The sequence below is a fragment of the Tachypleus tridentatus genome, chromosome 10, assembly GCF_004210375.1.
Source record: "Tachypleus tridentatus isolate NWPU-2018 chromosome 10, ASM421037v1, whole genome shotgun sequence".
Classification (NCBI taxonomy): Eukaryota; Metazoa; Arthropoda; class Merostomata; order Xiphosura; family Limulidae; genus Tachypleus; species Tachypleus tridentatus.
Window position 1 is genome coordinate 163,813,004 of NC_134834.1, and position 144,179 is coordinate 163,957,182.

The 144,179-nt window shown below is 33.3% G+C and overlaps 2 protein-coding genes and 1 long non-coding RNA gene across 16 annotated transcripts in view; 1 reads left to right on the plus strand and 2 right to left on the minus strand.

Annotated features, from left to right (window-relative positions):
• Window positions 1-23,269: 23,269 nt before the first annotated feature.
• Window positions 23,270-68,132, minus strand: LOC143230825 (carboxyl-terminal PDZ ligand of neuronal nitric oxide synthase protein-like). 13 transcript variants are annotated; one of them, XM_076465027.1, is made up of 9 exons: window positions 67,752-68,122; window positions 66,272-66,347; window positions 63,599-63,680; window positions 50,906-51,168; window positions 41,007-41,157; window positions 36,424-36,575; window positions 35,498-35,710; window positions 30,688-30,822; window positions 23,270-30,231 (listed from the first exon to the last, which is right to left on the minus strand). In XM_076465027.1, exons 4-9 carry the CDS (start codon window positions 51,104-51,106, stop codon window positions 29,500-29,502), a joined length of 1,584 nt encoding a protein of 527 aa, XP_076321142.1. In that variant the 5' UTR covers window positions 51,107-51,168; window positions 63,599-63,680; window positions 66,272-66,347; window positions 67,752-68,122; the 3' UTR covers window positions 23,270-29,499. The 13 variants fall into 13 exon arrangements, 11 of the variants coding, with proteins under 11 accessions (XP_076321142.1, XP_076321141.1, XP_076321147.1 ...); XM_076465026.1 differs by lacking the exon at window positions 63,599-63,680 and having other exon boundaries at window positions 67,752-68,132; XM_076465032.1 differs by lacking the exon at window positions 63,599-63,680 and having other exon boundaries at window positions 50,906-51,063; window positions 67,752-68,129.
• A 29,345-nt stretch (window positions 68,133-97,477) lies between these two features.
• The window catches only part of LOC143230826 (nuclear hormone receptor family member nhr-91-like), a 58,839-nt gene continuing 12,137 nt past the window's right edge, over window positions 97,478-144,179 (plus strand). Inside the window, exons 1-5 of one of the 2 annotated variants that reach the window (XM_076465037.1) lie at window positions 97,478-97,712; window positions 122,857-124,213; window positions 132,708-132,856; window positions 134,723-134,784; window positions 141,558-141,971. In XM_076465037.1, coding sequence (XP_076321152.1) covers window positions 122,862-124,213; window positions 132,708-132,856; window positions 134,723-134,784; window positions 141,558-141,971 — 1,977 coding nt within the window. In that variant the 5' untranslated portion in view covers window positions 97,478-97,712; window positions 122,857-122,861. Of the gene's footprint in view, window positions 97,713-102,100; window positions 102,413-122,856; window positions 124,214-132,707; window positions 132,857-134,722; window positions 134,785-141,557; window positions 141,972-144,179 lie in introns of those variants that run through there. The other variant, XM_076465038.1, reaches the window with a different exon arrangement.
• LOC143230827 (uncharacterized) lies at window positions 113,509-115,984 on the minus strand. Its single transcript, XR_013016641.1, has 2 exons — window positions 115,835-115,984; window positions 113,509-113,934 (listed from the first exon to the last, which is right to left on the minus strand). It is a non-coding gene; the product is annotated as an uncharacterized LOC143230827 (long non-coding RNA).

A 144,179-nucleotide genomic window follows, 5' to 3' on the forward strand; every position in this document is an offset into this window, starting at 1 on the left:
TATGAATTAGCTGGATATAGAGCAGTTATTTTGTCTTTCACTTTCTGGACATGGTTCATATCCCATTACTTGTTAAGGTTATTCCGTATTATGGTATTATCTTTCCTGACATTAATAGGCTCTTGCAGGTATATCTGTATTGTTTGTTTCTTTGTTTTTCGAATTTCGAGCAAAGCTACTCTTGGGCTATCTGTACTAGCCGTCATAATTTAGCAGTGTAAGACTAGGGGGAAGGCAGCTAGTCATCACCACCCACTGCCAACTCTTGGGCTACTCTTTTACCAACGAATAGTGGGATTGGCCGTAACATTATAACGCCTCCACGGCTGAAAGGGCGATATATCTGTATTACAGACTTTTTTGTACTTATTGTGATCCTGAGTTTCGGTAAATATTTTTAAATTTTTGTTTCGCCAATATGTTGTAGTCCACATATACAAAGGATAGAGTAAATGGTATTTTTGCTGCTTATTGGGGTTTTTAGGTATACAGGAACTACTAATATATTTTACGTTGGTAAAAGAGCAGCCCAAGAGCTGGCGGTGGGTGGCGATGATTAGATGCCTTCCCTCTAGTCTTACACTGTTAAATTATGGACGGCTGACGCAGAGAATTCTTGGGTTGCTTTGGGCGAAGTTCAAAAACAAATAAATAAACAAACATTGTCAAGGAACATCATAATAGCTGTTATTTTACTTCTTTTTAGCGGCTTCTGTATTACGTAATCTGTGCATGATGTAGAATAGGTACGAACCTCTACATTGTCGAAATAGATCGATCCATGTTCGATGCTTTTACCCTTATGTGTAGATCTTCAGTAGATTCAGGTATTATATGACTTGTATCACTGGATGTCGCCTCTTCAGATGATTCGTGAAACCTGAAATCGTGTATGTTCTTTATGGCTACATAAGGAAAGTGTCTTTAACGTACTTAAACTAAATATTAGGTGTTAGAACGGTTGTTTAAAGGGCTTAATATATAAAGTGCTTTGTATTGACGTTACTGAGTACTGGTGGTATGGAGTTAGACCATGATTAGAAATTCGTGTTTGCGAAAGTATGCTGTGTTAATACAGTGAATTGTAGACTTCCATTATTCTGAAGATTGTCAGTCGTGTGTTCACTGAAACAAAAGATCTGCAGTTTTTTTGGTGTGTTTTTTCAAGGATTAGTACGTTAAAGAATAAGTTGGATACATCGAAGTTAATAATGATGTCTTGTGTGTTGTGGTTGATCTTATTACATTTACAAAGTGAACTTAGGGGTTACCAAGTGATAATGGTAGCATTATATCTACCAAACGCGAAGCTAAAGGGTGACGTGGTGAATCTTTGCGGTTAACTATGGGACAGATTGGGCAGCCTTATTTGTGAATTTTAGGTAGATCACTGATGCATAGGATGGTACAATTAGTTCTTTACGAGTTGATTAGTTAATCGTGTTCGCCTTAAATGTTGGGTTATACTCGTTTCTTTATTTCTGTTTTTGTAAAAATCATCTTTAACAACAATTTGGGGCTTGATTTCTTTCTTATCTGTGATTAAAATGATATTACCTTCGTTCGTAGAAATGTTATGGTATTCCCAATACTACTTGACTTTTCCCACAGCCCTATTCAATCAACAATGCATGTTCTTATTTAAAAATTAGACAGTACTGGTGCCTTCAAAAACACTTCACGCACCTTCACTCAAGAAGCAGTTTGTGTATATTTACTACAAGAACAAAAAGTATCTTATGCTTAGGAAACTATCTATATCTTTTCATTTGAGGAACAATGAGTATATCCTCATATATAAGGAACACTGCCTATTTCATTAGTTTAACTTACTGAAGGAGCACTTATGGAACACCGTGTATTACACTAATTTAGACATTCTGTGTTTTTTTGCTTAAAATTAAAATTCTGTCATTTTACTTAGGGAACATTATAAACATGTTTACTTGAAGAGCATTGTCAATCTCCTTACTTAAGGAACGGTTTGTATATACTCACCTGAAAAACAGTATGTATCTCCTTGATTAAGAAACACTATGCATATTTCACCTTACTTTAAAAACAATCTCCAATTTTTATTCAAAAAGTTATCTGTACCTTTCTACTTAAGACATACTCTAAATATACTTAGTTAAAAGAGAAGTCTCTGTATATTCTTGCACAAGTAAAGTTTCGTATCTTTATACTGTAGAAACACACTATTATTTCATTTAATAACCACTCTTTACCCCTTTATCTAAAAGTATGTATTTTATATCTTCTCACTTCAATAACATTCTATCTCTCACTCCTAACCTCTGGTGGTACAGCGCTAGAAACCCGTGGCGGGCAGAGCAGAGAGAGCCTATTTTGTAGCTATGTGCTTAATTTCAGACAAACGAAGATCTCTCACTCCTTCAGGAGCACAGTATAATCTTTACTTAGGAAACACTATGTATCTATTTGTTCAGGGAACAATGTTTTCTCCAACTAAAGATACTCCGTGTTTTCTTTGTTCAAGGAAAGCTATTCGTTTCTGATGAAATACAATATATTTCCTTACTAACAAATTATTTCGTATCCTGTTATTTAATAAACATTCTGCACCTCGTTACTTAAGTAATAGCGTTTAACTGATGAATCATTTTATTTCTCTCTACTTAAATAATTCGGAACCTATATATGTAAAGAAAGCTCTGAATCTCTTACTTAAATAACACTTTGTATTACTTACTTGACGAACACTCTGATTTATTTGCTAAAGGAATATTGTATCTACGGGCTAAAAGACCGATATTTCTTATTTGAAAAACACTATGTTGTCCATTTTAAGAAACACTGCATGCTCTTTTAAGAATCACTATATACTTAATATTCTCAGGAACGTTATCGTATTTGACAAACACCCCTCAAAGTATTTCGTGCCTTCTCATTCAAGGAACAATCAGTGCCTCCTTACTTAAGGAGCACTTTGAACCTCCTTTCTTGAGGAACACTTTTCATCATCTTAATTACCCAGTGTTTAATATATTCTAGCAAGTTCATCAGACTTTGTCAAATATTTATAAACAAACTTATCAGGTTCCCATTCATTCAGTTAACAGTTGGTTTTTACAGAACCTTATGCACATAGTTTCTAAACTGAACAACATCTACGTATTGAAAGTTTCTTTAAGGAAGTGATAACTAATAGTCATGTCAGGTCACTAGCTGAGAAATTTCCATCAGAAAAATTAAAAACGCAGTGATGCCTTTACTATTTAAAGATAATCTCAATAATATTGAACTAGAATTAAAATATAATATGTTTGATGTTCTTAACGTTTCAACATACGTGTTCATTATTTTATTACTTTATTTGAGATGGTGAATTCCATTACACATAAAAGTATTTTTTCCATAAGAAGAAACATGGCCAACCTTGACTAAAACTTTTTATTCTGAAAGATAGAGGGACTTAGGTGTTTATAAATAATAGTCGAGGAATAATGCCTAAATAATACAACTCTAAAAATCTTAATAATCTTCGCTGTTTAGATTTGAATTCTAATGTTTACTCGGAAGTTGAGTCTGGCAAGAAAACTAAGGATTGCTCTAATTTTGAATCACTAAAGTAAGTTAAAGGTTACTTCAAACTTGAATCTCTAAAGTAAGTTAAAGGTTACTTCTAACTTGAATTTCTAAAGTAAGTTAAAGGTTACTTCAAACTTGAATCTCTAAAGCAAGTTAAAGGTTACATCAAACTTGAATCACTAAAGTATGTTAAAGGTTACTTCAAACTTGAATTTCTAAAGTAAGTTAAAGGTTACTTCAAACTTGAATCTCTAAAGTAAGTTAAAGGTTACATCAAACTTGAATCATTAAAGTATGTTAAAGGTTACTCAAACTTCAATTTCTAAAGTAAGTTAAAGGTGACTTCAAACTTGAATCTCTAAATTAAGTTAAAGGTTACTTCAAACTTGCATCTCTGAAGTATGTTTGATACTGTTCAGCTGAATACTTACAATCAAAAAGTTATGCTTAATTTTTTTTCCTTCAGAACAAAGTTACGATTATTCTCTACATTAAGATCTTTGTCTAAAACTTGTTGAGGAAGGAAAATAAAACCATAACTTAGCAAGTCGGATAAATGCAAAATATTTGACCAATCAGAGCATTAAAAAAATTATCCTAAAGATGTTCTATTATGTAACTGAAAGTTTGAATTAATTAAGGTCAAAATGTAAATTATTTTTATTGCAACAAGTTATTCTATTGTTGCTAAAATTAGATGAAAGAAATGTCATTAATTGATGAGTATAGTTTTGTTAATTCTGCGGTAGATTTAGCTGATAATTCGAAAAGGTATTTTTTACTTGGATGGCTTTTAGTGATTTTGTTAAATGTTCAGAATAAAATTGGATGCTAGTTAATCCAACTGGAAAAAATACAAAAATGTTTTAAAGAAAAACTGTTTTATTTTTATAATGAGTACACTTGATAACGATATTTGATATAAAGATTAGAATTGTATACTTACTTTATTAGCTCGTTCGTATTACCAATAATTTACACGTTACCCTCTTTAACAAAGTTTCAGAACTACATTTTGTAAAAATCAAACAAAATATAAATGTTACTGAACACAATGAAGTAGTTAATGTAGTTCATTAACATACGTTTTTATACGTTATATATCGTTACTTTCAGATTTGACTAAAGTGGTTTCTCTCAGCTTACAACGTGCACTGGATACATTTTATTTTTTTATACATAAAAGTTTTCGTAGTTACAATATACTGCAAAATTTAGTGGAAGTAAAAGTTTGAACACTGACTGTATCTGTTCCATTAGAATTTAACATAATAGTTTTCAGTGGTTCGGTTTTTAGGTTTATCTTTCGTATATACAAGGCTTCCAGACTTTATGAAAAGTGAACAAGTCTAGAGGTAGATTAAAGTGATAGAAGGGTGTGGCAGATATATATATGAAAGAATAAAAGACAATGGAAAAAGTCTGCGTGTTTAAAGTACGAAGTGTTAAACATAAATGTTACTAACTTGTTTAGTGTCTTCCTCTAAAACATATCGATTTAATTCTAATTTTTCGGAAACCCTTTTCTCTATTGAGGTAATGATCTCAAAATAATTTGACTATAAAATATTTCATTCATTACAGAAGGTGCGTGTCATGAAATGCCCCCCCCCTGCTAGTACAGCGGTAAGTTTACGGATTTACAACGCTAAAATCAAGCGTTCGATTCCCCTCGGTGGGCTCAGCAGATAACCCGATGTGGCTTTGCTACAAGAAAACTCAAACACACACACAATCATGAAATGGTTTGCTACAAAATATTACCATACTCAATTTCTCGGTATATTCCAAACCAATTATAGAAGGAATGCTTTTGATTAGTTTGCAAAGGCCTGACATAGCCAGGTGGTTAAGGCATTCGATTCGTGGGTTCGAATTCCCGTCATATCAAACATGTTCGCCCTTTCAACTGTGGGGACGTTATAAAATTACGGTCAATCCCACTATTCGTTAGTAAAAGAATAACCCAAAAGTTGGCAGTGGGTGGTGATGACTAGCTGCCTTCTCTCTAGTCTTACACAGCTAAATTAAGGACGCCTAGCGCAGATAGTCCTCGTGTAGCTTTGCGCGAAATTCAAACCAAACCAGTTTGTAAAAAAAAAATTAATAATGATAAAAAAATGTTGGAAATGTTACAATACATACAATACAATAGTGACAAGTTCTTCACTCTTATTTATTTGGAGCACAATGAACAATTTATACTGAAGAACAAATTGATTTCTTCCAACAGAGTAAGATCCGGTATAATCAGGCTGTTGGGGGGCTCGACTCGTTCAAACCCCTCGAATGTGACAAACAAAATTATCGCGTGGAGGATGAAGGGGGGATAACAATATTCCTGACCATCTCAGTTAATGGAAGTTTCTCCTTTAAAAACTAGCCCGATAAAACTAAGTAGTTAGGGCGCTCTTAATCGTGTGACGTTATAAAGCGACGGTCAATCTCAAAATTTGTTGGTAAAAGAGTAGCTCAAGAATTGACGATGAGTGGTGAGGACTGGTTACCTTCCCTCTAGTCCATCAGTGTTAAATTAGAGATGGCTAGCGCAGATAGCCGTCTTGCAGCTTTGTGCTTAATAACGAACAAACAAAACATTTTTTTTGTTTCGTTGTTTTTAGGTTTCAAAGAAACCCGGAGAAAAAGAAGTTATTTGGCAGCTTTTGACTACAAGTTCAGTCTTGTCAGTATTTTCATTTGAATTTTGTGTTGAGATAAAGTATTACAAGGTCCAACTTGTGAAAGTTAGAATAATGCATAACAGTGTACCTATAGATTAGAAAGCACAGTTACTTACATCGTCACCCTGTTGGATCAGCAGAAAGATTATGGATTTACAACGTTAAAACCCGGGATTAAATTTCCTGCAGTGGGCAGAAGCTAGATAGCCCAGTGTGTAGCTTTGCAATAAAACAGATGTAATGCTTGCATGAAGGTGCAGAGAAAAGAATGTCTACAATGCTTTTTCTGATACGTATATGATGTTTTCTGAAAAACGTTATCAAAGGACGGACCATTAGTAATAACAGAAAGATGCCACTTTAATGGTAATAACCAAACAAATATTTAGGTTTTCCAAACCAGACCGCATTTAAGTTTGAAAAACTGCATATTGTTAAAATATAATCTTACACAGTTTACAAAATGTTATCATAAAAAACAAATAGAAATATTGTTCAGGAATTATTTTTACATATTCTATATGTCATATTTTCTTCATTTTAACTTTAATATATTATAATTTTGGCACAAAGCTCCATAAGGATTAGCTAAAAATAGCCGTTTTTATTTTGAGCTATTAGACTAAAAGGGAGGTCTTAATGTACAGAAACCACAGCTAATAGTTAAGCTACTCTTTTTTGACCGAACAGTAAAAGTTATTTTTTTTTCTCTTATAAAGTACCAGTAACCTCATAATAACACAACAAAATAAGAAAACCAACAGTAAAAAGAAACAGGAAGCCCATAACAGGAACCTCAACATCAAACAGTAAGCCTAATATGTGGACTTTTTATAGGCAATAACATGCAAGTACTATATCACCAAAATTAGCATCCCTAATTAACTGCAGCAAAAAGGGAATAAACAGACTCAGCCCATAACTACACTCGGAGTTACATAAGCCTAACTCGCTGTCTAAGTCTTCCGAAATCGAAGAAACACCCGAAACTCAAAACAACAAACCTCAGAAAATAGATAATGAAAACAGTACATCTGAGAAATTAGATGATAATATATAGAAATTATACATGGAGAACCCAACACAAAATGTGCAAGAGTCATAAACACAAAACCACACAAAAGACAACACAACCCAAGAAAATTCCGCTTTTTTAATCGTAGTAACAACCAAAGAAAACAAACAACAGTCAAAACTCAAAATTTATATATAAATTTGCTAAACGGTAAAACAACACAGCCAAACAAACGCTCAATGTCACCAAAATGTGCCATCATAAATAAAGGCATTCCTGACTCATGCAGAGAATCATGATTGGAAAAGAAAAAAAGGATAAAGCAAGACAAAAACTTTCGTGACAAGAACTTTGCTTTTCAAAATTTATTTCTTTGTTGAATTTCATGCAAAGCTACACAATGGCTATCTGCACTAGCTATCCCTAATTTAACACTGATAGACTAGAAGGAAAACAGCTAGTTTTTACCACCCAGCGCCAACTCTTGGGCTACTCTTTTACCAACGAATAATTGGATTAACTGTCACATTATAACGTCTCCACGACTGAAAGGGTGAACATGTTTGGTGTGATAGTGATTCGAGCTCGCGGCCCTCAGGTTATGAGTCGAGCATTCTAGCCACTTGGCCTTCCCAGGCCTGTTTTTAAAGGGAAAAACTTCCATCAACCGAAGCGATCAGAATATTATTATTTTCCCATTGTCCTCCTCGAGATGATTTTGTTTGTTACATTCGTGGAATTTGTAAGTTTTGCTGGATAGGTTGGATCTATGCTGTATAGTGAGATTAAAAATAATTGAAGTTGTAAGAGAAACAGAAACATGTCCAGTGGGTTCCAGGGCCAGAAAGACAAAGGTCATCGACGTGACGTTGTTGAGAATGAAAGAAGCAAGGCAACAAGCTTCCAGGAATCAGAAAACAAAAAGATGCAAACCAAACGTCAACATCTTAAGATCAATCTGCAAGAATGATCCAATGATGCCTTCGAACCAGAAATTATGAAAATACACCGACCTTCAAACAGCTCCCAAGCTAAGTCGTTTATTATCAGAGGCATCCACTACAATATACACACTAAACAAATTAGGGAATTGGTGAACATTCTAAACACCAAAATTGAAAGAATCATTTCAAAACGAACAGAAACAACTACAAACTTAATTAATAAAGGTCTACGCCGAAAACACACAATATACAAGAAAAATTAACAACGGTATTGCATTACGGTATCAAAGATATCCAGTAGAAACATAAATGCCAGTGATCACAGAAATACAATGCTGCAACTGCTAATATTACGGTTATGGACTTGTAAAGCACAGCAACAATGTGTTGCATGTAGTATAAACTGTGTAAAACAATATTCTATAACACAGAACAACTAATGTGCAGTAACTGTTACGAAAATCATAGTGCAAAGTGCAAGGGATACACTAAATACAAGCTAATCAAAACAAATATATTCAATTGAAGAAAAACATAATCAAGCAACCTACACTACCACAAACGTAGCCACCTCTCCTTTCCACACCTGAAAATACAGAATACACAAAACATATGTCACAGTCGAATCAACATATTATGAGGGGAACAAAATAAAAATAAAACAAATCAAGAAAAAAAATAACTTCAAATGGCATCCACAAACAACAGAATACAAATTGTCCATTTTGTAGCTTCAAACAAATAAATAAGTCTACGTTCTTACAAAGAGAACAGAAATTGTCTTAAACTTGCTCTAATCTTCTATCTTAAACAAAAGTTGAATATTAAAAGAAATAACTGTGAAAAATTATATTTGTCTGATTTTATTCTGTATTATCATTTCGTTAGATGTGCGAGTCAAACTGAAATCAAAACGTGTTACAGATGCTTGTACAAGATAGTACAGGCTTGGAGTTTACTTCCTTTGAATGTACATCAGAGAAATGTGTAATACAGCATGAGGATTTGGGGTTAACTTACAACTGTAATATTATCAAATCAACTCTGTCATCATTCTGAGAAAAAGAAAGAAAGCCTTTAAATTCCTCTTTTCTCCAGTAATACCAAAGCGAATGTATTTGTAATAGCATCCTAAACAAATATACAAAACGTATCTTAAACAATTATATTACTGTCAGACATGACAGACAAATTAAGCATTCCCCGAAGAGAGGCATCCAAGCTCTTTACAAAAGCGCACTTTCGAAAACGAAAGCATGTCCTTAGAAATAATCCTATAAAATAAAAATACCCCTGTATCAATGGTGTCTATACTACTCTCCAAACAACAAAGCAATATCCTGCAAAATATTTTTTTTATAATTAATAACTGCTGCATTACAATCGGTAAGTGCTTTATAATCGCACCAGACAAATGTATTCCAGAAAAAAATACAACATCACAATTATATATGGAAACAAAACGAACAACTTCTAAACACAATAAACAAACGCAGATTCGCAAAATATACATGAACACGCAAAACTTAAACTGAATACACTCTGAAACATTATAAGAAATAACATACCAAAGACTCCAAGGAGACAAATTGGATGAATATTGTTTCAAACTTGATACATAGAGACCCAGAAACTTCTCGTGCACCTAAAAGGACTTTGCGAGAACAACAAAATTAAACACGTATATCTTACACTACAACAAAATCCACAAAAAGTAGAAATATTCACAAAATACATAAAAAACACCAAGTGAACCAACAATGAACATGTCTTTCTACAGTAACATTAACTACATTAACAGAAATAAAAACGTATACATACATATCTTCCCGGTTACACCTCGAAAGACCCAATCAATTTTTTTTACTTAAAATAACACAACACAGATACTTATTAGACCAAAAACACAAGAGAAATACTTTTAAAAAGACTGAAGTCAAGGTACCAGGATGATATCAAATATAATATATGCTAAATAAAAGAAGACCCACTGCGAATTAATGAGCATTTACTAGTCATATTTAATCTAACCCTTAAATCAGGTTACATACCAGCTGTTGGAGGCTAACGGATGTCTTAAAGCCTTATAAAGGAGGTAAGCAAGCCAACAGACCATAAAGATACAGGTCCGTTAGTCTAACCAGCTTTATTGGCAAACTTCTAAAAAAAAATCATTATTTTCAGACTACTTACATATTTTCAACTGATATGGAAACTACCGTCATTACAAAACGGATTCCGAAAAACAAAATAAACTATAAACCACTTCCCTGATCAATATTTTACAGTTCAAATTACAAACATTTGTGTGCATGAAATTTTGAAATATTTTTGTGAATTTGAGAATTAAATAGATGAAAAAAAAAACTTAGCATGTATACGTACTACATCAAGAGTTATCTATTCATAATTGTTCTTAATGTTGAATAGAAAGATCTCGGAAAATACAGCTAGTCAATAATACTTACTGTCAACTCTTATCTGACCAAATACTTAAATTTTATGATCACTCTTAAAGCACACCCATGGCTCCAAAGTATGCAATATGTTTTTACAGTAATAAATTGGCACCCTCAAATTTACAATCCAAACATTTCTGAATAACAGCATACTAAAATTGTACTGTGATATAAAATTTATATGACAATGTCTGAAAACTGATATAATAAAACAATTTGTACTTGTAAAAAGAATTAAAATGCCCACACATCATTTTCTTGATAAATAAAATAGCCACTGCTGGAAATGAATGGATGTTTTGTCTATCTCTTATTAAGCAAAATGCTATACTATGGGCTATATTTGCTCTGCTCATCATTGGTATCAACACCCAGTTTTTAGCATTATAAGTCTTGAGCCACTAGAAGATGTTCTGCTTTTAATAGGTACAACATTTCTTTATAAAGTATTCACGAAAGGTGTGATGAAGCATGTCAAAAGTTAATGTTCTTAAGGGCGAAAATGTATTTCCAATAATACTCCTCCCCTTCATACTATTATGGTTTCTTTCCTTTGCCTATCTAAGTATTGGTATGATTTTCCTCGCTTGTTATAGTCTTTTATTCCCCACGTAACTACTCTTGGTGGTATCTATGTCATAACACTCTCCACCTGTGCCCTCTAGCCTGGTACTATATATAAGTACCACAGTCATATAATATTATCACTCTTTCAAGACTGATCCAATCTGCAGTCATAAGTACTAGCTCTTAGTGGAGAGAAAGGGTGAATGAGAATGATTAGTGGTATGTATTATTGAAAATACATTTTTGATTTTAAAAAATATTAACTTCCAAAACATACTTACCTCCTCACAGTACAGCTAGAATCTCACATTGATAAGATGTGAGGAGTTAGTTAGGGCATTATTTATACATCATGCATCTGCATAGAACTTAGGCGTGTCAACAGAGCATTAGTATCCTAATGAAGGTACTACATTACATCCAGAAAAGTTATGCTCTTAACCCAAAACCTCATTCATGCACATCATCCGTCATCATCACTATTAGCGAGGCCTCAATCAGATAGTCGAGTCTCCATTGTTCGGGGTTGTAATTATAGGTCCATGGTCCCTACATCCCAGGTTGATGGCTAGAGCATTTGGACAACAATATATATATACTTGTGAATAGATCCTAATCTGTAGATACAGAGTGGTGCGTTATAAGCCACCAGAATCATGACGAGATGGTAAGCAATACCACAGTGGACAAACCTTCTCCTCAACCTGAGGAAGTTTGAAAGGCAACACCACAGCTAGGAATAGGGAGTATCCTTGATGCCATACTCAACCTGAGAAAACAAAACTATTACATTTTGGAATTATGAACACTCATTCTCCTTGAAATTACGGGGAGAACGTGGAATAAACTGTGCTCAACCAAGGACCCATGATGGTTTGTTTGTTTGTGAAATTTTGCGCAAAGCAACACAAGGGCTATCTGCGCTAAATGTTCCTAATTTAGCAGTGTAAGACTAGAAGGAAGGCAGCTAGTTATCACTTCCCACTGCCAATTATTGGGCTGCTATTTGCCAAATAATAGTGGGCCTGGCCGTTGCATTATAACGCCTCCACAGCTGAAAGGGAGAACATGTTCGGTGTGATGTGGATTCAAACCCACTACCCTCAGATTATGAGTCGGATGACCTAACCACTTGACCATGCCTAACCAACCCAGGATGGGACCACTTTGCATTTGGAATTATGATGGACCTTCTTGCATAAACAATGTATTAAACCAATATTGATAAAAAAAAATGACTATGCTCAACCCAACCAGATAAACAAGCATCAAATATGAAATAGTATTATGAATATGTTTCCACACAGGTTGGTACTACTCCTACAAATATCTAAAAGAGAAAACTCCAGGATCCCGGCTATGAGTGTTCCCAACTTCACTCTCCTCTCAAAACGTGGAAGAAATTCACTCAAACACTCTACAGGTATAACCTCTGTCCACCATTTAGTAACTGAAAACCAGATACGGTAAGGACTCTCTATCTTAACTAGTAGAACATGGGGGATAATGCACATTGGGAAGCCCTGAGAAATAATACTTTGAAAACAGTGTAATAGGTGAACCAAGTTACCCAACTTTTTAAAAGCACACCAATCACGATTTATTCAATTCAGTAATAAGCGAGAATAGGTAGGATTCACAAATGCTTTATTCACAATAGTCAATGAGTCTAACAGAATAGAGTAATAATGCCTGGTCTGTCTCTATGTGATTTCATGTACCACCTCATTTCTACAAAACCTGTTGCAACATAGATTGGTCTGCTAAAAGCACATCTGCTTGGGCAACACATGCCCTGGAAGCCTTATGAAAAAGAGGTAAGGGGCCCCGAGGAGTAAAAAGAGACAGTACTAGGAATCAAGATGCATCTTATAATTTAACAGATGTGGTTAAGATAGCTACATAGAGTAGTTTAAAACTCTCAGAGGAAAACACTGCTAACTCATGCATATAACATGAGATAAAAGTATTGGAGGGAATACATATACCAGCCCTAACAATATCCTCCAGTGAGCAATTCAACTGAACCACTAAATATAGAAATGTGACAAATATGATGAGAATTGACTCACAGAAGTATTCTTGTCTCCAAAGAAGCACAGAATAAATGGCATGGATCAATTTTTGTACCCACCCCGACAAAGAAAATAAGGATAAATCCCGGGATGTGAAGGATCCCCAGGTATAAAAAGTTGTTGCCCAGCACCTCTTTAGGCATCCTAACACTTCAAGTACCCCCACTGGAAATAACAAACTATCAGGATCCTAATGATCATAGAGATGAGTAATAGCTGACAGATGAAATTGTAAAGAGACTTGTCCCCTTTCGTGGCTGTCAATGTCTTAGGTATGAAGGGTTTGTCTGAGTAAAACAAAACACAGTTAGAAAGATAAAGCATCCTGTGAACGTGCAGTATAAACAACTCCGATCAATGATGTCCACTGGTCAGCAGAAACAAAAATAAATCTTAAGGAAAATATGATACACGACATAGGAGGCTGAGAGCTCAAAATTATATTGAGAAAGAGCATGTAATACCACCTTAATATTCTAGTTAGGTAAGTGAAACGGTCATTTTGGACAAATGACCTGAAATGACTTGAGAAGGCCAAGAGAGCACTGTTGACTCAAGTAAGTTTTGTCTCGAGCAACTAAAGGTTGTCGATAAGGCTGTCATATATAACGTGATTGTAGATGTGAAAACTTTGTAAAAGAACCAGATCAAAAAACGAGTTATGGTTGGCACATGTAGATGAATACATGAATACATTATCGTCAGTATGTATGCCATTTCTGTTGATAAATGTTCAAGGACTGAGACATGTACATTGCAACCTTAGAATTTACATCATGGTGCCATATGAAGAACTGCATAAATTCCATGCATAATGCTTGAGCTGGATATACAATGTTGGATTTTGATTGCCACAACAGATGTGACTGAAGAAGAAGTGGAAGAGGTTGTCCCATCTGAAGATACCAAATAAATAGAAACCAAGGTGGAGTTGACCAATCTGATATTTTCAAGAAATCCCGACAAGTGGTTGACTGAATCGTAGCTAGTACTCTAGCAGCATACAAATTGGTGGAGAGGCACAAAAGTGTAGTCCTATTCAGTCCTGACTGAATGCATCTGTTGACAATGCCAAAGAATGAGGGGCCAAAATGTCAGTAGCTGAGTGTTCAATTGAGTGTCAAACACATTGATCATTAATTTCACAGTCAGAGAGCAAATCTAATGGAAAACCTCAAATGCAGAATCCATTCCTCACCCCTGGAACATGACAAGCTTGTTGGATATGATGGTAATGAGCACAATAAAGATCTATGGTTCGAACACAAAGAAAATAACACTGAGTGCTCCCTTAACGGTAAATGTTAAACACTAACATTTAATTTCCAAAGTGAAGCATGACGATTTTTCCATTTAAGAAATCCAGAATTTGAGACTTTGGCCTTGGAAAAGGAAAAAGTTCTAAAACATTGTTCAAAGAATTCTCGTCACCCATCCACAGGTCCTAGAATTCATGACCACTGAAATATACACCTTATTCATGAAGTGAGGAATCTATGAAGAGATAGATCTCCTGGCAAGGCAACAAAAGAAGAACACCTATCATATTATCGTTTCAAAATCTTCTATTTCGAATTATGGTTGAATAAGAGGAGTGGGAAATTCAGTGAATCACTGTTCATAATCCACTGTTTGCAAAAAGACCACTGAAGGAAGTTTATGTGTGCTTGTCCCAAAGAAATGAGGGATTTGAGTGATGCTTACACTCCCAAAAAAGAAAGAACTATTCACGTAGTAGAAAAAGGTAAAATTCAGACTACCTGTTCCACAGCGTGGAGCCAGATGAAAGTTAGTTGAACCTGACTGAAACACGTGTTGAAAAATACACTCGGATGAATGATATGTTGTGGTGGAATGAGAATAGATTTCTTAGCTTTGATGATAAAGCCTACCTTGGTTGCTTCTGAAAATAGATGACACGTTATGCCAACTGAAGAGATGATACCAGCAGTAACCAGTCTTTCATGTAATGGTCTGTGCACAGACGTAGAAAATAGAGGTGAAGAGAAAATGCTTATACAATTCAGTTGAATACCTATGGTACAAATGCTAGTCAGAGGAGCAGAGCTGTGAATTGCAACACCTGACTCTTGTTCATAAACGCAGATAGTGGCGGAATGGTTCTGATAGGGAAAAGTGCAGACAGGCGTGAGCAAAATCGAGCTTTGTCATCCACAGTCCTAGTAAAAATGCCAATGCAGAGAGAGTAATGACTCCATCATGAATTTCAAAGTATCTGAGAATTGATGTAGACAAGAAAGATCAATGATCAGATACCAATCTCCTGTCGTCTTCGAAACAGCAAACAGAAGGGAATAGAGCCCTGGAAAAACTAGTACGGCTTTCTCTGCTGCTATCTTGAACATCAAGTACCTACAAGAGGCAGAAACACTACAGGTTGGGAGGATAATGGCAGTAAAGATGTGAACTGAATAATTAATCCTGATGCAAAGACCTGTAATACTCAAAGATCCATGGTAAAGGTTTTCCACACATCCAGTGTGTTTGTTCTTCATGTATTCCTGATTGTAAACTTTGATTTCTATGCAGCCTTACAACTTCAGTCTTTACCTCAGTACAGTGTGTTTGTTTTTCGTGTATTCCTGAGATCTGTGTAGCCTTATAAATAGAGTTGCAACCTTGATGCAGCATGATTATTCTTCTTGAATTCCAATTATGAATTCGAATTCTGTGTTTCTCAAAGAAATGGATCGAGAATAATACAGTGACTTTACCAACTGCTAATAATCAAATTATGTTTTTCTTTGTTCAAGATGTTTTGCCTTATATTTCACCTTAAAGCTACTTTTGGGCACAAGAGAAGTGAATGTGAACTAAGAAAATTTTAATCTAGGTAAACATGTTTTTGATACAAAATTAAATCGAGTAAGATTGCTATTCCTTTTCCTCTAATGGGAATAACCTGCATTCAGGCTTAGTGTAAAATAATAGATCAAGTAATTATAAAAGTATCACCAGGTTGTTTTTGAAGAGGATAATCCATTTTGAGCTCAGTAGTTAAACTAACATACAGTGTTCTCTCTCCTTGAGGGTGACAGACTGCAGAAGCTTTACATTGTATAAACTAAATGCATTGGTTTGTTACAGTAAATACACTCCAGGGGAATCCATTTTGGACTGTCTCTCTTATAAACAAATTCACTGTGGGATCTCCTGGAGAAGACTTAGATGAAATGAAAATGTGGGTTTTATACTTACCCCATCGCTTCTCTGCCCCAAAGACATCGAGTAAACAGTAAACATTAGTGGGATAAAAAATCAAACCAAAGATTAGTCAGTTGAAGTTTCACGTCTTAAAATATGATGGAGAAATTTCTCATTTTTGACCAAATGTAGTTGTTTAAAAAAGTGTATATTAATCAAAAAATTAATTTTACTTAACCCTCTATATAATCTATTTCCTAATCTTTTTTTCATCAAACATATGGAACTTATACTGTGCATACAGCATTCAATCATGCTAATCTTAAACCATTATTTGACAAAAGTATACACGTGTCTGTATATGACTTGCAAACTACTAAACCGATTTTCACCACACCAAGCATGTATTATTAGATATCCCAAAGTGACATATGGAATCAACACACTTATTGATTGGTTGGTTGGTTTGGCGTTTTATGACGCAAAGCAACAAGGCTATCTGCCCCAAACATCTGGTAAAAAGTTAAAATTAAAGTAAAATTATTAAAATTAATAAAAGGAAATTAAGTTAAACAAAAAAGTTTAATTTGTGAATGAAAAACATAAATAGCATTAAATCCAATTTTTACATCTAATCTACAGTGATAAGAGAAAAACTGCAGTAATACAAGTTGTAAAGAACTTTCTGCAGCAAAACTGTAGTTATCATAACTCGCCAGGATGACAAATGTTAATCACCTGAAGTTGGCCTTTCTGGTCCTAGTTTCGAGTAACTTGACGTTACAGCCGTTTCCAGAAAATAAAGTAATGGAAGTTTTAAGACTTGTAGCAAATTTTAATTATTATAACTAGCCAGGATAACTAATGGGTAGTTCAAACATCAGCGTTAGACACCTGAAGTTGGTCTTTCCAGTCCTGGTTTCGAGTTATTTGTATAATTTCAAGTAGAACTAGATGGACTTTGATTCTTAAAAGGGAATCACACTAAAAAAGGTGTAATGTATAAGTTAAAAACTTAAATAGCATTAAACAAATTAATGGCCTTTAAAAAACTAAAAATATTTCTAAGGTGAACAGCGTCACCATCACCAATTACACTGTCCAACGTTACAGATAAACTTTGGGACAAAACATGTTCAAAATGGTACCATCGTTGAAAGTCGTAACGACGGCAAGACAGTAAAATGTGATTTATTGTGACCTGAGTGTCACACAGACAACACATTGGTGCATCAGTTCCAGATAAAAGAAAACAATGAGTTAAAAAAACTGTGACCAATGCGTAGTCTAGTTAGAACAACTTTCTCTTTCCGATCTTTACAGAAAGGAACAGGAAAGTGTCAAAGCTACACAAACTTGGAATTGCCCATTAAAAAGTTGTTAATAAAAATGGGTAAATGGCCACGTAAACCATATAAATGGAGGTCTCGCAAAATGGCATACCTCCATGTTGTACCATAAGCCTTCTCATTGTCAAAGAATATTGATGCAAGATGTTGTCATCTGATTGACGTTTCAAGTCGAATCATGTGGTCCTTGGTAGAGTGCTGTCATCAGAACCCACACTGGGTGGGCGAGAGGAGGATGTTTGATTCGAGGAACCAAACAAGACGAGCATTAGCCATCCTCTCTAAGGTCTTACAGAGACAGCTCGTCAAAGCAATTGGATGGTAGTCTGAAGGAATCTTAGGATCCTTCCCAGCCTTAGAAAAAGGTAGGACAATAGCCCAGCATCATGCATTAGGGAGAACTTTCTCCTGCCAGATCCAGTTAAAAACAATCAGAAGAATAGCAAGAGAAGCAGGATATAGAGGCGCAGCAATTCCTATTGTAAATCATCAGATATGACCAATGTACTGCCAGACCAATGAAGGGCCAAGTTGAGTTCCACCAGTGTAGAGGGACAATTATAGTCATAGACACAATCAGCTCGAAAGGACAGAGGTGTTTGCTCTGCCTGAGTCTTGATGCAGAGATGCCAACTATTTCAAATGACTGAGCGTTATGATTGTAGACAGAGCCCTCTATCATTTGCAGCTACTAGGCCTGACTAATGTCTTTAAGCTGTTTATTATTATATTATTATTATAACTATTATTATTTATTACTGCTATAGATTGATCATTTATGAGTGTTTTGTGTATTTAATAAATACATTTAAAAAATCTATTGAAATTGTCTTTTATTTAGTTCAGAGTATTTTTTCACTATGCCAGAGTCTGGGAACATTTTTCTGAACAGATGTCTTGCATGATCGGCTACAGCTAGGGGTAAATTATGAGCAATGACGAATTGCGTGAACATCACTTCTGCATTTATGATTTCATATTCTTAATTCGTACTCATAAATATCGTTATCTGCATCGTTTTTGTCTTTGCCTCAGCCTTTTGTTGGTGAGATTCCGATTTTGTACGTCTGGAACAATTGTTTATCCCGCCATGCGTCACAGAAAAATCGATGTGACAAACTGTACAAAATGCATGACTGTCACTGACTTTTGATGCAATGACCGGATATTTTGCACTATACTCTTTCCTAAATTTTTGATTCACAGTTTTAGTCCTTCTAGATTTGCCAGTAACAAAACAATCTGGTGAACGAGGCCTCTTTTTTCCATCTTGTGAATGATCGAATTGGTGTTTTTATGCCGCTTAGAAAACGAGAAATACCCATCTTCGCGAGCGATGATTGGCTGACAAGCACTGATGACGTAACTATGTATTCTCCCACGTACCCAGTATGGAGAAGCATCGCACTCAAACTATTGGTAGATGTCGGAAATACAAATATTTTTTTATTATTTCAAGCACAAATATGATTATCGCAAGTAGCCATTTGGACTATGTCTTTTATTTATTATCAAAATTTATTTGCATCTTACTAGAAATTTTCTTTTCACCCCTTCCAAGCCCTGAGGGAACAATTTATCACTTTATTGTATAGGCCTATATAATATATAATAATTTGGGAGTTGCAACAAGTCGTAATATTTGTCTGTATGAGCGTATAGTCGTAATGTATACACCAAAATCGTATTACGCTCAAATCGTAATGGTTGGCATCTCTGTTGATGGCTAAGAAGGTGGAGGAAGAAGCAGAAGTGCTAGATAACTGGCAAAAGCTTTCACCTAAAGTATCAGCGATGCTCTGGGTATCAGCTACTTCCTGGCCATCAGAGAGCAAGATCGACAGGGGACGGAATTATACTGCCAACCGCCCTTTTGAATCTTGTCCCATATGACTTTGAAACTGGTGGTAGAAGATATGCTGGTTGTGAACTTAATCCAAGATTCCTTCTGGCTTTGATGTCTTATCCATCGAGCATGTGCAAGGGCCTGCTGGAAAGCAATGCGGTGCGAGAGTGTGAGATACCTACGAAAAGTATCCCAGGCCTGTTTTGGGCCTTCCACACCATGTGGCAGGCAGGATTTCACCACGGACGAGAATATCATGGAAAACGTGTAAAGGTTTTAGGAATAATATTATACAGCTGCCTATATAATATAGTCAGTTACCGCTACCACATAATCATCTATTGATGGCTGACAGACAATGGCAGGATCAAATTATACAAAAGCAGTGAAAGAGAGCCAGTTTGCTTGATCCAGTTTCCACAGGGGTACGCAGGTCAGCTGGCATTGACCACAGCCAATCGCTCTCAAAATTATAGGAAATGATCACTGCCTCGTGAATTATTGTCAACCCTCCAAGAAAAATGGGAGAATAATCAAGGGGAGCTAATTGAGAGGTCAACAGCAGTAGGACTGACTAGGTGCGTGAAAATAAGTGGAAGAACCAGTACTGAAAAGAGAAAGGTTGTGATCATAGAGCATATGCTCTATGGAGCAACCTCTCCTATCAACATCAGCACTTCCCCAGAGGGGTTTATGTCTATTAAAGTCCCCCAGGATTAAAAAGGGAGATACCAACTGTTCAAAGAGAGCACCAAGGTCTGGTTGATCATAGGTCTCTTCAGGTGACAGGTAGAGAGAACAAATACTAATGGTACTACTCAAGGAAACACGGATGGCTACAGCCTCCAAGGGAGTGTCGAATGGCAAAGATAGGGTGGGCAAATGCTGATCAACCAATAGTGCCACCCCTCCATGTATTCGTCCATCACACAGCCTGTCATTTCTGTACAAAGAAAACTGCCGAAAAGTGACTGTATCAGCAGATTTCAGAAATGTTTCCTGTAAAGAAAGGCATAGAGGATGATAGGAAGCAATCAGTGCTTTGATGCCATCCAGATTAGAACGTAAACCTTGACAATTCCATTGTATCAAGGTGGCCATTTTTTCTGTGTAAGTGAATTGGGTGGAGAGCTCTTCTGTTTACTACCACGTCTTTTTTCTATTTTGTTTTTATTTGAGGGAGGTCTGTTGACCTTCATGGAACCTGCCCTGTATCTATTCGGCAGGTCTTTGTTATTAGAAGAGGATTCCAGCGACTGAGGACGTGAAGGAATGATCGATTTACATCTTGGTGTGAGAGAAAAAGATGTACCCGAGGAAATGCTTGTACCCAGAACTCAAGGAAGTGGGTTTTGGGGTCTGCTGGAATGTATGTTAGGAACAGAGATGAGTGTTGATGTTGATTTATCGACTTTTTTAACCATGGAGGTCAAACGACTTTTCATTTGGTTTGAGAACAATTCTTTGGGACGCACAGAGAGATCTATCTGCACTCCCCCTGTAGTAGTGGAATGAAGTGCAGTAGCATATGTCCGAGATGAAGTGGTAGACAGCAGCTTTTAAGCCTCAGGGTAAGTAATGTTTTGAATCGTCTTCAAATGCTGCACCTCTTTTTCTTCCAACCATTTAGGGCAAGAACGAAAGTAGGATGGGTGAGAGCCATTGAATTTGACACAATAAAGGTCTGTTTCATACTCATGGGCATCATGGTCCATGCCCCTGCAACAAGCACATGTCAAGGAACCACAACATGATGTCTTTAAGTGACTGAACTGCTGACACCGGAAACATCTGAGAGGGTTTGGAATGTATGGCCGTACCTTGCAATTAAGATAACCTGCCTTGATAGTGGCAAGTGGATGCAGTGATGTAAATGTTAAAATGAGAACATTAGACGGCATCATAATTCCATCTTTATGAGTGGAGATATGCCTCAGTGCAGAAACTCCTTGGGTGGAGAAATCAGCGAGAATCTCTGACTCAGGAATGTTCTTCAAATCCCTCTCAACAATAACTCCTTGTGATGAATTTAAAGTAGCATGAGCCATGACCTCAATAGGTATATTCCCAATCACCTTTGAATGTAAGAGGAGTTCACTGTGTTGAGATGTGGATGTTTCCACCAATATGTCACCAGAGTGAACCTTTTTGACTGACTTTAGAGAACCAGCAAGTCCCTCTTGTCCCTTCTGAATGAAAAAGGGAGGCATTTGCCCTACAGGTTTGTCTCAAAAAGAATGTAGTATAAAAAATGAGGTATAGGTGCTCAGAATCTTGAAGATGTGATCGTTTAACTATGCTGTTTTTTCACTATTTAAGTTTTCATTTGGAGGATCCATAATAAAAAAAAAGAATTTCTTGGTGCCCACTGATCCCACCCATCATGAAGCCCTATGAGGGGACAGCTACAATGCCAAACAAGGACACTGCATCAATGCCAGGGTTTTGTGAACACTATACCCAAACACCAGCATCAGATACAATGTCCACAATACCTGTTGAGAACAACCAAAATTTGTACTTGGTTGACCCTATCCCAAGTGAACCAACTGATTGACTCTAGGGGTCACCCCAAGACTGCCTGTCTACAGGATTTCAAGGCCAAAGTGGTGTGTTAGGGTTGGACTCCTCAAGCACCAATATCCTCTGCTCCCCTTCATGGGTCACCATGCATGGCAAACAGGTTGGGTGGATGTTTAGATCCCAGAGAAAGTAAACTGAAAGAACAAAACCCTCACCACGTACAGGAATCCACACCGAGAGGCAACATACATATATAACTCTCCCATGTCACCTTTGGGAGCATTTATCTTCCTCATGGGCTGTGTCCACTAACAAATGGTAAACTGCGAGACCAATTGTCAACAAACCTGGCTTCCTTAGCTTCAGGGAAAGACATAGAATGAGAATAAGCATTTAGATCTGATCCCCTATATCACCTTACAGCATCTACGTTTTCTCCTTGCATTAACCAGTATTTCAGCTAATACTAAAGATATTTCTGATGCTGATTGGCACATTTGTTTCCTTGCTAAATCATTAAACGTTTTTTGTTACTATTGGCTCATCTCTAATAAATCTTAAAAGTGTATTTAACAGAAATTCAGTAATTTAAATTTAGTGCTTTCTGTTATAAACCTCGTATATCTCTGCTGTGTATATTTAATTTGCAATTACTTGTCAATTAAACAGTTACTGCTGTTGGTAAAAATTTAGATTATCATTAGAAAGTTAGCATTACAGTCTTGTATTCTGTAGCTGTATAAAGCCATTAGACAGTTTTTCAAGAAATATTCTGTAGACTTTTATCAAACTTGTTTCAAAAGAAATATGTGAGGAGATTTTTTTAGATGTATTCACTTAGAAGTTTTAAAGAATGACACATGTAATGTATTTAACTGTATTGATATCAGATAGATTAGCAATTAAATATAGTTGTTACTTTCTAAAATTGATCATTTAATAATTTTATGAAAATTTTAAAACCTGTTAATAATTAATGTAAAATATGTAACAAATTTTCATATTTTTGTTTAAAAGATTTAATATTCGAAATGGTGTTTTCTAATGTTTGAACTCTGGCACAAACATGCAATTATTAAAAGACAAGGCCCATATACTGAGAATGTTTTATTAGCAATAAAACAAAGCATGTTTTCTTTTTCTCTTGATCTAAGATCCAGATGTGTTTACAAAAAGCTTATCAACTTGATGATTATGATTATTAGTTTTATTTTAAAAGTTAGCTAGAGTAACAATATAACTTCAAGATAGCTGAAATAATTTTTAATAATGTTATAATATTGCTTTAAATGATGAATGCAGTTGTGCTTCCACTGGTTGCTTCTTGACCTCACTTCTGGCCACGTTCAACGTAAAATGTGAGTTCAACCTATCAACTAAGATATGAACTGGAAGCTGTTCTAATGGACATAGTTGTAGTTACCATTATCTATTTCTATTTTGTTTGTTGTTAGGCACAAAGTTACACAACTGGCTATCTGTGCTGTGCCCACTACAGGTATTGAAACTGGTTTTAGAAATCCCTGAATTTTATTAATGAAATTTTACGAATGTTGTTAGGAGTGACTAATACATAGTATAGTACAATTCAAACACAGTATGAAACAAAACATACTTTCCATCTCTATGGGTGCTTTTAATACAGGCTAAACATAGTTCATAAAGTGGTTTTATGTAGTATTCATTAATATTAGAAGATTAGAACATACATTTAAAATTTTGCAGTTATTGTCATATTATACAAACCTATATGTTTCTCAGTTTACCAGTAACTCAAACTTCATGTACTCAGGTAATAAACTATTCCACTGATAAATCGCATCACGATAAGTTAGATCTTTGCCTCAGAAGGATCTCTCCATCTGCTCCTTAGATAAAAAGTGGTTTTATTAATACAAACTGAAACCATCTGTATATGAAATACATTCTTCAATTAGAGTTTCTTACACAAGAAATATCTTTATATTAATATACAAAAGGCAATATAAATGATTCCTTTGTCCTTAGCTCAGAGAAGCTTAAAGCTAACTCATCACAGGGACAAATTCTTCTGGTGGTTTATTACAAGTTCTCTTGACTTTTCAAAGCCTCTCTCAAGAAAATTTGATCACTTTAAAATGTTTCTCCAAATTTACATAACACAGACAACACATTGTAATAATCTCCTCAACACTGTTGGATCAACTGACCAAATGGTAAAACCATACGATTTTTGATAGATTGTTTAGGCAGAGTATTCATGATGAAACTTTGTAGAATGGACAGCAACTGTCTGTTGTGGAGACACAAGTGTAGAGAACAACGTTTCGAAAGGCAGAAGACTTTTGAAACATCATCCTCTACAGACAGTTGCTATCCATTCTACATAGTTTCACAAGATCTTTAGTCAAGTTTTAAAAATTTTCAAACCAATTACCTTAAGAAACAGCTTTCATGAATTAAACACAATGTTTACAAACACAACACATTATGTTTATCTTATTTTATATGTCTATCAGCATAAAACACAAAATCTGTCCAGTCTTTGTTTGTCAAGCTAATAACATAATGTCCTACTACTTTTCTTTGTGTCAACATAGAACAAAATGGTAACCAAATAATGTTTAAAAACACAAATAAAACTAATTTTTATTATACTGTCAACAAATACACTAAGTATGATTACCAGACTGTTTTAATTTTTAATTTATAAACAACATACTCATTTATTTCATAGCAGTATGAGTTCAAATCATAAACCACAATTATTTAATTTTTTTCATCATGACTAGATCATTTTAAAAAAAGTATTTAAATTTCATGAGAGATTTGATAAAATGACAGAGTACTAGCTGATGAACAAATCATGTTGATATGATAAAGTCAAAAACAATAAAACTGAGCATGAAATTCACAAATTTTGTGGGCATAATACAATAACTGTTAAGTATATAACTGACTTCATCATTATTTTTTCTAGAGTTTAAAATTTTAGTTCCTTCCTGACAACTAATTCAAACTTAGCACTTCAACACGTATGACCAGAATGATAGTTATAACCATGATTAATTCAAACTATAAATAATAGAATGGCCACAAATATGTGAGCACATATCCTTTCTTGCTGAGGGTTAACAGTTTTTTCTTTTATATACAAGATTAGATCTATAGTGTGTGTGTATGAATCAGCCTCAAATACTGTGTTATGTCTCTCTGAATTAAATTTCCACCAAGTTTTAACCTCACAAAAGACAAAAAATTGTACTCTTATGAAATAACAAACAACGAATTAAATATATGTAAGAAGAAAAACAATTACATTCATACTTTGCTTCTACAGCTACTTTTCTTTCTTTCTCTTTTTGACACTGATTTAAATGCTAATTTTTTGAATAAAAAAGCTGAGAAATATTTGGCTGCATCACAAATTTGAACTATGTATATTTAATAATTCCAAAACGATAGTAAGTTTTGTTCAACACAGATTACAGTTACACCTTAATTCTCCATCTTGCAAAATCTTTATTTTCTACAGCACAGAGAAATAAAGTAAAAAAAAACAACAACAAATTAACAGGATGAAAATATATCTTCATCACAAGAAATAAACTGCTAAAAACACACAATTTTAACATGTTGTGTCAGATACTTCCTTTCCATCATTTACTTCAAAATAATAACAGAAATACAATAACTTTTGGTGACTCTTAACCAACTTATCTGATAGCTTAAAACAAGAATATAAGGCTTTAATATCACATTTTAGGGTAGATATGAAGTAATACTCCCTCTATGTAGTTGTAAAAACAAATCCAAAGTATAATATGGAAAATTATTCTTGTACCCATCTCTTACAAAATGAAATATTAGCCTTGGTTTGTTGCTTCTTCTATTGAATAAATGCAGCCATATTACACTGTAAATATGAAACTTTAAAAATAACAACAGGAATATTAAAACAAAGATTAAAAATAACCATCAAAAACTTGAAAAACATCAAAATGTTGACCAAAGTCAAAAGATGGTGGTGCCATAATTGCCATTTAACGTAAAACATTTTATAAATTCAGAAAGTAAAGTTGTACCAATTACTTTAGTTACATTTTAAGTAGAAATGTGTGAGTTCACTTTGTGAATAACAGAAATTTACATGCATTCTATTTCTTTAATATTAAATGTTGGACATAACCATAGCTGTGTACAACTTTTAAAGGTGTACCATTATTAATACTGGTATCAGTAGCATACTGGCTTATCAATAAATTAAATTATGACATGTACTGATTGTGTGGCATTTTTGTAAAAATGCTACAAGTAAAAAGAGTTATATGGGATTATTTTACTGTTTGTAAAGACAGTGAAAAGTTTAGTGTTTGTAACAGTTATAAAGATCATATTTCTTGTAGCAGGAGTTCTGTTAAAAGTTTTAATACTACCAACCTTACTGACCATATTAAAAAGAAAAAAACAGCTAAGGGAACTGAGAGAAAATGAGAAAGAACTGCCAGAATTTAACAGCTTTCTATGATAGAAACAGAAGGTAAAGTTAAATTATGGGGCATCAACTATCCTCACACATTACCTATTCAACAGTTTGTGAATGAAATGACTGCAAATGGTTACCAGCCCTTTTAAGTTGGAAACAACACAAGGTTAAATCATCTCATTGAAACACTTGAGCCTAGGTGTGTTATACCAAGTCATAAGTATTTTTCTGAAAATGTTGTACCAAATATTAAAACAAGCACCAACAGTAAACTAAATGGAATGTATTTGGTTATTTAACTCAAGGTCCTGTTTCAGATGAAGACAAATATAGATGGAAGACAAAGAAAAATTTTAGGTGAGCAATGCAAAGATTTAGCTAAGCAGTCTTTTTGTTAACATACTCCAATACTTATATATATATATATTTTTGAGTGCCCACAACACTTTCTGCAACTTATTCCATATTAGATTTCTGCTATGCTGTATCAAAAACACTTATAGCTTAAATAGCACGTGTCCTACCCAACTTCTGACTTGTAAAAAACTCTTTCTATTGACAGGCCATAAACACATAAAGGCTTATCACATTGGCTCACTTTTCAAAGTTAAATATATCAAGTAATATTCTAGGTTGCATGATAGCTGGCCATTCTTAAGTTATGGAGAAACAAAAAAAAACCTTTTTGCTCAATTCCCACAAAGGATACACTGCCTGCAAGGGACACACTGAAATAGTACCACAAATCACAAATATCACCTTAAGTCATGTTAGTACAAGTGGCTTTAATACACTCATAAGTATTTTTCTGAAAATACTGTACCAAATACTAAAACAAATATTGACAGTAAACTAACTGAAATGTACTATACATAAGTCTTACTACAGATATTTGGAGCAACAACATGGCTCATAAATCTCTGATTAGTTTAACAGCCAACTGGATTGCCAAAGATTGTAGTAGAATATCAGCTGTATTGCATGCACATACAGTCTCATACTGGTGAATACCTGTGTAAAAAACTTAAGAACATTCTGTCAAATTAGGCCACTAGCAAGGAGTGAGTTCATGTAGTATTACTTGACAATGGAAGCAATATGATGAAAACCACACAAGATGTACATCTGCCCACCTTGGGATGCTTTGTAGATACACTTCAGTTGGTCAGGCATGAAGGAGTATACTCACAGCATACAGTGATTAATGTCTTGGCTGTGTCACAAAGAACTGTTGGACACTTTAGTCAAACATTTTATTTTAGCCTACCATTAACCAAATGATAAAAAGAGGTTAAATATGGAAAAAAACAGATTGGTACAGGATGAACCAATACAACAGAACTCAACCCTTTCAATACTGCAATCAATTTCCAATATAAGTACTGGAAACTGTAGCAGAAATGTTGAAAATGACATCTATTGATACAATAGCAGTATCTGTGTTAATACCTTTCATGAGAGTTGTAGAAAAGTATGATGATGACTCGGGAATCCATAAGAGAGAGTTATGTGTGTGTGTGTGTATATACATATATACACATATGCATAGAGGGACAGACTATTAATATTTATGATGATCATAGAAACCTGCTTTGTGCTAAGTAAGTTGAAATGTTACTGTCTATTAAATACAAGCTAACTGTTTTAGGGTTTAAATGTTAAGATTGCTTACACATAATATGTGTATGTGTGCTTGATTGTATCTTACACTAACACTTGTAACCCACATGTAATGTTTAAGTGCAATTCAAATATTAGTAACAAAACTGGTAATCAATCCTATAACCATTAAAATATCAGCATATTGAACAATTCCTACAAAATAATATTGATACACCTTTAATAATTTTACACAGAATGGAGAAGTTAGTAGAATTAAAGCTCTCATATTGAGTTACAAAAATTCTGCCTTTGTGTAAAATCTAGGTCATTGCTAACATAATGCTTTTTGTGAGTTAGTTTGGAAAAGATGACACTGCATTAATGTCTGAAATATTTTGTACATTTTTTTCTGATGGCTATTACTTTTTCTCGTAAAAAAAAACAGAACAAAATATTCTCCATAAACATCTGTAAAGTGTGAAAAACCATATTTATGTATTTTTTGATAAATTCAAAACACAAATCAAATAATAACTCCAAATAAAGAACCAACTCCTAGAAAATACTATTACTTCTGGCCTACCTTTTCTGAATTAAAAAAAGATAAAACTAGAATTTCCATGTTGTTCACACAATTCTGAGACTTGTACAGAATATAAAATATATGTCTAACCATCAACATAAGAAGTAATAACACATCTTAATAACTACCAACAACACAAAAAAAGCAATTTTTTATAAGGCACCTGAGAAGGGTTTACAGGACTAACACTATTTCTAGTATTTTCTGTACCTTTTGTCAGTATCCTGAGAAAACCACTTGCAGCTTGCATCATCCTAATATTTACCATCAGCTTTTGTTAGGCATCTAAAAAAAAGATCTTACAGAATTTGCATTTTTTCCAATATTATTTTCAATATGTATGAGACACCTGTAGAGATTTGCATATTTATTACCTCCAGTATTTTCTAAATGTTTTGGTGATGCATCTGAGATGACTTTACAAGACTTGCATTATTACAACTATTTTCTGTCACTTTTTTAAAGGCACATAAAAACTTAATGGGTCTTTTATCACTTTCAATATTCACTGTCAGTTTTATGAATACCCTGAGAACATACAAGACTTGCACAACTTTTCATCCATTGTGAGGTACCTCACACTGCTTTCAGTATTGATATATTATGTATTGCTCCCCTTATTTTCTGTCATTTGTGTGTGTGAGGCACCTTAGAAAACCTAACTAAGCATGCATTACTTCCAGTATTTTCTATCAGCTTTTGTAAGTATACCCTGAGAAGATGTTATGCAACTTTTACTGCTCCCAACATTTTTTGTCTCTGACAGAATTTGTTGTGGGTCATGAAGATCTAGTTTTAAAATATCATCAGTAACTTGAGTTAAAAAGGTTTCTGAGGTATTAGAAAAGCTGCACTGGTTTCCATAACTTTCAGTTGTTGAAGAAATGCCTGGGTGAGTTTTATGTAAAAAATTCCAAATGGAAAAGTCTGAAAACTGACCTAGATGGTCCCTCTGGTGACCTCCAGTAGAAATATCAGGGGGGGATTTACAATTTTTATTTGTAACAGGTAAATCTAGGGTTAAAGTTGGTAAAACAGTTGTTGTTGGGGGAAAATTGGATGCAACATTAGCACCATTACCCACAACGGCTATCTTACTGGAATCAGATGAAGCCACATCAGGAAGTGTGGGCAGAAAAGAAAGAGGTAGGTCACTGTTTGAAGAAGTAAAGCTAACACGGGATGGGCTATTAGGTTGAGACATACTAGTAAGAAAGGTAGAAAATTTATCTTGAGACCAGCTGTGTGTTTTGGAACTATCTGAGGATGTAAAAACTTCTGAGCTATTGCTTCTAGTAGGCTGTTGTTGTGAAGAAAGACTGGCTGATGCTAAAGAAGACTGTATGGCTTTCAGAGAACCATTTCCACCAGTACTGAACCTTGAACAAGAGCTGTTTTCAGTAAGCTAATTAAAACAAGAAGATCCAAAATAAGTTATATGCAATTTAACTTATAACTCAGAGCTTATTATATGGTTATGATAGAAAAAAAAAAAGATTATAAGAAATGTTTATTTTAAATGTAAACAATTTTTATGTATCATCATAAATGACAAAAATAAATACTGTAAATATATGATTTATTTTATGAAATAATTATTTCTTGTGAAAATATACCCTCAACTGTATTCATTTATGGAATACTTTACACCTGTTTAATTTTTTCACCAGTAGCATTAATGAAATTGTGATCATTTAAAGGGCCACATACTTTCAAAACAAATTTTGCCAAACAGATTACATTTGTCACAGTTTCATGTTTAGTGTAGCTAGTTTTTTGCCTTTGCAAAATTAAATGTTGTATCTATAATAATGGTTTCAAAAGCAGAAACCAAATTCAATGATTGCCAGAAAATACACACCTGAAGAGAGGTGGGTCCACAGATTTCTGCTCCCCATTGTTTAGCTTTCTTCTCTAGCACTTTGACATGTTGTATTAGACTCTGAATATGATCCAAAAGTTGTTTATTGTGTACCATTAATTGATGGTTCTGGGACTGGAAAGAAAGAAAGAAGCTGAGTATTTTTACTCATCTTTTGCACTGAATTACAAAAATGTTAGCATCTTTGGTATGAGATGGTTTCCAATAATATCACTAAAATTTAATGTAGTCTTAAAAATAAAAACTTAGATGCCATAGTCTAAGAAATAATACTAATATTATTAATAACTTCTGTTCAAAGGTCAAAACAAGCTACCTACATAGATGAAAATTAAAAACTAAACCAGTAAATAACGTACCTAATTTAATACATATTGGTTTAATTAGGAGCGAGCAATGTGATACAACAGAAACATATAATTAGGCTATTTCAGTTCACTATCGGATGTCTTTGCTCTTATCAGTATTCAAATATGAATACAACACATTTTACAATTCCAGTAATAATGATGATAAATAAATTTTCTTTTTTTCCTTCTCTTCTTGCAAATAACCATTTGAATACCAAAATTGAAAAGTAAATAGATCACTAAGTTCTTCAAGACACACATAACAATCACACGTCCAAGTTCTAAGTTGCTAAATGAGTGTGATTTATCAGAGATATGGCTATTATTATCATTGTACTTTTACACCATATCCTTTGTACAGAGTACTACACTACAACAGAGTATAATGCAATACACAAAAATATATCAGTTTACAAATAGAACAACAAAACATCCTGTCACAAGTCAGGGCCAATTTTATCATAAATTTCTACAAAAATTAAACCAAAACGACTTTGTAAAATATTCAATGTTACTGTAATTCACTTGTTCTGTTTTCAGTTCATACCTCCTGTAGTGTTAAAAATAATATGTACTGATCTCCTATCAGAGACCTAATGTTAAATTGATGATGATGTGGTTATTAAATATTTAACATACACTATCCTTGTTTCAAATAGTAAGACTTGGATATCTTCAACTACTTAATCATTTTACACACAGATATAACTTTGATCTACTCTGAGAAAGATCAAATATGAAATAATGTGTGTCTATAGATATACATACCAAGCATAAACCCATATATATATTATAAACACAAGTTTTATAATGAGTAATATTTAAAACAAAATTTAAATTACTAACTTTTAATTCAGGGTTCATTATGCAATTAGCTATGAGTATAAGTGTGGTCAAAGTGCACGAGTCATAAACTTGTACACAGAGCCATTCAACATAGTATTATGAATGTGATGTTAGAGTCATGCCCACAGGACATGGGGGAGTTAGGGAGCCATTTCACCTGCTACTTCAGAGCAAACCATACGCTCTCAATGAAAGACTGAAGAAAAAAAGGAAAAGAAAAAGGGAGAGAAGAAAAGGAAAGAAAAGAAAAACAATAAAAAAAAAAAAATGACAGAAAATATGGAATGGGGAAGAAATATGGATCACATAGAGAGGCAGGAAAATCACTGTAAGAATATCAAGCTTAATACTTGACTTTTACTTCTTCTTCACTGATTTCCTTATTGTTGGAGAGTGAGCACACACATGTTAGTAAACAACTGAACAGTAGATCAAGCAAGATGATGCAATGAGCAATGTAATTCTATGTCAAGTTTTTTTTTCTTTTACATCTTGTTATGGTTGAATAATGAATATCTAGAATAGGGGTGACCAGGAAGATCATCTGAACATACGTGATTCTTCTGATGTAAATTGAGGAAATTTTCTTGAACTTTTGCACCTGCAGAGTACAGATCTTCCATGGTTTGAGGAAAAATTCACAGAGCTTGTTGGCTGACATAAACACTGGTTGAGTTGGGATATTCAAAATGAAATTTTGAATCTGGTTGTGATTAACAGGAGAAAATTAATAATTGATGAAGTAAGATCCAGTAATTTTTATTCTGTCATCATAGATGAAATCATGGATGTCAGTTGTGATGAGCAACTTTCTCTCTGCCTTTGCAAATTTCAGTAGGTGTCATTAAAGAAACATTTTTAGGCTTCTTCTTGGTAAAATCAACGAAAGTCCAAGCTCTTTTTGAATTGATTACAAAAACTTTAGTACAAGAGGGTTTCAATCTCTCTCTGATAGTTGGTTAAGGATACAACAATGCCAGTAACATGAAAGGTGAACATGCTGGGCTTCAAAGTCTAATCAAAACTCTGGCCCTAAAATCAATTCATGTCCACTGTTTTGGTCACTTACTAAATCCCCACTCAAAAAACCCTAAAGAAAGCTCAATCACTGAAAAACATCCTAGGAACAATGCAATCAATATATCATTTTGTCCAGGGAAGGTTCAAGTGTCATCAAATTTTTCAGAAAATTCAAAAAAGTCATGTGGAAAAAGTCATTATACTTCAGTCTCAGCATGAGACTCACAAAGCTTTAAGACATGCCACAGTGGTGGTCTCGAAGAACTGCATTGAAGCTACAATTTTTGCCTTTCTTAAAATTGTTTCAAATAATCCCAACACTTCAGCCACGAGTAAAGGACTTTTAGTTTCAGTCTGTGACTTAGAATTCATCTTCACTCTCCTATTCTTGAAAAAAACTTTAAGTGAAACTTCATCTTTGACAACTTACCTTAAATTAGAAAAAACTGATATCTGTTTGGCAAGAAAATCTACTGTTTTAACAATCAACAATATTAAATCACTGAAGAAAAACGAAAATTTTTTAAAGCTATGAGATAAAGCCACAAATTTGATGACAGACATAAAAGAAATAATTAAGGTAAAACAAGATATCGGTTTCAAAGAATTAACCATACCTCGCCACCGAATACTGACAGAACATGCCTTAGAAGCTGGATTTTCATGTGCTACTGCAGATTTTGATAGTTCAACTTCTTATGCAAGAGACACCATCTTCTTTCCCACTGTTCTTACTTTTAAAGAGCAAATTCAATCTCATTTTGATGAAAATTATCAAAATATTCTTTGTGGTCTCTCTTCTATCATAATGCAACCAGAAAAAGAAGATGCTACAGATGATGTCTCATTACTTTGTGACTTTTGTGCACTGAATGAGAATCAATTATCTTCAAAAGAAAGACTGTGCTTGGTCTTGTCAATCAAGAAAAACAAAATCCCCCTTTGTCTTCAGGACATAATTTGTCAAAATGAATTTATGAGAATTGCATCTCTCAGCTCCTTCCAACTTCTTCACAGTTGGTGAAAATATTCAGCACTGTTCAAGCCACATTCTGTTTTGCTGAAAGATCATTCACTGCTTTACATCAAATCAAAATTTACTTACTTTCTACCACTGTACATAAAAGACTGTTTCATGTTGCCATTTTGTATATTTAACAAGAAATAATAAATTTTGTGATTGAGAACAAAATGGAAGAGATGATCAATGCTGTTGCTCATCAGAAGAATCATAAAAACTTATTGCTTACTTGAATTTTATTTGGCCTTATGTTATATTCGTTAAAAAAGTGAAAACACTAGCTGCAATGAAAATTTATGTGTACAGTTTATGATTCTTAAAAGCAAAAATATGTTGTAACGTTTTCAGAGTGATCAGGGTACTTAACATTTATGTTTACGTTTTTTATTCTTAATAACAAAGATATGACTTTACTTTCTCGGAAGGGTCAGGGTAATAACCCCCCAGATGAGAAATATGCCCTGGGGGCCTGGTTAAAGTTATCAACTTTTCTTCATTTCTTGATATATTAATGTTTTTACAAGAGTCTGTCTTAGAGTGGAGAAAATTCCAGATATAATAATACAGAACAATACTCAATAAAACAATAAATATACGTTTAGGAGCTTATAGAGGTTATACAAACATAATATACAAGTTTTACAATAGAATATGAATTTTTTGTTCTTTGCATGAACACTGTCTTGCACTGAAACATTCTGGTGCCAAAAATGTATAATGATTAGACTGCACTAATTCATTATATATTTTGTATACAGTAGGCTTGTGATAGTTACTAAAAGCTTAATGTACATTTAAATAATACATTTAAAATTATAGACAACAATACTTCTCCAATATGAGGTCAGTACAATGCACATTTAGTTAAAACACATACTATAAATATCTGCTAACACAACTGCAAACTTTGGTATACCATAAAATAAAACAGTGTTTAAGTGTATTATCTTCAAATAATATGTTGGAATGATTTCTATAGTTAGCTAGTTATGATAAGACTGAATCATACCCAAGACTTTATTGCACTTATTCTATTTAATCACCCTTGTCTCATAATAATAGTTCCAGTTACAGATCTGAATATAAAGTGAAATATCATAATCTCTAACAAAATATAACTATCTCCAATAAACTGTGATGCGTATCATAAAAAAAAAACAACAGTGGTTTCTGAAATCAAATTCCTAAAAATAGTGGCTACTACCATCAATATTTCAAAAAATAAATGTGAATGTTATCCTAAAAAATCCTAATAAATAATAATTCCTATAATCTAAGTTTTTAATTAATAGTTATATTTACAGTTCTGTTGGTTTTTATCACAATAGCTCTACAATATTTGATCTCATTTTTCAGTTTTATTTTAACATCAACTAAATATTTCTTTCTATATTAAGAATCATGATACTCAGTGATTTTTGACACCTTTTCACAATTTGATTTATGATCTACTTTGTTATTCTTTAAAGGTTTAGTAAACTCCAGAATTAAGAAGAGACTATTATACCACCAACAGTCCAATAAATATGCTATGTAAAATATAATATCTCACTTGAGCCTCCAATCTAGCTGAGTTTTCAGCAGCTAGCTGATCTTTCAACATGTGAACCTGAGAAAGTGCAGCCTGAGTCTGCTGAGACTGCTGTTTTAATTGCTCTTGAAGTAGCTGTATTTGATGATAAACACTAACCGACATACCCTCAGGAATACCACTGCTCACAGTCTCTACATTATCATTCAAAGGAGAAAGAGACATTTCTCCTGCCTAAAATAAAACAATTTAGAAGCATTGAAATAATATATTATGAACTGAACATATATATTATATTAAAAACTACTAAGACCATCTAGTTAACTAAAAATAAAATCAATATTGAGTTGAGCTTCAAAAGAAAAGGTTTTCACATGAATCTACAGAATTATCAAACTCTTTCAAATAAAAGTACATTGTAAATGTTTTAACATTTTTTTCCCTTGAATATAACCTACTTATTTAAAGCATCAGGACACTGCTTCAGCAGATTTTGGCTTTGTAAAACAAGAACATTTAAACCTACTATGAACATATATAAATATAACAAAATATGCACAAACATTTTTCATAGTCTCTGGTTCAACATATGACTGCAAGTTAGTACGTTTTGTTAGAAAGTCAAAATATTCTACTATATATACAGAAAATCAATGCATTAATTGGCCAAACAAATATACAGAAAAGCATCAATATGTTGTACTGACAGAGATCTTGGAACTTTATTCAATATATATATATCAGAGAACTGGCACAGCCAATTTGGAACCTTTACCTTTGTTTTGAGATATAATAAATGTCCAGTATTATGTTAAAGGAAACAGGTAGGGCTGAAATCTGACTTTAACATCAGTCAAGTAATTGAGAAACACCAATGTTCAATTGTACCTTTTCAGTGTGAAGGCATGAAGAAGATAAAACACTAGAGGCTACTATAGCTACAGTACCTGAAAGTCCATAATATTAGGAGCTACTTCTGTAGATAATGTAGAGCTGGGTTGTTGTTTACAGAGTGTAAGTGCAGTATTGCTTTTAGATTGTTCCCCAGCTTGGGTGTTCAATCTCTGAGGTTGTGAGGTATGCACTCCAATTAAACAACCTGAGAAATAAGTACAAATATACAAATTTTAATATGTAGTTATATCACTGAAAACAAGTGTAGGATTTCAATTTTTTTATTTTTTTTCAAACCAGTTGCTAAAATAAAGACTAAAATTAAGTTTATCAAAATCTCTTTTAAACAGTAATTAGGTTAATAAATAAATACAATTGTTCAAATCAGTTTAAAATTTTACTATATCAGTATTAATATGAAAGAAAAATTGCAATCAGAATCAAAACCAGATGGTAGACAATTGAAATAAAAAGAGTAATTTCAATTACTTAGCCAGTACTTTTCAAGTCTGAGAAAAGACTGCACATACCTCCCCCACAATTAACAAACTGATTATATATTAAAAAAAAATGTATGTTCAAAACAAATTGTACAGTTATTAGTTCATTTACTCAAACATGTGATTTATTTAAATCAGTCATACCTGCTATTTTTGCATATTATGGCCTAACTGTTGAAAACAATAAAAGAATGATTACATGAATTTGTCAGTTCTCCAACCTAAAAGTAAGTTTCTGTAAATCTTGTGACTAGGTTGGAATCTTTGGCAAAAAGTAAAAAAAAAAGATGTGTTTACAGACATAAACTGTCAAGTTAATTCTTATCAAAGTCCAATAGAGAAATTTTAATTTGCACTTGTAAGAATGTTTTTTCTTTTTTCTTCAGTTATAATCTAAATATACTTCTGAGCTAATCAATTACACAATGAATAAATATTTGGAAGTAAGCAGCTGATTGCCGTAATGTAAAGTGGATTTCCAGGTGTAAAAGACATACTGACATGCAATACGTTTTAGCATATGCCGAGAGAGGGACAAAAACATAGTAATCCAATTTAATGGCTTTTGTTTTCTTCATATATATAAACAAAACTACTACAGCTGGGAGGTAACAAGAATTTGCTGATCAATTAATAAAATGGCTCATTAATTGACTGTATTCAGTTAATCATTTATTCTCATTTGGCTAATTGGAATAATTCATGAACAAAAACATCAATTTTAATCAGCTGTTTATTTTCATGAACTATAACACTATTCAATTAATCTGAACAACTTTTCATTAATCAAAAATTATAAGAAATTATAATGGTAATATTTCAATTACTTAAACAGTTGGAATGATCAAAAACTGTGAATTAAAAAAACAACTTTGATTAGTTGATCACTTCCATGATGTTAATTTATTTCAATTAATCAATTACTTTACAGTAATTGACATAACTGATGCTCAAAGATAACCTTCCAGCTGTAAAAACTATTCAACAGTTAAGAGTTATCTACATTTGCCATCCATAATTTTTAAATTAGAGACTAGAGACACAACAGCTAGTCAACAGCATTCACAACCAACTCTTGAGCTGCTCTTGTCTCACCAAATAGTAAGAGTTGATGGTTGTCCTCATAACAAATCACAGACCCAAAGAGAGAAGTTCAATTTTTTGTGAAAATTGGGTATGATCTGTAACCCCACAGATTCAAAGACTAGCACACTAACCACTTGACAATACTTTCTTTCAAATTAATGGCATCACATTCATTTACAGATAACCAATTTTTCCTGAATCATAAAATATGTGTTAGCTTTATTATGATCATAATATCTTGCTCCTAAACAAAAATCTCTAAGCAAAATGTTTTTGATTTAAACTCTGACCTAAACATCCAGAAGTTAGCAGATGACTTTCCATACAATTAAGGTAAAATAATTTGAGCTTCATAACTATGACCTTGAATTTCAAAGGTAACACTGTTTGTATTTGCCATGCAATAATCAAATATATACAATAATGGAAAATTTTTGTTTTTAATATAGTGAGGAAAAGTATATAAGAAGCAAATATTAAGAGAATGCCATCCCTTTTTATGTGAAAATGAACTGCACCAGGGTAAAACCATGTTTTGATAGCTTACAATGTGAATGGTTCATGATATTAGGAAAACACTTAGGTTCAAAAGGTTATTTAGAGATAAAAATAGCCTTATAACCCCAAACTCAAGCACTTTCAAAGGATGAACATTTCTTCATCACAGGCAAACTAGGAATGTGTTTATCACTGGGTGATTGGTTGATTGCTTTTCACAGAAGAGATTACTGCACCTGTAGTTGAAAGATTAATACTGAAGCTTTTATGATTAGTAACTTGAAAATTTCTGATCAGTGTTGTAGCTGATACAGAGAAAAAAATGTTATTATTCATTTTATTTCACAATTTTCAACTTTTTATTTCACTGTAAATTGATGATTTCACTAAAATTAGTGTTCAGTTAGAGAAAATAAGAGATAAAAGTTTACTGAAAAAACTTTTGATATTTGTTTAGGAGGTTTCTAAACAAGGAGGTTGGAAATATGAAAAAAATTTATGATGAAAATAATAATTATTTTCATTAGCATGAAAATCACCTTTAATTGACTTAAAGTATTCATACATTCACAGACAAATTTTTAGTAATAACTAAATTTAAAAAATCTGATTTTTTTTGTGATACAGACTTGTAATGTTTACCAAAAGCTTAACAAATTTTATATAAAGATATACAAAGCAAATTCAGAATTATAGTAAACATTATTATGTATATCTTCATAAATATTGAGCTAGTCAATTTAACCAAGACTCTGAACATAGGGTTAATAATAAAAATGGTCAAGGTAGAAAATTGAAACTTTCCAAGAGTGATGTTAAATACCTCAGAGTAAGTTATTTATCAGATATATGAAGGTGAAGTATAGATCTTGCCAACAATCTCTAGATATGGATATTAGATCAAAAACAGTTAGACACACTTTAATACAAAGTGACATAAGAGAACACATAGCTGATTAAAACCTGCTGCTGACAACAGGTAGCCAAACCAAAAGGTAAAATGACTATCAGACCACATACAGTGAAACAAGCAAAGCTAAAGACATGCACTCTTTATAGAAACAAGTGGTTGAGCAACACTCAAAGACAGTTTGTTTGATAGTAGAGGGGAAAAATTAGTATCATAGTCAGTGTAAAACATCTCAGTATAACACAATGGTAAAGTTAAGGCTGCATCTCAGTCATCTATACAAAACTGTTGGCTTCCTGTACATGAAAATTCTGATCCATAATTCCATTTCCTCAAGAACACAATTTATCAGGCAGGGACACATCTTCCAACAAAGCAATGACTCTAAGCATACAGTAAATGTGATGAAATGCTATCTTGATGGCAAAGGAGCCAACAGAACACTTATAACCATGGTTTGACTTGTACAAAGTCTCAGTTTGAACATTCTTGAGGCTTTATGGGTCCATGTGAAAACTTTGAAAGTCAAAGTCCAACCCAATGACTTGCCTGAAATCTACTGGTATACAAGATGTTATTGTTAAGCTCAAAGCTACAAAAGGGTTATCTGAGCTCTGCCAACCACATATATCAAAAGCCAGTTCTTAACAGTATAAGTCTGCAGACATACCACTGTGCCACTGGGGGCTAAAGGATATTTGGAACAATATTTCACAATGCAGACAAATAAACTGTATGATACCATAAAAACAAGATGTTTTACTTTTGGCATATAAAAGGTACCACATACAAAACAGTAGTGTATTTTCAATGAGAATTTACCATTAATAACTTCATCATCTAGCTGCAATTACTCACTATTTGTAACTTCTGCATATATAAACTGATACATAAAGCTCAGTCTCTATACAATGAGATAAAATCATGTTAAAACATGTTTATGGTAAAACTTCTCATAAAATTAACAAAATAAATGAATTGCTAATATCCAAAAGTAATAAGAAATTCTGAAATAATTCTGTAACAGTCAAGATAAAAATTAAAACATGTTTAAAACTGCCACACAGATACCTAATTATTTTATAGCTTTATTAAATTTATAAATGTTCTGAAGCTATAACATTACCTGGGCACACCTGATGAAGGAAACTGGTATGAAAGTTATCAAATGAAAAAGATCATAAATTTGAGAAACAGATTATGAGGAATGAAAATTTCCGGGTATGGTTTAATTACATGGTCAAAGCATTGATACTTTGAATTTTAAGGGAAAAGCAAAAATCTAAGTAATGTAGTATAAATCTGAAATCCTGTAACACTTTAATGTTCACAGACTTGCTTTCAAGAAATTTGAAAGAACAATAAAAAATATGATGACTCCTATGATGTTATAAACATAAATTAAAAGAATTATTATGCAAACTTCATCTTGACAGAAATGTGCTAAATGTGTTATACCTTTTGATAGTAATATCACCATGCTAACAGGCACAAAAGATTGTAAAATCAAGAGCATTGTGAAGTAGATTAACCTCAGCCAAATATATTACACAAAAGCTTGATTTGGCTACCATTTTAATATTAATATTACTTTGCTGAAAGGTATGAAAGATTATACAAAAAAAATGGAAAGAAATCTTACTTTTATTTGGAGGCTGTAATGATTCACCTCTGTTAACATCCTCATGAAAATCCTTTTGGCTTTCACCACTTGAAGTTGCAAGAGCTAAGCTGGTCTTATGGCAGGCTTCAAATGCTTGACTTACAGAGTGCACTATTCTCATGGCTTCTGCCTGAAATAATTTTCAAAAATTCAACAAAATTCTGAAACTTTAAGTAGCTTTTAACATTCACAATTTTAAATAACTTTCTGATCACTTCAGAATTTATATTAATTTTTAAATCCAAATGAAAACTGATTTTGGTTTTAAAAAAAATCCCTTTCATGTATTTTCTTCAAAAGGTGATATAATAAACTAATATCATTTGTTATTACACTGCAAGAAATTTTGTTTAGAGTTGCTATTCTCTTACTTACAGATTAGGTAGTTTACTGAAACTTTACAAAATACACAAGACAAGTACATTTGAAAATAAAAAAATGAGGCAAAACACCTGAACTCAATGATTCTGAGTTCATGCAGCCTTCAAGACATAAAAATGACTACCACAGATCTTTGGTATGAGATGAACAATCATGTACCAAATGACAAAAAAAATCCAGATCTACAGTACTCAAAAGACACAATGAGAATGGAATATTTGGTTATGTAGCAGTTAAAAATAACCTTTACTTCAACCTCCAAATATTGGCAAGAAACTAAAATTTGTAAAAATGTGAAAACCTGAAATATTTTAGTTCTATAAAATACATAGTTTACATATTTTTCTGGTTTTTTCCTTTGGTATTTTTTTTTCAAAATAATACCATTAATTAGTAGTTATTTTGTCAGAATATTACTAATACTGCTACTTCATTATTAATTTTGTTACTTTGAAGTTCTTTCATACAAAATATAAAAACATGAAACAGAAAATTAAATAATAAATTAATACTAACATGAAATATGGTGAATTCTAAATGAGATTTAAAATGTTCATGATAACTAAACATACCTGCCCAGATATATGGACTGTCAACTTAAAGACCTACTCATATATACATTAATAGAACATTCCCTTTGTTTACATATTCAAAATAGACTAATTATGTAATGTTTCAATGTGTGTGTAAATCCTACAAATTAAAAGATGCATTCTTAAGATGTCTTCAAAGCATCAATTAAAAGAAAAGATATTTCAGTCACTCAAAGCAGTAAAATAAAAGATACCTGTTCTTCAAACATAGATGTCACTAATCCATGAATTAACACTGGCAAACAAAACAAAATATATTTTCCACTTTGCAAAATTACGTACATTCACAACTGGTGATTGACTGAGGGATAAAAATACTAGATAGGTTTGAAAGTTGCAAACTTTGTCCTACTGGAACGATTTTTTCATCAGTGGTCAGGAATTGACTTCCAAATTGTATCCAATTGTAAAGGGTATCACAAAAATTCTCACATGGTAATCAATAATCAGTATATAAAATCTTTAACTCAGACACAAGTATGAATTAACAACTTCAGTGGAACTTACAGCTCAAATAGGACCTCACAAATAGTAATAAAGGGAGCAGTCAGGACACTGCCAGCCCTATCACATGGAGTTAAAGAGGAGAACATTGGGCATGACTGAGATGATTGTTGAATAGACACCCAAATGGATAAGATAATGGGTAGGAAGAAGGAAGGATTTCTCCAGTTTGATCAACCAGCTAAACTGAGCTGCCTCCAAAAGAAGCAGCCAAGTGTATTGGGCAGACTCCAGTAATCCATGTAATGGTAAAAGCTCAACCCTTTGAGCCTGAATAAGTCTGGCAAAACCTTTACCATGTGACAAAGGATTTGCAGTATCACAGTACGCCCAAAATTAAGAGTGTGAAATTGATAAATCACCCGATAATGAACAGACCAAAGCATCTTGACCATTACAATATGGGAATATGGAGATAAGCATTTGAGACATCATTCTTTGTCATCAATAAATCAGAAGAAAAAGCCCACCTGATAATCAAATATTACTTCATGGTAAAATAAGGTAGCACCAAGAAGCAAATGAGGCAAGATGGATCAGTCACAGGCCACCAGTCTCCAGTTTTCTTGTGGATAACAAAGAAACAGGAATAAAACCCCAGAGAAGGGGGGAACCACAGGTTTTATAACATTCTGAAAAACTTCTTCAGAATAAAGTGGAGCAACATCAGAAGAAGAAAGGTTATTAATGATCAATCTGTTTATAAATAATTGCCAGTAATTCCAAAGTTGAGCTCTCCCACCTGAAGCCTGAGTAAAGTGCTGCTAGAAGGTACAACTCCATCATAACAACTTGCACTTCAGAATTCATAATGCAAAGGAAACCATATACAACTGTGTCAGTAAAAAAGGAGATGTATAGAAGAAAAGAGTAAGCTCTGTAAATGGTGGAAAATTAAATAATACCATGATGAAATGAGGTATTAATAACAACAACTTATAATAAGTTAGAAGCAGGAAAATAAAAGATACAAAAATTCAAAATTTGATGATAGCACTAAATAAGATATCAAAACCTAAACATTGCAAAACTAAAATTGATAGTTAGGTAGAATAGCACAGAGGAGAAAACACTGGTCACATGTTTCAGTTGCAGTAAAAAAGGGGAATGAGTTTTCTGATATTTTCTTTTATAATTTTAACTTATAACTTACCAGGTTTAACATTCATATTTTCTATTCATTATTTTAAAATTAATCAAAAATAACATTTCACCAAAAGTGAGATTTGGACCCCAGGGGGAGCTTTCAACAAATATGTGACATCTTATACCACCACACAATTCTCTCATTTCCACATTTTGCATGTGTTCCTAGGCCTTTAACTCATCAACTTTAACCTAGTGGAAAGAGATAAATTCATCACTAACGTTACAATGCTACTCACTTTAATTGAGTATTAAATTAAATATTTCACCTTTGTTAGCTTCACTACAAGTTTCTGCTTATTGACTCTCTACAACAACAAAAAGTGCTTTGTTATCTTGAACCTACCTCAAATTAGCAACTTCTGGTATCAATAGAAAATTTTGGCATGAACATCTATAAATTTATTGTTTCCATTATGTATGTGTTGACAGAATACATAACAAATATTTTCAAAGGCAATTTAAAACCATTATAATGACACAGTGCAAACCAAGTGCTTTATTTTTGTATAAATCCCGTACTAACTCTCTAAACATTTTGTCAGTTTTAAATATTTTTATGAATTTTTTAAATATCTTGTGACTAAGAACTTTACTCTGAGTCTTTTGATATAATTTTTATATTGATAGCTTTATAATGGTGACTTGGAGTAAAACTTCATCTTATCTGTACCCCATATGCATTAAGTAAATAAAGTATGTTTGATAATTTGAATTGTTTGTTAATATGGTTTTGCTTTAAAAATAAAATAGTCATGGGCACAAAAACATAACCAACAAGTACATTGTTATTAACCAGGGTAAAATGATTCTTAAATTATCTGTTGGAAAACTTAAAATAATACACATATGGAATAACAGATATCAAAGGATACATTGACTGCATTTCTGAATGAGGGTTGATATTGCTTGACATAAATTTTCTCATGATTACTCAGCATGTTGCATTCATGAGAATACATAACCCATTATTACAATGTATTTTTTTACATAAATAAGTATTCACAAGTTGATAAACAAAATAGTACATAAACATCTAAATGTATCCAACTTGAGCTAGTTAAACAATGCATGTCTTTGCAGTATTAGTACAGGAAACCTAGGAAGGTAGGGAATTAAATAATGAAGGTATTTTGTTCCACGCGAGTCATTGCCATCTTTAAACAACACTACTGACAACTTGGTACACCAACTAACTTTACATGGGCCCAACAGCATCAACATAAACAGGCAACACTGTATCAAAAACATTCATAGTTATCAAACTCTAATTAATATCTACCAATGAAATTCTACTGCCTCTTCAATAAGGTAAAATAAAAGAACAATAACTGTATTACTTTTTCACTGCTTACTTATCTTCATTTAAAACAGATATGAAGTTTCTGTTTTTCATGTGATATAAGTTTGTTTAGAACTATTCTGAAACATAAAAATAGTGGTCCAGCATTTAGAAGAGCTGTAATAATATAGCCCACATTTAGTCAAAAGCTCAGTACTTAATGTAAGTTGCAGCAGTTTTGGAACATCCTTACATAAAAGCACAGTGGATGGATGTTAAATTGAAATTGTTAAGTGTTTTAAAACACAGGAACACTTATGGATTATAATATATATACACACACACACACATATGAGGCTTATTTTCTTTTTCACTGGAAATGAAATTGAAAAGAGAATCTGTGACACAGAGGCCTAATGTATTCTTTGATTAGCTGTGTCCTCTGCTGTGGACTGCAGTTTTGCCTATTCAAGACTCATCAGCACAGCTTTGATTGGCAAACTAAAGAAATACCATAAGGTCTCAATTTCATCTCCAGTCTAAAAGAATACACACAATCATTAAACAACATATCTGCTGTATAATATTGAATTATGAATTTAAAGATACTGTCATAAACTAATTTAGGTTATAATATGATGAAGTAAAGCAGACTCAATACCTCATAAATATGCAATAAATTAGTTTATTCACTCTTCAATTTTTGAAAAACATAAATCATATTTAAACAAATTAAAATTTTATTAAAAGTAATTTTTGGCAATGGATCAGAATCATGCATAACTATGTTTTTAAAATGATTTTATTCTTAAGTTATCTTTTATGAAATATTTATATCATCTATTACTTCAGTAACCTTAAAAGCTATGTTGCATTGAGTATTCTATTAATCCTCTTTGTGAGTCATAATTATCAAGGATAACATTGGGAATTACTTGTGTATTTATTGAATTTCACAAAAAAAAACTACATAAGGCTACCTACATATAGACTTTCCTAATTTTGAACTGAAACACTAGAGGAAAGACTATTAACAGTATAACTTTACAGTTTCAATGGTAAAATACTTATAATGGAGAACAGTAAAATATTTGTAGCTGAAGATATGTAACAAAGAACTGTTCAGCATATGCAAGTGAGACCCATCAGGACAATTAGTTATGAAAAAGGTGGTTCATTTAAGGTATGACAAATTATCTGTTGATAGATAAAAATATGTTTATGTTGAAATGGAAATTTACATGAACAAAATTTTGTTTCATGTCACAATAAACTTAGGAAACAGAAAGTGAAAGATGACTTTCTATTCAGGAAATTATTATATTAAATTTCTAATATTAGAATACTCTAGACATGAATAATAATCTACATTTGCTGATTTTATCTAAGAACCATAAGTAGTAGGTGATTACTGCTTTTCAAGAAATATAGACCAGGTGTTTGGTGCTTTACAAAGTAAGTTTTATAAAAGTGAAGTATTTGTTACATAAAGATTTATATTTAGAAAATATAGTATGACAATTTATATTAATAAATATTTAGAATATTACATTATAAATTAAGTATGTTCTAATCACAAAGATATTTTATCATGATTTTAAAAAATTTCTTTTGTTGATAAGATTATGTTAGACTATTTTGGTACATAGCACCTGAAGATTTTGTTGTTTGTAATATTTCTGGTATCAAAAGTTTAAGTGAGAAGTTACATCAAATCAAACAGTAATTATAAATATATTTTAACTTTATGTGTGTGTTTTCTTACAGCAAAGCCATAATGGTCTATCTGCTGAGCCCATCGAGGGGAATCAAACCCCTGATTTTAGCATTGTAAAGCCATAGACTTACCCCTATACCAGCAGGGGACTTTAACTTAATAAATTTAATTCAAGAATTTGTATGATTATGTATTTCCATGTTACTCTGGGGGTGTTACTGAGGTTCATTGTTGACAACATAATGATGAGTGTAGAAGTGAAATTCAAAGATGAATACAGTTAGTAGTTACTACAAACAGTTATTTGAAATGCACGTTACTCATGACATGTTAATCATAAATGATCACATCCAGAATGGTTAAAAATAGTGACATTTTGTGCATTGTTAATAAATGCCACTTTTGATGTTGTTTTTAAATTCTGTATTGGTTTGCATAACTTTCCAATTGTAGATGTATTTAGTTTTATTTTTAAAAATGTAATAAGAAATCCATAAACAGTGTTAACAAAAAAAACGTATGAATGGTTTGTGCAAAATGTGATTAGTGGAGTAGATTTGAGGAACAAGAAATACACTCTGTAAGGCTTGTGTCCAATATATGACATAAAAAAGGTAATACAATTTAACATTTAATTTTATATAAAATGGAAGAAAAGTTTAAATATATAAAAAAGAAAAAACCTTTTACAGAAGAAGTTATGTATGTTGATGAGAAATAAAATAACAATGGTAGAAGTTGTTTTTGGCCTCTTCCATGAAAATTGTTGACTATCAATTAACAAAATTACTTAAATGATCAGAAATACCAAAATTATTTTTTAAGCATTGTAAACCCTATAAAGAGTGAAAAAAATTATCTGTTGTTCCAAGAAGCTAGCACTGAAGGATTGTTTTCACTGGATTAGATGTTAGTTGTTTATAATGGAAAGCTAAAAGTAGTTTGTTTGCTTTTTTAAATAAAGACATTAAACAAGACATTGCTGTTGCTATGAAGAGTTTCAGATATTATAGAGCTCCTGGTCCTGATATATTAATTGCAGCAAAATGCAGGTTCCATTACTTATTAAAGTGTTTGCATCAGAAAAGAGCCTAAAAAGATCAGTGAAAAAATTAACAATAGCATTAAAACAATCAACATTCTACTAATAATGTTAATAACTGTTGTTTGAGAGACATGGTTGGCAAGAGGGCATAGTTTGGATGACTCTTACAACTTGATATCTTGCTTTGAATGTTATGCTTCTGTGACATTTTGGGGCACTTCTGTGTTCTTTCTTCAAGTTAGTGAGGAAGGACATGGACAGCCTCTTGAAATACTGATGCATTCCTCTCTCTCCAATACTCCATGTTATATTCTGTCACACATTTCAAATTGAAGATTTGAACTGTTAACAAACAGATCAAATTATGGAAAAGGTAGAGCACTAAACCATGATATTCAAGGCAAAGTGACTGTTAGTAAAAATGATGATAAAAAATATAAGTGTTACTTTAGTACATTTTATGAGCAAGTTGCTTGCTTCTGTGTGATATAACAGATCTGATGATATAACACAATTCTGGAATCTCCTATAAATATCAGGTGGAGTTATTCAACTGTAGAGCATGTATGTATTATTTATTCTATAATACAAAACTACCTGTTCAAAAGCAATGAAAGACTATGTTTTAAAGTTATGATTTAAATGCCAAAAGCTGAAAAAGCACTTAAACCCAACAGGCCTAAAATAATTGTTTAAATAAAATTACATCAACTGCAAATTTTTCCCCATTCCCATTCATTTGTTCACTTCATCTCAACAAAATTTCAGAACAAATTGCTATAGAATTATCAAGAGCTAAGTCAATTAAATACAAGTTTAAAACAATATTGATATTTTACAGTTCTAATTTATATTATAGACCAATATTACCTGAAAAGCCATAATCATTTCAGAATATTTTTATCTTGCATATAAGTTTGGAAACCTAATGGTTAATTTTTCTTAACATTTTCAATTAAAGTAAGAATCATGTGCTAACTGCCATATATATATATATATATATATATATATAAATAAATGTTTTAATTTTTGCCATAATATCTTGCTGTTCAAGAAAAATAAATAAAATTCAATCAATGTTATATTCAAAATAAATTCTTATTCTTTATTTTCATGTTTGTTATATTTATTTTCATGTTTGTTATACTTATTTTTATGTTTGTTATATTTATTTTTATGTTTGTTATATTTATTTTCATGTTTGTTATACTTATTTTTATGTTTGTTATACTTATTTTTATGTTTGTTATATTTATTTTCATGTTTGTTATACTTATTTTCATGTTTGTTATATTTATTTTCTTCAGAATCAAGACCTCATATGAATTATTGTGTATGTATATATATGTTTGTCAAAAATTCAATTGGCAAGTTTGAGATTCTTTAATTTTAACAGATGTTTGTATAATGTTTTGAAACAAAGCAGGTATGGATAAAAAATAAGTATTTAGATATAAAAATAAAACACATACACACAAAGCATATAGTTACTATCAAATGTAACTTAATTTAAATATTGTGTCTGATAGTAATACACTGGATATACTGAGGAAGGCTTAAAGAGCCAAAAAGATGTGAAAACTTGGTAAAAAAATAAAAATGAATATAGCAAAAAATCTATAAACATGTAGCAAATGCACTTACACAAGTATATCAAGAAGGCTGTTTTTTTTAATAAATGACAAAAACAAATGTTCTTCTTGTAATCCATTTCTCCAGTCTATCATATAATAGAATAGCAAGCAATTTCCTCCAATAAGTTTAAAACTAATTGATCAGTTTATCAATTAACTTATTTACATTTCTCTTTGTTGTTGTTTTTTTAAACAATAGTTTCAAATATTCAAAGTTACGAATGGGCATACTGCTGGTCATTGTGAATTCTACAATCTCGAGTAAATTAATTGTAGGAATTCATGAATTATTCTAAGCATAATAATATAGTTGTCATACAGTCATGTTTTGAATACTAAATATAATTGGCTATTTGTTCTACAACATCAAACTTGTAAATTTAATGCCAATAAAGTTCATGATAACACATTGGCTAATGATACTGAGTAATCCAGCAAGAAAATCATGCAGTAATGTACAGTTAGATAGCTTTGAACTTCTGTCATTACTACTTAAGGAAAATTAACAGGGCTGGAAATGTGCCCACATGAATTATTCTACAAGTACATCCTACTAAACTCAAAGCCTAAGAAGCAGAAAATAAAACCTGAAAAGCCAATTTTAATTGCTAAATGCATTATATAATGCAATTATTTCTTTTATAGAGAATAAATTGTGCTTTTGAAAGGAAAAGAAAACAAAAGATTGCAGTTAATTTACATACAAGAAGCAATAAACCACATCTGACCATGTAACTTGTTGCTGAAGGATACAAAAACATTACAAATGGTTTAGTAAAAAAAAATTAGCTTATGTGCTATGGATGTAAAAGTAAAAAGTTAACATACACATGACTTTAAAATCATGTTTAATCAGTTGAAATTAAATTCACTTAAATTATTAATAACTATTCTTCCTTAAAGACATTTAACTTAAAATAGAAACATAATGATTGTTTAGGTAGTAAGTTCTGATTAATTTTCAGCCAGAGTTATAGGTATTTTTAGACAAAATATTAAAAAGGCACTATGTAAAGAAATTATAATTGAGTATTTCTACATGAAAAGCCACCTTTGTAGCTCATTGGTCAGTATGCAGGCTTACAATAATAAAATTCAAGTTTCAATGCCTTTGGTAGGCAAAGTACAGACAGCCTATTATGCAGCTTTGTACTAAACAACACCCAAATCAAACCAATGTGCAATAAAAAAAGAATTATGACTGTTATACATTACTTACTGACAAGAACACTTCAATTACTATAGCAAATATTTCAGTTGCTGTTTTGACAAAATTAGACAAATTATAACCTACATATACCTTTATACTGTAATTATTGTAATAGTATCAAAATGAACTTCATTTTGCTATATTTAGAAAATCTACAACTGTTGTATATGCAGTAATATTGGTATGTGTATATTAATCAAATGTCATTTACTATAGCAAATGTTTTAAATAATATGTGAGACTAACACAAAATACCAAAGGCACATGAATACTGTGCATGCAAAACAATCATAAACATACCTAAACATATAAACTTGAAAACAGTGACAAAAAAAATGTCCAAGAAACTTTACATATTCACTTTACCTCCAATTTCAAGTTTTCCAAACTTCCACTTGAACGAATTTTAGGAGAAAGTTGTTTAAGTTCTTTTTTTAACTTTCTTTCTCCAGAGTTAAGAACTACTTCAGCTTCCGGCTCTCTAAAAGACAATCTCTTTGAGGTTTTCTTTGCTTCTTTCTCTCCTGGGGGCAAATTAGTATGTTTAGAAGGCACAGCTTGTTTCATTTCACGTTCGTACCAATCAAATATGAGTATAGAAAATATCTGATTTGAGATGACTTTCACTTCTGGGATGAAGACAAAATGTAATACATACATAGTTACCAAGAGGAGTTAAATTCTTGGACTTCTAACGTTGCATGAGAAATCAAACTTTTAAGTTCCCACATGACTGCTATAACTTCAAATTTTTAAATTCAATGGAAACCATGAGATGTTTTGCAGCACATCAATGCAAACACAGTAATATGCTATTACTTTTGTGTTATTTATATTTCTATACACATTTGTTTCATCTCAACATCAAACTTTGTCATACTTGTAAGCTGTTCATGAATATAAAAATGACACTTAGAAGCACAGAATAAAACCTTAAAACTACTATTTTTAGTTTAATTTGAATATATTTTGTGTTGTATAACACACAGTTACATACAGCTATTTCTTACTTTAGTTTATATCTAATCAAACTCCAAATGACATTCCAAGTCCACAACGTATGTCTAACGTCATACCAAAGAAACTTCTGCATACATGTTTCAGTTTCTCTGCTGTTAAGAACAAAAAGAAAAGATCTAAGCTCAAATGCTGACACCAGTCTATACATTTGTAGCTTGGATGTGGTTACCAGTAAGAAATTCACCTACAGTACAACAACTTAGGTTATTTATAGAACCATCTAGCCTATGGACTACACTGTTGTCAAAAATAGTGTCTCAACCCAAGCATGTACTACTAAGCAAGCTGGGACCCTATGAAAAGAACTGTATCTTGAGGTATTACTACCATCAACAAAAAATTCTTGTTAAAATCTCTTTCTTAAAATATTAAATAGTTGTGTAGAGAGTTGAATAAGTCTTATATAAAGTACATATTAATCATGTATACAAGTATATGATTATACGTATATTTCATCATAACAAAATAATTTTAGTTATAACTTAATTATCTATTGTTATTAATAGGAAATTTATTGTAAAACAAAATATTACAATGTATATACTTTAAAATTCTATGTGTACATCTTTCTTGATTCTTAAAATATTAATTAAGCTTAGTATTTCTTCAACACAAGTTCTTAATTTTAATTAACAATCAACCTACACATACTAATATTAATCATATTTGTTTACATACCTTTAATTCAATATTTTTCACTATAAATATTTGTGATTAAGCTAAACAAAAACTTGCACGTAATTACAAAAATTGCTGTAATCACATTCAAAATTTTGCTTTTAAAATTGATATTTTTGAAAAAAGGCCTTACTGGTGATGTCAGTTTAAAAATGTGGATTTAAAAACAGCCATGTTAAAATCTTTAATGAATAAAAATGAAACATTTTATTACCTTATACAATATTGATTTTATACACAAACATACAAATGCAAATGTTATACTGTACTATGTGTGAAGAATAGAATAGAATAAAACATTTGAAAGAGAAAATGGAGTTGTTCCAAAATTTTCATAAATGAACTAAATACAGTTTGATAGTGTTGTTCATAAATACCAAACTTAGATATGGAGAATAGAGATGCATTTCATTCCTTAAAGTTTAAACTTCAAATATAATGGCAGTTCTTTACACTTTTCTAGGGGGTTGATTGCTTCAATTAGGTATGCATATATGTATTTACACTGACGTAGAACTTCAGCGTAATATTATTTTATCAATTTGATAAATGTGTCCTGTAAGGAAAACCATATTAATATCTTTATTGATGGCTTTCAGTGGTTCAGACATAAGTTTCTTACATAATATATACGATATTTTAAAAAGCATATGTTTGTTTCATTTCTCTTTTTCATAAAGGTGAAGAGTTTTAATTTGATAAAATTTCAAGATTTTTATTAGTCATGTTTGATGATTGTATTCTCCGTATTTCACACCCCATGTTTATGCATCATATCAACTCTGTACATTGTAACCATATTTTCATGCTAATCACACACGTTTATAGGTTATTCATTTTTGTTGTTATTCACTTTTCAAAAGAGCTTGTTGCTCAATGATTCTGTAGACCTTCAAGTTGTGTCTTCCCTATTTCAACTCATGACCCTCAGGAACACCTGGAAATTATGTCTTCCCTATTTTAGCTTATAGGATAGCCAAGTAGTATAGGTGGCTAGTGCATTCTGAGAGAAATTACTCTATTGTAACAGGTAGATTGTGGTAAGTTCTCTTTGTCTCAATCAATTTGTGTTTGTTTGTATTTAAGAATAAAGCCACATAATGGATTATATGTACTGTGCTCACCACAAGTAGTTCAACCAGGTTTCTAGCATTATAAGTCTGTAGATGCACTGCTGTGCAACTGAGGGACCAGTCCTACTCAGATCTTAATATGAAACAGAATGCTCTCCACATAAAGGGTAGTGTTATCAAAGTTACACAGTTTACTTCACTCAAACAAAAGAAATACATTAGACATGGGAGTGAAGGGTGGAAAGTTACAAAAAAGTAAATATCTCATACAGAGTTAAAGGTAAGGAAAATATTAACTTCAGAAATGTTGCTCACCTCCCTTTGCAAAAAATCTCACAATGAAAATGGATAGGCCATGCAAAGAAAGAAATTATAAAGATGGTAATGTACTAAGAAGAAGGACTGCAGAGCAAGAAAAAAAAATGGCAATCTTCACACATCAAAACAGTTTGGGCAAGATAATGCTGAATGTTCAAACACAACAAATAAGATGACATGGGATGAAACAATTGTACAATGGCAAAATGGAAGTGTGTGTTAATTAGAGAAAACATTCAATCATACTTCTGAAGAGCCCAAGTACTGAGGAAAAAGGAGCAGTCCCAAAAACCAAACAAACTCTCCCTGTAGGAGATAGTGTTGGAAATAAAAAAGTGAGAGTAACAGCTCCTATAAGTGAAAAGGAGATGAAAATACATTTCAAGTATAGTGACAAGGAACTTCAAGTAAAAAAAAATACAAGGTGGATGTCAAGGCAGAATTTGAGAGACAAACCAGCCCCCCCCCCCCAAGTGAAATGACTCCCAAAGGAGAAGGGAAGTTGCAATAGTGGAAGTCAAGTTAAGTGGGGTAAGAAAAGGTCAAATATCATAAAACAATGAAATAATAAGACTCAGGAATGTAACTGACCAAAAACCACCAGACCCAATAAAAATCATATGGGTACACAGTCAACTTGAAAGAAAATGCTGTGAATTAAATGTTTGACCACTGTAGATGAACCAAAGGAAGCAAAAGGTAAACAGATAAGATATAGACAAAGCATCTGAGACCTTAATCCATATCAACCAAATCCCAGGAAATTATCCACTGTAAAGTAAAAAAGCTGCCCATCTTGAACCAAAAAAATGACTCAGGTTAGTTCAAGTAATACAGATATATAAAAAGACCTCAACCTCCCAACACCATAGAAACTACAACAACAAAACAAGAGTGAACTCCACAGTGAAGACAATGAAGTATTCCTGGCTTTGTAATCAGGTGGGGTGGAAAGCACAATGAGATGCAAAAAACCCTGAAAAAGCATCTTCAGCAGCAACAGGATATCACAGATGTAGAAAGTATAAAAGCTGGGCAGCCAACGGATCAGAGTTGAAACAAGGCTCCAAAATCAAGTCATTCTCAAGACCCATTTTGGTCAGCTCTCTAGGAGCAGAAATGTTATTCAGTAACAAGAGGACCAGAAACAGAGAAAGAGTAACCTCATGAGGCTCTTGAGGATAAGATACCAAGTAGAGTTCCCTGTTCCAAAAAGGCAAGAAACTAAACTGAACAGAGATGACAGCTAAAGAACTACATCAGCTCAAGAATCCCACATATAACAAGCATCACAAAACACATTACAACAAGGAAAGGATGAAACATAAAACTTACATGAAAAAAAAAAATGATAGACTGATTGGAATTAAGCACAAAACTACACAATGGGCTACCTGTGCTCTACCCACCACAAGTATCAAAACCCAGTTTCAAGCATTATAATTCCATAGATATACTATTAAGCCACTGAGGAGCACATGGAAGAAGACTGAGGGAGACAAATTTCACAAAGTAAGTCATCTTAAGAAAGTATATACCAGAAATAAGTAAACTGAGATGACTGGGATACAATGACAGAAAATAATCAAAAGAAAAATGGAAAATAGGAATGTAAAGGTTTCTTAAGTAAAGCCAAAAAAAAAAGTGTGGACAAGACAGTGACGATGATGATGAAATATGAGACAAAGACAAGTAATTGGAGAGTAGAAAAAAAAATTAAAAGATATTCACATACATAAAGAACAGAGTCATGTGATGGACACTCATGCAACATGGTATCCCAGGATTTAGGAAAAAATGCAAATTTTTTATAATCCAAGCACTGAACGATGAAGGTGGAATTAACTGATCCTTCTCAGGAAGAGAGAATTAGAAGCATGAACAGGAAAGAAAACAACATTAGTGACTAAAAGATAGGGCAGGCTTAGGTCAAATAAGAAATGCAGAAGTTTGGAAATCCTGGATGAAAGACCAGTATCAAACCATCCCAGATGCACAATAGTAATAATATAATACTATTAATCAAAGTGCTTCCAGTTATTACTACAATGTTAAATAATTCTTATTTTGGAGTATCAAAACCTTTGAGAAATGTCAGAAACATTGAAATATGAATGCCTAATCCATTAATTCATAATGAATAAAAGAAATAAAATAAAAAATAGCCTTTAATGTTGATGATGCATAAGCTTAGGACACTGGCCTAATAACAACAATGGGTTAAAACAATGTGAACTAGTAATTTTACAAAAAACCTTATCCCACACGATTACAAATGTGATGAAAAGGATATATCAAAGAGAAGGTAATTCCATTCAAAGTTCTGACAAAAATATTTAAAATTTGGTATCTTTTTTTTTCATATTATAGAAAAGACCACCCCACAAATGGTAATGAAAGATTAAAAAAATAAGTACAAAAATGCTTTCAGTTTCTAAGTAAAAGCACATCTGAACAACATAGTACTGATGAAATAATGAACATTTATTCAAAGGCTAATGTTCATGAGGATTACTGTGAATAGAGAAATCGTCACCCCCTATTAGTGGAAGACTACAGTCTAATGATAATTATATCACCTACATAAATAGTACATGTTAAAACATATGGGAATAGAAGCTTCATCCATGGTCTGTGGCATGCAGAAAAATGTTCCCTGTAGTGTTTAAAGGTGACAACTCTTTGTTGTGCAAATAGTAACATTTCTTGACTTAAAATTGTATCATAAGTATCTGGAACCGTCTTGCTCCATATGATAGTTATAAACGAGTCCTACATACAAGAAGTAACATAAAATACAATATAAAACCCCATGAAATAGTAGACAAGTCTCCTTAATCAAACCTTGCTACAGAAGGTAACACTTCTGGTTTGAATTAGCACACAACATCACCAGAACTCAGCATGTTACAAATTAGAACTCTAAAAAAAGAAATTAAAATATTTTGAATGGTATTTTTGCACACAACATGAGACATGACACATTACATGGCAAAAGAAACTTGAAAAAATCTGTAATCCACAAAAATAAAGCTTTGATCAAATTGGTTCAGTAGAAAACTAACAGTACTGAATGTATATAGGTTAAAGTATCACCTATGCCATTGGATGGCCAATTAGCAACTTCACAACAAACTGCTGACTCCTCTCTTAACATGTGGGCTCAGTGTTGACCACAGTTTAATACCCACCTTATTACTCTTGCACTTATTACAGTGTGATGAAAAGAGAAAACATGATATTTGTCTCTGTGTTGAATTTTGTACAAAGCAATTTTAAAGCTATCTGCACTAGTCTTCCCAAATTTTAGAGCAACAGGTTAGTAGAAAAGTAGCTAGTCAATATCATCCACTGAAAACACTTGGGTTAGATTTTTCTACTGAATAGTGGAATTGACTGCCACATTATAATACCCAAATAGTTGATCAAGCAAGTTCAGTAAATGGATTCAAACTTGTTACATCAAAATTGAGAGATGAGTATCCTGACCACTAGTCTATGTCAAACCCCTAAAACAAAGTAATATCATTGAACACTTGTGTCTTCTACCATATAACAACCCAAGAGAATAACCGTAAATTTCAAACTTTCCTAAAATCTATACTGTGCATTAATTAACAGTAACTTCTGATCAAGGAAAGCTACCTACACAAATAAGAACAAAAAATATATCCAGTAACAATAAACATAGCTAATTTAATGTTCAAATACCTTACTTATAATGATTAAAGTGCATTTTTTTCATCAGTTTGGTACCTGTGTTGTTAGAAATAGTTTGGGCAATAAATCTGATAATCTCACTAGATTTAGCCATTCCAGGAGTCTTAGGTTAGCCCCAAATCCATACATTAAACCAAGGCATAATAATCATTATAATAAATTAATAAACATAAAAACAGAAATTGGTACAATGTAGGACAGTCATCACAATAAAATATCACACATAAAAATAAAAATAAAATTCTAAATTATATAAACTAATAAATAAAACTAAAGGTATGAAATATATCCTAACCAAAGCTAATTTTCAAACTGACACAATATGGTAAAAGTTATACTTGGCTTGGCTAGCTTAGTAGTTTTAGATTTCTCCTAAATCCCTGAACTAAGTTAAAAATGTGAAATGATCATTGTAATAAAAACAAAACTAAGATCAGTTTTAAAATAAATATAATAACAAACAATGCTAATGGAAATAACCTTAAAAAAAGGAAATAGTGTAGCTTTATCTCTTCAGTGACCACCAAGATCCAAGTTTCCTTGTTAATTTTCAAACAGATAAATGTACTTTTACAGGAACAGCAGTTTTTTATGTTTACTTTGGTTAAATTCTGTTTCTTTGGTATTTTAATAAACAGTGCTTGGTGTTTTGATCACTTCATACACTTTAACTAATATGACTTTATGACTGTTTACCATACAGCAAATAATAGTAATACATTACTCAAAACAGTAACAGTATGCAAACTATATATGAATACAACAAACACACACTGATTTTATTTTGGTATTTGAAGACATTGGGACAATAATAAAAATTATGCACATTTGAATTACTGAACTTTTACTTCAGTCCAATTGTTGTCTGTGAGCACAAACACTCAGTACTATAAAAATAAAATTAGTAAGTCAGCAATATAAATTTCACAGTATAAAAAAATGATAAATCAATACTCTTACATTGACTTTGCTTTCTTTCTTGAAATCACAATTCAAATATAAATATAGAAAACATAAACACTAATTACTGATTGTGTTTTGTTTATCTTTCACTACCAACATGTGAAGATTTTTCCACATTTAAGCTTCTTCCTTCACCAAACCAATCTTACAGTATACAGACATCGAATTTACTGTATGAAAACTTTATCTGTTCAAAGATATGCCCACCAATGACTGCAATGTCAAATAAGAACTACACATTATAAGTAAAACAACACTTAAATGTGTGACTAGTACCTATCTTGCTCCATTTTGCCACCACCAATCCACAAATGTAAGAATGATAATCTTTATCTTTAGCATGATAAGCAGCCTATATTGTCACCTACTGTAAATTTAGTTATGAAACTTTTATTCGTATTTGATTTACCAAATATTATCAACTATCAGCAAATTTAATTACTTATTAAAGCAATAAGACAAGTTCCTAAATGTTACTCAAAAGCATGTTCTAATTATCATCACATTCTGAGTGTCCCCTCAAAAAACTGCTCATTACTGTAAAAAAGGGAAACTTCCTTACATAAGAAAAAAAGAAATTTGGGGCAAACAATGGTAATACATTACACAAAACAGCAACAATGACCAATCTGAAACTACACACTGCTTAGTAAACAGCTTTGTTATTTAACTGAATATAGACAAGGTTGGTCAAAAGCATAATTCCTCTTAACTGTAAAATCAATGACAACTATCATTATTAGGTTGAAATACCATAATTATATACAAAGCAGAGTTGTGTGTCTTAATGTCATGGGTTCAAGTAAAAAACTGACTGAACTAATTTCAATGAAATTTGATACAAAAACTTAGGGGGGATTTCCCAGAGATAGAGACAAATGAATAAACAATCAGGTGAATAGTTTAAGTTTGGCAGCCATTTCAATTTTAATTTCATGTAGCCAATACCAAACAAGTGACTGTTGTGAGTCATGAGCATGTGAATTAGTTACACATATTGACAAAAAGTATGTTCACTCTGTCAAGTTCTTCAAGTAAAAGAGATTATTTTTTACACTATAGATGTTACCTAAAAATTAAGTTATTGATTTTTTATTTTGCAGTCAGTTTTTTTACCTCTCTTGCTTCTGAAACTGAACAAGAAATAATGCATATATTGTGATATGTTTGTAAATTCACTAAACAGTAACATTGAATGTCTTTAAACTATGTTTAAACACATGCTGATACTTGGCAATAGCTCACTTGCCTTGTACATATATTAGAATAAGCAATATCATGTCACCATGTATACAAATTTAATAACGTTTGATAATTATTGGAATTAAGTAGTCTTATTTTGCAGTAGAATGAAGTTAGGTGGACAAAATTAAAAAGTTGAAAGAGGATGACCTGCTGAAGAATTGTTGCTGAATTTTGTGCAAAGCTAATTGAAGACAACAAATCAACACCATCCACACCACCTCTTTGGCTACTCTTTACTAATGAACAGTGGAATTTACTGTCACTCTGTAACTCCCACAGCTTAAAGAGTGAGCATGTTTGGTGACAGGTTTCAGTCCTAACACCTGCAGACTGTAAGCCAAGCACCCTAACCAGAAAACAACTGTTAAATATTCATCATTGCAGATAAACACAGTCTGGTACACCTTTTTAATTTAACAAACAACAATGTATCAACAGATATATCTTTGTACTTTACACATATGGATGATAATTATTTCTTTGGTGAGTTAATTACATAAATTTATAACAGACATGACTTAAAAACTACAATTCATAATAAACACTTTTAATTCTTTGTAATGTAATGATTGTAATTACAAATATAACACCTGAAGAATATAACAACTGAGCAGGCATATGAAAAATTTATTTTAAACCTTCAAAATTTAAAATACACTTAAATTAACTTAAATAGTTCAAACAATTTAAAATAAATTTTATGCAAAGGAATGATAACAATGTTGATTCGAGCTATGTATATATTTATTCTTATATGAAAGTGAACAAAAGCAGATGTGTTCATAAGTATAAAAACAAAATCTGACAAAATATGTTCCTCTTCTTTTAGATACTTATGACTTTCACTATACCACAATTTTTTTATTGCATTTAATGTACAAGATGTGTACATTCATTAACAGTGTGACAAATTACTGCTTCATGAAATTAAAAGAAATATATAATAAATATTTGCTTCTATAAAGGTAAATCCTCATCCAATATCTTGCAGTTTATTATATATAAACCCAGGACTATCTATACATACACTTTCAAACCACAAAATTAAACTCACTTGTACATAAATCATGTATTATCTAATATAGCTTAAGTCTCATTTCATATGATAAAAAACATTTTTCTGGTTTTCTTCTACACTTGTGGAAAGAATTACAAAGTCAATTAAAACAGAATACAAAGAATTTGAGTAACACAAAAGTTGAAATTCTCCATGATATTTTAACATAAGGCATGCCTCTTACTAGCTCAGTGGTAAGTTTAAGAGCTTATAATGCTCAAATTTGAGGTTTATTCTTTATTATACGTGAAAAACAAAATAAAATATACAGCATTTTTATGGAGATATGTTCAATGAAATTTTTCATGCATTTCTATAAATAATCTATAATACAATTACAAAAATTATAAAACTTTCATAAAATCATTCAAACAAGTCAAAGATTAAAGTAGATGTGGCTTTTTTTATTCTTACAAAAGAAAAGTATAACAAGAATTATAAGCTCTGTCAAATATATATTTACTTTTATTTTCACTGACATACACAATTTATCATCTATCAGATTAACTTTTAGACTTTAATTCATTTTGAGTTTATACATAATTCTCATTAACAAATATGTTTCATTTTTTAATATTTAAACTGCAGAATAATTATCAAAAATGTAGTAAAAAACAAAACAGAACCATATGGGTGATACAAGAATACATTTTCCTGCCAAAACATACACAGGTACAAAACATGTCTAGTCAACTGAAGCTCTACAAAAATAGCACTTCACTTCATAAGTGAACAAACCTAAATGAACCAATTAAGGTTTGTTACAATACCACAGATAATCTGTCAACACATACAAACACTAAGTGAATCAAAAGCACACTATTATTTTTTTCTTCAACAGTTGACTAGTTATGTTGCTTTATCTCAGTGGGCATATTCTCAGGTGTAGAAAGAAAATTATTATCCACAGTTTTGCCATAATAAACCTGGTGTTGCCATCTGTTGTCAGTGTATAAAATTGTTACTGACAAGTACTGTTCAGGGCTATATAAAAACATATTTAAATATTTGATACACTAGCTCTTTTTGTACTATATTTGAACTCATATTTCAATTATAACTTGATTTGCTTTTATTTTACTGTACAGAATAATTCATTAAATCTTATACATAATACAATTTTATTTTATTTTCATAGCTATGACAGAAAAGCCAAAACCACATTTGAACAAATTTTGCCTACTGAATACAGAATAATATAATACAGGGATACAAACTTAAGGTATTAATGTGAGCCAACAGTATTATAATGATTACATACATAAATGTGTTACAATTTTTCAACTGCTTTTGCTAACAGACAAAGTGCAGTTTTTCAACCACAAAGGTTTAAATAAAATAAAAGAAACATCTTCATCTTTATATTTTACTAAATGTAACACATAAAACATGTTTAAGTTGTCTCACCAATCTACATTTACCTTTCTACAATTTTAACATAATACTTCAGTGCAGTCAGGTTAAACAGCCAGCCATGTACACTGTAGTATCATACACAAAACATATTACTGAGAGATCATCAGTATCTGCTATATAAGTGGATGTTACTAGTGGATATTCACATTTTATCCTCAGTTCAAACATTCTGTTACTTTAAACTTACAAAACAACTAAAATTATCAATGTATCATTTCAAAATGACAGATTGTGGATTCATTTAACAAAAACAACTCAACTGGAATGAAATTGGCAAACACATCGTATACAATACACACAAAGACAGTTATTGATAAACTATTGTTTTACTATCCTATTTTTATTTCTGATCATAAAATTCACATGAACTGACTGTTCAATGCTAACTGCTACCTATATCCAATTTAACTGGTAGCCAACAAAAACAGCTGGGAGTAAATACTCAAATATTTCAACACTAACCAGCTACATACATGGACTGCACTTCAAGATTTGGTTCAAGTGAATTTTTCACTAAGTGTACCACACATTCATGTAATTTAAAAAAAAGCATTTTCCTACATAACTATACTAGAATAATAATATATTAACATTTTAATTTATAGAAGCATAAAATTCATGGCATTTGCATGCTACGATATAATGTTTAAATAAATATGAAGCTGTTTTGGAGCTTCATTATTCTATGACTTGTGCATTAACTAATGAACACCTACCTTGAAAGATAAAGGGACTGAAAGAGGTTTAACTAATTATAATTTACACAGTATAAACACAGTACTGAAAAGATCAAATTTATCTTTTCATACATGCATCTACCACTGATCACTGCTGAAAACATAAACAAGGAATGTGTAAAAAAAATTATAATTTGATAGTGCAAGCTTATGCTCTTGACTTAACTATTCTTTGAAGACTGTGTACCTTGAGTTATAAACACTGATTGAAATTAATGTAGTTGACACAGTATTACCTTTCAATCCCTAGATTCTAGAGGGTCACATGTGGCAACAGTATGTTCTCTAAAAATACAGCTGTCAAGAAGAGAGTAATGGTAATTTTTATTTTCCTCAATAGTGAAGAGACCAGTGTAATTTATTTTACATTGGATGTGATAATTTAGATGAATGGTGTTGTTATAATATCCCATGTTTGTGTAGCATAATATACATAAATTAGGTTATAGGGTTATGGTGTGAGAATTGGTAAATATTTTTTCATAAAGTGTGTGTGTTTGCATATATACTTTCTTTAAAAGATTTTATAATATGCTAGAATATTTTATTTTTCTTCTTTGATTAATTATATAATAAATGAAGTGTATGATTATTTATATAATTAACTACTTTTACATACACAGTTATTTCTTCTATTCCATTTTTCATATTGGTCCCAATGTTTTTTCTGGGGGACTGAATGTTACCAGGGGCTAAATTCTCAAGTACAAAAGCTGATAATTATATAGGCATTCAAAAAGTGCTTTATTGTACATGTAACTTATAACACAGTTTACTATGACTGTTTCTCATAAGAACACTTGAGCACAATTATTGTTTTTATTTTACATACCTCCAAACACAAAGGGTTATCTCTGCTCTGCTCACCACAGGTATCAAACATCAATATTTTGTGCATATGTGCTAATAATATCCTGAAAAGTACCAGAATACTTCATTTCTACAGTACTTTAGTATCTATAACCTAGAAAATGTTATGCTAGCATTTATATAAGGCATTAGTTTGGTGTGTAATAATAATAAACTATTACAACTATACAAGAGCTAAATGACTTATGAAAAATTTACACAATATTTGTAATCATTAAGTTCTTTGCACCTTAGAGTGCATTAATCTCCTCCCCATAAAATGATACAACTTTGAATTCAAACTTGAGCACTGTTGAATCCATTTACTGAAGCAGCTCCAAACTTTGAATCCATTCTAATAATCAACATTCTAACAACCTTTGAAACACCTTCTCTTATACATTATGCAATTTTGACTAGATTGATGTCTTTTATCTATAAATATAATAAGTCTAATTATTTTGTTTTTGAAGTTGTTAAGTTTATTTTTGAAATTTCAACCTCTAATACTGTAATGGACTTAAACAACTACTACAATGTGGGTTGAGCAAAAAATACATTTATTAATTGTGTTTTTGGCAAGTGTTAAACTTTATATTCCAACTGTTTGAAAGTTTTATTTTGGATTTCTGTGATTGTTAAAGTTTTAAAAATTAGTTTTTTTTGTTCAACCCTAGTTGTAGTGGATGTTTCAGTCTATCACAATGTTCTCCTCAGCCTAATCAAAAATAAATTAACACTAACTAATGTATAGCTTCTTATAAAGTTGTCATTAACCATTTGTTACCTAATGCACTTTTATTTTTCATCTAGATAAAAACCTTGTAAAACATTTCTTTCTGAGTTTAAACAGCCACAATACCTCAATCCAGCAAACTATTTAATAGTTATTCAGACAAATTTTTTATAGTTTGAATTCTACAACTAGTTATTACCTGTTTCATTCCATAAAACTCCAAAACATATTTTTAAAGATACCAGTGAACAATACAATTGTTTTAGAGCTAGTAAACCTAAAATTATATAATGTGTAACTTATTTTAACATACTAAAGAAGATAATTTATGTTGTTTGTTTTAACTCACTGAAAAGAACAGATTTTATGATCATTCTTCATGTCTGAACATGCCCTAGCAGTAAGGTTTAAGTGTTAGCTTAGTGGAGCACATATAAATTGTCCAAGATTCACATTTCTTCCCTTTAATGAATTTTATAATTTCTACATTTTATAATCTGCTAATAGATTGTAAAACATCCAAAGTGCCCATATACTTATAAGGAAATAACTTTGAGTGCCACACAACTTTTGTACATTAGTTAAAAACATAATTTTAAATGCATTGAGCCTCAAATAAACAATGAATTAGTATTGTCATGACTAGTCAAACAAAAGAACTGAAAGGATAACACCACCCCAGTTCTAAAGAGAAACATCTTCAACAGATAACCAAACTCTAAATAATAGCCAGTTTTATAATTGTATTCACAACATACAAACATGATCTGAAAAAACATAAATTTCTGAAAATGTTTGGTGAAAATAAGTTAAAACAGATCACTGACAATTGGGATTTGATTCTCAGATGGCACATAAGAATCAAAAGTGTAAACATCAATTATTCATTGCACAAATTGATATACAAGTATATTCTCAAAATTTTCATGAGCTACCAACAGTAGCTTTTTTGCACATTCCTTGAACCATACAAAACTGCATTACACATATATATATTCACATATGACTTTACCTAAAAAGAATCATTATCTTATTAATAGTTATACCTCTGCCAGGGCAAGTTTATTTTTATATTTAACAAATATACATGCATATTAGTCCACCAGATATACAGTTATATCATCTAACAGCAGATATATGTCAATACCATTTTCTTAGCCTTGCTATCATATTCTGGGTCTGTTTTACCCAAACCTGGTTTCCACTACACTTAGATGTAATTAAATTTATCTCTGTGTTTACTACAATAACTGTTTACATTACTTTATAATATTTAACATAAAACAATAAACAAGAAAGTTAAACATTTAAAATTTATTGTACAAATAATGGTTGAATGTTTGTGAGATCCTAACAGAAATGGAAGTAGCCATTCAGAATGACAGAATTAGGCTAATTCAAAATTACCTTCACTTTATTTTGTAGATATCCATGTTGATACAAGTGTCTTGCTCAAGTTCCAGCAGGACATATAGATTGTTGTTTAAAATACTTGGACTACTGTGCAAGATTAATATTTTAGTAATAAAGTATAACCAAAAAGTAATTTTCCATGACTAGTGTAACCTTAAATTACATCTCTTGCTAACACCAAGAATAGGAAACCTTTCATTACACTCCCCTCATTTTTTATTCATTATTTGTAATCCATAAATTTGTAGAAAAAACCTAATATGTGAAAATACTGATGTGTAATAACATGTCTTATGCTCTCTACTGACATGTTTTGTAACCTAATCATTTTCTAGCACATAATATGTGGCATACTGTACTTAAACATGTGTGGTCACATTTAAGTTTTAACTGTAATTAACTCAGTGACATATGAAAGAGAGTTAGAACAATTTTAGAACTGTAACTGTTGATATTTCTTTACCTATATTTAACTAATAAAAAAATAATATTAAATATCACATGTACCTGTACTGTAATTTTAAACAACAGCCACCATCTTCAAAGTGGAGCACAAGAGGAAGCAGGGAATCAGATGTCAATTCTGAAAATGAAAGAAATATTTGTTCTACAACATACCAAGAAAATATCAATAAAACCCAAAATACAAAATGTAATGTTAACAGTGATTGCATTGCTGGTTCTCAGTGCAATTTATGGACCATATGTTAAGGCGTAGAGGTAAAAATCTTGAATCAGTCCAATATGTATCATTTTGGCCCTATGACAATACACTAGGACACCTAAGGATCTGGTGTGAAAATGCACCTTTTGTACTTGCTTCAGCCAATACTATAGTGAAGGAAAAGTTCAAGTAGAAAGATATCCGTCATCAGACAGTCCAACTCAAATATTACAACCAATCAGTTGGAACACTGTTCTTGATGAACATACTTCTCATTCTTAATAATGTGTGTGTTTTTCTTATAGCAAAGCCACATCAGACTATCTGCTGAGCCCACTGTGGGGAATCGAACTTTGATTTTAGCATTGTAAATCCATAGACTTACTGCTGGAGGGGGGCAAATGAGAAGTAATACCAAAACCCTATTCCCAAAATCACGCATGCACAAAAGAAATACTAGCCTATATCGAAAGATGATCACACAAGAGTTGGTTAAGATCTCTAAAATAATTTTCTCTCAATTTTAAAAAGAGTTAGAGGGAATCCATTGAGATGTTTTAAGATTGTTAAGGAAATGAAAGGTGTTGATGCATCATTTTTTTTCATACTCAATGATAGAAATGGTATTACTAGATGGCACATTTATGCAGTTTTACAGGGTAGAAGTCACCTTCAGCTAAGACAGTTTTAATGTTTATAACAGGGTTTTTGGCTATGGGAATGGGTTGCTTCAAGATACAATCACCATGTTGAAAATGGAAGTAGTACAGGTGGAAGCAGGTAAGCAGTTTTCAGTCCTAAGGAAGCTAAAAAAAAACTGGTTCTACAACAAACCAAGAAAATATCAATAGAACCCAAAACACAAAATGTAATATGAACTTTCTTTAAAGTAGTTGGATGGTTTGACAAATATTAAAAATCTTAATGATAAGGGCTAAAATTTGAGCTATATCATTATTATTATTTAACAATTTACTTTAGTGCATAGGGCCATCTAGAAGTAAAAGGGCCAACAGATCCTACATTGTCCTTAAATCACGTTAACATAACCTTTACAAGTTTGAATTTCTGTAATTGGTTAATAATACTATGCAGTGTCACATCATCCCTGGTAATAATGGTACAGTTGTTCAGAACTTGGCTGTCTGAGATTGGTTGCATACAATATATACATAGTTACAAATTTAACTCAGCTAGTGAATGAAAAGCTAATACAAATTACAACGAAAGATAAATTTTCCACAAAATTATATTTTCATGACAATACAAAACTAAAAGAGCAGCAGTTAATAACCTAATGCATGAAGGGATACATGAACTTACTTTTGCTATAAAAATAATTCCTTTATAAAAGGATTTTTCATTATGCGATGGAAATTCCATTGAAAATTCGATTTTCAAAAGCATCTTTGGTTCAGACTGCATTGTTTAATGTTGTTGTTGTTTTTAAAAAAAAGAATTTATTAACAACATTCACATAGTCTTCCTTCTAATTTTGTCTAAATGTAAATATTTCTTCGTTGTTTTTCATTTTGACATTTGGGCAAAGCATTAACACAACAAACGCCTTTTACATCACGATGTTTTTTTATCTTGTTTTGGTTCTTTTTGTGGAAACAATTCATTTTTAGACGGGCATACATTCAAAGTTCCTGACCTATGCCTTCTTAATCTACACACCTTCATTTTCACTTTACGTCTGTAGCTAGAAAGTGACATCTGTCATAAACTAGCTGTATTACGACTGTTATAAATAAAACAAATCGGTGTTTAATCTTTACATTATTTTGATGTCACAAGGTAACCAAAACTTTTAAAAGGCGTACCATACGAAATCTAATAGCATATTTATAATATCAAAAAGATTAAGTAAAGTTACTTTTACAATAATTACTAGAATTTTTCTTCAAATTTTTCTGTGCAATGCATATGTATTATATGATAATTTTGTTGCCATAACTATTCTAATTAGAAATTTAAGACTTCTATTTACAACTGAAAAAAATTGAAACGTTATTACAACCCGATGTTTCAGTTCGTTAAATCATTGCCATTTATCAATAAGCTTCGAGAATAAAAATTGTTACAACAAACAAACAACTAGCTTGTCTGGATTTGCTCATTAAACAAACTGAGAGAAATTTCAGATTATTTATTGATATTCGGTTTAAGTTTCTGAATAATGGGTCATTCTTTTGTTCTTACTCTAGGTTTATCTTTATAATATATCATAATTTTTAGTTTGAACAAAGTTTACATGCAATGATTTATCTTAGCGTATTCATGAATACGCTATCCATCTAATTACCTTTAAAGGACGCCAAAAACAAATTAATATATGGCACCGCAAAAGATACAAATGTATAAGTCAAGTATAACTTTGCAATTTAAGCCAAAAATTATAATCGACTTTTCAGTTTTCACCATTTGTAAACTGACAACTAAAATGAGAAATATGCTTAAAATATGTGATAACAAAAATAACGTAAGCTCTTGATTTTTTCCACATGTCTTTTATTTTTTCTATTTTTAGATTCCAAATCAGAAGCATGTAAAAATAGCATATCAAATCTATCTTTTATCTCTCAAAAGTTACTACTTAAGAGGCATTTAGTTCAATACCAGTACATTTCAGTTGAACTAAACGATGAAAAACAAAAGTTTCACTGAAATGCCATTTACAAACACACTACTGATTCTGCATCGGAAATTAGCAAATCATGAGTTATGTGGGGAAAAGACAGGAAGAGTTTATATGATTTTAATAACCAATCTTATGAAGGCTATTGGTTTCAAATGTTTGGTCAACTTTCGGTGTTTTTTATATATATTGTGTGTATAACTAGTGTTTCAGGTAACCTTTTATTTGCATTTTCAACGGTTAAGTCACATCTATGTCAACCTCTTCTCCCTCTTTTAAGATAGGCTTATTGTCTTAGATCGACGTATCCTCTGGCTGGTCTTCAAAATAAAGTTATCCAGTTCAACCCTGGAGTTGTGTGATCGCATCACCTTTCCCAACATTCTCCATCATCGTCTGAAAGTTCGTATCAAAAATGATGCACGCTGCTTTCAAACTCACAATGCCAACCTTATCGACTTGTTAAACTTATCTTGTACGAAAGCTACTTCCTCCAACTGAACGTATATTTTGTAAAGAGATGTCAATACAGCAATACGATATCCTTATCGTATCGTGAAGCCGTGATACGACTGCATCCATACATCATCCGATACGATACGATTTATCTATTAGGCAAGCTTTCAGCTGACATTATAAGTCTTTTTCACAGAAAAAAAATCAGAGTTTTTAATAAAGTATTTTTGTTAAAAATTAATCATCTAGTAAAGGAAGATGAGTATAGAGTATTACATGTTACCTTCATTTCTTTTATCAAAAACATTACTTGCAAATTAACATAACAAATTAACAAAAATAAAATAATGAAATAGTTGATTGAACATGAGAATTGGAAAAAAAAAACACTGTTAAGTACTTATATAAGACAAAGTTAATAATATAAATAATGAATTACAGACAAAACTGTCAAAGTTGGTAAAACTTCTGTTATCTAAATAACGTCCTGAGGCATCAATATTTAGAAAAATATCGTATCGACCACCATAATAGGATATGCACCGCTAAAATATTTAGTAAGTATGAAATGTCTCTTTCAGAAGGAGATCTTGGACACGTTGTTTCCCATATAGAAACCTTCCTACATATATTAACCCTGCCTGATTTTTTTTTCTTTTCACATATCTCACTTGCTAGTAACTAAATAAATTATCGTTTTGAACAATGGACTAGCATCAAAAATTTCATATAATTTGATTTTGTTTTTTAATCCATTTCACTACTATAAAATATGCACCTGCACATCTATTAGACACACCCACTGTGCTCTAAGTTTTACCTCATGACTAAAGAAAGAATGTAACCATCTGCTGGTCGTGGATTTGAACCTGTGACCCGCATGTTACGAGCGAGTTCCCTTATCACAAGCCCATCTTAATTTAAAATATTATATTCACGAGTTAACTATATTTGGCAATATTTTAAATCCACACATGATTAAGTGAAATAGACGATTTATCAAAACAAAAGGAAGATTAAAAATCTTTACATTTGTTTAATAAATTATATTTCTCAGCCAACTTACCAATTTATAAATAGCAGAGATATTTATAAACTGGAAAGTCTGTTTATAAGTATTTTGGACCAAGCGCGACCCACTGATTAGCATGCCAGACTATATATCTAATGGGTTTGGTGTTCGCTTCCCGTTACTGAAGAAAATAAATGAAAATCGTGTTCCGCACATTGGGGCCATAGGCACGTTATACTGTTCAGTAAGATTAGAATAATCGAAGAATTGGTCGTGAGTGCTGATTTCTTTTCTCTAATCTGTCAGCTGATAATTAGTGACAGCCAGTGGGAAGAGTTCTTGAGAATCTTTGCAGAAATATCGGAAAACGAATATAAAAAATAAATTTCCAGAGTAATAGAGACGAACGGTCCAAGAAGTATGGAATATAAAAGTTGCACATACAGACATACAGTTTAAAATAATTTGAAAACAGTGTAAGTAAAATTATAACATTACACATGATTCCCATACAAACGACGCCTTTCGTATAAAAATATTTTTGTTGAATGCTACACTAGAGTAAAGAATATTAATTTTCATCGAAACTTAGGACTAATGTGACGTGTATTAAGTTTATAGAGAAGTATATTTTATTAATGGTTTTCATTTAATTTCTACTTCTCCTTCTTTACAATTTTCCCTCTTTTCATTTTTTTTTTTTTTTTAAATAACGTTTCCGTTTTTCATCGTTTGAATTGAGGGAACCCTAAGTATATGAAGTTTGACGCATACATGAGTTCTATCTCAAAGTATCTCTTACTAAATGGTTATGGGACGACGCGTAACCGATAAGTTAGCGTGCTGCTCTGAGTATCGGAAGGTCTCAGGTTCGAGACGCGTTATGTTGCTGGGCACGCTTTGAATTTTCGCTCAATCTCACTGTAAGAGTGGCTACAAAAGTGGTGGGTGTTATTGACTAAATTCCCTTCTTCTGATCAGGTCAGAGATGGCTATACCTGGACTAAGCTATCCTTTTAATCTGTGATTTGCATAAGGTGCTACTTGGTAATTATCAACTTATTTTTAGCATTATTCTCATTATTGGAAATCAGGAAAGTTCAATTCTTATACAATTTACACGTATATTTGCAGAAAATTAATTTTTTGTTTCTATTTGAACAAGCTTTTGGGATACATAATAAACAACAACAACCAAAGTCATAAAAATGTTTACTTTGTGGTTGGATTTAGATCTACGACGTAAGTAGGTCAATCATTAATTTAAATAAAAAAATTGTATAAGGTTATAAAAATTGTTTTGTCGTTTTGTGTAGCTTTTGTGTTAGGATAAGACTCTCAGGCCCGATATGGCCAGGTGGTTAGACCGCTTGATTCGTAATCTGAGGGTCGCGGGTTCGAATCTCTATCACACCAAACATGCTCATCCTTTCAGTTACGGTCAATCCCATTATTCATTACTGAATGAGTAGTCCTAATGTTGACGGTGAGTGGTGATGACTAGCTGCCTTCCTTCTTGTTTTGTACTGCTTAATTAGAGACAGCTAGCGCAGGTAGCTCTCGGGTAACTTTGCACAACATTAAAAAACAAACAAACAAGGTTTTTATGACTTCGCATTTTTATTTCGAGAAAGATCGTTAGAAACTCTACAGTTAAAAGTAATCAGTAAGTGTTGTTTTCTTATTACGTTTTGCAAATAGATAAATTCAAAAATGTATCACTTTAACAGTATGTTTTCTTTAGTGGATGTATTTATATAATAAACCTAACCATTATTACCTTCCGAATCTAAATCATATATCAAATTGTCTTAGCAGTTTTCTACTAGGATCATGCTACAACATAAGCTTGCTTCTGCTTTCAGTAACTTATTCATTTTGAAAACAGAAAATATTCCATTTAAATCAGGACCATAGTGTCAAATTCAGCAGTGAAAGACCGTCATATTATAATGCTCTCATGGTTGAAAGGGCGAGCATATTTGGTGTGACACAGATTCGAACCCCATCAGGTTTGTAAACTTTTTGGTTTCAATATGCTGACGCCTCAAACGTCCCCAAGTTGTTGAATGGGCTAATTTAAGGGATTGTAACGTTTAAGGATTGAATTTAGGTATCCACATTGGGCAGAGCAAAGGAAGCTTTTGTTGAACTTTTAAATAAACAAACAAATAAAATATACTGACGTATTGTAAACAAGGAAAAGTACCCGTCCACAGTGAAGGAACAAGTTTAATTTAATTTATAACTTTTAATTATCTTGTAGATTTGTTTGTTTTGAATTTCGCGTAAAACTACACGAGGGCTATCTGCGCTAGCCGTCCATAATTTAGCAGTGTAACACTAGAGGAAATGCAGGTAGCCATCACCATCCTCCGCCAACTCTTGGGTTATTCTTTTACCAACGAATAGTAGGATTGACATTATAACATCCCCACGTCTGAAAGGGCGACTCTCGGATTACGAGTCGAGTGTCTTAAACACCTGGCCATGCTGGGCCTATATCTTATAGAATTTGAAAATATTAATTGTGTTGCATTTTTGTTTATTATTAGAGGCAAAGCTCTGCGCTGTTTATAACGCCTATTGCGAAAAGTAATTATTGAGTATATTAATCATGCTAAGAGTCGCTCCACAATATTGTACATTAAATCTATATTTTTATTCTTTACATTACGTCAAATTTTGATATGTGAATAATAGTGTGCTTAATTCCTAACAGTTTAGTGTAGAATATCCTGCTTACGAAACAAAATTTGGCATCAACATTATTCATGCTTATGAATATTGAGTTTTACCTGCGTGCACAGCTTTTGAAACGCAGCGCGAGAAGCAGCCGCCATACATGGGACAGACGAACTCTCGGACAGCCACCACGAGTAACAATATATGTATATAAGATAATAATATTTTTTATTCGGCAAGAGTAATTTGTTATAAATATTGATAAATTATGGAATAGTTTGTCTGACGACGTGACTTACACTGTCAGTTAAACAGCTTTTAGTTTTTTTTCGGATAGATATAGAAACATAACAAGAAAAACTATGTTTTTTTATGATTTGACCATTTACTTTTAATTAATGAATGACTGAGCCCAGTGAACCATCATACAATAATGAAACTCTTTCCAATATGTATGATATTGGAAAAATACTTTTATTAAGTGATGTGCAATTCCCAACTTCGTGAAATTTTTATGTTGTGTGCATGTAGATTTACAATAGGGGTCACGATTTTCTCGTTTCCCATCACGAAGAATTTTATCTTTCTCCATTCGAATGTACAGAAAAATTGGGCAGCTGAATTTGCTGCGCGTAGTGGAGAAAAACGAAGGTAAATAGGTCACACGCAAATTCAACATTTACAGAGTTACAAAGCGGTGAATAGCATCAGAAACAGTTCTGTATTATCAGTTTTTCAAGTATCTACCGAATATTCAAGCGAAAAACTGTCATTTGTGGCCAGAAATTTAGAAAAATTTGGAAAAATGTTTTCGATGCGGTGCTATTTGTTTACAAACACTTAGGGTGCAGATATGACGTCATGAATAAGTCACACGCGGTTCTAATTGTTGTTCACTAACTACGGAGTTACACAGCATCAGAAACAGTTTGGTATTATCTATGACGTCGTGAGACGTCATTTCCGGTTCTTTGTTGGTGCGTTTTGAGATTCGAAAAAACGGTTGAATTTTACATTCTAATGAATACGAATTTTCTCAAAACACTCAACCCAACCTATTTATTCACATTTATTTAGTTTTTAGACGTAGTTGGTAGTTTGTAGTTTCGTTTTATAACATACAAAATATATGATTAGTGTCATTGTTTGTAAAAGATAAAGGTTAATTTACCTACTTTTGTGGTAGGGTGGGAAGGAAACTCGCTATAACCGGTTGCAAGCCTGGATAATGTCATCAATATTTTGACATGAAGGATGAGCAGCCCCCCTTCCCTCCTGCCACTCAAAACATTGTTAGGTAACATAAAGTGAAAGGTAAAACACTCTAAAAGAATTAGGATTTTAAATATTCTTTATTTATTGAGTTTATATTCTCTTTATTTTTATGTGATTTATTATACCCTTCCAATTTATATCCTTTCTTGAGGAAAATCGTATTCCGGAAAAAAATATATTTTTCAGAACTTCAAAAAAAGAAAAAGTGAGGACCACCAAATGAATGGTGTATGATAATGGAAGGTGCAAGTTCTTTAAGATCCAGATAAGTATTATCATTAATTAGCACGTTGCCTATGCACGTTACTCACCAATTGCTAAGTAAATGTCTTTTGTCTCTGGACAAGAAAAGAAAAGAATTCAACAGAAATTATTGCACAAAGCTGCAAATCACGCATAGACACCATGCAGTGTCATACCTACCAATTACTGGCATTCAAAATCAGCACTGGCGCCATGGGTGATCGGCTAGAACGATATAAAGTCACTTTCTTAGGAACTAAAGACATACATGAACATGTATTTAAATTTTTTCTAAATTTAGAAAAAAATATCAAATTTCAAACATTCATTCATTATCAGGAAGAATTGGAACAGGTTGAGTATGCTATGTAGTTACGTAATAAACAGCTTTCTAGAAAAGTTAACAACAGTTCGATGTATCCATGCGTATGTGGCTAAAGTGGCTTAACTAGGTCGAATTGATTTGATTTGGTGTTCAAACTAAACTCTTCAACCTTAACAGCAGCTAAATGTAAACTAAATGACCAGGTCAGAGGTCCTTTCAATTTAAATATAGGATAAATGTAGGAAAGGTGCCCCACTTTAAAAACAATACAGATATATAAATACACACACAATATATATATTTAAAAATTAGTTTAGCAGATCTTTGCTTTAATACATTATCGAATTACAAATACTCATTTAAATTAAATGTACAGTAAAAACAAGTAAACACATGAAAGAAAAAATAGCTACTGTTCGCTATCTTACCTACCTTTTAAATTGAGATATATAAACTCTCCATGTTTGTTAAGGAAACTTTTTTCCATAGGTATTATATATGTATTCCCATAAATGATACAATTTATATTATGTCACTTCTGACAGTCCAAACACTGAATCTAATTGACCTTTGACTTTGTTGTTGAGTATTAATTCCATTCAATTCAGCAGTGATAACCTCCTCTTCTCATATCAGGAGAGTCTCCTGTTCTGCATCTCTTGGATCTTCAATACATTTTATTGCATTAACACAGGAAACCTTATTTACCATTTTGTAAGTGTTATATTTATGTTGGGATTTAGTACAATTGAGTTATTGTGTGACAATGTTTTATTGATATATCAATAATAATAATTCAGGCTATTTCATCTTTGATGGAATGTTGTCGTTTTTTAATTTGATGTAGATGTTTTCTTGCTTTTTTGTTCACTTTTAAAGATGGGAGGAGGAATATTAGAGCATTCAGCACTTGTAGGGAATCTTCAACCTTTTTTTGTTTTCTGGAGTCTGTAAAATTATTCGGAATGCGTTTGGTAGAATTAGTTGTTTAGAATTAGATGAAAGAAAATAGATATGCTTAGGAATTGCAATTGAATAAAAAGGGTAAGTTATCATTGTTTGTAAACTTTACACTCTGGTTCCAGCCATGGTAGCTTTTAACCATGATTCATTAAGAAGTCCAGACGTAGTGGAGAAGTATTCGTAATTTCATGCAAGCTTTATTTATCTATTCAGATTATTTCATAAAATGTTTTGGACCTGTATTCATTATTTACATTTCAAAATGATAATAATGTGACCAGGGCATCTTACCCTCAAATAGAGAAGAAGATGACTCCAGAGAATGTACAGGACAAATGTCTCACCTTCACATGACTCCAGAGAATATGCAGGACAAATGTCTCACCTTCACATGACTGAGGATCGGCATGGTCAAGTGGTTAGGGTGCTCGATTCGTAATTTGAGGGTCACGGGTTCGAATTCCCGTCACACCAAAATGCTTACCCTTTCATCCGTGGTGGCGTTATAATGTTACGGTCAATCCCACGATTCACTGGTGAAAGAGTAGCCCACGAGTTGGCAGTGGATAGTGATGACGAACTGCTTTCTCTTTAGTCTTACACTGCTAAATTAGAGACGGCTAGCGCAGATAGTCCTCGTGTAGTTTTGCGTGAAATTCAAAAGCAAACAAACAAACAACTTACATGACTGCTTGCACGATATTTAATGGTAATTGTAACCCAAGTAAACAACAGAATATATCCTAACTTTATTATAAACCGTATAAACTATTGCTTAAGAACACTACTGTACTTGTTCTAAAATATAAAGTTTTGAATAATGAGGATTGTTACAAACTGAAATCAGTTTATCAAATGTGACGACGGTTTTGCACTCTACTGACTAATTACTGACGAATATAAGGTATGAAAATTGTCACGTGCAGGGGAATATCATCAAGCTTTACTTTAACCATCTCTAGTTTCGAATGACTGACCAGAGGAAAGGCCAGTGTCACTCACCATTATAAGGGATTTGTTAGTGGTTTTGTGTGTGTGTGCATGCTGAACAAAGAGAGTGACTGTTATGTTTATAACCTTCTTATAGTTGAAAGTACGGAGAATGTTTACAGTAGCATTATGTTTTAAATCCTGAGTACTTCAATCTACTACCCAACACACTAACATCAATCCACATCAAACCTTTTTATCTCTTAGTGATTTTATGAGCCAAAATTATTAACTATAGTACATAGCTTTATTACGCCTTCTTTCATCAGGTGTAGCAGATAGATGACTAAACATTATTGAAAATATGCTGTATCTGAGACAAGATCACTACATATGAAAGAAAAAAATGACAAAGTATCAAGACATCGGGATAAAATTTATTAAAAAAACTTTCTATCTATGATGCAATGTCAGGTAATGAGAAAGGATTTTTATATTAATGTCAGAAATCTGAATCTACACACCTAGGTGCATAACGTAAATATAGTTATTGTACAACCGTGTTTTTAACCTGCTTTATAATTTGTTTGCATGTCTGAGATTGTTCCTCTACTGTATCAATATTTCTCTTGTTGTTTTTTATGCATAAGATCTTTTCCATTTGAAGGTTAGCTACAAATATTTGACGTTTACGGCTTGACTGACGACTAAATAAATATGTCACATACCCATCAAAATAAGAAAGGTTATTAAAAGACTAAGAGTCAATAAACAAAAACAGTTATTTACCGAAGCGGAAGAACTCGCACAACAGAACTTTAGGACAGCAAGGTGCCCCACAACCATTGCCACAGGCAGTATCCAAAATAATTTTCTTACCCGCAAAGATTGTGGTTACAAATTAGAACACGCTAACCCTCCAAAAAGAGCCAAAGTTCACAAATAGTGAGGAAGTTTGAGAATTTTTCAAATTGTTTGTTACTTATTGCAAAATGCAAAAGCTTGTTGCAATATTAACCGCAGGGTCTTCCAATAGGTGTAGTCATGGATTTTAAAATAGTCACGGTCGACAATACAGGAAGTAGTTCCAAAGACAACATTAGATTTCAATCATCGTTCTTTTTTTTGAAGAAAAAAAACCCAAAGAACGAAATCAAGAATGTAGAGTTCAAAATATAATAGGCCTAATACTAATGTCTTATTGCACGTAGATTTAATTAAAATCATACTTCGCCGGCATAGAAATAGGTATTCAAGCCTCAATAATTATCGTGTAATAATAAAATGGCATACATTATTCACATAATTGTCCTAATCTGGTTAAATTACATTATACATTCTTCTTCTCGAAAACCTCTAAGGGGCCGAATAAAGAAGACAATGCTAAAAATATAATAGGTCAAATACTAATGTTTTATATTAAGTTTAATTTCATAATCACGCCTCGTAGGCTTAGATAAAGGCACTCATACCATAACAGTTGTTGTAGCGAATGGCTGATATCAGTTATGAAGCCTAAGAGGTAATACTCTGACGACATATAATGTTAGGTTGAGGAATAATTCGTGAGCGTTTTTAAATAATTTCATTCAAGCATGACATACAAGACTATACAATACTTCAAAGCATGAACACATTACACCCAAAAAATTTATTATGATACTTTATTTCATGTAATACCTAGGTATATAGTATGCATTGTTTTAAACGAAATTGCAAGAAATTAAATGCGAAAAGCAGATGGTGTCGAAAATGCTCGATTTTGTCCACTTGACATTCCATTTAATGAGCTGAAAATGAAAGCAAAAATTAAAGACATATGAAAATCAAACACACCATCTATTAGAGCAAAAAAGTATCTACCAAATGACATTAAATATTTTGCGAAAGCGTTTCATTTATGAATATATTTTTTTAACTTGAAAAAACGCTCACGAATTATTCCTCAACCCAATAATAAATCTTCAGCAATAAAGCACAGATCATTTCATAAAGAAACTCAACTCTTCTTTGTTTAAGTAAAAGTCTTGACGTTTTAAATACATTGTGTTACCATGTTAGACCTTACCTGTTAGTTCTAAGACATTTTACTCACTGAAGCAGGACTACTAGTCGGAAGGTGATACAGCTGGTTAAAATAAAACAGCTAAATGTTTGTTTGTTTTTGAATTTCGCACAAAGCTGCTCGAGGACTATCTGTGCTAGCCGTCCCTAATTTAGCAGTGTAAGATTAGAGGGAAGGCAGCTAGTCATCACCACCCACTGCCAACTCTTGGGCTACTCTTTTACCAACGAATAGTGAAATTGATCGTCACATTATAACGCCCCAGAGCTGAAAGGACGTGCATGTTTGGCGTGACGGGGAAGCGAACCCGCAACTCTCAGATTACGAGTCGCACGCCTTAACACGCTTGGCCATGCCAGGCCATTAAAACATCTAAATGTGAATTAAATATTTTATAAATTGTTCAGAAATGATTATTGGCTGTCTTAAGCCTTTACTTGTCAAAGGTTAAGAAAGTTCTTAAAACTCCCAATTTAAAGGGCACTATATGTGACACGTAAACATAACGTCCCTAATTTTGAGCTACTAATCGCACGAAGGGCAGACAGCCTTCAGGTCTAGCGTCATAAAGGGCTTTGTCTAGCTCTTTGGATAATGGGATTACTTTCACTTTTATAACGCACCCACAGCTGCAAGTGTTTGTTTGTTCAGAATTGTTCACGCAAAAACTGCACAAGGTTTATTTATGCTAACTGTTCTTAATTTTGATCTCATAACGAGAGACGGCAGATAGTCAATAGTACTTATTGCCAACTTTGGGGCTACCCTAATCAAATTGGAGGATTTTGCTGTGACACATATATAGCCCAAAGTGAGGAAAGCGATTTTGCTGAAATTAGACGCGAACCAAGGAGTCTCAGATTCACAACCCGGCACTTTAAACACTTGTCTACGTCCGACCAAGCTGAAATCGAGAAGCGTATTCATCAGCTTCACGTCCACTTACAATCTGCAACCCAACACTTTAACCATTAGGTCACACCTGGTCCTTTCTCTGTAAATTGTTTTCATTAACTTATATAACAATCACAAGAAAATAAATAAATATGAACTATAAATCAGTCACGTGCTATAAAAATGGATTTTCAATAAGAGATAAATTAAAGTTCATTTAATAAAAATCAACATATATGAAAGCCATAGCGCTGTTGCAGAGAAGGTCGAAAGGTATTAGTGATTTGGAAAAAAACAAACACTTCTTGATTTGGTGTTTGTTGTTATTTAAATGACGTTGTGCGATAGAATTGTTTGTTTGTTTTGAATTTCGCGCAAAGCTACACGAGGGCTATCTGCGCTAGCCGTCCCTAATTTAGCAGTGTAAGACTAGAGGGAAGGCAGCTAGTCATCACTACCCACCGCCAACTCTTGGGCTACTCTTTTACCAACGAATAGTGGGATTGAGTATCACATTATAATTCCACCACGGCTGAAAGGACGTGTATGTTTCGTGTGACGAGGATTCGCGACCCTTGGATTACGAGTCGAGTGCCTTAACCACCTGGCCATGCGAGGCTTCAATAGAATGGAAAGGTGTTAATAGTTACTACTTTCCTATAAAATATATTTTTATTAGCTAAATTATACTGCAGTAACGATATATGAAAAAATAATAACGAAGTTAAAGATTTTAAACTGACTTTGGTACGTTTTCACACACATATAGAAATTACGTGCTAGATAATTGAGGACTGTTGTGTTTTTTTGTATGTTTGTTTGTTTGTTTTTTCCAGGTGGGGTAAATTTATATCTTGCCACATAAGTCAGGAACAAATTCAAAACACCTTTCGTTGGCAGTAAACAGAATTCTGTGAACTTGTAACCATTACCTGTTTTCACGGCGATGAAAATAAGCACATGAACTTAATCCTTGGCCACCCAATGACCTTGGCTTCCAATTTAGTATAAATCTCGCTCTCGCCAAACGCTATGTAGATTATAAACAGGATTATAATTTGGGTTATTTACTAGAGGGTTAGATACACACACAGACACAACTGACAATATGTCTATCCGTGCAATTAACAAGAAATCAACACAGCACCAAATGTAGTACTGGACTATCTAACATAGGCTATAATTCATTTTTCTGTGAAAATATGTCTCTGTTTAATGACAAACAAGCAGAAAAATACCATTTTCAATTTTTTTAATTTTCATCATTACCAATTTAGACTATATAATTTCACAAAAACAAAGTAAACCATTAGCTCAGAAAAATAGAGGTGAAAATTATACTCTCATACGTTAGAAAACTATAGAAAATTTATATCCAAAATCAACCATACAGGGAGATCATATATGGTGTTCTCAATATCACTGTCTTCATACGATTAGGGAAATAGTCCAGCACGTACAAATTGCGACTTGCACATCACTGCTAACAGTTTCAGCTGATTGTGCATTGCATCTTAAAAACACCCATAAACATGAAACCTTGGGGCCCTCACTTTGGCACTTAAATCACTTGGATATCGTTCGACTTCTTTATTAGAACATCACAATTATACAGTTGTCAAGTTTGTTTATTTGTCTGTAGTTAATCGCAACTGTGCAATAATGGTCTATTTGGGCAGTGCCCAACACGGCTATTGAAACCAAAGGAGAGGGAGCTCTGATCAAGTTGTTTATGTATTTTGTTTTTAATTACGTGATACACTTCAACTGTGAATATGAAAACTCACTAACCTAACTGTTGCCATGCGTTTATGTATATCCGTATACTTTGTGTGTTAGTCAGTTTAGATTTAACAAACATTAAAGAGTACGAATTGTTTTCAGATACCAATATATTCCATTCAATATCATCTGATAACTTGTAATGGTCAAGAATAAGAGTTATGTTTCAGAATTCAAAATCCTAGTAACTGGTTGAAAAGTTTTATTTTTTTTCATATGGTAAAAACATACTGAACAATGCGAATAGAAAATTATCTATTCAATACGCATGCGACTAATACAATATCAACACATAACACTTGTAATTAATACAGATCGAGCTCTAGAATACATGTCATCTACTAGATATTATAATAAGAAAAAATACTTAATGTTTCTACAGCTTGCTTACATATTTACACATAATTTTATTATCGAACATTGAAGAAGAAACCTCTATGGTTTCCCGTGATGATCCATGATGACGAGAAAATTTACTTGTAGAGGAAAATATGTATGTAAAAACGGCTGGTATGAGTAGAGAAAGATCTATGTAGAGGAGCGAACAACGTTTCGACCTTCTTCGGTCATCGTCAGATTCACAAAGAAAGAAAGAGGTAATCAATACAAAGGAACACCTTTATACTTATATTAATAAATATAATCCAACATCTAAGCACGCCCTATACATTCCTACACTCAATTACACAACCGCCTTCAAACATGTGGTCAGCTATAGGTCAGTTTCCTCTTTCTTTCTTTGTGAACATAATGATGACTGAAGAAGGTCCAAACGTTGTTCGCTCCTCTACATAGAGCTTTCTCTATCCATACCAGCCGTATTTACATGTATATTTTTCCGTATGGTTTTGTTTGTTTTGAAGGTCTGCGCAAGTCTGTACTATTATACTTTACGACAAATAAGTTTTCTTTCGTTTTTAGTCTTTGACTTTCTTCATCGGTTGGTTATCTATTGATTCATGGATGATATTCAACTCCAGAGTTACCAATGGAGTCTACATTTCGGAAACTATCTATATATACTACAAATTGCTTGTGAGTCTAGTATTGTACTGATAAAGAAATGTACAAGTAAAAGTATACACACACAATACCCACATTTTCGCTAAAAGCCATTCTGGTCTTTGGTAACTGTTGAGAAATTCTAGTCTTCCGTAGGTTGATAATCCTAAATAAAACATGCTGAATTTCTTTGGTAATACAGATATCTAAGAAGAAAACGCGACAAGAATTGGAGCTTATTCCGAGAAAGTTAGATTTAAAGTATAATTCCTGTTTCGCAATTACTCATCTAAATATGATGTGTATGCTACTTTAAGGATAACGTCGTTGTTGCATTATATCTCAATAAAGAAGGACTACTTATATTATAGTCACGCGAAACTGTTTTACGTCAGAATTTCAAGGCCGATGAGCGAAAAAAGTCTTCTGATTAAAAAATAATATCAACAAATTCAGAATGTTTGCGTATTCACGCTGTATTATTAAGCAAATGCCACAGCAGATAACCCGTCTCTACTTATAAAATATTTTTATCATTTTATTTTTGGTTTAGCACGCTTGGCATCTTTATTATTTTGCCGCTACAAACATGTCAACAAATTTCGATTATTAGAATAGTGGCCATTTTGTTCGTTGAAAGAGTTGCTATTTAACGAGCACTTATTACAAACATTTATTATCAGTAATACTGCAGGTTCATATAAATAAAGATATTTGACTTGTCGACCTACTTTGATGCATTGGTTACTAATACATAGTAGGTGTGCAAAACTAACCCAGTAACAGCGTTGAAAATCGTGCTAACTAATAAGATATCTTTTTGGCAAGAAAGCAAAACCGGTCTACTAGTAACTTTCTTAACATTTTATACGAGTATACCAGTAGCACTGTCTAAAGAATTATGTTCGATTTATATTTTTAAATTGGCCTGGATTGTGGTTTATTCCATGTACGATTTTTCAGAATGGGCCACATCATGAATTAGCAGTTCGGAGAAACTACGATCCAGGAATTGGAAAAATCCACCGAACGCAGTTCTTTCCTTTGGAACTGGACCCGGCATGGTCAGGTGGTTAAGACGTCAGACACATAATCTAATGGTCGCGGGTATGAATCCCTGTCACATCAAATATGGTTGCCCTTTCAGCCGTGGGGGCGTTATAATTTTCTGTCAATCTCACTATTTGTTGGTAAAAGAGTAGCCCAAGAGTTGGCGTTGAATGGTAATGACTAGATGCCTTCCCTCTAGTCTTACATTGTTAAATTATGGACAGCTGGCTAACGCAGATAGCTCTTGCGTAACTTTGCGCGAAATTAAAAAAAGAAACAAAAACAAATAAACAAACCAAATATAAATATGTTTGTGTTATGTTTTAAATCTAAAAATTGTATTCGGAATTCAAAGAGGGCAGAATTCTTGGCATTATGCCTCTGAATGTTTATAACTAGATCTGTAGTATGATTCATATGCAAAACAAAGTTTGAAAATTTCATAATAGGAGTAGAGTTTTGGACCATCATACTGAAACTTGAAATATTTTATTATTTCCTTAAGCGGTCACTCTCGTGACATTTTGGGAGAAGATTTGATGAAATCTGTCCATTTTTCGAATTCCTAGAAATTTTTAACTTGGAGATTCAGTAAAGGCAACTGAATATTCAAAGCTATTTATGTGATATAAATGTAAGTATACTAAAACATTTAGACGCCTTTTGTCTTTCATTTGTTTTATCGTAAAGTTCGCATAATGGATTAAGTACATTCTATTAGTCGCAGGATCAAGCCCCGAATTTTAGCGTTATAAGTTCAGAAGCTTACGACTAATTCACTGGACGTAATTTTTCTTCTTACGTCCTTTGGTGAAGAATGTTCTAAAATGACTTAATGAATCCTCACATAAGGATTATGTCTTTCTTTCTTGTTTGTTTATCAGTTGAGATGTTAAATATGATTAAGCTGTAGTATTCATAAATAATATCTTTAACAAGTTAACAATATCGGACAGGTAGTTAAGACACTCGACTTGTAATCTGAAGGTCGCGGGTTAGAATCCCTGTCACACCAAACATGCTCGCCCTTTCAGCCGTGTGGGCGTTATAAGTAACACGTTATAAGTAACAGTCAATCCCACTATATGTTGGTAAAAATGTATCCCAAGAGTTGTTTCTTTCTTATTCTCCTAAACTTCCCATTAGATTACCTAGTTCACCTGTACAGGAGATCTGCTAAATTTGGGACGTCTAACGCAGATACCCGTCGTGTAGCTTGCGCAAAATTCAAAACAAACCAATCCAACAAATAATAAATTCTTTTATTTGTGGACATTGTTTGAATATCATACACTATAATAAGGATCTTTTTTTATTCATCTGCATCTTTTTCTATGGCTTAACATTCTCGCGAAACCTCACATAAAAGAACATTTCTGTATCTTTTTAAAATAGACATAATTTAACAATAATAAATTGCTAAGAATGAAAATAACTTTTAAATAAGCTAATAGAAAAGCCCAAAACCCGTGGTTTCTTTCTAATTCTCGTAAACTTCCCATTATATTACCTAGTTCACCTGTACAGGAGATTTGCGCAGCTAGTATTTCATGTTACCACAAATTACTTATTAAGCCACTTTATATACTCTTCATTGAGGAAAGGGTTTATAATATGTCCTATCCAGTCGATGTTGACTATAGCTGTTGTTAAAGCAGAGCTTCAGACCACACGCTGTGGCATCATAAAAGATCGTAATAAAATGCGAGAGTAATAAAATCACGAAAGGACGAGCAAAGTCTGATGAGATACAAAATATAAATCATTAAATTTTCAAGATGTGATAATTGTATAGTAAAATAAACCTATAATTTGGAATAGGTAAAAATATTGATAAATGCGTCGTAGTTGCAAATAAACTTAAGTTTTAAGGTTTGTTGTTGTTTGTCATTTTTCTTTGCAAGTTAAACTAAACACATTTTACAAAAAAGACGAAATATTTTTAACTTAAAAATTTTGACATACACTTACAGTTATTAGTTTTACGTAGATTTTGAGTTTTTATATACAGGTTTGCAAGGAACACCTGAACGATTCTCCCGGATTATTTGATAAAGCTAGAGAACTCAGTGAATCATAAATACATTGAAAACACAGAGAGACATATATGTTTAGATGCATAATATATTACAGGTTATTTGTTTATTTCTAGATAGTTTTAAAATAGTTTTCTTTATTATTTTAAGATTTGGTAATATTAGCAACATCACCAACTTCGAGAGCTTCATTCATAATGATGTACAGATCAGTAAGTACATTGGGGTAAAGACTACTTCACTGTAATACAGAACTACACATTTAGATAATAATTATTAATGATGTACAGATTCATACGATCATCTGAGTAGATGCTATTTTACAGCAACAAAGAACTGACTTCTACCTGTTACATCCAGCTGCATTGCATTCCACACGTGAAGATTAATATTTTATTGAATCTGTCAGTAAAGAAAACCTAGCGTCAGTAATGTCCTGCTCAGCTGAAAACATACAAGTTAGTAGATTACGTGACTGTAGTCATGATCTTATGAGAGTGCAACAAGCTCTCAGATCAGCTAGCTGTGGTTGTAGTCTTGGTCGTATGACAGGGTGATAAGCTCTCAGATCAGCTAAATGTGGTTGTAGTCATTATCGTATGGCAAGGAGGTAAGCTGTGAGATCAGCTATATGTGGTTGTAGTCTTGGTCGTATGACAAGGAGACAAGCTCTCCGATCAGCTAGATGTGGCTGTAGTCTTAGTCGTATGACAGGGTGATAAGCTGTGAGATCAGCTAGCTATGGTTGTAGTCTTCGTCGTATGACAGGGAGATAAGCTCTCAGATCAGCTAGCTATTGTTGTAGTCTTGGTCGTATGACATGGAGATAAACTCTCAGATCAGCTAGATGTGGCTGTAGTCTTAGTCGTATGACAGGGTGATAAGCTGTGAAATCAGCTAGCTGTGGTTGTAGTCTTGGTCGTATGACATGGAGATAAGCTCTCAGATCAGCTTGCTGTGTTGTAGGCTTGGTCGTATGACATGGAGATAAACTCTCAGATCAGCTAGCTGTGGTTGTAGTCTTGATCGTATGACAGGGAGATAAGCCCTCAGATCAGCTATATGTGGTTGTAGTCTTGGACGTATGACAGGGTGATAAGCTCTCAGATCAGTTAGATGTGGTTGTAGTCTTGGTCGTATGACAGGGAGATAAGCTTTCAAATCAGCTGGATGTAGCTTGCATATTGCAACATGTAGTGCGGTTTAAACTCTAGAGACTTGAAACAGTTGTATATTTAATCTAACAGCGTCAAGCAAACGATGTTGTCGAGCTAAATTACTGAGATATAGATCATAATGTTGTCGTTTTAAGCCACAACTTGCTACTCTTTGGGTGTTTTATGGCACTGTAGAAATGATTGCCTGGTATCTCGTCAGCAACCTAGAAATTACCTAAGCTGTGAAACACTCCAAAGACAACAGAAACAGGTGCTTTAGTATCTCCAACCACAACTGCTAAAACAGCTTTATAGGTCTCGTGTGGTCGTCAGTGATGTCAATGAACCATTTTGGTACAAGATTACTTCAGGTGTACAACGATAAAGGCGAACCATTTTGATATATTACTTTAGGTATACAATGATGTCAATGTATCATTTTGAAAGATTGCTTCAGGATATGCAATGATGTCGATGAACCATTTTGATACAATATTACTTTAGATATGCAATGACATGAATGAACAATGTTGATAAAAGATTACTCCAGATATACATTGATGTCAAGGAATCATTTTGATATATTACTACCGATATGCAATGATTTCGATGAACCATTTTGATACAAGATAACTTTAAATATGCAATGATGTCGATGAATCATTTTGATGGATTACCTCAGGATATGCAATGATGTCTATAAAACACTTTGATTCAATATTACTTTAGGTATGCAATAACATGAATGAACCATTTTGATACAAGATTACTTTAGATATGCAATGATGTCGAAGGACCATTTTAATTCAGTATTACTTCAGATATACAGTGGCGAGGACGAACCTTTTAAATACAAGATTAAGGCCGGTATACAATGACGTCGATGAACAATTTTGATAGACGTTTACTTCAAATATACAATGCTATCAATGAACCATTTTGATGCAGAGTCACTTCAACTATACAAGTCAGTGTAAAATCAGATGTTGCACTGATTTAGCATAAAATATGTGTTAATGTTCCACTCTTTAATGTTAACATGACTCCTAAACCAGTATTTTACCTAGAAACTTTGAGCTTCACCTCAAAGTACAATTAATTTCAAATGTTATTATATCCAAATAACGCATAATTTATATTTGGTCTAATATAAATATAACGTTTTAAAGCAAAAACAAGGAAAACATATAGCAATTAATTTATTTTATCCTTAAGAATAACGAAACTTTTCTATGAGTCAACACTGATTTCGAATAAATATGGCATTTCGCTTATCCATTGTATAACACTGAGGAAATATTACAATGTTTTAAAAATAAAGATTTATTTTACTTGAATTGATGGCTTTACCCTAAAGAAAAACGAAACTTTTTTTATGAGGGAACGATGACTGCTAATGAACATACCGTTTCAAAGTACGACAGTAAAAACATATAACATGTTTTAAGAGATAGAATTTACACGAATTGATGACATAGTGTGTGTTTATCAGTTTCCTAACCTACTTTATGACATCTCTGATGGTTGGTCTGGCATGGCAGATGGTTGAGGCACTCGACTCGAAATCTGAGGATCGCGGGTTTGCATCACCATCGCACAAAACATGTCGCCCTTTCAGCCGTGGGGGCAATATAATGTGACGATCAATCCCACTATTCGTTGGTAAAAGAGTAGCCCAAGAGTTGGCGGTGGGTGGTGATGACTAGCTGCCTTCCCTCTAATGTTACACTGCTAAAATTAGGAACGGCTAGCGCAGATAGCCCTCGTGTAGCTTTGCGCGAAATTCAAAACGAACAAAGAGACATCTCTGATAAATTACTAGACAAGGTGTTATTTGTAACCATGACGTAAACATAATTATATACATTTTCTTTCTTTGTATTTTGTAGTTATGACAAAACTACTTGGATCTTCTATCACTGTCTCTAATTTTGAACTGTTGGCCCTACCACACATAACCCAAGGAACAAATTGTCGCTCCTAGAACCACATCTTAAAATGTGAAGAATATGTTCTTATCGTGCGAATTCGAAGCCGGGTTGCCAGTTTTGAAACCCAACATTTTACTCAGGGCCACTCAGGGCTTTGTTTCTTTTCTCTTGAAAACAATGTTTTATGTTTTTCGCTCAGCTGCTAATAATGGAAGTATTTTAACCAGGTTTGTTTGTACCTCATAATTTTATTTAATCTTGTTAGGAATGGGGCATTTAAATTTGCTTTGCAACGAAACAAAGTAAACAGTTTAATTAACTAAATGCCTAGCGTAATTCTGCTTAGATGATAAAATAGCGATAAACAAATGACAATAACATTTTTTAATTACATTACCTCAGAGTTACTATGAACTATGATATCTTAAGTATTACAAATTACAGTAACCTTATTAACAGCACAAAACTAAGTGACTAAGTTGTTCATTAACTTTAGCAAAGCTGCACAACTAGATAACTGCACTGTATCCACCACAGAGAATCGAACTCAGACTTTAGCATAACCAGTGATAAAATAAATGCAATATCAAATTTATAAACATTCGGTTATCTCGATAACTATCATGTTAAGCAATTGAAATTTAATAATCTTGAGAGTTAAATTAAATAGTCCAGAAACAATGTTTAACTTAAGTGACACTTCTTTCTAGGGAAAAATAAAAACTAGAGAAATTCGTAGAAATCGATGAACTGTACGAGTTAACTGGAAACCTCATTATTCTTGAATATTTAGTCCATTCTAAATGTGTAAGGATAACTGATATAATTAGAAGGCTACAACTCCTTAACACTTGACCACAAAATGACAGCCTGCAACGAGTGCAGCTAATCTACCGAGATCATACAATCGTTTTAAACCAAATAACCCATCAAGAACAGATAATTATTTTATACCACAGTCTAGTTAACCCTTCGAGACTGGTTAACCTCTTTAATCCAGGTAATTCTTTTTGAACAAATAAATGAGCCTTCGTAATTTTTGAAATCATATCCTTTGAGCATGGTTATCCAACGTTTATTTTGGTGTTAGTTCAAAAGCAGATATATTTTAGGTAGATATTAAAGTACAGGGTAAACTAAATGTGAAATTTATGAGAATGTTTCTCATGTTGGACATGTTTTAATACCTCCCATTCACACACACACGGACTTAATCAACAATATTTTTGTACCTTTATTTAACTTCTTTTTTTAATTACTTGTAATGAGTTACCAAAGGTGTAGACATATCTGTTCTAGCATAGTAAGCCATGAATATTTTAATTCTATTTCATTTAAAACTTAACAATTGTATGAGCACAAGCCTATTATTCGATTTCATAAGCAGTTGCAAATATTTACTCTTTTCTACGACTACTATAGCTCATCATATTCATAAACATTCTTTCATAATTCCGAAGGTATCGGATACAGTAAAAATGACAGTGGTAATTAGTTTGTGTAATTTACCTATGCAATATATAATTAGTTATGTATATATATATATATTAGACTAACTTAATAAATCATATTTTTTTGCCAACGTGTAACTTGTAGAGCTTTATCTATGTTAAAAGTGTAACATGATGTCAGAACTTTTCTTTCTGCAGTATTTTATCTAACTCAAGTGACATTGAAAAATGGATCAGATATGTCCTCCAACAAACTTGTCGTTTCAAGGTAACGTTTCTGAAAACGTAACATGACTTCTGGCAATATGAGTTGCAAACAAAGAAACTCAGACAGTATAGAAAATAGAGGTCAAACGGTGGGAAATGACAGTAACTTTAGAAAGAATACTCACCCCCAATGTTAATATACAGTTCAGGAATATCGCAAGTGTCTAAATGCGGACAAGAACGTTACAACAACCAAAAATTGTAATGAGTTTGATGGTATTTGCAGAAAGAGATGTACCAATGTGTACATACAATTATAGGTTACTTTATTGATGATAGCTGGTGTGTAGGATCTCTTTTGACCGGTTCTTCTGGTTCTGATACAAGTCAGTGAGTTTTAATTCCGTAAAATGTAAACTTTATAAATCATTACTACAACGTCTATAAATACGTACAAAAGATAAGACGCGAAGATTAGAAAGTTAACCAAACGTCAAGTTATGTTAACTAACTTCTTATGGTGAGTCATGATGTGTTAGTGGTAAATGTGTAATCCAGTGTAAAATAAAGGGCAAAATGTATAGCTTTATTTCATTATTTTAGCTATTGAATGAGATTCAGTTTCAGGGTTTCCGACCTGTTATAAGTTAGGATTGGCTATGAGCCGCATTACCACTTGCCACAGTATTGTGAAAGGTCACATAATGAATTGCTACAGAATGAATGAAGAACCACATAAGTATTTGTTAGAGTACGAATAACGTTTCACATAATTACTTGATATAGGGTTATAAAGAGCACATAACGGCTTGCTACAGTATTAATGAAGAACCACATAATTACTTATTTACATAATTACGTGTTACATGGTTATGAAGCAACTGTTAAAGAATAAAGTTGCATAGAAGGTCATTTCATAATAGTGTAGATGATAACATTCAACCAGTTGTAGAATCACTACAGAATATCGCTGTTGATCGAAGAAAAATCTTGTAAAACGAATTGCAAAGAAAAGTTCATGTGATCACAAAAACTGGTGAAAGCTCAGAATGGGTTATTTTCACAGTCACCTGAAGAGAAATATAATTTGTCAAAAATTTGTATAGGCTGAGTCAAACTAAAAGGAAAAAAAGATAAAGAGAGAGAATGATCATAGGTTGGAGTTGATTCGTAACAGATATTTAGAGAGAAAATTTCAAATCCACGTTCTACTTTCTTTGATCATATATTTGATGGTAATTTTATTATGCTAAATAAACCAAACATGGACGTTATTGAAAACATTCAAAATTCTATGTGCAAGCAAGCCTTGGAACATTTCTTAGCTATGGTTAGTAATCTTGCTAAGTTTATCAAAACATTTTCTGCAACAGCAGCTATTTAAAAAAATAAAGATAGGTGATTATGAAATTGTGTTTATGATGCAGCAATCAAAAACTAGAAGGGTTAGTTACAGCGGTACGTGCATTAAAGTGTTACGACCCTAATAAATCAGTAACGTTATCATCGGATAGATCTACAGTGAGAAAAGGAACAGTGGATAACCTTTTACATCCATAGTTTAATACAGTCTTTAGACTGTTCATAAGCCTATATGATTGTTATTCCAGTGTTGATTTGCTCATAATTATTATTATTTCTATTTCCTTGGTGATTTTCTGTTGCTACTCCTATATTTATTATTGGTGTTTATTTTGTTATAACCATTATTCTCGTTCTGCTTGTAGATACATTAACACCAAGATTTCAACATGTTTGCATTGAGTATCTTCAACGTCTCAATTTGTTGTAACTTTAATCTTGCCAAAAATTATTCCAGCGCGTTATTATTATACGTTAGTCTTAACAATGATTATTCATATGTGCGCTTTTTTTATTTGTATCTATGACAAAACTACTCATGCTATATACCGCCGTCCTTGAATTTGAACTACTGGCTAGAGGAAAGACAGTCTTTCAGCAGTACCCTACAACGATAAGAGATTGACATTCACTTTTATAATGTACCTACAGCTTAAAGTGCTGCTAATGTTTTGCGGCATTGTACGAATCCGAAACCACCTTGCCAGTTTCGTGATCACACGGCCAATCTGCACTCAACTCGCTTTTGTGCATTACTAAATATACATACCATTCCCATTATTATATTTAATCATTTACTTCATTATTGTTAACTTTATTATATTAAGAAACTACTAAAGTTTTTCGCCAAGTCTACATATTTTGAGCTATGCTGAACCTTTGAGGACCAACTGTAAGCTGTATTCAACTACAAATAATGCTTGACAGAGCTTTCAAAACGTATGCAGAACACGTTCATGAAAAGAAAGACCATAGGTGGCGCTATGGTGTGACCTAAAAATGGTGTTTGCTTATCATATGACGTCACTAAAAATGCGGTGCAAGTTTGATGTAGGAGCCAATTCTTTCACTCATCGATTTAAAGAATTCTGATAACTACACCGTGTTAACAGTTGAGCAAGAAAACCTACTGCCGTTACGTATTGCACGTTACTTTATCTGATTTCTGTCTGTCTTTTTCTACCTATTCTGAAGTCTATTGTTTAAAATTTAAATAAACAGAGGACATGCTGAAAATTACATGACTTTCGTTGATTCTACTCGAATTGAAGTTTTTAAGATGAAGGCCCGGAAATGGCCAAGCGTGTTAAGACTTTCGACTCGTAATCTGAGGGTCACGGGTTCAAATCCTGGTCGCGCCAAACATACTCGCCCTTTTAGCCGTGAGTACGTTATAATGTGACGGTCAATCCCACTATTCGTTGGTAAAAGAGTAGCCCAAGAGTTGGCGGTGGGTGGTGATGACTAGCTTCCTTCCCTCTAGTCTTACACTGCTAAATTAGGGACGGCTAGCGCAGATAGCCCTCAAGTAGCTTTGCGCGAAATTCAAAACAAACAAAACAAATCTTAAGATGAAACAAAAATTACTATATTTGAAGGTCGATTTGCAACGCCACCTACATTCGTTATTTCCTAGCAAATCTCTAGGTTCTATGGTTTTCCAACCTTATATACGTTTTTACCAAAATGAACCAAACTTTAACATACGCTATGAATATAGGTTTTTCCGTCGAAAATTCTCACTTAATATACGTAGCTCATATTGATATAAATCAGTTTGTATGTGTACAGTTTACAATACTATGAAACACCAATAAGTACTTTATTTCTCTATTATCTTATATTTCCCATTCTACATATTATTTATGACCTTTTCGGTCCACTCGCAATCTCATTTGTTCAGCTTATTCATGTCATACCTTTGATTTTGGCAAAATTTTAAAATATTCCTGCCTTACTCGCTTAAATTAGAGTAATCACCTCAGTACATTGACTACTTTGTCTTTTCAAAAGTAATGTTATTGCTGTTTTCTTTGACGGAACCTAATAAGACATGGTTAGCTGTTAATGGCAAATTTAAATACAAAATACACGTGTCGCTGACTATTCTGCGCATACCGGTTGTATCACTGTGTTTGATAAAGTTCTCCAGTAGTTTAGCATAAGATTGAGGACTTATAACGCTAAAACTCGGAGATCAATTCTTGTAACGACACAGTGCAAATAGCTCATTGTGCAGCTTTGCACTAAGACAAAACAAACAACGAAATAAAAACAAATCGAATTGAATTTGTTCCAACAACGTTCAATGAAACCTTTTTTTACCAAATGTATCTTTCCCTCACTTCATATCTTCTAACTTTATCATTGTCATTTCATGTTTGCATTAACTGGCACCTTTCTAACAATGGGAATTTTATATTCGACCAGAAAAACCGGGTCACGTGATCATGACTTCAGGTACCGAACAGAAATCCAAACCACAAACTCCACACAGAATTTGGTTACAGCTTTCGTCTTTGTTTTCCTTCTAAAAAAAAACAAAAAAACAGAGAAATTGTTTGAAACACCTCAATAACTTACCACTATTATAAGATTTTCTGTTTCATTAGATTAACCAGTAAGTTATTTTTTTTATCAAAATACAACGGTAACCTCACTCTCAGTGCCAGCCTCAGAAGTACAAGGCCACAAGAAGCAGGGTAATCAGATAACAAACACAATCTATTACTTAGGCTGGGCACTAACGAGTTGTTTAAGATACCCAGTCTCCCACTAACCCCATTTTATTTTATAAAGCCTAATGTTACGTGTCAGATTTTTACTTAAGGGGATAAACTGCTATGATAGCTAAATGAATAAATATTTATTTGAAATAGCGCAAGGTCCCAAGAAGTCGTTCCTGTTCTTGTAACTACCACTGCTCGCTCACTCTACCAGATGATTACAGTCTAACAACAAAAAGGAAAAACAAACACATCCCTCTTAAAATTTATACTGATTTTGATAATCATTACATTTTATTGGACCTAGCAAGTCCTGGTAAAATTCTGTTATAATACTAAATGCGCTTCCGCACGCTCCCCGAAAGTTTTCTGTTTCAAGAGTAAATAAAACCAAAATTAAGAGCAACAAATATTTTTATTTATTTCTTTTGAAGATTTTACGTCATGCTGGGTCGCATCCTACAGAGTAGATAATTCTTCTCGTCATTCATGACATGCTCACGTTTTACTGACCTCATAACAATACAAATTGCAACAGTAAACGTTCCTTGTGTGACGTCATTTTTGTGTTTACTGACTGACTGACAGACAAGATAATACACTATTGTAAAGTGGTGTGAGTGACTAAAACAGATATCACCTATAAGGGGACTTCGGCCACTTTTCGAGGAAATGTTGACTGAAATAAGTGTTTTTTGTTCCCATTATACTAATTTGATACTTCTATGGATAGGTATTCTATAAATATTCTACAAGTATTTTTGTTTATTCCAATCGTGTTCAGCTACATTAAATTTGACGTTAATTGATGTAAGTATCACATAAATTTTTAATGAGAAATTATCTATTCTGTAAATATTTTAATGGTATATCTATTTTAAACTCCAGTATTAAATCATAATTCAAAGTCACGAACACAACAACCACGACCTTCTAGACACCGGCAGACCCGTTGTCAGGTTTTAATAATGCCGCTTCAGTTAAACCATACGACATATTTAATAAGAAATATTTATATCATTACAATGTTTAATGTATTGTAATTCGGTTCAACAACTAATATAATCCGTTACGTACAGAGTATTATTTATAATTCCACTGACTGTTACTTCTGCTGAGAGATATTTTTCAAAGTTGAAAATCATTAAATCTTTTTTTTTAAATTTTGCACAAAGTTACATGAGAGCTATCTGCACTAGCCGTCCCTAATTTAGCAGTGTAAAACTAGAGGGAAGGCAGCTAGTCATCACCACCCACCGCCAACTCTTGGGCTATTCTTTTACCAACGAATAGTGGGATTGATCGTAACATTATAACGCCCCTATAGGTGCAAGGAGGCGCGGGGCCTTTGAAAAGTTAGACCCAGCCTTTTGAGTGTGTGCGCTGAAAGAGCGATCATGTTTGGTGTGATTGGGATTCGAACCCGTAACCCTCAGGTTAACCCTGAGATTGTTCATTTAAAAGAAGTGTTTTAAAAAGTTGGCTCACTCTCTTGAAAAAGGGGGATTAATATAAGAAGGTTAGATTTGCAAAACTCTGTCGAAAGATTTGTAATAAGAGCAGTTAAAAAGGTATTGTACTTTAATAACTATAGGGGGATAAATGTGAATGCAAAACCGACATCTGTAAGTATGTAAGAGAAATTGTACAACATTGCGCCAGATTTCTATATTGAAAAAAAAAAGGACTACAATTTACTACCTTTCGGGTGGCCCAGAATGATATAACGACGGCCCCGGTTGTTATATGCACCAGCTGAATTTTAAACCATTAGAATATATGCAATTGCGGACATTTCTTTATTTTTTTGGATGTGTGGTGACAGATGAAGGTGAATTGACTAAGTAAAGTTACGTATTGATGACGTGAATATTCCGCCAACTATACACCTGTGTGCATATGAAGTGAAACAATTTGTTTGAAACGTATCTGGGAGAGAAGTTATTGTATCTGCTGGTTTGGAATACTGCTTCCGAAGGAAGCCTAATTTTGGACACGATGTTATCGTCACTATTTGTGTACACATAAGCCTATACGTCTCAGCTCACCCTACAATCAAGCCTATGTTTCGAATCACATAATGATGTCAAATTTTATCTGAAGATAAAGTTACACTAGTTTTATTAACAATATCGATGTATAAAACTCTTCTACGTGAAAATTTGGTATTGCAACACATGCATCATATTGACCTACATTAAGTTTAGCCGATCGTTTACTCTGTTAAACTAAAGAGACAAGCAGGTGAAAGCTTTAAAGATAATTTTGTTTTTCAACCTTGAATACCGAGTTTTTCCTTTTTTTTTTTTTAATTTTTGTAGAAAAATAGTATTTACAAAGTCACTATTTGTGATAGTCAAAGCACTCTCGTGACTATGTAGGCATCGCTTAGAAATAAAACTGAATTAAATTGGTATCAGTATAATATTTTTGAGCAGGTGACTGGCAAGAAGAAAAAAAGTCGTCATATCGTGGCTTGACACTTGTTGCCACGAATCAGAGATGTGTTTCAAAAGTTACCCTTTGTTGAGAACGTTGAGGACTATCGTTTCAAATATGAACAGATTGTAAAGGCTTGAGTCGAATATTCTGTGGCCATTCGAGAGCACGAGATACGGTGGCTGACCTCACATCAGAGACAGGTAGAGAAATAAGCCTATTGTACAAAGTAGGTCATTATTCTCCTACATCGCTGTAAGCCAACGATCGCGGATGGATAGAAATTTGGGGCAGCAGGGCAGCGACTTCATCTCTGCAACGCTTGCCGAAAGTAAAGTGAAATTCATGTAGTCAATGCTCCAAAACTAAACTTTTATTGGCCATGACCGAGACAGACCCAGATCAAGGGACGACGTTTTAGAGACTCGAGTTGTCGTCTCGTGTAGTTGTTCAGAATCAGTCCACAAGTTTACTCTTCTCATCTGAAGCTCTGTCAGGATTTCACGGGCTCTGTGTTTTTACCTGCATGTCCCCTGCTTCTGAAAGACATATTAGGCGGGAATTGCTTCAATGTACCTCAGCGGTACTCAAATGTTTTCAGCCTGGATTGCTCCTGTTTCTCAAACCTGATGTTGTAAAATGTGTGTCTGATGTAAGTAAAACCAAAATTATTATTTTAACGTTACTTCTAATAGTAGAAGACTGATTCACACAATTAATACAAAGTACAAGTCGCTCTTTTTTGTGACAGTTTATCCAGTTCATCACGTTGGAAGAGATAATTCTTATTTGAAATTCTCTCTGACACTTTAAGATTACATTTTTTGGCATTAAAGTTTTCACCTATACCGTGTTTATGTCTTAACTTGCAAATCTTATACATTTTAAAAGTTGTTATTACACAACCACTACAGCAAAATCATAGCAGTATTGTTAAAAGGTACTAAGTTATTAAAATTTATAATTTGCTGTTATGCTTTTAAAAATAATTAAAAATCAGTTGATAGTTTATTTATAAATGCTAAATCAAATCCAAGAGTAAAATAATCACTAATTTTTTACTAGTTGCAACATGAAATAGAGTTTAGGTGTAAAAACAGGAACTTTTACAAGTTCATGAATTATAGAAAAGTCTAAATGAACGGAAATTATACAAATTAATCACACTGTTGGTAGCTCGGTGTTATTTAAATATAGTGACACTTTATGTCTATTGTCCTTTCTTCAGTTGTGTTTGAAATCTAGTTGCGAAATCTGATTATCAACAGTTTACTAACTTTGAATAAGATTATTATGGTAATCCTCCAGACTATAAACGTCCACTCTTCTAGATAACATGGTAATAGTGCATCAAACAGCACTGATGCTGAAACAACTTTTGTATTGAGAGGAAGGAGGCTCTAAACCATTAAACAAAAGTGAAACAAGTTAACTACAAGTGAAACTAATTATCTTGCAGCTTTAAAAATAATAACAATAATAAATATATTCCGTGCATGGTGTGAACATCGCTGTTGGTGAAAGTTAACTGTAATATCGCTATTTTACTACCTCATTTAAGAAACTTAGAACGATGTGTGGAAAAGTTTGTGCATTTTACCATTTGATATTAGTTTGTTACGAGAGTTATTCCTTTAAATTATTCCTTAAAGAAATACTTAAAATAATGATACAGTTACTGCAGTGATCGTGTGAAAAAATTCTGTGTGCAGTTAAATTATCATATTTTAAATAAGGAATAATTTCGGATGAATATTATAAAAACGTTAGCATGTGCGTAAACTGGTAACATAAACAAAAACTTTGATGGAACCAAATAGTTCACTTATAGATTTATTTGTTTGTTTGTTTTTGAATTTCGCACAAAGCTGCACGAGGGCTATCTGTGCTAGCCGTTCCTAATTTAGCAGTGTAACTAACACTAGTGGGAAGGCAGCTAGTCATCACCACCCACTGCCAACTCTTGGGCTACTCTTTTACCAAAGAATAGTGGAATTGACCGTAACATTATAACGTCTCCACGACTGAAAGGGCGAGCATGTTTGATGCGACGGGGATTCGAACCCGCGACCCTCAGATTAAGAGTCGAGCGTCTTAACCACCTGGCCGTGACGGGCCTGATTTATAGAAATCTGATTTACTGTGAATTGAACTTAATAGCTTTTCTTAATATTGGACGCGAATGTTTGGTGTGACTGGGTATTATGTAGTTAATGATGTATATAAATAGGTTTAGGGTGTTACTGGATGTTTTGACATATAGTGTTAAAATAATCTCGTAATATTACTTCGTTTTACGAAACAATTTGCTGAATTTCTCAATCTCACTTTGTATAGTTGTCTCTAATGTTAAATTTTATCTTCCCGATTGCAGATACAGCTCTTCCATTTTATCTTCCCAATTGCAGAATGTAATCAACTGGATAACAAAAAGTTATCGGCAAGTGTATTGTTAAAAATAGTTAAAGGTGAAAAAAAAACTAATTATAAACTACATTAACTTCACCTATTTTTAAACAGAATATTTATTTATCTGCAATTCATAAGGCGCTTTATTTTGTTAGTTTTATTCACCACTAATTACATACATTTTTGTGGTTATTAATGGTGAGTAAATGATCGTAAGTCAAAACCAAACAAACTCTTTACCCTTCAACACTATACGAGGCTTTTTATATTCTTCTGCCTCGTTCTTCCAAACAGCACTGATGAGCTAGTTCTGAGTTCCATGAAACTAGCCTGTTGAACTGAAGTGAAGAATAGCTTAGGCCTTCATTTCACCCTTCCAGCTGACTCCTCACGTTCTGATGAGCCAAAGATATTCACAAATAAATAAAAATCCCATGTCAGTTTATGAGCGTCATACAATTAATAAGCTTAAATAAATAAGCTAAATTTAAGAACTATCTAGCCACAACCTTAGCTAATACATCTAATACTGGTTTGACTAGTCTCTGTAACAATAGCTTTTGTTAATGTAACTTTCATTTCGTTTTGTTTTTAGCACATTACTATTTTCTACTATTTTTAACTTTAATTATGATTAATTATTGGGCGCTGGTTATAATACCGTTGTTGACATATTGTCAGATTTAAATACTTTGTGTGTATTTGTTTGTTGTACTATCTCCCGTGAGTAAATTTTGTAAATATGTTTCAGTTTTATAACCTGTTAAAACTCCTACCTTTTACATAAAGTATAGATTATTATAATATAACATCTCTTGAGGAAGTAGTAATCCGTATTAGATTCAGGTTATTCGCTAATATTACATTATCACTGAATATTTTCGTATGCCCCATAGTTTGCGTGATTTAAATATGTCACTGTTTTGGAGCTGATGACATATTTCAGATTCAGATTCTTATATTTATTTCAAGTCTGATCCTATAACAGTGAAACTAAGGTATTTTACATCGATTTTGAGATAGTTAGCTAATGGTTGTGTTTTTGATACATTTGAATTGTGAACATTTTGATGCGTATTTTAAAATTCAAAATGCCTCTTAATAATTGGCTTTTTTCTTCGTAAATTTTGTAACATTTCGTTTCTCCAGGTTACTATGGAAGCTCTGATTGTGACCCATAACATTTTTCGGATGATCACATTTTTATACAGTTCTAGCTGTGATCTTTAGATGCACCTCAGCTTAGTTTAATAGAAACTAGTCTTTCCTAAAGAAGTGATTATACTGAAATCAATGAGCTATGCACTTACACACAGAAGAATTCTTTCTTTATCTATTTATAATGTGACACGCGTTTGACCTAGGACCTGTTATGTAGGAATACGTAGAACTTCCTATACGATTAACGTTTACCTTCTGTGTCCACGAAGCATACAGGTTATCCCACGATGAAAGAGCATACTTTCAATACGGCACGAACCATAAATCTGGGATTATAACGTCTGGTGTGGTACACTTATTACTACCTAGAGCTTAAGCATTACTCTAAATTGGACTTCTAGATGATAAAAGTAAAAAATATTAATAGTTATAATTCACTTTCGTAATCTAATTCAAGCCATAACTGTTGTTCCTCAAGAAAATTAATGACATTTATAACTCCTAGGTCACTACAACATACTTTGCATCCCAACCTGCTTCGTGAATTTTGGTAATGAGCGAAAGGCCTTGTCGGCACTGAATATGGTAGATGTAGGTTGACACATTCTTCTTAGGTTTCAGTCATGGATTCTTAGAAATCCTATACGACTAACCTTTCCAGACACCTTACCGTGACCCTAAATCGTACACATTATTCCATGAACAAAATGCATGCTCTCAGATTGACGTGGTCAACAAAGCCAAGGTCAGACTTTGTGACGGACATAGACACCAGTATCTAGAACTTCCTCTACGAGTGACATTCTCACATACCATATGATTACCATGAATCTATAGATCATTACACGACGAAAAAACAATACTTTCTATTATTTTTTCTGTTACTTGCTATTCAGCGAGGCTGGGGTCAAGGTGTGTGTCTGAACATAGGTTTCAACATAAAGTGTGTCAGTGCTGAAAACAGAAAGGTTATGCATTTTTTCTAAGTAATCGAGCTACGTCAAAGTGCTTCTAACGTTTACCCTTTACCATTTATTTCCTGCTTCATTCTTATTTCTTTTACTTTTGGTCTTTTTGTATATTGGGAACGATTAGTGAATTGTTTGAAACTCATATTTAGCATATCTTTTAAATGCGATTGTTACACAGAAAGATTTTATTATTTTTTACAGAAATATTATTTCATGTTAGCTTTGAACATTTATTGTAAATTATGTCTCCGATTGACCTAATCAATATACGATACTATCAGCGGTATCTAGCAACTACTTTCAAATGACAAGGCCCGAATCTTAAATTATTTGAAAACAGGGTTCTGCTTATAGTTTGAGCGGAAACGTCGTTGCCTCACGATCACCAAACAGATCACTCCGCCCACTTGGAAACCACCGTGACCTTGGCACAAATATGTACACCACAGGCTCCAGTAGGTCGAATAGTGTTGCTTTTATGAAAGCGGGTTGCAACTTTCATTTTATATCCACCTCATGTGATAAAACACGCCGTATCTGCTTGTCTTTCTTCGACATGTGTACGTTCGCTCCGTATTTTCAACTTCGACCAACGCCAGCGCTTCTCGTGTGGTGGTTTTCCACAAAGAAAAATTATCCTTGAGAAAAAAAAAAAGAAAGAAAAAAGACCGAAACATACAGAACGACGTTCTTCAGTGTAACTAGACTAGCGATATCTTTAAAGTAACCAAAATAATTGTGTGGTTAGCCTCGCGGAAGTAAAAGTAATATGTTTTACAATTCGTGGGAGTGAACTTGTGACAGGTGAAAGGTAAGCTTGTTTTGTTTGTTTGTTGTTAAGGGCAAAGCTAGACGGTGGACTGACTGTGTCTACCGCGGGCCTGAAACCTAAAACCAGAGTTTTAGCGTTATAAACTCTCAAACTTAGTCATCGGAAGATAATAAATATAAAGATTTTTATTTGCAAATACATATTAAAAACTTATTATTAGTGTTATATTACAACTATGTTATGTGCAATGACGGAAATTAACACGATAACTTCAAGACACTTTGTTCTTTATCCAAAGCTAATAAACTGAAAAGCTGTAACATGTGAATATGGCGGACATTCAACTTGAAAATGTTCAAATATTGATTCAAAGAGACACACGACATTCATAAAAGGACATTCAATGAGAAGAAGAAAAGTGCTCAGAGAAACGGGAGGGCGCAGGTTTGCCCTCTAGTTAGAGCTCTCGATTTCGGAACTGACAAGCCGGTTTCAAATACAAGTAATACAATAAAATATTCCTCTGTGGGTGCATTATAAGAGTGAAAAATTCAAGTACTGAAACAAGTATTAAATATCCATTTAAAAAACTTATATCGATTTTTGCATAACAAAACACTCGTAAAGTATGTTAACTAGCTACATGCCCGGAAAAATTATATCTCGTTATTATTTATATTTCATGTACACTTTTCATTAACACATTAATTATATAAATATCAACGAATACACTCGAAGTTAATTTGCGAAAGGATAATAAGATATATGATTTCATAAGTCACGATTTCAAAATATTCTACCTTCAGAATTATTTGATATTCAACTTCTTATATGTAGTAACTAAAAATGCTTCAGTAACACGATTAATTTATGATTCATTTACAAACAGAGGATGCATTTCAGTTTTTCTGATACTCGACTTTTTACTCTTTTATTTTTGAAAGAGTTTCACTGAAGTACACCTACCATGTTTAAATGTTCTGAATTTTGCATCACAAATGTTTAAGAAGCACGTTTATGACTTTGTCGATGCTCGACCTTGAGCTCTTTAAAACTCTTGAGTTATACATCACAAATGCTTACAGAAATACACCTGTACTTTTACTGTATTTTGACTGTGAATACATCAAACGTCTTGAACAACATATCACACATGTTTGCTGACGTACATTTGTCATACCGCTATGTCTTTGGTTTAAAGATAAAAGAGTGGTTTGTTTTTTTCGGGCCTTTTTATCATCCTAACGTACAAATAATATGCAGGATGGTTATAAAGGAAATATTACATTTAATGTTTTATTTTTAAAATCCTGGACGATGGTTTTATCACAGAAGGTGTACAGTATGCTTTCCGCGTTCGCAATCAGCAACTGATGAAACTGCTACAACCATCATCAGATGTGGATGGCGTTTTTCAATCCTCTCGATGCCCGCATATTGGCGCATCGTTTTTAAACAAAATAACTAATCTCTTGTCGTTGAAAGAGAAGAAGCAAAATTAATACTAGCTTGCAAATAAAAACGTGTAACTGTGAGCATCATACAGTTAGAAAAGAAAAAGCATCCTGTCCTAGCGCGTTTTGAACATTGAAAACATCTGTTTATCATTTACGATTTTCTTCTGGTATAAGTTACTTTTTTACTCTGTTTTATTATTTCGATTATGCAGTATGGTATATAGTTTTGGAAAGGAAAAAACAAAGGAAGCGTATTATGCCCAAGCTTTCCCAAACAAAACCTATGATTCTCATTGTCTCTGGTAGGGTTTAGTTTGCTTAGGATGAATTATTTTCTAGGTGTCATTATTTTAAGCATTGTGTTTTATTCATTAAATATATAATCACCTGCTATTAACTGCTCTAATTACGATGTTACAGATATTTATTCCCGCACAAAATATATTATTCGTAATATTAGATATTTTGCCATACAAGTTTTATAACGTCTGAATTTCTTCGTCGCTTTGCCTTAGTCTTGCTTTTGACTAATTTCTAGCCAGCTTTATTTATCGTGTGTTGTTTGCACGAACCATCTATTTAAAGTAATTTCTTACCCTTCCTACTGGTTAGTACGTGAAGTGTTTAGATAGTAATCAACATTCTGGTTCCGAAAGCAGAACATAAAACTAGCTTTATATATTATTAGAATGGAAACTCGATCGTTGTTGGTTTCGGACCATGATTAGATTAAAATAAATACAAGTTGGTACTGGGTGTCAGTATATATTTGTATACTCTAATGTACCTTCATATAGACGCATATAATACCTTGTACCTTATCATATGATATCAATTTTGGGTCAGTCAGTTAAGTGGTTTACAATTTAAATAAGATGTAATTTTTTATGTGACTATACAAACATCTATGACGCAACGCTAATGTTGGCATTCAAGTCGGTAGTGAAATCAAATCCTTTTTACCCATTAGACGGTTGGCAACAAGCCAAATAGGTCAGCGCGATGTGCAGGACGCAGTAGAGGCTAACGACCTCACCTCGACATTACACACGTTCTTGAATGTATAGAAATGATATAAAGTTTAAATGTTAAGCACCTACAAAATACAGTTCACAAATTATAACATCGTATACCGTGGTAAAGTTATCACTCTCACAGGTGCGTAGTTTAGAACGGTAAACGATTCTTTTGTAGTTTGCGTTTCGTTGTTTTTTATTCGTACCTGCATAGTGTCTTCGCTAGTTAGTTTTTTGCAAGGTGAAGACTCTTTCTTCATTTGTTTTCCCAAATTAAAAAACAAACAAAAAACGTGTAGCTCAGTTGCCAAAATTTGTTTTGTTTGAATTTCGCGCAAAGCTACTCGAGGGCTATCTGCGCTAGCCGTCCCTAATTTAGCAGTGTAAGACTAGAGTGAATACAACTAGTCATCACCACCAACCGTCAACTCTTGGACTACTCATTTACCAACAGATAGTGGGATTGACCGTCACTTTGTAACGTCCCCACGGCTGAAAAGGCAAGTATGTTTGGTGTGATAGAGATTCGAACCCGCGATCCTCAGATTACGAATCGAGTGCCTTAACCACCTGGCCATGCCGAGCCAGTTGCAAAGGAAATGAAACTGAAACCATTGTAGGTGTCCAACAGAGCGTGCGTAAAACCAAAACTGAATTATGCGGTCACCATGCGTTTCGGTTTTGTTGGACGCGCTCTACTTTATTGAAATTCAAATAGTTTGATAACAGAATTAAACTTAAAAAGCATATTCACTGCTACAGTCTTTTATATAAATTTAATGACACATGATTTCTCTCCAAAGAACTGGAGTATCTGGAAAGATACGATTAGACAGAAGAAATTGATTAGTTAGTTAGGCTCAGCGTTAAGCCTGGAAGCTTACGACGATAAAAATCGGTTAACAACAACCAAACTGAACTAACCGGCGCTAACGTGTATAAAATATACTCGCATTATCTTTTATTTTATTTTCGGTAATGACGTAGATAGCAGAAGCCAATATAGGCGGAAGGTAAAACAATATTTTCGTACCTTAATTCAAGACTTCATGGCTTATCACAGAGAATTCATACACACACGTACTGAAAATGGTTAAAACTGTGAATGATTTTACTTACTCAGTGTGCGGGGACGGTCATTTTAACTAAGGCTTGTTAGGTACACCTGTTTACTCATTTATCTAATGAAATGTCAGTGAAGAGCAGTTAGTGACATGACTAAATATCTATTATTTTTGCTATGAAGTCTATGACTTGCTATGTTCGCCACTGACGTCAGGCAAGTTCTTTACAAAACCTTCCTCCGAAATACGTAGGCTCGGCATGGCCAGGTGATTAAGGCACTTGATTCGTAATTCGCGGGTTCGAATCCCCCTCACACCAAACATGCTCGCCCTTTCAGCCGTGGGGGTGTTATAATCTTACGATCAATCCCAATATTTGTTGGTAAAAATGTAGCTCAACAGTTGGCGGTGAGTGGTGATGACTAGCTGCCTTCCCTCTAGTCTTGCACCGCTAAATTAGAGACGGCTAACGCAGATAGCTCTTGCGTAGCTTTGCGCGAAATGCAAAACAAAACAAACCGAAATACGTTACGTGAAATTCCGTGATTAGGGTGTTCAATTCTCAATCTCCAGGTCACAGGATTGAAGCTCGTTACCGAACACGCTACTTCAGCCGTAGGATTGTTGTAATATAACAATATTAGTTGGTAAAGAGTGTTATTGATTAATTGTCTCATCTTGTCCATCATTCCAAAATTACGGATGGGTTGTGAAGTTTGCCGTCGAATAGCTTTGCGCTAAAATTCATCAAACAAAAAACAAATTTCAATAATCACTGCTTTAAACAGCCTTGAGTGAAGCCTCCTAACACCAGTGCCTCATTTTACAAGGACGAGATACAACATACTGTACGCATATTGCGTACTTTGTTACCACAGGGTTTGTGAGACGTTGTGGAAATAATTTCGTGATGACAAGAAATCCACCTATCTGTAGGTGTAAGTGTTTCTCCTTAAAATGTATAATATTTTGAATTAAAAACTGATAACCTAAGACAAAATCAGCATCTGTAAACAACAGAAAATACCGCCTTGCAAGAAACTATGTTTTTGTTTACGTCCCGCATTTGTTCTAAGTAGGTCAAGAATTGAGGACATTTCCATTTTCACAAGTTCACGTTAGGGAGTAAGGAGTATGAAACCGTAACATATATCTTTGCTTTCTGGTATAAGGTCAAAGCTCACACAGTAGACAAGTTTTAAAAAGATACTCGTTGAAAACAGGGTAATTCTCAGTAGCTTGATATTATATTAAAATAGGTTGAAACTCATGTAGTTAATATTAAGGTCCGAGAAAATTACCTACTTAGATTAAAAATAAAAAATAACAAGGCAACGAGAATGGAGGAGTAAATATACCGTTCTTGTTAATTAAAATGCATTGTTTTATTAGTTAATGTTATCGTGCTTAACAATATCTTTCATTGTTATCTCACGAGTTAAGCAAGCATTAAAAATATGGCCGACAAAAGTAGACAGAAAAAAAAAAAAAGTAAAAATTATCCATTTTAAAGCATTAATGTACGCCATCAAACTGTTAGATTTGATTCCAATCCAATACGTAGTATCAAAGTTAGATTTAATGGAAACGAACTGAGAAATGGAGATACTAGACTAAAGCTAATGTTTTGGGATAACAGTATAGAAATAATGACAGTATAATTAAAAGTACGTATGGAACACATCTAATCAACAGTCGTGTCTGTCTCTGTATACATTCAAAAGAAACAACCAAAAAATAACACATTCTCTTAAAGTTGCTCAAAGTCATAGAAGACTAGGCAATGTGAAAATTATTATAAATCACGAGACGTGTTTGACACAAGAGCCTCAAAAATAAAGTGTGATTGTTGTTAAGCCTAAGCTACACAATAAGCTATTGATGCTCTGGCTAATGTAGGTTTCGAAACCAGATTTTGGCCCTCAGAGTTCCTATCGAGTTATCGAAGGGCCAAAGAGAAGGCAAAGAGCCAGGTGTACAAAGAATCAGTGCAAATTCGTTCAGAAATGAAACTAACGCACACTACTTACTCTGTTATAACGCCACAAATTATATGAGATTTGGTTGGTTGTTAAGTGAAAAGTTGCATAATGGGGTATCTTTGTTTTGCTCATCACATTTGTCAAAACCCGATTACTTTTAGTGTTGTAGGTACGCAAAATTACTCTTAAAACACTTTGGGTTGGGGTGTATGATAAGATACTGCTTAACACACACATTTTTTACAGAAATGAGGGATAAATGTGTACCTTAACATAAGAAAGTTTAAAATGTGAGTAGAAACATTGGTTAACGCCTCACAAAACAGCCTTTCTAAAATAGAACAAAGACATTTTTTTTTCTAATTAAGAACTGAGATTGAGCCGAAATACTATTGTAAACCAATATATTAAAGTACATGAATTATTTACTTTTTTAATTTTCTCTTCTGATCTGTTTGAATAGTTTGCTTTGGTTAGCATTTGCTGAGAATCGCTATATAACAATGAATAGATACGCTTTAATGAAAACCTAGGAATAAATATATGTACTATTGGTTAAGATTTGAGCTGTAAATGGATCTGCTGCAAAAACTGGTTGTATGAGTAAAACGCAATAGAGAATTTGGATTATATTGGCTTGTGTTTTTAAAATGAGCTAATTTAACACGTTTCATTTGAAACACATGCGTGTATGTTTATATACAAATGTAATAATATATATACATATGTTTAGAAATTTTAAAGTCATTATAACAGTAAGCAAAACTTTCAGATGAATTATGTTTTTTTACAAAACCATATTGTTTGTTTGTAGTTAAACACAAAGCTGCATAATTGGCTATCTGTGTTCTGCTCACCACGGGTTTCCAAACCTGGTTTCTAATGTTGTATGTCCAGGGTCCTGCCGCTGTGCCACTGGGGGCTTATAAGACACAAATTCATGAATTAGGTATTTATGTTTAGTAATTAAGTCAAGAATTAGTGCTTGTATAAATAGTTGTAGTATTAAATATGATAATGCATTTCCAATTTGCGAACTTGCGTCGTATCAGCAAAAATGATTGTTTCGATATATAATTTCCTTCACTAAAATTCCGATTTTTGTTGTTGCTATCGTACACGAATGGATAAGCGATTTTTGTTTTGTTTTGATAATCCTCTGTAAGCAATGTTTTTAACGATTAGTCTGAATCACGTGAGGCAAAACAGGCGGAAAATCTACATAGAAATCTACTAATTAAAATTGCACATGTTTACTTGGCGCTCGAATTATTGAAGCTACAGAACCAAAAATATCGAATTACTGAGCAAATAAACTGTAAAGCATTCTATTGCATTATAGAACCATATACAGTTTCAAATTCGTAACGTGGGTAAGGTTATGCTAAGGAAACTAGCCAACCGGGTTTGGATGTCTTCACGTTCAACATTTTTCACCGTGAAGAGTACTCCAAGAGAAAGAGAGGAGAAAGTTTTGCTCAGTAAACATTTAATATGGATATCAAAGCCAATTTCTTGTTGGTTTTTATTACAACCATACATCTGATTATTGTTAAACAGTGAATAATAGATGTTCTAATATTGTGTAAATGTTTCTTTTTTTAACATTCCATCAGCCTATACATTTTAAATTTTAAAAAGTGACATAGCAAATTAGGTAACAATTTTAATACGTGGTGGAAAGTGTGGTTCCGTTTAAGAAAGGGTGATTTTGGCAAAATGAAATATTTCTCTATAGGTAATATATATATATATATATATATTTGTACAGTTTGAAGATACTGAACAAACCAGTATCACATAGTTTTTGAATTATAAGCAAGGCAAGTTCTAAAACGAAATTAACATGTATATACATCTGAGTGTGTGTTCCCTGGCGGGTCATAAGTAAGTTTGTTGACTTTCAATGCTAAATTCTGGTAATAGATTCCCTGTGGTGGACATTCTGCAGATAGTCTGTTGTGTAGCTTTGCATTAGAACAACCAACGTATTTATTTCCACGTGACGATTCATAGTAAATAATTTGCAGTATAAAATACTATTTATATTTTTATATTATACCTTTTTATCCATACATATGTGCGTGTGTGTCTGTCTGTCCCACTGGGCCAGAAATAAGTTTACGGAATTAAAGAAACCAAAATCCGGGTTTCAGTTCTCTTTAGTAAATAATGCCCAGATAGCTTATTGTGTAGCTATTCGCCATTACCAACAAACAAATTACACATATCAGTCAAGAATTTTAACATATTTTCTTTCTTAACTGTACGTTAGTTTTGTTTAGCTTAAACCCAGAAGCGCATGATTGAGAAAGATATTGTTTGTTTGAAACATTCTGGGGGGCTCGGCATGGCCAGGTGGTTAGGGCTCTCGACTCGTAATCTGAGGGTCACGGGTTTGAATCCCAGTAACACCAAACATGCTCGCTCTTTCAGCCGCGGGGGCTTTATAATGTGAAGGTCAATCCCACTATTCGTTGCTAAGAGAGTAGCCCAAGAGTTGGCGGTGGGTGGTGATGACTAGCTGCCTTCCCTCTAGTCTTACACTGCTAAATTAGGGACGGCTAGCACAGATAGCCCTCGAGTAGCTTTGTGCGAAATTTCAAAACAAACAAACAAACAAAAACAAATTCTGTTTGTAGGTGATGAACAAACAATGTGTTCTGTTATGATGAATCGCATCATGTCATAATAGAAGTTTCTAATACCACAAAAGGACAAAAAACAATCATTAGACAGCCATATAAGTACACAAAAACAACATGGTTCTTCCTGACTAGGACGTTTAATATTAATGTTCATTACAACTAAACTCCGCTCTCTTATTATTATGATCTTATTTATCAGTGAATAGTGAATTATTCGTGCAATCTAGACCCACAAAAAACATTTAGAGGGTAGTTGCGTTCAAATCCTAAGTTTTAGCAGGTAAGACAATTCAAAGAGGGAATATGCAGTTTAAAAGAAAACAAGTCATACATTTCATCCATCGCCAACTCTTGGGCTACTCTTTGAGCAACGAATAGTGGGATTGACTGTAACATTATAACGCCCCCACGGCTGAAAGGGCGAGCATGTTTGGTGCGATGGTGATGCGAACCTGCGACCATCAGATTACGAGTCGAACGCCTTAACCACCTGGCCATGCCGGGCCTCCCCTGCATTTGAATATTCTAAAAAGTCAGAACATACAAGACGTATGCAACATCCCAGTTTCTATTTGAATATGGTGACGAACTAGCATACATGCACCATACGAGTTAATGAGGAATTTTGAAGAACAGCTGCAACGGTACTTTTACTGGTTTATTAACGTTTGATGCGGTAATTTTGAAGTGTAATGTTATGTGCCACAGTTTAAACAAATACAGAATTGTGTTTGGTTCCCGACAAAGATCAACTCGTAGGTGTAGATTTGTGCTAAATGTAAACTTTGTTAGATATATAAATATGAAGTTTTGTATGCAACATTAAAAATGAATAAAACCAGACAAACATAATATTATAAGGAATAAATTTGACCTTATTCAGGAACAGGTAACCTTTATGCATCGAAATGATGCTCATTTCACGTGATATCTAGAATTGTGATAAGACTGTATTTACGTACATAAGATAATAAAATCTGCGATTTTGTCAAGTGGCAGGGGTATAGATCACAGTGACGAAACACAAGTCGATAGCACTTAATAACAAGCAAGGTGATGTCATATATTGATATTTGTACAGATAATGTTGTTTTATGGTGAAATTGACATGGGTAATCTCAAAAGTCATTAGATCTACAATCGTGTTTTTATATGCTGAATTATGCATACACACATATACACAGTTTGTAATATGCTGAGTTGGCTAAACCCTCATTAAAAATCGCTTTTTTTTTGTCAATCATCTATGGACACTCCTCGTGACCTGAACCTTTCATGGTAAGAAATAACAATGATTATTAGGCCTAACTACCTGATCGATTTAGTAATTCTGTAGAATTTAGGTTATGAGTTGATCATATATCATTTTTAAGGTTGTTTGAACTGATTGTGTTGTCTCTTCTGGAAAGCATCCAGAGAACTCTTCCGTTGTTGATACAGTCAGTTATTTTCGAAGTATCAGGACAAAGTTTTTTGTTTTTTTTTTCTATATCCAAGGTTTTGTGCACATCTGTACATGCGCTTTCCCGCACAGCCGAGGTCAATGACCGATCACATCTCACAGTGTAGCTCACTACGCAGTAGTTGCTTCAATGGAAACCATCGCAACTTAGTTCTTAGGCTCGACTTTCGTTTGGGTTGATATCTTTTGAACTATATACCTAACACTTTTAGATTTAATTCTAAAGAAATAGGGCAGCATAAAAAAAACTCATATTAAACTGTAACTGTGTCACGGTGGATTAAAAAAAATGCATTAAACCTCGTGAAAGGACAACTCACGCAGAGCTGGTTTTTTAGAGTAGGTATTGGTCTCTGTTTATACCACGATAAAAAAAATACATCATTAAATTCATAAATCCAGCACAGCGTTTTTCGTCACTTCTGTTTCATAAGGTAAGGTTTTTTTTGATGTAATATCTAACGCTTTCTCTCTGTAATTTTTTTAAGTTAAGCTCCTTTTTAACACTAAATGTTTAATTACAACTATCTTGTTAAAAATATAGCTTTAAAGCAGAAAAAATACAGTTGTGATGTATTTGTAATTTCTAAGGCAGAAAAACTTTGTCAAGATTAGCTTAATGAGTAGATTTCTGTTTAAGTCACGAGAACTCATTGAATAGTAAAGGTGAACAATGTTGTAATAAATAGCGATATTTCATTGTATGTATATATATATAGATATGCAGATGTAGAAACTCAGAGCAAAACGTAGAAATTAGACGTAACTCACTATTGAATAGTTTGTATATTTCCAAATAAATGTACGCACAGTTGTGTTGGTTATACATTTAAAATAACCTGGAATAAGATAGAAAACAATCCATGAAGTGGTTCACAATCCGCTAATAACTGAAGTCGTGGAGGAAGTAAATAAAAACAACTTGAAAGGTTCAGATTAACACTTCCCATATTCTCACAAACCTGATCACTAAACGTGTAAATTAAAGTCATATTGTTTTGTTTTTTTTAAGTTTTACTCTTATTTACCGCCGGTAAATTTCGCCTCGTTTGTTTTATAGGTTGGTTGAAGAGTAGCTTCCGGGTTGTGAAGAGAGAGTCAACTTACCCATTTTATACAAGTTTAATACCAGTCACCAGCTTACCAACTGTATACAAATTTGTTGAAGATTATATTAATAGTTACAGAACAAGTTGGTTTTAGCAGCGTTTGGGTCTTGTTTCGTTTAAATCATGTTCATGAGGTTTAACATTTCGGTGTTGGTGTTTCTCTGAACGTATACGTATATTTCGCGCGTGTAATTATGGGCAGAATTAACCAGTCTCACTTAGCTCTTAATGTTTGCTACCTATGTCGTTTAACCACGTAGTTCAAAGTTCACTTTCTTATTTATTAGTGTTTGTTAACTATGTTTGTTGACCATAAGGTTCAAAGTTCACTTCCTCTATTAACGACTTCAAGAATTAGCGGCAAGATCCATGCGTGAGTAGTAACATTAATGCTCTTTATTAAAACCAATAAGTTGTCATCAAAAATGTAAAGGATAAAGTACGTCAGGATCATACGGAAAACAATGATTAACAATTATATCTATTCTTTGTATGTAATTTTGTAAGCATGTTTGTTATGCCTTGGAATAGCTTCAATTAGAACATCAGAACCTCATCAAAGTGATATAAGGAATCACTCTCTCTATAAACAACGTTGATGGATGAGTTATTACGAATTCCGACCATTAAGACCGTGTTAGTTACCCACCGCTAGCTTTTCAGACCACCCTCTCATTTATTGACCTAGCTTGCGGGCGACAGCCTTTGCGTGACGTCAGGCCCACTGGCCCACAGCCCGCAGCAGGACAGGTTGGGCCAGTCCGTGGTTCCATTCGACTGCATATTACAGTTTCCGCGTTTCTTATCTTCCATTTCTACTAGCCTGTTAAAGAAAAACAAAAAGTACATATACGGTATTTTTCTGCAAGGTAAACATGATTACATCTTGTTGAGGAGTACAATTGTTATATAGTGTGACCTAATTTTAATGAAAAACTTTCGTGTGTGTTAATTGTAGAAGAGTTAGAGGGTTGAAGAACATATCTAAACAAGATCGTTTTCCCATAACACGTATTGCGTTGGGTCGATTTCATTGTAAGTGTCCTGAGATCGTGAGGTTCCTCTTACTAGTAAAGTAAGGATTTGCCACGTATCTACGTTGATTTGGTCATCGCGTAAAAAATAAAGATACAATCGCAACTTTTCGGAATGTTTTATTCTTCTGAAATATGCGAATTAATCCTGACATAATAATCAAAACAAAAAGAAAATTCTCCTCTGAAACGTTTTACTGAACAACTGGGAACTTGCTTGATGTTCAGTAATAAAAATAACTACAATTATGACATTCAATTATTCTATACTATTCGATTTTCTCTTTATTAAATAATCATCTAAAAACATTTCCTATAAAAGTCGTATAATTTATTATTTTTTGACAAAGTCGATGACTTAAATGAGGATTATGTTTTTCTCCTGGTGTCATTTGCATAAATTTAAGAACTAGCAACTTTGCTCAAACGATGCCTAATTTACGAAAACCAAGAACTGCTTATCATTAATATTGGGCCCGGCATGGCCAGGTAAGTTAAGGCGTTCGACTCGTAATCTGAGGGTTGCGGGTTCGAATCCCCGTCGCACTAAACATGCTCGCTCTTTCAGCCACGGGGGCGTTATAATGTGACGGTCAATCCCACTATTCGTTGCTAAAAGAGTAGCCCAAGAGTTGGTGGTGGGTGATGTGTAGCTGCCTTCCTTCTAGTCTTACACTGCTAAATTAGGGACGGCTAGCGCAGATAGTCCTCGAGTAGCTTTGCGCGAAATTCAAAAAACAAACAAACAAAAACAAATAAACATTAATATTAGCTGAAATCAACTCTAGAATACATTTCTACAAGTTGTACCGACCTAAATGCCAATGTATGAACATCGGAACATTGGTACACAATATACATTTTGCTTCCACTAGCTTTTGTGTTTCTTCTTCTTTTTCTTATGAACATTAATTTCGTTTCAATTCAAGTTTCAGAACTTCGTATAACGAAGTACAACACTTATGAGTCACAGTAATACGCTTGATGCTTCCGTTTCCGAAACCCTGGGGTCATTGAACTTTGAGCTATAAAAGTAAGCGATGACAAAAAGTCCTTATAACGTAGAGCTGCTCACTAGCAGAACTAGATGAACGGGTTTAAGAGGGTGAAAGTTAAATAGTTATTTGTTAGGGTAGTAGGATTTTAGCCCCAAGGTTTTCCTTAAATAACTAAACTTCTTTCGTTCTGGTTCTTTCAATTGGTTTTAACAGTTTGAATGTAAGGCCTACACATTTAAAATCATTATGGTGAATATATAAGATAAACCTGCCACCCTCACTTTGTCCCACGTCACATGATGTACAGCAACGTTTATACATCAACTAGTCAACAGGAGGCAGGCACATCGGTTATTGATCTCATTGCCACAGGCACTCTTTACAAACACTACAGGGACACTCAGGGACTCAGTGTGTAAAATAAAACAAAACCTGATGGAACTGCATCCTGCTTTTTATATATATAAACAAATAATGAACCTCATAAAGCGTGTATTGTAATCTAAGTGATTTGATGTTTACAACTCAAGTTTCATTAGTCCTATAAGTTTTTAAATAAAGTGAAATGATAACGTATTAGTATCACAATGAGGCAGAATTAACACTCATTGTCTATATATTCAAACGTGAAATGAAAGGGGGTTGAAACACAAATATAATTACTTAAAAAATTGAAACAAGGACCACTCACCTATAAAACATTTGTTGTTCTTCATTTTCTGGTGATAAGGATTTCGTTTGACATAATGTTTCGAACGAGAAGAGATAAAGCCGAACGCGTCTGTACTTCATTCACTACCCGGAAACTTGCTATCGGTAGAGGTGGTTGAACTCATCGTCCCAGTTTCGCGAAGAGAAAGGATTGTCATTAAAAGGCATGAGCAACCCCAGTTTCTAGAAGTGTATCCAGTTTTTGACGTCGTGTAACTGCTGAAGTAAAACTGGAACAACGCCTTTCTCACGCTATTTAGATAATTTTGTAAATATAAGAAGACATTTTTTTTATTTGTGTTTAAAATACCACTGCTTTTAAAAAGATAACTACATTTGGAAAAGAAATATTTAAAAACTCCATCTGGTGTGCTATTTTTAATACATTTCTCGTGCCAAGCGATATCATCAAAAGAGTATTGTTTCGTGTGTGCGATAAGTGATGTACACGTTCGGCTCAAAATAAAACAACGTTAATTTTACACTAATTCAAATATAGATTTAAAAATTATTTAACAGAATTCTAGTACTTTCTTCAGTACATCGATATATATTTTTGTCTTTTTATAAAGTAAACGTAACGCGGAGTAATACAGAATGCAAACTATGAGGTAGGTAGGTACTTGTGATAGTTTTGTAAATCTCGAAAATCTGTAAGCGAAAGTAGTTCATTCAAGGGAAATTCATTTAGTGGAAATACGAAATTTAAAGTTTTTACGCCTTAATTATTCAAGTAATTTTTAACAATTTTCAGTTTAGGATGTGTTTAATAACATAAAGTTGGCTATTGTGGCAAAGGTCATATATTTTATAAGCACCCTGAACTTGAAGTGTTAGCTTCACGTGACCATTAATATTAATATTCGTTAAAAGACCAAGACCGTGATAATATCTTTAATGGTTTTAATTTTTGACCTATTAAACGTGAGATAATGTCATTTGGTCTGTGCTTATTACTTTATGCTTATAATAAATTCAGTGGGTAGAGCAAGGTTTAGTGGTTAGCTTGTCGTGTTACATACAATATATGTGTTAGGTTTGAGCTGATGCCGCTAAAACCTGCTCCATACTTCCAGCTGTGAGTGCGTCATAAAGGTGACACTCAATACCGCTATTAATGAGTAAAAGAAAGACTTGACAGGGAGGGGTAAGTGCTGCTGACTGACTGCTTTACCTGTGCTAAATAATTCAAAATTAGTGGCGGCTATACCTAAAATATAGGTGTTCCTAACGTGACCGTTCAGTTCAATTTTCGCTCACGTTATTAATTACGAATATATTTAGTAAAACTCTGTTAACTTTGAGAGAAAATATTCCGCTCATTAGGCTAAAAAATAAAAACGTATGAAGTAAAGAAAGCTTGCAAAGTGTCCCGTTATAACATTCAAAAACTCAAAAACCAAACACAAATAGAATAAAGGTGATGCGCTTGCGTTAGATTTTCTGTACAGTGTATTTGTTTGAATGTTGCTCAACTCAAAACTGAAACATAAGCTATGTGTGCTGCAACAAGTGCAGGAATAAAACCCAGAATCCCAGTGTAAGCCCTCAAGAGGCTCTTTACAACAGATACCTTTTTACATATATTTAAAACTTTCGAAGACATCTGATGTTATGTTGTTAAACTTTGCATACACAGAACTGTATCCACTACATACAGTTAGTTACAATGTTTTGACGAAACGAATTTAAGCTTGTAATTATTGGGGAAGTGTGTTTCGAAACTGAACTTGTAACTGTAGTAACTTATAAAACATTGCATTGCATCCACCTTCAGATATTCAAGAAAGTTTGTAAGATTTATGTTTTTATGAGTTGTTGTTTTTTCTAATTGCGGTTTTTCGTTTTTTCCAGTCATTTTTAATTTATTAATGTTCTGTTACCTTTTGCGTAAAAAAGAATATCATAATGAAAAATCAATCACCTATTTTGGAATAAAAGCCGACTAAAGCTATCTATAGCAGTGGTTCCTTACCTTATGGAATAAAAGCCGACTAAAGCTATCTATAGCAGTGGTTCCTTACCTTATGGAATAAAAGTCAACTAAAGTCAGATATAGTTGTTCCTTACCTTATTCACTTCATGTACCAGCAACATAAATACTTGTTGAAATCTTACGAACTGCCACAGCAGTATAAGTTATAAAGTTTACTAATATGATTATTTATTTTTAAAAAATCAATACATATTTTAAATTATTGATATTATATATAGTATAGTGCAAATATGTTAGGACAAAAGAACATTGTATCATTCTTTCCATTTTATGGGACTAATTCTTCAATGCCATTACAGAATGTAAATTTAAACATTGTGATAATACTTCACTGATCACTGTTAACAACTGAATAAGCCAAGGTGAGAATACTTATCATTCTTTAGAATTCCCATATACTTGTAACAAGAGCATATCATAAGGTTTCTACTTGAATGAACATATTGATCAAACTTTGGGTCTGAAATAACTGTCACGGTACCCCATGCAGTGACTTAACTATATAGAAAGAAACTAGCTAGGAGCTAGCATATGGCATCGGTATATGACGGAAGAAATAAATTTAATAGCACTATGCAAACATGCCTAGATAAACACGGTGTTTAACACTATATATATTAATTTTTGTTGCCATGCCATGGCAAAAACAGTGTAAGGAATTGTCAGTAAAGCAGAAAGCTTGCATAAAAGCTTCACGTGATGCTGGTTTGACTCGCCGACAAATTGCTGCAGACTTGAAATGTTCCCCAAACACTCCCAAGTACACCGTAGATCATGAGACCAATACAGGTAAATTTGAAAATAGGAACAGAAGAGACAGAACACCTAAACTCAATGATATACTGAGTTTAAGCAGCCTTTAGGACAAAAGGAAGGCTGCCACGGAGTTTAAACATGGGATAAACGACCTTGTGTCAAATGACAGGATAGATCTACTGTATCAAGAAGACAACGAAAATTGAATATTAGATCGTGTAGAACTTAAAAAAAAACTTTATTTCGGTCTTCAAATAATGTTAAGAGACTTAAATTTGCTAAAAAGTACAAAATTTGGACTGTTGATGATTGGAAAAAGGTGTCATGAACGGATGAGTCCAAGTTTCAAACATTTGGTTCAAATCGTAAGTGGTACGTCCGGCGGAAGAAAGGTGAAAGATACCTCTATGCATAGCATATACCATGAAAGAAGGGAAGAGGTACTGTGATGGGTTGGAAGTGTTTTTCTGTTGAGATATTTGCAAAATAGGTGGAATAACGGACTAGCACAAGATACCTCTATGCATAGCATATACCATAAAGAAGAAGAGGTACTGTGATGGGTTGGAAGTGTTTTTCTGTTGAGATATTTGCAAAATAGGTGGAATAACGGACTAGCACAAGATACCTCTATGCATAGCATATACCATGAAGAAGGGAAGAGGTACTGTGATGGGTTGGAAGTGTTTTTCTGTTGAGATATTTGCAAAATAGGTGGAATAACGGACTAGCACAAGATACCTCTATGCATAGCATATACCGTGAAGAAGGGAAGAGGTACTGTGATGGGTTGGAAGTGTTTTTCTGTTGAGATATTTGCAAAATAGGTGGAATAACGGACTAGCACAAGATACCTCTACATATTGATCCGTTATGGTATGTCCAGAGATTTGTGTATTATTGGTAAATGGTTCTGCTACCAAGAATATAATGACCCCAAACACTCATCCAATCTGTGCAAAAATTAACTAGCTAAGAAAGAAGCTGTTGGAATCATTCAAATGATGCAACGACCTCCACAAACCCTCAGCCCCAACCGAAATGAGCAGATCTGGAATTTAATTTTCAAAAACTTGACAAATCGAACTTAACTTTCACAGATACTTTATGAAAGTGTATTAGAGAGAATTTGAAGCAAACTCCTAAAGGACACTTTTATTAAATATGTTGTAACAATGCTTGAAAGACTGACTGCATTTAATAAAGCAAAAGAGAGACACACAAAATATTAACTGTTTGACGAACGTAGGCACTTCCACTAAATATCTATGTACTAAACACAAAAATCAATAAACTTTTTGAAGTTTCACCTGTGACTGTTGCCTCAAATTTATTTAATTTTTTACTTTGTCCTAACACTTTCACACGGCACTGTACTTCCCTTTTATCACTTAATATTGTCCGGCATGGCCAGGTGGTTAAGGCACTCGACTCGTAATCCAACGGTCGCGGGTTCGAATCCCAGTCACACCATACAAACTCATAATTTCAGCCATGGGGGCGCTATAATGTGACGGTCAATCCTACTATTTCTTGGTAAAAGAGTAGCCCAGGATTTGGCAGTGGGTAGTGATGACTCGCTTCCTACCCTCTAGTCTTACACTACTAAATTAGGGACAGCTAGCGCAGATAGCCCTCATGTAGCTTTGCACGAAATTCAAAACAAACTCAAACTCAAACAAACACTTGATATTTGCCTGACTTTAAAAAAACGCATACCCAAAGTTTGGACATTGGGGTCCAATGAGGTAGTTGATATGTTTCCCAAGTTCACTGAGCTCTGCATAGCCAGGTAGTTAGGGCGCTCGATTCACAGTCTGAGGGTCGTGGGTTTGAATCTCCCTGTCACACCAAACATGCTCGCATTTTCAGTCAAGAGAGCATTATAATTAATCCCAGTATTCGTTGGTAAAAGAGTAGCCCAACAGTTGGCAGTGGGTGGTGATGACTAGCTTCCTATCCTCTAGTCTTACACTGATAAATTAGGGACGGCTAACGCAGATAGCCCTCGTGTAGCTTTGTGCGAAATTCAAACCAAACCCTAACTCATTGCCGTTGTTAATTTTTATCTACATAATTATAAACTCTGTAGCAACCAGTTTTTAAAAACCTACATTTCCAACATGCATAATACTAGAATCAAAACTTTCTCCAAAGTTCATCAGGAGCTACTATTCAGAGAGCTGTGAAAGAACTGGTTATTTTACGAACAATTACTTGTACAGTAAAGTAATGAGCGTTGTCTTTTTTTATTTGCATATCAAACTTCTACTTTATTGCTTGAAAAATTTATGCACGCGAATTTGGTCTGGTATACAGAGGTTTCTTTTTGTGTTCCATTTGGATTCACTGCCTATCTTATAATATGCATTTATAAAGTAGCTCCAGATTAATCATATCAGTAACAGAAGAAAAGTTATGAATTCTGCAATGTTGCAAAGTGAGAGAAAAAGAGGCAAAGTTGTATATAGTTAGGGTAAATTATACTTCCATATTATAAGAGTTGTAAGGTTAAATGTATATGGGAAATAAACATCATATAGTGGAAAAGGGGATCACTTCCAAGTAACTTCGTGGAGTTTCTTATGAAATATCCATATCCACCTGTGTTCAATAATATACAAAATACCCTAAACTCGATGTAATATTAACCAAATTACAATCATTCATTGTACTCGTGCAGGTCTTCTTACTTCTGCATCACTACAGTCCTACAGAGACTCAATGATTCTGAACTAAATATACCCACAGTAACGTACCATAAATATTTCACACATGTAATATATGTATGGCCTGGCATGGCCAAGCGCGTAAGGAGTGCAACTCGTAATCCGAGGGTCGCGGGTTTGCGCCCGCGTCGCCCCAAACATGCTCGCCCTCCCAGCTACTTACACTACTAAATTAGGGACGGCTCGGTGCAGTGGGCTAACAACCTACTCACTTAAATACCTGTTGAAGAATCCGCAAGCGATTGCGGCCCTATGTTCCTTGATGGAATCTAATGGTGATAACTAACTAATATACGTATCGTAGACATGTACCCTAAAATGGACATTTAACAGACATATACCGGGTGCTCATTAAATATATTTTGGACATATACTTGTTGTTTATTAAACATACATCAGATGTGTATCAACATGTTCATTAAACATGTATGAGATATACACTAGATGTTCATTAAAAAAGATGTGGGCTTCGTAATGTCTGACGGTTAGTGCAAACAACTCGTAACCTGCGGTTGGAGAGTTTGAATCCATTCATCAAATCTGCTCGCACTTTCAATCGTAGGTGCGTTACAATGTGACGACTTTAGCCACTTTTCCCAAGAGGTGTCATTGGGCATTTTTCACTATTCGCTTTCCCTCTGGCCTATCCATTTAGATTTAGGGAACTGCTAACATAGATAGTCCTTCTCTAGTTCTGTACGAAATTCAATAAAACAAACAAATATACAAGATGCTTATTAGGCATGCCTTATTAGGCGTTCCACTGCTGCAAATTAAATGGCACTCTTCAACTTCGGATCGTAGGTATGTTATAAGAGTGACGGTCAAAACCCACTAGTCGGTCTGAAAAGAGTAGTCCAAAAGTAGACGGCAGTTGGTGTTGAACAGCTGCCTTTTCTCTATTTGTCACTTGAAAATCAGGTCGACTAGCCCACATAGCTCTCGTGTAACTTTGTGCAATATTCAAACTTGTGAGCTACCACCGAATATTTCTGTTTTTACTCAATTTTGGAATAAATAAATAATATTTTTTACTTTAATAACAAGGCCCGTTATGACCAGGTGGTTAAGGCACTTGACTCGTAATCATAGGGTTGTGGGTTCGCATCAATGTCACATCAAATATGCTCGTTCTTTTAGTCGTGGGGGAGTTATAATGTGACGGCCAAATCCACTATTCGTTGGTAAAATAGTAGCCCAAGAGTTGACGGGGAGTGGTGATGACTAGCTGTCTTCCCTCTAGTCTTACACTGCTAAACTAGGGACAGCTAGCACAGATAGCCTTCGTGTAGCTTTGCGCGAAATTCAAAATTAATCAAAGTTCAATAACAATAATACACATGCTAGTATAATTCGACTTTGTTACATGTGTATTAAACAATGATAATGTGACTCAGTTTACTTTGTATAAACATACTGCTGTTTGTATGTATATGTGTGTTCTAAATAAAACAGCTGTTTTATGTTGGCACATAAATATTATGTAATTGAAAACAATAATGGTGACTTTTTTTATCTCAGGAAGTATGTTCCCGCTTCTTCTGGAGTGGATGCATAAGATGAGCTTGTTCCACGACATCAAACTCAAGCGTCGAAAAGTAGACTCAAGATGCAGCAGTGACGGTGAGACTAACAACTCTTCGCCTGACAGTGTAACCACTCTAGACTCTATCTTGAGGAAAGGAGAGCTGGGACACCTGACCAGCAGTTTCTCCTTTGGATCAAACGAAGTAGGAAAAGTATCTCCGATGGGACGCTCCCAAGTTCCCAGCAGGTCCCCTGTTGAACAGCCGGACACAAATATGCTGGAAGAAGAACTCGAGTACGTGGAAAAGTCACCGATGCAAAGTTCACCGTCACCCGTTCCGAAAATAACCATTTTTGAGGGGGAAACAAAAACGCTAAGCATCGGTTCTCAGCAAACACAAGGTAACAGTGTGTTTGATGGAGGGGGAAATAATGATAGAGAAAGCGCTTTACAAAATATTGAATTTCGAATTGACAAACCCATAGATTCTACTGAGGAGCAGGGTTTGGACTTGAGCACACCAACCAGACTTAGAGGCTGCATAGAGGAGCTTCCTCATCTAAATCCTCACCTAAGGGCACCCTTTAGCAAGCAGTCCTTCAGACATCCTATTATTGCCCATGGTGAGAGACCTCAGGGTGAGGAGCAAAATATATCCATTTTAAAAGTAGCTTCAAAGTACAAGATGCCCTTACTAATTGGAGACATTTCAGGCTCTGGTCCTGGTAGAACGAAGATGTGGACTGGAAAAAGTTCATCTCAGAGCTTACAACTGAGTAAATCTAAAAACACTAGCACAACAAACACTTTAAGCACTGAAATTGCTTTAACTCGTCTCCACAACAATTCTCATATGGAAAAGACGAGACTTTTAGGAGGTCCAGTTTCATCGCAATCGCAAGCATCTTTCATGTACGTCTCAACACCCGCAACAACAGTTAATGTCAGTACAACGTCTGTTAGACAGTATGGAATTAGTGTGGTTCCAAGTAATGAGTTTTCTGTAAAAGAAAGCTATCATCCATCAAATCGTCAGTTTGGAGCAAAGACACAAAATGTACAATTTACTGAAACAACAATTCCTATTTCAAAGGAAGATGAACTGTCTCAGGATTGCAGTCGAACCTGCAATTTGATTGAAAAACCGCCACCTCTAGGACCTACACCTGACTCTCAGGCGCTAAACCTTAGTGTGTCAGGCAATGAGCGTAATGAAGAGACTCTTATAGCAATGACGCCGTCCACCTCTCGTGGCGTTGGAGACGACGAGGAAGAAGACCAGCCAATGGTGTGTATGATTTGTGAGGATAAAGCTACGGGTCTACACTACGGCATCATAACTTGTGAAGGGTAAGCTGTATTTTTCAAGTTTATATCATTCGCTGAATTGAATGTTACTATTTATGCATTAATTTCCTTGATTAAATTCTAGAAGAAGTATTAAACAGAAAACAGTGAAAGGAATATATTCATATACCTTTTATATCTCAAAACAAATCAGGGCTCTACTTTTTTAACTTATGTCTGACTGTGTCAGCAGGCATAATTTTTGTGGTGTGTGTGAGTGTGAAAGAATACTGCTATTTGTTTTAGAGTTGTTGTAAAGTTATTAACAACCGCATTAATCATGACTTGTTTGTTTTTAGAGCAAAGGCACATTAGGTTATTTGTTGTGACCACCACGTGAAATTGAACCCCCTATTTTAGCATTTTAAGTCCGTAGACTATTCAGTTATGGACAGAAAATGTTCAGTATTTTACCTTTTGCTTGTCAAAATTAATCATGGCTGTACTGTGCCGTAGAGCAACAGAATAACAGTTTTTCATTTCTGGAAAAGAAATGCTCTTTTTGTTACTTGACCAGAGTCACTAAATGAACAACTTAACGTAGAATCTAGCAATAGTGATAGCGATTTATATATATATATTTGAATCTTCAAGCACATAAAGCCGGAGGCTTCCTTGACGTTTACGTAGTTAACGTTAATAAGAATTTACAAATTTTCCAAAAATAAAACATGATTTGTTTAATGATAGTTGTATACAAAAGCGGAATAATATATGTGACCATTTTTGAGTTCATTTCAGTAATTAGCTGCTTGTATGCTTACTAAAAACAAAAAAAACAAACACCGGAAATGAAATTCAAACCAAATAAGAAAGACATTTTTATTCGTTAAATAATATAAATATTTGGTATTTTTATCTTTATTCCTAAATTTAGAACTACTGAACACAAGAAGGGAAACCAGTCTTCAACACTTACCGCCTACACAGTCAATTTTAATCGGATAGCGAGATGAACAGTCACTTTTCCAAATGTGTAAATGTGGATCCAAATCTCTGAAAGGAATCCCAATATATTAACCATTAGAACACGTTCGACCTAAAATAGTCCAAATAACTTTTTAAAATACTTCTACATGTAGTAGAAAATATCTTCTCCAATAGTATCTTATGGAATTAATTTCTCATTTTCTAATAGATCCTATTCTCGCCTAAAATTTGTTTAGAACATTAATAATATTGAGGTAATTTTTCAAAGTTCAAATTGTCTTCAGTTGCAAAAAATTATCTGAAGATGATTATTTACTTGATATGTAGGCCCGGCATGGCCAAGCGTGTTAAGGCGTGCGACTTGTAATCTGAGGGTCGCGGGTTCGCATCCCCATCGCGCCAAACATGCTCGCTTTTTCAGCCATGGGGGGCGTTGTAATGTGACGGTCAATCCCACTATGCGTTGGTAAAAGAGTAGCCCAAGAGTTGGCGGTGGGTGGTGATGACTAGCTGCCTTCCCTCTAGTCTTACACTGCTAAATTACGGACGGCTAGCACAAATAGCCCTCGAGCAGCTTTGTGCGAAATTCCAAAACAAACAAAACTTGATATGTATACCTTCAATGGGACAAAACGCTGTAATTTTCATAACCTTTTTACAACTGTGGCATATTGAGTGCTGTTTCTGATATTGTGCTGTGACTTCCGTAACCTTCCGATAATTGTAACTTTTATGTGTTTCTCGTAGAAGGGACTGACAAATGTTTTCAGTATTTTCAAGTTTTCTGTAAAATTTTCTCATTATAGCTTTTAGAAAGAGTCTTCCTCTATAATTACAGCTCTTTTCAGTGGCTATTAAACTGAAACTGTGTTCGATAACATACTTTGTGGTAAAAAATGAATTAAATATAACTTTGAGAAAGCGAAACTATTGTAGATATTTTTTGTTGGCGTAACATTTTTGTTCATAAAGAAAAGCATAACTGTATTGATAATCATATAATAATTAAACTGTGCATAATATCAAGAGATAAAACATTCAGTAGCACACAAATACAAAGAAAGACACAAATATATTAAACATTTATAACAAATTGCGACACAAAGTCTTTAACTGCAAAATATTATCAAATAACAGCTTGTCCTTGAAATTATTCGTGGAACGTCATTATTGGCTAGAAAACAAATTATGTGGCCACAAAAGTTAACATTTGTTATGTAACCTTTCTTGCCACAAATCATCCGAATCCTCAGGTCATTGGTTACGTTCTACCAATACGTTTTGGCCTAACATGGTTTAGTTTGCTGGAGCTTGGATTGTGAAGCCGAGGATTTTGGTCCTTCGTGTTCCGTTGATGCAAAAACACCTTCCGCACCTTGGAGCCATGGGTGTATTATATCAATGACCATCAAATACCATCATTTGATCACATAAAAGTAATGCAAGAACTAATGCTATGTGATGTGTGACTTTTAGTTTATCAACTCCAAATTATGGAATCCCTTTGTGCAGATAATACTTGTTTAGTTTTCGCGAAATTTCAAATCAAGCTAACAAAACGATTTTCTAAAAAGGAAATAGTTTCTCACCATGAAATAAGAAGTTAAGAAACTGGTATTGAATAACTGATTGTTCCATACAGTCGGTTTTAATTTTGATAACAGTGTATTTTCTCTTCAGAAAAATGATTTCGTAATTAAACATTGCTCTTCCTTCTTTAAAACTACTGATTTACACCATATTCCTTATTTCTCAAAACAGAAATGTGTATCAGATGTTTATATGAACATAAACAGATTGAACATATTTCTTTAGTAATTTTACACTTTTCAGTTGACCTTGGCCTACTTAATAACTAACTCTATTAGACTCAAAAGTAGATGTCCTGTACCAAACGTTCTTGGGTGATTGGTTATATACAAACAGGTCATCGAGTTGAATCTACCTTTAACGAGTGTTCCAATCTGTGGATTTTATTTTGAACGCAGGTAAGGTAAACTGTGTAGTCGTATCTTTGTTTCTCAAACTGTTTCTTTCAGAAAAACAATTAATACCTCGACAGTATTAGAGTTTCCACAGAATTAATTAAAAATTCTGCACAAACACTCTGAAGCGTTTCTGTCGATAGAAAATAAATGTCCATAGCTACCATTGTAAATTTATCAACGTTTATATTTTGATTGTGATTAAAAAGACAAAAAACTCCATTCCACACAAACCATGCTCTATCCAGATGTCACATTTATTTCACATCATATTTAAAAAAAATGGGCTTCATGTAATTCAGGTTAAAATAATTAATATAAGGAAAGTTCAGGTAAAAAAGCTTCTATAAGGATTTTTTTATATTATTCATGTTAAAATCTTCTATAAGGAAAGTGTTTTACATTACTCAGGCTGAAATAATCTATAAAGAAAAACTGTTTTATGTTATGCTGGTTGAAATCTTCTCTATGGAAAGTTGTATTATGTAATTCAGGTTACAATCAACTAACTTTCCTTTTAGAAGTTACCTTCAAGGGTATGTAGTTGTAAGTGCCCCAATATTCTACTTTACTGTAGAAACAAATTTAGGTAAATTACATTTATATCGGGGCACTTACAACTACATAAACTTGTAGGTAACTTCAAGTTAACATTAACATCTTACTTGTGGTAGGATTATAAACTGAGAACAATAGAAATATTCATTTACAATTGTTATATATATATACATTTTATGATACTTACATTCAGGTATACTTTAAGATTATTACAATAAAAGAAAGAAACGTTGTTGTAATAGCAGTCAATAATAGCACTTTATGTTGTTTTCTTACAATAAAGACGTGTGGTTACATCTTTGTAAAAAATTTTTTGTGCATGAAAAATAGATTGTTGTTGTTTTTTATAACTAAACTGTAAAATAGCAAATCGTTCTACATATAGCGTTTATAAATCACTAATCTACAAGATAAATTAAACTCGAAAATTTCTTACTGCGTTTCTTTTAAAACTAAAATTGTAGTGAGAAAGAATGTTACATTCTGATGAAAGGAATGCACCTAGCGATAATTTAGAGAATTAGACGTATGTATTTCCATTACTGTTTCTATTATTATCTATAAAAAAATTGAGTATTATTAGCTTCGCACTTAGATTTTTTTTCTAAGAATAAGCAAACAACTTCTTTATAACATGTGATATTCCTCATGATTTGTCCGATTACTTTAAATTTCTAGGGTTGTAAAATAAACCTGAAGAGTTTTTTTTATTGGTAAATAACACAGGCACAACTTCTAGTTCATTATTCCGTATAAAAAACAGTGAAGTTGAATGTATTTAAGTATTTTTGAATGCAAAACAAAATTTAGTCTCTTTCTCGGTGGTCCAGCGGAAACTTTGAAGGCTTACAACACTAAAATTCCTGTTTTGATACTCGCTACGAGCACAGCACAGATGACCAAATGTTTATCTTTGTACTTTATAATAAACAAAATTTCGAAGAAATTATTAACACTGATCCAGTTACTTCTTCGCTCAAATCTTAGGCTAAAGACTGTTGTCTTTTCCAGTGAATAAAACTCGAGTCTAAAATTATTTTACAGATTTAATCACTTTTAGAAAAACATCCAAAAGACAATCGAAAGAGAGTCTGATGTCTGGAGACTAATACCAATGACGTTTCGTTTCGTAAAAACTTGAAATAGTATTTTACTTCAGGGACCACTGTTGATGCAACTATGAGGTCATTCTAATAAACCAATCGCAGATTAGCATATATGCATGTCCGTACTCGGAAATATCAACTTTTCTTTTATAGGTGTATAATCATGTTACTGAAATTTCAAAATGCAAAAATGCGATCACACACACATACACATATATGTACACAATGGAGAGCTTATGAAGATTTAGGTTAAGTTTTATGTTCTGTTAAAATATCTTATAGTTATTTATCCAACGATAATTTATTTTTTGTTTCGTGTTTTTCGAGTACACCACATCACTCTTGGTTTTTTTGTGTTTTTGAATTTCGCACAAAGCTACACGAGGGCTATCTGCGCTAGCCGTCCCTAATTTAGCAGTGTAAGACTAGAAGGAGGGCAGCTAGTCATCACCACCCACCGCCAACTCTTGGACTACTCTTTTACCAACGAATAGTGGGATTGACCGTCACATTATAACGCCCTCACGGCTGAGAGAGCGAGCATGATTGGTATGACTGGGATTCGAACCCGCGACCCTCGGATTACGAGTCGAACGCCTTAACACGCTTGGCCATGCCGGGCCCCACATCATTCTTGGCTGTAGGTATTCTGAACACATTTGAAAATGTTCGAACGTACTGAGACAGCGGATAATAAGCGAATTATTGAACCAAAAGATTGAAATAAATTTTCTACTAGCACACACAACAAGATCTTATTCGTACTTCAATGTTCTTAGTCAACTGTTTCAAGACCAAACAGTGTTTGCTGGGGTTTCGACATCGACACCTGCCTTTCACTGTTAACAATGGTTATAAATGAGTGTCTGTTCGACCTTTCGAATAAGAAATTTAGGATAAACATGTTCACAAGCGATGATTTCGATAGTGGTTTCTGGAACACTGATAGAATGAGAACAAACCTTTTCACCCTTCATTTCGATTCGTTGAGCAGCGATATTTGTGTGAGCGCTTGTTACAACAGTTTTCTCGGACAAGTGTGTGTTTTCTTTTAGCAAAGCCACATCGGGCTATCTGCTGAGCCCACCGAGGGAAATCGAACCCTTGATTTTAGCGTTGAAAATCCGAAGGCATAAAACTCTTTAGATAATATTGACGAATATTACTCATTTTTTAGAAGAAACTTTACAAAATGTGTGAATGATGTAACGATCAGAGCTTGAGATCGTTTATGTTTGAAATATAAGTTCACAGAGTTCAGCGTGTTATATTTAAGCAATCGCAATATGCAAATCAGCAACTCAAGTAATGACCACAGTTAATATAAAATTACGGTGGAACGGAATGTATCAAAGCTATATTTCTGGCATTGTTTGGCATTACGTAGCATCATACGTAATGTGATGCCACCGAAAATTTATCGTTCTTTCTGAAACAAATGTGCGTACACTCAAATCATAATGATGAGTTGAAATTGCGGATATAAAATTTTTAGGAGGGTTATATCTCTTGTACTTAATGATACTGGGAAACAATGGAATATGGATGAACTTGGGGTACCATGACTATCCACAAAAATACCGACAGCAATTCGTATTTTAACCGCTGCAAGCCAACCAAGGCCTCTTATAACAGGTAGGGGTCCACTAACATGAAGATCAGTGACAAAAGCTGTCTACGAACCATAGACAACAGTGCAAAATATGATAAATAAGAACAACTACACAGAGACGAGAACAACATGGTATGGGTTCACAAAGATAAGGCTTTCTATCATTCCGCTGCTCAATCTCTCGTATATCCAAAGCAGCTGCAGAATGAAATAAATGTGCATACTGTTACTTAAAACAAACGGTGAAGCAAACAAAAGCAGCGTCTATGAATTTCTGTATGATCGCGCTGTCGAAATGACGCTGAGACACCATCCTCCTGATACACAAGATAGGATTTTAGAATTGAACAGTAATATCGAAACGTAACTGTCAAGGTCGACTGTTTATCACTTACAATAAGGGATTAAAATTATGACTGCGGTGAACGGTGAACGTTTAAACTATTTGGAATCGAAGTACGTTATTTACCTATTTTTTCAACTTTAATTTTTGTTTATTGTTTACTTTTGAATGTGGCGCAAAGCTACACAAGTGTTAGGCATCCCCAATTTAGTAGTGATAGACTAGAGGAAAGGCAACTAGTCAACACCGCCAACTCTTGGATTACTCTTTTACCAATGAATAATGGGATTGACGGTAACTTACAACGCCCCCATGGCTGAAAGGGCGAGCAATTTTCGTGATGGAGATCTGAACCCACGACCCTCAGATTGCTAACGTATTAAACACCAGACTATGCCAGGCCCCCCACAACTTAAATAAAATGCAAAAAAATAATAATCAGAGGACGTTTCGATCAAAAGAATCTTGTGAAAAATTACTCGTAAACTATATGAAGAAAAGAGCATAATTTTAATGTTCGTAGACATAAATTAAATTAATTAATAGAACGAAAGCAGAAACCATTACAATGTTAACAATAGATTTCTAGCGTAATTAATCCCCCGAGGCATAGTGATAATTCTGCAGACTTGTAACGCTAAAAACTGGGTTTCGATATCTGTGGTGGGCATATCATAGATACCCCGTTGTGTAACTTTCTATTTAACAACATTCTATGATTGTGTTACTTGAGGATTGTAGATATAATGTTAACGTTTTGCAAGCCGCTTAAAACTGTGTAAGAATACATTTGATATTCTACTTTGCTTTTCTTGGTTATACTGTTAGGTAAACACGAATTAGCAGCCACCTAGCGACTTGTTATATGAAGTCCCAAAGCATAGCTGGGCTACAGTATTAATAGGCGATGAGCAATCACTGATCTGTTATAATTCAGTTGTTGCATTTTATTTCATTATTATCGTTAAATTATCTGGAGAAAAAAATCCTACTTGTCTTTATGAATGTGACTTTAAGGTTACTATTTTACCTGATATATCTGTGTAACTGCTGTTACATTTGTATTTAGTATTGATAATAATAGCAAAACTGTTACGGGTATTTGCCGTTGCCCCTAATTCTGAAATGCTGACCAGAGGGAAGACAGACAATCAGTAGCATCGTACCACCCATAATCAAAATAAGGGATTAACTTCTCTCTTATAACGTTCCCAAGGCTTGAGATGCGATGAATAATTAGTGGGATCGTCCAGATGCCAACACGATTCATCAGTTCCAAAAGAGCTCTGCACGGCCATGTGATTAGGGCGCTCGACACGCAATCTGAAGGTCGCAGGTTCGAATTTCCATCATAATAAACATGTTAGCACGTTCAACCGTGGGGGCTTTATAATCACTCCTGCTGTTCTTTGATAAAAGAGTAGCCCAAGAGTTGACAGTGGGTGGCGATAACTAGGTGCCTTCTGTCTAAGCTTTACAGTGCTAAATTAAGGACGGCTGGCAAGGATAGCCCTCGTATAGCTTTGCGCGAAGTTCAAAACAAACAGTTCAAAAATCCAGAGCTCTAGAATAGGGACCGTGATGTTACAAGAGTGGCATTATGAACTACATAGAAAATTCATTAATCTTCCTTATAAAATAATCTTTCAGAGATTATTTTGACAGTGAGGAGAGTGGTTTTTAGAAGTCTATCTCAAAGCATTTGATCTGATTGGTGTACCTATAGCGTTTAAATACATTTTTTTTTGGTTGGTTGTGTTTAATTTTATTTAATATCTGAGTTCAGCCACTGTTGTTGAAAATACTATTTATAAAAATTAATTATTTCAGAAACAAATATATGCAATTTATGTCGTTTCTCATCTGAAAGAGAATAAATACAGCAAACTTCGTGTCGAAACTTGGTCTACAGAATCTAGCTGTTTGAATTTTAGCAACTGCAATTATGTGTTTTTAATCTTAGGTGTAAAGGATTTTTCAAGCGCACGGTTCAGAACAAAAGAGTTTATACGTGCGTCGCGGAAGGAAGTTGTGAAATTACTAAAGCCCAAAGAAACAGATGTCAGTATTGTCGCTTCCAAAAGTGTCTTCGGCAAGGCATGGTTCTAGCAGGTAAGATTTTAAATTTCTGGATTTTTGCTGAGTTAAGGGATGTTTCCTGACCAATATTACTTACCATATTAATATTAAGCCTTTTCCAGTAACACTTCATATTTGTATTATTTTTGCGGATTACTTAATAGATGTTTTAGCTGGTGGATCAAGACTTAATATATAGAGTATAACGAACTTCATTTTATGCGTTAGTTTCAAGACAAAATTTCGAACTGTAAACTTAGATCTTCATAAAATCAATGTAGAGAGTAAATGGATTAAAATAATGTTAAAAGGATTGGCGACACTACCTATGTTCACGTGACTCATTTGAAATGCAATTGAAACAGATCAACTGAAATCAGCAAATTAATGTCACCTTTATCTATGAGAGTTTACATCTGTATTATTTCACCGTAATGAATATACGTGAAAAATGTTACATTTCATCTAACTCATTATTCGATGTTACACAGCAGATTAATTTTACTACTTATACAAAAATAAATAAATTTTACACTCCAGTTAAGAAATTATTTTTTCTAGGAAAGAATTAGCACATATAATAATCATAAAGTTTTGAAATTAACATTCAATACGCTTATTTCATTAGGAATATACAATTTTTAAAGTCTCTATTGAAAAATCATTCTGACATTTGCTACATAATGAGAATTAGTATATTTTAAAATTTAGAATATTTATCAAAACTCTGGTTTGACATTTGTGCACGAATTTGGAAAAAAATTTCATAATTCAATTTAAATACCAATTCCACGCTATATATGTTTATACCACGATGGAGACACGTCCTACTTTTCTCGTTTTAGAGATATAATAGGAAATTTACCACTCTGACCTTTAACAGGTAAATATTAATGATTTTGAAAGCTCGTTATATCCGTGGTGAATTGATAACGAAATCTGATCTATTCTGTTTACGTTTATAGAAATAAACTGAAGTTTTAACGACACTGATTGGTTACATTAATAACACGTGAGAATTATGAGTCATCTTTAATTCCACTGCCGTTCTTTTTACTCCCAATATAATAAATTTTATTTATTTTTTAATATTTCTCAAAATGTACTATTAAAATGTATATCACGTAAATGTTACATAACTATGGTATATATTCTGTTTTACAGACGTTTTATGGTTTATTCTAGGGTTTCTTCATCCTTCACTATTTAAATCTACTTTCATGTGTACAAGAGACTTTCCTTCATAACATCCCAGAAAACTCAAAGTAGTGAATGTCGGAAAAGCCTCAAGATTTGTTCTAAATATGTTTCCAGTACTTGGTTCCTGTAACGTTTGTGCTACATGTACGTACACATCAAGACGAATAAATGCCCATACCAGCCGTTCTAAGAAGTAACACTTACTGTTAAGCAGAGAACAACATTTCGACCTTCCTAAGTCATCTTCAGGTTAACAAAAATGACCTAGGAAGGTCGAAACGTTCGTTGTTCTCTGCTTATCAATAAAAGTGTTAATACCCATACCAGCAGTTCTGAGATACATTGTTATTCCAAATGGGTTTCTCGTCATCAAGTTGGTCTCAAAGATTCGCGTAACTGATTTTTAATGGAAGATTAATGAACACCGCATCGCAAAAGAAAAATATTCTGACATGAAATTATAAACAACTGTTTTTAAATTTATTTATGTGCCTCTCTTTCAATTTAACCTTTAAAATATTTGGTTTTATTTTCACTACCATTAAAACCATCTTAGTTTGAAAATGTCCTTACTTTTTTATGTCATCCTTAAAGTTTTTCATCGCATTGTTAAAACGTTCAACAATCCTAACCTTTAGTGTGCAATTTTTTCACATTACAATCAGGTTTTAATAAGAGACAACGTTATCTTCTTTTCAGCCGTTCGAGAAGACAGAATGCCAGGAGGAAGAAATTCTGGTGCTGTGTACAATCTATATAAAGTAAGTTGGTTGGTTCATAAATATTTTAGAGAGGTGAAGGATTGCTAACTTAAGAGGTTAACCTATTGAATGTCTAACTTAGGAGAATAGCCTATAAAGTGACTGATTTAGGAAGTTGAACTGTTTATTTCGATACCATAAGATATGTTGTATCGTCAACTCGAAATAAAGAACCCGCTTGTAAAGACCACTGAAACAACTTGTTTACCGGAATTACTGTTTTCATATACGTGTGTACGATTACTACGAAGAAACAATACAACGTTTCGTTTTTGTTTGTTTTTTAAGCCATTTAAATGTCTACCAAAATATTTCCTTCATAAAAAACATTAAAAGGTAGATTGCGTATGAAGGTAAAAGATAATGAAAATTAAAATTGGAAAAACGCCAATATTAATATACTGAAATGCACCCGTACAGTTAGTTCACTGAAAAAAAAAAAAAGACAGTTTCGTTGCGCAGTTCAAAGAATGATCAGTTACTTGTGAAACAAACCAAGAAGTAAGTACAAACAATTCTACATAAATATGGTACATTCCTATAATTATCCTTAAATAATAAGTTACACGGAATGGAATGAAAACAAGTTCACATTAAAAAAAAAAAACAGTTACTGCGTTCTAGGCAGTACGTAGGTATGAGGTTATTTCCGTAACCAATATGTCATGGAATAAGTAATAAATTCCAAGGTCACGTACTCATTTATCTTCCACACATGATACGGGTATTTTTATCGATGATTTAATTGCAAGCAGTAAAGTTAGTGAATAACCATATTTTAAGTAGCATTTTAAATGTCTACAGACATGTCTAATATAGATTATAATAACTATAGTTATTCTTATGATTTGATATGAAAGTTAAAATATTGTATATATTTATGCTTCATCTAAAACTTTGATAATTTTAATCATAAATGGTTTACGATATATATTTGAATAATGGTATTCTTGGAACATTAATAAGAAATAGTTTATAATGAAGAGGTCAGTGTTTTCTTATTGTAACGATTATCATCGGTGAACTCTATAGTTTAACGTACAGTTCAGTACTCTCAAGATCTATTTTTATACAGAAGTTTAAGGACGGTTGCCTGAGATAGCTCCCTTAAAAGGATCTGGATGAAAATTTAGTAGGTTTTCCTGACAGTATGTCACAATAACTCAAATATTACATTTGCATTATAGATGGTACTGAAAGGTGTGTGGTACACTAATATGCGCTAACACAGTACTCCTGAGTGATTCCAGTGGGAAATGTGTTTTGAGATGTGCATATATATAACTAATACGGTGATTCTATCCAGAAAATTGCCGAAAGCTCTTAACATATAATAGCAATATCATTGTATGTAGATACGAAAATGAAGCATAAAACAGTAAGATATAAATCTAAAAGCAATAAAAAGTATACTAAGCAAAAGTGGAATTAATCCAAACATGTAAACGCCCTCACTTTCAAAAGGGCATGTTCGATGGCAGGATTCGAACCCGCAAAACACAGATCATGAATCGAGCGCCCCAACAAATAAATCATACCCAGCCTTAGTTTTAAAAAAAACGAACAAAAATCACTGAAGAAGTAAATGGTGAAGATTTAAATGAGTTTCTTCTAAAACCAAAGAAGAAAAGAAAGAGAAGGGAAAAAATCATATTATATGTGCTGTATACTGAATTATGGTCCTAGGAATCACACTACATTTTTTCAAATTAACTCATCGCGAAATATCCGAATCTCGACTTGAATCGGTTATGCATGTATCGGTTACAGAGTGTATAGGCTGAAATAAATTACAAATCAAATATTAAATGGTTTGTTCATTTGTATAAGTGCTTCTAAGGGCAATCAATAACGAGTACAAAAGTAAATCTTTTAAAAAACAAAAAGTTTTTTCAAACATATAGAAGAAGAATCGTACAAAAATGTTTTTACAAGGAAATAGGTTCCAGTGTTTAGACTCGGTTGAAAGATAAATCCTACAATTTATCAGAAGTGAAGTAGATAAAAAATAATTGAATCGGAGCCCAGCTAACAAACTGAATCCTCAATCCTGATTCACAATCAAATCAAATCTCGAATCTTGTCAGGGCCCTATAATGGATCCCACAGTGGCACAGCGATATGTCTGCGGACTTACAACGCTACAAATCGGGTAATCGCTGTTAGTTGCTTAAAGAAAAATGGATCTCAAAATTTATACTATTTAAATAGAAAATTGAGGCAAACAAATGATCATCATTCAATGAGTATAATGTTTTTTTATTCGCAAACATTTTCAAATTTCGAAAGTTAGCTTTCCCGGTATTACCTGTTTTAAATACGAAGTGAAATTATTTTTCAACGAAAAGCTATTGTCAACATTTTGAACAAGAATTGGATATCGTTGAATTTTGTTAAACGTCACTAGCATTAATCATATCATATTTACTGCAATACTACATAGATGTGTACACTAACCCTAATTTACTACGCAAATTATTATAGTAGCTAATGCAATTAAATATCATCTATTTAGACTATTTTATTATTTTAATTGCAATATGCCCCCTCATTATTCTTGCAAATAATAGCAGAGGACAGCAAAATATTTGTAGTCAAATTAGTATCTTTAATGCAATAGCATTTTAAATACGATAGTTCTGAGCTTGTTTCTTTGTTGTTGTTTTTTTTAAGTCAGGCAAAAAGCTACACAGTGCGAAATAAAAACCACGGATTGAACAAAAATTCTTTATTTAAGTTCTATAGAACTCTTCTCGTACCTACTAGAACTCTTGAAAGCTTTCTCCAAATTTTAAATTTCCTAAAAAGTAAGTCCTTTGTCATCAAATCTACTAAAAGTTAACGCTTTCAATCATAGTGGTCGGTAGCTCATTTACAAGAGTAGGCCTAACTGAAAAATCTTATAGTTACGTGGAACGAATTAACTAAAGAAAGTTAGTAATAGCGTGTGACTGTGGTCCTTGCACAGAATTTCAATTAAGTGAAATATCTTGGAGTCAGATTGAAAATTCAAGCACATACGCCTTGTCAATTTGACGAATAACATTTGATTTATTATTATTGGGATATTCATTAACTCCAGTTTCGTTATTGTTATATTATTTAATTTCTTAAATGTTAAAATTGCATATTGTAAAGAATAATGTTCATTTTCTTTTGCTACAACTTGGAACAAGGCAAAGTTTGACATAACGTAAAATAAAAGAATAAAATGAATTACGACTTTAATGATTTGTGTCGAACGTATTTAGAAGTGTAAATAAATTATGATTTGTTTAAATTGCGGTTGCAAAAAAATAAACAATAAGTTGGACAACCATTCTTTACAGACATAATTTATTAGTACTTACTTGTTACGTGGCACGTATTATTTATGAGTTTGTTTCAGAGCTCGAGTTGCCCGTACAAGTGTTAAAAGTGATTAATCACATGCCACAATAATGATTTAAATATCTCATATACAATAAAAAAAGAAAAAACTGTAAAAGCTGAACTAAAACTGGTTTGTTTGTAGTTAAACAAAAAGCTACACAATGAGCTATCTGTACTGTGGCCACCACAGGTATTGAAACCCCATTTTTACCGTTTTAATATCTTATATTTACTGGTAAGCTAATGAGCGTAAGGCTTAAACCGGTAATTTAATTATGTTATAGGACTATTTGAATGTATCGTTTGAATTAGTAGAACTTTTGTTTGCGTTCGTTTTTTATGTTTTTGTGTGTAGTCATTTTGTTTTCATTTTTTCTCAAGAAAATGGTGACTGGAGTAGTTCAAGTAATTCAATTGTCTAAAGTGAGAGATTAAAAGTTATAAGTTGTAAAACTTATAGTAGCCATGATATCAATAAACATTCTTAACAAGTGAGTGCAAATATATTGTAATATTGTTTTAAATAGAAACAGACATACCAAACATAATAGATAAGATACGTCGTTCAACCTACATCGCCACTACCTATAGAATTAAGTAGGCGTCGTCCAGACATTGTCACATATGATAACGTCTATTCTCTGACTAACGAATTAATATTATTGTTTACCAAGAATTTGTTGGGATGTTTTACCCATATCTATTCCATCTGTCTGTGCGCCTCACAGTCAAACCTTTTAAGGTTTCTTTAAGCTCTTAATAATAATAAAACTACGATATTTTTCTTAATAATCTTAACACCACAAATGATAACAACGGCGTAAATATAATTATGGTCAGACTTTGTTGATATTAAACGTACATTTAATTTGGTTTGGTTTGAATTTCGCGCAAAGCGACAGGAGAGCTATCTGCGCTAGTCATCCCTAATTTAACAGTGTAAGACTAAAGGGAAGGCAACTAGTCATCACCACCCACCGCCAACTCTTGGGCTACTCTTTTACCAACGAATAGCGGGATTGACCGTAACTTATAACGCCCCCACGGCTAAAAGGACGAGCGTGTTTGGTGCGACATACATTTAAAACGAAAATATTGGCCATTAGTAAACATATTATAAATAGTGAAATATGAGTTAATTAACTGCTTGCAATCTTCTTACGTGTTTTTTTTTCATTTCTTTATTCATTGCTACGTTGTTATTTTTCTTTTTTGCGTTTAACCTCACTAGGCTTAATATATTGATCTTGTATATATGTGTAGTTAATTGTTTGTGCCATCTGTTTTTACTTTTGTATATTTTATTCATAATAACTAAAGTACTTATTTGTATTTTTGTAAGTTAGGGTAGAAATACGGCTTATATTAGTTTTATCTTTGAAAACTATTCCTCCCCCATATAACTGGGAATGATTTTTAAATTCAACAATGAAAAATCAGTTTTTGCCCATGTAGACTCTTCACTACAAGTCAGTGAACTATTTGATTAAATTGGTCCGTAGAGTCTCCCGGTAGGACAACAGTAAATTTATGGATTTACAACACTAAAGACCGGAGTTCGATTCCGCGCGGTAGTCACAGCAGATAGCCCAACATGCCTTTACTCTAAAATAAAAAATTACAATATAAATTATTCCTTGTGGATCAGCGGTAAACCTGCGTATTCACAACGCTAGAATTCGGGACTAGATTCCTTGCGGTGACCAGAAAACAGATAGCTCAATATGTTAAAAAAAACAATGAAACATTGATTAATTTCTTTATAACTCCAAACGAAAAAGCAGCCAAATAATTTCATTAAACTCAATTAACATCAAAGTAATAAATATGAGCAATGAAGACAACAAAAGGTACATTGTTTCGTGATAGACCTGGTAATAATTAACTGTTTTTACGTTCTTAATCAATTACATAAATGTAACAAATTCATTGCTCATTTGCATCGATAAAAATACCATTTTCATTAATTAAATGTCCGTATTTGTGACTGTTTCTAAATATTTTTTATATAATATGATATATACGAATCATTCCATTATGTTTTAATGAAGGTTAGTCAGCTTAATAATGAAAAGGTCCGAAGGCCCCCTAGTGGAGTGATCTGTTTTAACTAAGGGACCCTTAACATTGCATTTTGTCTTGTTGTGATGTGAGTAAAACGTGAGCCTGCCATGAACCACGAGAAGAATTATGTACTCTGTAGGTGACAGCAAAGGGTGACATCCGAACTTCAAAAACAAGAAATAAAAATATTTGTTATTAAACATAACTTTTGTATTATCTACTTTTAACCAGGACATTTTCAGGGACCCTGCCAAAGTAGGTCTGATAACTTTGGTTTTTAAATAGACTACAAGTCGATGTTTATACTTTAAAATGGTGAAATAATACGAATGTTTTGAAGTAACATACATAGAAATAACTCGTTAGACCCTATCGTGTTTTATAGAGTACTGGTTTACAACTTTTCTAAACCTCTAACACTATGAAATGTTACGCAAAAGGACTCCAATACAGTAGTGGCATTTACATAACTATTATGCAAAAACGAAGTCAGTCTTAAATTGTTTTATGTACCATTTCCAACAGCGTTGTTACAGAAGATATGCTGTTGAATAATTAGAAGGTATTATTTAATTGTCATGTTTATTCTGGCACGTATTAGTTCAACGCGTTGATGAATAAGCCAATGATAACTTAATTTTAAATCACATGATGTCTCTACAACACTCTGGATCAACGTGTTACAGTCCTGCAGATAAGTGCCCAAAAGAGTCGTAACGTATTGACTCAACGCGTTGTTGATATAACCAATAAGACGGTCTTAATTCTTACTATGTGTCGTACTTTTAAGCGTATTATTTAATACATGGGTAATACTATATTAATTTTTATACTTCCCCACGGTCAAGGGAGTGCTGTCATGGTGTTTCAGGGGCAGGGATCCCAAGTGTCATCCTCTTGGCAATATCATATAGTTTTTGTTGTAAAATATCCTGATATATATATATATATATAAAACTATTTGAATGAATCAGACCAAATGTACTATGTACATCAAATGTTATTTGCTATTTGAGCAACTCGTTCATTTGATATCCTGTGATCCTTCTGGCTACCAGCATACAGGTTCATAACGTATTGATTTAATACGTTATGACCTTGTTGGCTACTGACCTGCCGACCATGATTCAACACGTAGTCAAATATTAGGCTACTGGTTGAACTAATATGTTATGTCCAGACCCTATGGTTTGCCCTGAAATGGTATTATCATCATACATACATAAGTTCTGGGTTACACTTCCAAGTATGGTATGTGTTACATTATTACTGCCAAGGAGCTATTAACCTTGAATTGATACTGTTGTTTGAATAGTGTCTATTTTTTTTAACGTCAGGTAAAGTACAAGAAGCACAAGAAAGGACAAAAGAATGGTCAAGTCAGACAAGAACAACAAAAAACGCCGAGCCGTTACCCTCACCAAGAGTGGGCGAACGGCCAGATCCTTAAAACCGCTCTAACTAATCCAACCAATGTTATGCATCTACGTCATCGCCTTGAAAACTGCGTCACAAGTTCGCGTGACCGTCAAATGCCAGTCGAGCAGGCAGTGAGCATGATATCACAGTTGATTGAATGTGATGATTTTGAGGATGTAGCAACTCTTAGCAACCTACAAGAGTTACTGAGTATAAAGTACGAGCTCTCAGAAAAACTTTGTCAAATAGGGGACAACATAGTGTTCAAGTTAGTACAGTGGACTAAACGGCTACCTTTCTATTCTGAACTCCCTGTTACACTTCACACTCAAGTAAGTAATGTTTTGTATGCTTAGAAGTGTGAATATATATAGACATCGTAAATAATATATCAGTTTATTCAAAACCTATTTCATAGCTGCTTAAGTGTTATGTATAAATTTGATGAAGACTAGGAAATAGCAATAAAGTATATATATTCAATAAACCAGTATGATTAAAGCATATATGAAACATTAATTTTTACCGTCGTCAAAACAATCACAGAAATAAGTTAACTAAAGCTTTGTGAACATTTCAAAATCTCTAATTAAAATGCTAAGTTAAATTTCACCATCAAAATATCACAGTCCACACCATAACAGTTTTCGTAAAGCGATTTCCTAAAATAAACAGCTTCTCAACCGATGTTTGTTGTATCCCAGTTTATATTTGATATAAAATATTTAGTCTGGTTGACTTCAGGATCGTGGATTTTTTTGAAAGTCCACTGTCCTCTGACTTTCTAAAATAAATAGATAACTTTAATTCTTTTTTTTATTATTTTGAAAAAGAAACCCTAATCTTAAGTGGTGGTTACGCCCCCTGGTTGACATATTATCGTAAAAAAATATTTAATTTTATTCAGAAGTTCATATCAGTAATTGCTGGATTTACTGCAGTTTATTTCACTATAATTCTCGTTAGTTTTCCATACCAAATGCAAAAATCATTAGCCATTATAAGTTTTATTTAATTAAAAGAGCCCGGCATGGCCAGGTGGTTAAGGCACTCGACTCGTAATTCGAGGGTCGCGGGTTCGAATCCCCGTCGCACCAAACATGCTCGCCCTTTCAACCGTCGGGGCGTTATAATGTTACGGTTAATCCCACTATCTGTTGGTAAAAGAATAGCCCAAGAGTTGACAGTGGGTGGTGATTACTAGCTGCCTTCCCTCTAATCTTACACTGCTAAATTAAGTACGGCTAGCGCAGATAGCACTTGTGTAGCTTTGCGCAAAATTAAAAAAAAAAAACAATAAAAAACAAATCAATCTAATTAAAAATCTTACCGCAATTAACCAAAATCTAACCTTCACAATCCACTTAATGTAAATTATAGTTTTTTGATGGACTTTATTCTACTGTAGCACCTTCTTCAAATAGTAGGTGGGTTAGTATTTAGCTAACCAGACTGTTAATCTGAGGATTAATGGTTTGCGACCAGTTGTCGCAGAAATTCAACTCGTACTTTGTGTCAGTCGAGTCACGGTAGGAGTAACAGTGAAATCCCACGATTCGGTCAGATAAGAGTAGTCCATGAGTCGGCAGTAGGTGCTGTTGACTAACTACCTTCCCTCTTGTATATAGATTCAAGGACCGATCGCGGTCTATTGGTTAAGTTCCAGATTGTGAAGTTGAGCTTCCATGGTTCGCGTGCCATAACTGCCAAAACAAATTCCGCTCCACACTTTGGAGTCGTGAATGCATTATAAGAGTGACGGTTTACATCCCACTTTTTGGTCTGATATTAGAAACCCGAGTATTGTTGGGTTTGGTGTTGAATATGTGCCTTACTTCAAACCTATCACTTCAAAATTAGAGACAACTGATACAGACAGATAAGACTTGTGTAGCTTTTAAAAGCAATCAATAATAAACCATGCTTTATTAATTAAGCCTTGTTGTTGATCACAGATGCCCTTGTAAAAAGTTAATGTCTTCTGTTAGATATAGCGTTGTTTGAAATTATAACATAATGTTTTCTATATCTGGTAAAATCTTTAAGCTGAAACATCTACTATTATCATATATACCACCTGGAAAGACTTCCTATTAACTTTATGTCGAAACCCCGTTTTACAACTATCGTATTTATCACTTGGAAAACTTGACTGTTAACTCGTGAAATCTTTATGACAGAACATTGTATTTCAGTTCTCTAATGAAGCATTAATGCTCACTCAGTTGTTGTTAAAACATTGTTTTTCAACGTTCATGTATACACTACTAATCAGATCACATAACGGAATATTACTTTGATTATGTAAAAACGGCTCGTTTGGGTTGAGAAAATTTGCGAACCTGACGATGACCGAAGAAGGTCAAAACGTTGTTCGCTCCTCTACGTAAAAAATTTTCTCAACCCAAACGAGTCGTTTTTACATAAATATTTTTCTCTACAAGTGGGTTTTCTCGACATCACGTAATGTTACTTTATTACTAACTGAAAATTAATGGATAAAGCCTAAATAAAATAGACAACGAACAAGTTAATATCTA

Coding starts and splice junctions, on each gene's coding strand:
- LOC143230825 (XM_076465025.1), bottom strand. CDS start 51,199: ATGTATGTATTACATTTTGTCTTCATCCCAGAAGTGAAAGTCATCTCA. Junction 30,823..35,497: donor CAGCTAGATTGGAGGCTCAA/GTGAGATATTAT, acceptor CTTTCTTTCCAG/TCCCAGAACCATCAATTAAT. Junction 30,232..30,687: donor GTGGACCCACCTCTCTTCAG/GTGTGTATTTTC, acceptor TGTTTTAATTAG/CTTACTGAAAACAGCTCTTG.